Source organism: Mauremys reevesii, linkage group 11, assembly GCF_016161935.1.
Source record: "Mauremys reevesii isolate NIE-2019 linkage group 11, ASM1616193v1, whole genome shotgun sequence".
NCBI lineage: Eukaryota > Metazoa > Chordata > Testudines > Geoemydidae > Mauremys > Mauremys reevesii.
Window position 1 is genome coordinate 75839174 of NC_052633.1, and position 107455 is coordinate 75946628.

Below are 107455 nucleotides of genomic sequence, written 5' to 3' on the forward strand. Positions count from 1 at the left end.
CAACCCCGGGAAACACAGAAAACCCCAAGAAAACCCCCCACTTCGTTACACCAGCGCTGTGAGCTTCCTCGCAGCAGTGCCCTGGCAGTCCCGTGCCCAGGGCCTCGCTCACGCGACGGAGCCCCGGGGCAGAGGGCGGGGCCAATGGGGGCGGGGCTCTGAGCTTGTTTTTCATGACCTCATCAGTTCAGAGTGCAGAGCCCTGACGTCACAATCGGCCCGGGCTCGCCATTGGCTGCAGGCGCTGTCCCGTCAGACGGCGGAGGGGCGTGACGGGCTGGCAGCGAGCTCCTGTCCCGCCCCAGGCCCGCAGCTGCGGCCGGACTCGGAGCGTGGGGAGCCGGGGCCGCTGCGCCGCAGGGAGGTACGGCGGGGGGCGGGGCCCCGGGGGGCGCAGAGCTGCGCTGGGGGTGCTGGGGGGGGCGCAGAGCTGCGCTGGGGCGCTGGGAGTCCCCGGGGTGCAGTGGGGCGGGGGGGCCCTGGTGCTGCACCCGGTGTTTTCCCGAGGAATGGAAATGGGGGGTTGGGGCAGCGCCTGGCACGGGATGGGGGGGGGGTTGGGGAATCCCCGGCTGTTCCTGCGGGGGTGTCGGGCCTGGGGAGACTCCCGGGGTCAGGAGGTTGTGGAGCGGCTGTTGCAGGGGTCGGGCCCCCGCCGCCCAGGCCTGGCAGCCGGTGGGCCACTGCCCTTCGTGGCCAAAGACGGGCGCGGTGGTGGCGCCGGTGGCTGGTGTGCGAGTGCCCAGCCTGCTCCGTGCCCGGCTGCTCTGCGCCGAGGAGGGGATGCCAGCCTGTGCCCGCTCCATGCCGGGGAGGGGATGCCCGCTCCGTGCCCGGCGCTCCGTGCTGAGGAGGGGATGCCAGCCTGTGCCCGCTCCATGCCGGGGAGGGGATGTCCGCTCCGTGCCCGGCGCTCCGTGCCGAGGAGGGATGCCAGCCTGTGCCCGCTCCGTGCCAGGGAGGGGATGCCAGCCTGTGCCCGCTCCGTGCCCGGCGCTCCGTGCTGAGGAGGGGATGCCAGCCTGTGCCCACAGAGCCCAGCGCTGCCGACGCCTGTGGGCCCTGCGGCAGGTCCTCTGGCGCTGGGCTGGGGCCTGGCGTCCGTGCTCTGGGGCTGCCCCGTCTCGGTGGCGAAGGGAAGAGGCTGCCTGAGGGAGGTCGAGAAAGTTCCAGTCAGTCCCAGCGCCTGCTGGAATCGCTGCCAGGCACCCGACGGGAATAGACCGGGGGCGGGTCCGGTGTCTGGCCAGAGCCGAGCTCCCTGGGTGGGCAGCAGGGCACCTGGCCCTGCACCCAGCTTCAAAACCCAGGCCAGGCACGAGGGACGCGGAGCAGGGAGCCCTGTGGGGCCGGGAGGTGCGAGGCTGGTCACTGGGGAGCAGGGATCTGAGCACAAGGCCAGGCCGGCTGGTCTCCCTTGCCCTGGGTGTTTGCCCCTCTCGGGGTCGCTCTGCGTCTGGGCCTGCACCGCCATTGGGCCGGGCTCAGAGCCCCCCGTGCACCGCAGCAACAGTGAGAATTGACGTTTTGTTTTTAAGGCACAAAATTACATGCTGGGTTTGCAAAATCCCTTATTTACCAACAGAACCGAGCTGGGGCCCCACCCGCCCTGGGAACCGGGAGCGGGGGAGGGGAGAGTGAATTAGTTTAAGGCACGTGCTGAATGTGCGGGGGAGGGAAGGGCCCACGGATGAAGGAAACAGAAGGGGGGGGCGTCTGCCCCACCCTGCCGCCTGCTTCGGGGGCCTGCGGTCACTGAAATGGGCCAGGGCCAGAGAAGGGCAGCGAGCAGGGTGGGGCTGGGGGGCAGAGTCAGTGCGCCGGGAGCAGGGGGTAGTGGGATGGTGGCGGTGCGGGGCCGTGTGAGCCGAGGTGGGAGTGGGTCTGCGGGAAGGCCGAGGGGGTGAAGGCAAAGAGGAGGCACCTGGATGTAATGTGGCTGAAATAGGGAGACAGTGGAGGGGTTCGGAGGCCGGGGCCACAATCTCAGCAGCTGCAGGTCGAATGGATTCTGGGGTGCGCGGCGGGTCGGCCAGGAGGAGGCTGCAGCATAAACTAACCTGTGGAACTCGCTGCCCTAGGGAAAAGGCGCAGCTGTGACTGACGCCAGGGCTCCCATGCAAACAATGACGCCATTTCCCCAGCAGCCGGGCGCCCTCCGCTGCCCTCGACCCGCTGCCGGGACAGCGGCAGAGCTATTCTTACTCCTCCCTTGTTACGGGATTAGATGTTTATAGTAGCTGCTAAGCTGCTTAATACTGACTGACTGACTAGGGAGGGGCCGGGCCCGGCCCCGATCTGTCCCAGGGTGAGACTCCCTGGTCTCTGGCCCCTGCTCGCTGCCCCCCCCACAACGACCCCGTCCAGCTGTGAGGGCTTCTGCAGTGCCCCTAAGGGCCAGGGAGCCTCCCATCTAGGCAGAAGCAGGGAGATGGGGCTGGGGGTGCTCAGCCCCTCTGGAGCTGGGTGGGCCCCTGGCGAGGGGCCGTGTTCTGCGGTGGTGGCGCCCGGGGCCCGTCATGCTGGGCACTGCCCAGGCGAATGGGGAGGGTGGTCCTGGGCTGCCTGGTATTGTTTGACACTGGCAGTGCCCTCCCCCACCCGGCTGCAGAGCGGGTTCTAGCAGGGACCCCTTGCCCCTCGTCACCGCCCCAGTGCCGGAGGCCAGCCAGGGTGGGGGCACATCCTGAAGGGGTGCCCGAATGCCGGGCCCGAGTTCCCTGTCCCAGCTACCCCAGTCATCGCCACACGCAGCTCTCCCGGGCACCTGCTGAACAGACCCCCACCCCCAGGGGGTATGACCCTGAGGTGCTTGGAGGGGCTGGGGTTAGGGTGAGGTCTCTGCTCCCCACTCACTGAAGAGCCACCAGTGTCTGTGGGGGGGGGTGGCCCTGGCTGGTGGGGTGTCTCCCTGTGGGCAGGTGAGTGGGGGGAGCCCTATAGTGCAGAGGGAGAATGGGGGGGCTCAGACATGAGGGAGAGGAGCAGAAGCAAGCACCTCCCTTTGGCTGGGCGAGGGGACCCCGGCGAGGAGGGGGTGTCCAGTGGGGGTGAGGCCCTGCGGTTGCATAGATTGAGCATAGCCCTGCGCCCCAGTGGCTCTGGGAGGGGTGGGGCCGTGGGACCCTGTGGGATGCCAAGAGGCAGGGTCCCTTTAAGAATCTGCAGCTGGCGCAGTCCCTGCGCTCGGGCTGTGACAGAGACACGTGCCCCACAGCTCTGGCTGCCGGCGCCCGACGTGGGTGGGGGCCCGCCAGCCTCTGGGCCACAAATAACCCCCTAGCATTGCTGCTGCCGGGGCGGAGGGCGGGGGGCGTTGGGGGGGCGGGGTGAGCGGGGGGACCCCGTCCTGGCTCAGACACTGCGCGGCACGGGACGGCCCGTCGGCTGGGCGGCAATGCGCCTGCAGCTGGGCAGGGACTGAGGACAGATGGGGCCCGGGCCCGAATCTGCCTGCTGCCCCTGTGCAGAGGGGGTGGGACGTCCCCTCCGGAGCTGGCAGCGCCGTACAGCAGCCCAGGAATCGGGCCCCGGTCGGTCGGTCTCTGCGGCCCCCTCTGGCAGGGGACAGACCGACCCGGTCGCTGCTCTTTGGGACACGGGGACTTTCCGGGCGGCTGTTCCTGGCTGATGCCAGCGTGGTCCCGGGGGGCTCGCGCTCCCCTGGCGTCTCTAGATAGGCCTGACGTTGCCCTTCGTCCCCAGCTGCGCCGCGGGGCCTGCCGGACAGACGGGCACCATGGTGGAGTACTACGAAGTGCTGGGCGTGCCCCGAAACGCCTCCTCGGACGACATCAAGAAGGCGTAAGTCCTGCCCCATCCCGGGTTGCCCCCGCTTTCCCCTAGCCCGGGCCCTGTGCTGCCTCCGAGTCGGCCCCGGCTCAGGTGAAGTGGGGCTGGAGGAGCGCTCGAGGGGCCTCGCTTCTGCGGCTGGGCGATGGCGGCGACAGGCCAGCCGTGGGCTGTTCGCGTCACGCTTGGGGAGGGGGGGTGTCCCGCTCTAGGCCTGCGCCCCCCCCCCCCCCCCGATCTCAGACGGGGCCTGATCTCACACACACACACCCCGATCTCGGGCGGGGCCTGACCTGTCACCCCCCACCCATCTCAGACGGGGCCTGACCTGTCCACCCACCCCCCCCCCGATCTCGGACGGGTCCTGATCTGACACCCCCCCCACGATCTCGGGCGGGGCAGGGGCTTGACACCACCGGTGGATCTCGGTGGATCTCGTGCAGGGTCTCTAGGTGTTACCACAACACACCTGATGAATCGGCTAATGAGTTTTGCCTCTGTCACCCCTCCGCTGTCCCTCTGACTGGAGCGAGCCTGACTCTGACTGACTGAACGGCGGCGTGGGGGGGCTCTTGTGTGGGTGACTGTGACAGGGAGGGAAATGCTGCTGCTTCCTTCCGGAGTTGTGACTTGGGGCCGGGCTGGTGGGTGCTGGTTCGGGGCTGGCCTGGTGGGTGCTGGTTTGGGGGGGGCCCAGTTGGTAGGCCCTGGTTGAGGGGGGCTGGCCTGGTGGGTGCTGGTTCGGGGGGACAGGGAGGGGGGCCCCGGTTGGTGGGAGGTGGGGGCTGCCCCAGGAGCTAAGAGCCGCTCTCCAAGGAAGTCCCTGGAACCCAGGTGCTGGAGGGAACCTGCGCACCCATCAATTGGGCTTGGGGTTGGCTGGCACAGGTGGGGAGGGTGGCACCTGCTGACAGCAGAGCTGGGGGTCACTGACTGTCTCGGGGCCTGTGCAGGTACAGGAAGGCGGCGCTGAAATGGCACCCGGATAAGAACCCGGAGAACAAGGAACACGCCGAGCGGAAGTTCAAAGAGATCGCGGAGGCCTACGAAGTTCTGTCGGACAGTAAGGGGCCGGCATCTCCCCTCCCTCCGGCCTCAGCGGGGGCCGGCGTCTCCCCTCACTCCGGGTTTGGTGTGGGTCCTGGCAGCGGGGGCCAGCGTCTCCCCTCCCTCCAGGCTCGGTGTGGGGGCCGGCGTCTCCCCTCACTCCGGGTTTGGTGTGGGTCCTGGCAGTGGGGGCCGGCGTCTCCCCTCACTCCGGGTTTGGTGTGGGTCCTGGCAGCGGGGGCCGGCGTCTCCCCTCCCTCCAGGCTTGGTGTGGAGGCCGGCGTCTCCTCTCCCCCTTGATTCACGAGACCTGGCGCTGGAGCTGTGCGGCTGGAAGGGACCTCGAGGGGTCGCTTCGTTCAGCCCTGCACCGCGGCAGGGCCAAATGGCCCTAGGCCAGCCCTGATGGGTTGTTGCTAAAACCTCCAGGGACGGGGTCCCCGCCCCCGGGAAGCCTGCTCCCGAGCGTAGCCCCTGGGGCGGTGGAAGCTTTTCCCGCTATCGCCCCAAGTCCCCCGTGCTGCAGATCAAACCCAGCACCGGGGTGTCCACACGCAGTGCAGCCCTGGGGCTGGGCCGGGGACTCGAGCATCCCCACTGTGCTGCAAACACCCGGCTCAGCCAGGCGGAGGTGGCCAGACCCCCTCGGCAGCCCTTCGGACCCGGGGCTGGCGCTTGAGCTGCGTCCACACTGCAAAGTGACAGGGCTTGGACCTCACCCAGCGGGACTCTGGCTCTGACCCTAGAGCCCCAGGCCTGAGGGCTTCCTGAGCTGTCTGCCTGGCGCGTGTGTGGACGGAACGTGGGCTCGAGCCGGGGTCAGAGCCCAGCCTTCGTGTGCAACTTGGATAGACCCTTAATCCCCGTCCTCTGGAGAACGGCCCTTCCCGGGCCTGGTCTCAGGCCTCGGCTCCAGAGCGAACCCGCTCAGGGTCTAACCCTCCCTCACGGGGCAGGTTTGTTGTTCTCTGATTGGTTCACGTCTTTCCTGACGTGCGGCCCCCAGACCTGGCCGCAGCCCTGCCGAGTGCTGAGCAGAGCGGGCCAATGACCTCCCGTTAACACCCCAGCGTGAGCAGCCTGTGGCAGACTCTAGTCAGCGTGTGATCCACTGGGGCCCCCAGATCCTGCTCAGCCAGGTCCCCAGGTTGGTGCTGAGGGGAGCGGCTGTGCTCTGTATGGACGGTGTCCCCGTCGCTCCCAGCTGCGCGCGTGCCCTGCTGCCCGGTTTCTGTGCCCCTTAGCGGAGCAGGCCCTGAGACGGCCCTTTGCGAGCAGCCTCCAGCCCGGCTGCCTTCTGCCTGGTGCAGGGCCGGGGTGCACAGAGACTGCAGCTCTTCCTGCCCCCCCCGGTCCCTGCACTAGGGAACGCTGAGCTGCCGGAGCCCCCTTTCCCCCCCGTGAGATGCTCGGGGGGACGCGGGGAAGACGGGGCATCCGGCCGGTCTGCACCTCACTATGTCCCTTTGCGGGAGAGGCTCTCGTTAACCCTTTGCTCTGAGTCACACGCACCATTTCGTGTTCCTTTGCCTCTCCTGGGGGCTGCAGTGGGGTGGGCGCAGGGGTCCCCAGGAGTCTCTGGCCATGTGCACCCCCGTGCATTGCGTGCGCCTCGCTGGATTCGGTCGTGCCCCACAGCTCCAGGCCTGGGGTAGCCCCTGGCGTCCCACGGATCATGGGGGGCTGCGTTAGGTCATGAAGGTCCTTCACGTCGCCTGGAGCCGCTCTGATCCGACGCTGCTCAGAGACCCCGTGAGCCTGGTGTGGGGCACCCGGAGAGCCGGCCGGGGACATCTCCCCCCCGCCCCACACACACACACACACCAGCTCCGAGGGTTCAGAGCCACAACACTGGGTCGAAAATCCCCAGACTTTTCAAAGCAAGTGTTGGGGTCTCATCTGCGCTCCTGTGTCTGACCCCGGGGGGCGCCGTCCCAGGCTTTGCTCTGCAGCCAGGAAGGGGAGAAAACAGCAGCTGACAGTCCTGCCCCGTCCCATGACTCCGAGAGCTGGGGCTTTAGGAATAATCCCTATGGCACGAGAGCTGGCGATGCCGCCTGCCCACACAGCGGGAGCTGCTCCCCCCCAGCTGCAGGACCCATTCTCCCCCTTAGCTAGGGGCCGCCCCATCCCCAGCTCAGCCCAGCCCCGCTGGAGCGGCGGGGGCCGCCTAACTCTCCCCTCTCCCTGCAGAGGAGAAGCGAGACATCTACGACCGCTATGGCAAGGAAGGCCTCATGGGAGCAGGTGAGCCGGCCTGGCTGGGGGAGCTGAAATGGGGGGTGGGGGGACCTTGCACCTTAAAAACTGGGCCGAGGGGACCCAAGTCTGACAGGCCCCGCCAGCGTTGTCGGGTGCCGCGCCCGCAGTGGAGTGCTGCCGAGCCGGCTGTGGCAGGGAGTCTGGACGCTGCCCGCCCCCGGAGCGTGGGTATGAACGAGACGGCAAAGCCCTACGCTGCCCCCCCTCCCCCCTCCGAGCAGGGCACGGCCCCCCCCCCGGGGCTCGCTGCCCCCCCTTCCCCCTCCGAGCAGGGCACGGCCCCCGGGGCTCGCTGCCCCCTGAGCAGGGCCCCCCCATCTCCGTGGCGGTGACACCCAGGTATGCCCCGCCCGGGCTCACTGCCCCAGCAGGGTACAGCCCCCGGGGCTCACTGCCCCTGAGCAGGGCCCCACCCATCTACTTGGCCGTGACACCTGGGTACAGCCCCCAGGGCTCACTGCCCCCAGGGCTCGCTCCCCTCCCAGCAGGGTACAGCCCCCCGGGGCTCGCTCCCCCCCCCCCCAGCGTGTCTGTGCCCCATCCAGGGGTGGAACTTGCCCGGGGCTGGGCGCCGGCTCTTGGCCCAGGGGCAAACTGCACCTACTACAAATACTGGCCGGCTGGGAGACCTGGTGCCCCGTTGCATGCTGGCCCCAGCCCCAGCCCCGTGCTAGCAGAGCTCGTCTCTCCCGGGGGACGGGGACCCCGGCCTGTTGCTCTCGCTCAGTTCAGACTGGGCTCTTGGCGGTAGCGTCCTGTCTCTGCTTTTCCCCAGCAGGGCCTGGGGGATCAAGAGCCGACGTGGGAGTCCCCGAATTCACCTTCACCTTCCGCAGCGCCCACGACGTCTTCCGGGAGTTCTTCGGCGGGCGGGATCCCTTCGCTGACCTCTTCGGTGAGTCTCCGAGGGCTGTGGAGGAGGGAGGGGAGCGTGGGCCCAACCCAGTGAATGTTTTGATTCTCTGCGGCCAGAGAAGTGGGAGAGGGACTATGAAATGGGGATTGGTGAGAGACCCAGAGACTGTTGTGTGTCATGGGCCCTGTACTGCTGAAAGCTCATGGAGATTCACCTTTGACTCAAGTGATATGGCCTGGGCTTTTGCCTCAGGAGGGGCTGAGTTTGAACTTCTGGGTGACGGCAGGGGTTAGTACGGTGCCTTCCACAGCGTCGGCTCCCTGCCTCACAGCTGGAGCAGCAGCTTCCTCCAGGGCTCGCTGCGCTGGGGCCAGCGCGGGGGGGTGGTGGTGCTGTGACAGCCGGTGATCCCGGCCGAGGACTGCCCCACACCGGGGGCGTTTTCAGCAGGCCCGGTCCAAGCAGACGCTGGTCCTTGTGCCGGAGCGAGGGAGGCCAGGAAGCGGTGGTGGTTTGGGCTCGGTCCTGCGGGAGGCAGCATGCGAGCTCTGGGCTGAACGCCCGGGGCAGAAGGATCCGTGCGTGGGGAGGGGTGAAGAGCCATGACTGGGCAGTGCCAGCGACCGATGGAGGTAGCCTGGGCCCAGCGCTAGGCTGAGTCCCAGGGCTCGCTGCGGGCGCCGGCGGGGCGGCCGGAAGCAGTGGGCTGCAGTTACCTGCCCCCGTCGTAGGCTGCCTCTCGGGAATCCTCGCCCAAGGGCTGCAGGACACTGGAACTGAGAGGCCGGAGCAGCGCCCGCTGGCTCCCAGCCCTGGCAGCGTGTGGCCCTGTCAGAGCGACCAGCACCCAGGCCCTGCCTCCTGTGTGGGCCTGATCCCGCAGCGCCCGGGGCAGGAGAGCCACCCTAGCCGGGGGCTGCTGGATCTTCGGCTTCTCTTCCTGCAGCTCAGCAGCTGGACACAAGGAAGTGCCTGCTCCGTAGGCCCCCAGAGACCGGCCCCCAGAGCCCCCTTTGGGGCCTGCTGCTCTGGGGCCCATGGGTGCCCTGCTCCCGGGGTGGACTGGCTGCGCTCTGCAGTTGTGTGGCTGGCGCGGCCTGGCCTGGCATCCTGCTGGGGAGGTTCTTGGGCTGTGCTCACGCCACGATCCCTCCCTCCCAGATGAGATGCTGCCGTTCTCAGAGCTGCGGGGAACTGGCCTCCGACACCCCGGATCAGGCTCCTTCTTCTCCTCTTTCCCGGCATCCTCAGGTAGGGGGCAGCCTGCCTATCGCTGCCAGCACCGTCCTTCCTGGGCACCTGCCCCACTGGAGAGGGCACCTGTGTGGTCCCAGCTCCAGCTTTCTCCTGGGTCGCTCCGGCTCCCTGGCCTGGTCTGGCGCAAACCTCCTCCCCCTCGGCTCCGGCTCTGTATCCCCGGCCCGGCCCAAACCTCCTCCCTCCGGCTCCCCTGCCTGGCCCGGCCCAAACCTCCTCCCTCCGGCTCCCCTGCCTGGCCTGGCCCAAACCACCTCCCCTCGGCTCCGGCTCCGGCTCCCCGGCCCGGCCCAAACCTCCTCCCCCTCAGCTCCGGCTCCGGCTCCCCGGCCCGGCTCAAACCTCCTCCCCTCGGCTCTGTATCCCCGGCCCAAACCTCCTCCCCCTCAGCTCTGGCTCCGGCTCCCCGGCCCGGCCCAAACCTCCTCCCTCCGGCTCCGGTGGCTCAGGGACAGTCTCGCCCTGCGAATCCTGGACAGACATTTCCTATCCCAGTTTCACACCCGCCCTGCAGTGCATCCCCTGGCTGCCCCGTCAGCCTCTCACGCCCGGCCAAGGGACCCCCTGCGATTCCCCCGGGGCTCCCCAGGGCCTGGCCCAGGCTGGGGGCTCCGGCTGTGAGGTTGTCGCCCTGTTTTTCAGATTTCTTCTCCTCGTCCTTCAGCCCCGGCACCGACCCTGGAATCGGCTTCCGCTCGGTTTCCACCTCCACCACCTTCGTCAACGGCAAACGCATCACCACGAAGAGGTAGGGATGGGCCATCGCGGACTGGCCAATGGCCAAGCCAGCCTGTCTCCCAGCAACACGGCAGCTGCTCCCGGGGACCAGATCATGGGGCCCTCCCTGGGGTCAGCCAGTCCCGCCTCCGCCCACGCCAGGGCCCACCCTGTGTCCAGGCAGGGTCCCCCCATCTCTGCTGCCTCCTGCAGCAACTGTTGTTTGACCGGCTGACAATGGCCAAAGACCCAGCCTGACCAGCGCAGCTTCTGCCCTGTATAACCTCCCAGCCCCTCTGCCAGGTGACACCTCCATCAGCCCCAAGCAGGGAGCCCAGAGTCCTACCAGGAGGCTTTGTCGCTTGGCAGCCTGTCGCCACAGTGCTGGGCAGGGGCGATAGCTCGGAGCGATTCCCTTGCAATGGGAGAGCACTTTACCTCAACGACCTGCGCTTCCCGGAAGTGTAGCTCGCGCCCGAGGTCAGAAGATCCTGAGAAGGTAAACACCAGCCCATGCCCAGAATGCAGTTGGCAGCTGCCCCCGACGCACATGGAGCCTGTGGCCTGGCACGATCCCTAGATGGCACACAGTGCCCCCACCCCATCCTTGGGGGACCCGTCGTATCTCCCCTGCGGGCTGGGTGACCTGGCGCTGTCTCTGCAGGATTGTGGAGAACGGGCAGGAGCGGGTGGAGGTGGAAGAGGACGGGGAGCTGAAATCGATCCACGTTAATGGTGAGGAGTGGGGTGGGAGGGGGCTTTGGGGAACGGGGTGGCCCCTGGCTCTGGACTGTCCTCTGCACGTTGGCTGAGCTCCACCCCCTGGGAGGGGGTGTCACGGAGTGTGGGGGACCCAGGGCCTTCACCCCCGTGCTCCCTACGATTCACCAGGACTCTCAGCCAGCCAGTAAAGCAGAAGGTTTATTTAGACGACAGGAACACAGTCCAACACAGGTCTTGCAGGCACAGATAACCAGATCCCCCCGGTTCGGTCCATCTTGGGGGGCCTCACAGCCCCCCCCCGGGGATCAGAGCTCGGTCTCCCTGCTCCTCTCTCTTCTCCAGCCCACTTTCGTCTCCCAGTCCTCTCCGGCCCCTCCTCTCTCCTCCGCCTCCTTCCTTTGTCTGCCCTGGCCAGAGGTGTCACCTCCCCTCCCCCAGGCCAAGCTCAGCTCACAGTGTGAATTCCTGCATCTCACCTAAACCTCTGGCTCTCCCCTCCCCCGCACAGACAGTCTGTGCTTCCTACTCCATCACACCTCTCCCCCCTCCGAGACTGAACTGAGCGGGGTCACTCCAGCCAGTGACCCGGGGAAGTTCGGATCCCCCTACAACCTTAGGCCGCCCGCGCCCTTTCCCCACCCCAGTACCCCTGGGGTGCACCCTGGGCTGGGGCCTTCTCCCCACGTTCCAGTCTGGGGGGCTGTGATTCGGGCTCTCTGGGTTCAGAGCCCCCCCTCTGACCCGGGCCCCCCTCCGGACAGGCTCCTCAGGGCGGGGCGAGGGCCTTACAGCCATCTCCCCCCTGTCCCGGGCCTTCCTCCCCCTCTGGCAGGGGTCACAGGAGCGGCAGTGCTGCCGGACATGGGCAAAGACCCCAGGCCAGTAATAGTTCTGCAGCAGCCGCTGCTGGGTACGCCAGGCTCCCGGGTGCCCAGAGGGGGGAATGTCATGGGCCTGGCACAGCAGCTGGCGGCGATACTCCTGGGGTACCACCAGCTGCCTCCTGATCCCCCCTGACTCCATCTTCCCTGGGGGAGCCCATTCTCGGTACAGGAGCCCCTTCTCCCACAGGAACCTTTTCCGGCCACCTCGTCCCATGGTCTGTCCCCCCCCGAGGCTGGCCAGGTTCCTTATCCTCCGCAGGAGGTCTCCCCGCACCGCGGCCTGGTACTCAGCCGCTGGGGCAGGGGCGGATCTGTCCTCTCGCCGGCTGGGTCCGGGGCCACAGCCTCTCTGAGCCCTGTCCCTGGGCGTTCCTCCCTACCGGGTCAGGGTCCGTGTCTCGGCCAAAGTACTTTCCCGGGGTCAGGGTGCAGAGCCCTGCCGACCCTGACTACGGTTCACGGACAGGGTACCCTGGGTGTTACTTGGCCAGTCCTCGAGGTCCCCATTAACACCTCCGTGGGCAAATGTGGGTGCACTCCCACGCCCTTGAGGCCCTCCTTGTCCCCACTTTAGGTGTACCGCGACAGGCACCTTGAATGGGGTCCCGATCACACCCTCAGGGTCAGGTAGGTGTTGGGCACCATCCGATCCGAGCCCACCACCTGCGGCCGGGCCAGCGTCACCTCTGCGCCCGTATCCCAGTACCCAGTGACCTCCTTCCGTCTACCTCCAGGGGAACAAGGCACTCGCTCCGGAGGGGTAGTCCTGCCCACCCTGTAAACCCCAAACTCAGGGCTGGGAGCATCCAGCCTCGGAGGGGTCGACCCGGGCCCCCTCCCTCCTTTGCAGGGGTACGCGCCCACCCCCTTTCGTGCGACCGCTGCCCCTCATCCGGCTGGGTCTCTACCAAGTTGACCCGGTGTGGGGTTGGTCCGCTCAGTTTGTCCCGGAGCTTGGGGCACTGGACCACGTGGCCCGGTTGGCCACATTGATAGCAGCCCATGTCTCGTGGGTCCCCTCGAAGGGGACGGCTGGACCTGACGCCAGATGCTTCCCTTTGGTGGGGGCCCTCCCTCGGCTCCTTCTGGGAGGTCCCATGGTGACTCTCTCTCTGCGTTGAGGCAGATCTGCTCCTTCGAGACTCCTCCCTGCCATCCCCTGCCCGACTGTCCAGGTATTGGTCGGCCAGCCGGCCTGCATGCTGCGGGTTCTCCGGCTTCCGGTCCATCAGCCACTGCTTCAGGTCAGACGGGCACTGCGCATACAGGTGCTCCAGTACGACTAGGTCAAGCAGGTCCTCTCTGGTTTGGGCCCCAGCCGTCCACTTGCGGGCGTACCCCTGCGCCCGGTTGACCACTTGCAGGTATGTGACCTCCCGGGTCTTACGTTGACCCCGGAACCTCTTCCGGTACATCTCCGGGGTCAGCCCAAACTCGCGGAGCAGGGCCTCTTTGAACAGGTTGTAGTCCCGCGCCTCCTCCCCTCTCATTCGGCTGTACACCTCCACGGCGGTGGAGTCCAGTAAGGGGGTGAGGCGCCGGATCCTGTCTGCGGGGTCAACCTGGTGCAGCTCGCAGGCGTTCTCAAAGGCCGTCAGGAAGGTGTCTATGTCCTCCCCCTCCTTACGCGGGGCCAGGAAGTTCGTATCGAAGCTCTTTGTAGGCTTGGGCCCCCCCTCACTCACCGCAGCCGGGGTCTTACTGTTGTTCTGCTGGGCCAGGGCCAGCTCATGGTTGCGCTGCTTCTCCCTGTCCTCAAATTCACGTTGCTTCTCCTTCTCTCTCGCCTCGTATTCACGCTGGCTTTGTCTTTCCTCATATGCCCTCAGCTCCTTACGCTCCTCCATCTCCATCCGTTTGATCTCTCTCTCCAACTCCAGCCGCCTGAGTTCCACGGAGGCCGAGCGTCGCCGGGACGATCCCCTGCTGGCCGGGGGGGTCACGGTGCCCTCCGTAGCTGGGCTCCTCCTCCCCCTAGGCCTAGGGGTGGGGGGTCTCAAGGAGCCCTCATCCCACCGCTGCCACCAGTTGTCACGGAGTGTGGGGGACCCAGGGCCTTCACCCCCGTGCTCCCTACGATTCACCAGGACTCTCAGCCAGCCAGTAAAGCAGAAGGTTTATTTAGACGACAGGAACACAGTCCAACATAGGTCTTGCAGGCACAGATAACCAGATCCCCCCGGTTCGGTCCATCTTGGGGGGCCTCACAGCCCCCCCCCCGGGGATCAGAGCTCGGTCTCCCTGCTCCTCTCTCTTCTCCAGCCCACTTTCGTCTCCCAGTCCTCTCCGGCCCCTCCTCTCTCCTCCGCCTCCTTCCTTTGTCTCCCCTGGCCAGAGGTGTCACCTCCCCTCCCCCAGGCCAAGCTCAGCTCACAGTTTGAATTCCTGACACTCACCTAAACCTCTGGCTCTCCCCTCCCCCACACAGACAGTCTGTGCTTCCTACTTCTTCACAGGGGGGTTCTCCCCACTTCCCAGACAGCGGCACTGAGACCCAGGGTGAGGTGGGGAGACAGGGGCAGGCCTGAGAATTGACCTGGAGTCCCCATGCGGGGCCCTAGGCAGAGGCCCGTCCTCCCCCGCCCCACGGCCAGGCCTGGGGCCTGATGCTTGTGCCTCCCGCCCCGCAGGTGTCCCTGACGACATGGCGCTGGGGCTGGAGCTGAGCCGCCGGGAGCAGCAGGCCCTCCTGGGCCAGGCCCCGCACTCGCCCCCTGCGCCGCCGCGGCCCCGCGGCTCGTCCCCAGTCTGCCTGTACACGGACAGCGAGGAGGAGGACGAGGACCTGCAGCTGGCGATGGCCTACAGCCTGTCGGAGATGGAGGCCGCGGGGCAGCACAGAGCAGGTGCGCGTGGCGCCAGGAGGCCGCAGGCGCCAGGGGGGAGCCAGGCGCCTCCGCCCCTGCCCGTGGGCAGCAAGGGAAGCCGAATGCAGAGCCCGGGGGCAGGGGGCGGGCAGGAGGGGGCAGCGCCCGAGGCGGAGCCTGCGCCCAAGCAGAAGCAGTCGCATTGCCGCCTGCTGTGAGCCAGGCTGGGGCCGGGCAGCCCCAGGGGAGCAGCCCCAGGGGGGCAGCGGGTTCCTCCCTCAGCGCAGGCGGGCAGCAGCGGGGCTGCCTGGGGCTCAGGGAAGGGCAGGAGAGGAGCCTCCCTCTGGTGTGTCGTTACCGAGTGAGGAGCTGCCCCCGCCGGGGGGTCCTGGGGGGCCCTGGCACCATTGCTGCATCGCACGCTCAGCTGCAGGCCCATGCCAGGCCTCCCCCCTCCGCGGGGTGGGGGGCGGGTCTGCCCCTAGGGTCTCCTCCCAAACCCCCTCTGCTGCGCCGGGCCGTCTCCCTCCCTCCCACCCAGCAGAGGCAAGGGGCCTGCCTGGGAGTGCGGGCAGGGCTGGGGGCCTTCCCCTGCGGGGGGAGGGGCTGGGGGTGCACAGGCCCAGCTGGGCTGCCCAGGCGTGTGGGGCACAAGCACAGCTGTGTGGCTCTAGGGGGGCTGGGGGGCGGGTGCTAGTTCTCCCCTTCACTGTTGCTGCTGTGAATCCTGCTCTGGCTGCAGTCCCTGCCTGACACCCCTCCACCCCCGGTCCCACTTCCACGGGCTGACCAGCCCGGGCACCATCACCCCAAAGGGCCGGGGGCCCAGCACACGGGCTGGCAGGAGCCTTGGGTGCGTCCGGCCCCAGGAATGGGGCTGGAGCCCTCCCCCGCGGTGCTGGTGCCCCGGCCTGCACGTGCACTGGCTGTCACATGCTCACGAGGCTTGATTCATCCATCGTCCCTCCCCCTCCCCTCTGCTTGTCTCCCCAGGTGTGTTCTGAGGGCCGCGCTGCGGGCACCCTGCCACGCTCAGTCGCCCAGGGAGGCTGGTCACGCCCGGACATCGCTCTGTTTCCACCCCCCCCCCAGTGCCCCCGGGCTGCCTAGTGGGGGGTCTGTGTCGCTGGGTGTAGGCGGCTGTAGCTAGTGGAGGGGGGCTGGTTGTGCTGGGGGCACAGATTCCAGCCCTGGCCCACAGCGTGCGAGTGGCCTGGCTGGGCAGTGCCCTGGCAGCGCTGCAGGGTGGCTGTGCCAGGGGGAAGGGGGGCTGGGGGCAGAGCCCTGGGCACCTCCAGCCCTGCTCTGCCAGGAGTTGCTGTGGCGGGAAGAGGCCTGACTGCAGGGGTGGAGACAGCCCAGGGCCAGCTCCTGCCCCCCCCCCCCATCTGCTCCTCCCTGTGGCCCTTCCTGATTGCGGGGGCTGCAGCTGGAAGAGATGGCGGATTCCCCTTCCCAGCCTGCACCCGGCGAGGGGAATCTCACTCCACAACCACCCCCCTTCCCCTCACAGCTGGGCAGGAGCGGCTCTGAGGCTGCGGATGCAGTGGGGGGGGGGTGGACGGACGGTGCCTGGGCCCTGCGGTGCATCTCCCTTGCTGCTGGGGGGCTGTGCCACCCCCCCCCGGGTGTGGAGCCTGCTGTCAGTCAATAAATCATTTGCAAGAGCTGCAGTGTGTGAGGGGGGGCTCTCTGGGGGGGGGCAGGGGCTTGCTGGAGCAGCCTGGGGGGATGTGGGGGGCAAAGTCCCTCCAAGAGGGTCAGGCCAGGCCAGGCCAGGGAAATTCAGCCCCAAGGGGGGGCTGGACCAGGCACCAGGTGCGGCCCCAGCCTCAAGCAGAGTTTCCCCCCCGGGAGGGTAGGGCCCTGGCAGTTCCCATGGGCAGGACGGGCACGAGGGGGGCCCCAGGGGCACTTGCCCCCCTAACCCCCAGGTGCTGGCAGCAGGGCCGGGAGTGAGCTGCAGCGGGGGCCCTGCCTGGGCGCTGGGCTCAGTCGCTGCTGCCTTCCCCACCTGGGGGGGGGGCAGTGAAGGGCACAACCCCTCCCCTCCCCCCTGCCCCCCAGCAGGGAAATACCCACAGAGACAGGCCAGGCCGGGCTGCAGCTGCACAAACGCGACACGAGAACTTTATTCACATCAAGATACAAAATTATATTTCTCTAGAAATTTCTCTTCTGCTCGACTGACGATTGACCCTGGGGGGGAGGGGCGTGTTCAGGGGGGGTTGCCCAGCCGGGCACCCTCGGCCTGGCCAGGATTGCTCCAGCTGGGTCACCGCTTGCCCCAGGAAGCGTGGGGGGAAGGGTCCACCCCCGGGCACTGAGACAGGCAGGGGGAGGGCAGCTTGGGGTGAGCCTGGCAAGAGCTGCAGTGCCCCCCAGGAAGGGCATGGAGCAGCAGAGCTCAGAGGGGGGGGAGGAGCTGCCCCCCAAGCAGGGCAGGGAGCAGCAGAGCTTGGGGGGAGGGGACAGGAGCTGCCCCCCAGGCAGGGCAGGGAGCAGCAGAGCTCGGGGGGGGGGGAGCTGCCCCCCAGGCCCGTCCTGCCCAGCGGGTGCAGGCTCCTGCCAGAGCTCAGAACCACCCTGCACTGGCTCAGACGTTCCCTGCCCGTGGGCAGGGCCTGGGCGCCTGTGGGGCTGAGACTAGACGAACAGGAGGAGCCCGTGGTGGGGGCTGGGCGTGGGCACCTGTACACGGGGCAGGCGGGCACTGGGCATGCAGGAGCAGATGGGAGGGCAGCACGGTCCCCTCTTAACCTCTCAGAGCAGTCGGTGCAGCCCCCCCTCCCCCAGCGGGTTCAGCAGGACCCCTCCTCCGGGCCCAGCTGCTCCTGCAGCAGCTGGCAGCCAGCCGAGGCCCGGGCAGCACGAAGGGGCGAGGGCGGCCTGGGGAGACGACCAGCATCACAGACACGACGTTACAGGGGCGAGCGGGCGCCCGAAGCACACGGGGCGGCACCCAGGAGGTGGCGGGCGCGACGGGGCTGGAGGCGAGGCGACCGGATCACTGCGGCAGCGCCTTCAGGATGGCATTGACCTCCTCTGCCACGGCCGTCAGCGCAAACTCAAACTGGTCCTGCGGAGGGCAGAGGAGGGTGAGCCCCGCCCCGGAGCGACGCAGCGTGTGCCCAGCATGGGGGGGCAGGGCTGTATGCCCCCCCCGCAGCTGCCAGTGCCCACCCAGCTCAACAGATGAACCCGCCCCCCCCTGGGAAGGGGCAGCCCCATTGTGCCCCCCCATGCTGGGAAGGAAGCCAGGGGGCCCGGCTCTCTGGCCCCTGGTGGGAGAACTAGCCTGTACCTGGGGAGGGGCACAGCGACTGTGGGGCCAGGTGCTGCCCGGGTGCAGCGATGGCGGAGGGGAGAAGGGCTCTGTGGGGCAGGGGGGGGCATAGGGGGTGTCCTGCCCCTTCCCTGCAGGTGGCTGGGCTGGCCCCAGGGCTGACCCACTGAGAGCTGCCCCTGCAGGCTTGGGGCCTAGCTGGGGGAAAGGGCACACCTTAGTCTGCACCATGCCAGGCCTTTGGTCACGGACGTGCTCCAGCGTGGCAGCGATGTCAATCTCCTTCACTCCTAGGGCAGAGCACACGAGGGGTCAGCGGGGGCGCCGGGGCAGGGCTGGGGATCTGGAGGGGAGGAGCCGGGGGCCGCGTAGACGAGGGGGTGGAGCAGCGGGCGCCGGAGCCAGGGCTGGGGATCTGGAGGGGAGGAGCCGGGGGCAGAGCAGACGAGGGGGCGCTGGAGCCAGGGCTGGGGATCTGGAGGGGAGGAGCCGGGGGCAGAACAGAGAAGGGGGCGGAGCAGCGGGTGCCGGAGCCAGGGCTGGGGATCTGGAGGGGAGGAGCCGGGGGCAGCGTAGACGAGGGGGTGGAGCAGCGGGCGCCGGAGCCAGGGCTGGGGATCTGGAGGGGAGGAGCCAGGGGCAGAGCAGACAAGGGGGCGGAGCAGGAGGCGCCGGAGCCAGGGCTGGGAATCTGGAGGTTCCGGGCCGGGGACTGAGCAAGATAAAGGCACAAGTGGGTTCCGCTGCCAGGACTGCGTGTTGGACGCTGGGAGGGGGTGGGGCCGGGTCGCGGCCGCACTCACCTTTGGCCATTCGGTTTAGTACCATGTCGATGAGGATGTAGGTCCCGGTCCTGCCCGCCCCGTCGCTGGAAGAGACACAGAGACGCTCACAAGCCCCTGCACGGGGGGGGGGGGGGGCCACCTGGCTCCCAGCAGGGCACGGGGGCGGTGGGGGAGGGGAGAGCCACTGCAGGCTTCTCGGGGTCCCCACTGTGCTGCACATACCCCCCTCCCCCCCGGCAGGCCTGGGTGGGGCGTCCCATGGCGGGAGGAGGGGGCAGTGTGACGGCCCCCCAGGCAGGGAGCCCCCCCCCCCAGGCAGGGCCGAGCGGCGCTGAGCGCGGACGCGGGGGCCGTTACCTGCAGTGCACGATAACAGGGCAGGAGCGACCCCGGTAGCACTTGTTGACCTTCCTGCAAGGACAAGGAGAGAGCAGGTGAGAGCAGCCAGCGCCCGCCCAGCCAGAGCAGAGCCCTGCCCCGGGGCACAGACGGGCATGTCCTGGGGCCTGGCAGCCCAGCGGGAGGCACTACCAGCCGCCTTGCCCTGCCTGGCCAGAGCCGAGGGCTCTCCGGGGTGGGGCGGCGATTCGCTCTGCCCGTTCCTGCAGCGCCGGGCACACCCCCCTGCCCCGGGGCACAGACGGGGCACGTCCTGGGGCCTGGCAGCCCAGCGGGAGGCACTACCAGCCGCCTTGCCCTGCCTGGCCAGAGCCGAGGGCTCTCCGGGGTGGGGCGGCGATGCGCTCTGCCCGCTGTTTCGGCCCAGCCATGTCACCCCGGAGGCCATTCCTGCAGCGACGGGCACACTCCCCCCCCCCGGGTAGGGCTGGCATCCCTGCACCCAACAGGCCTGGCAGGGGCGTCTCTGCAGGAGGCCACGCACAGCAGAGGGGCACAGGGCATTCCCAGACGGGTGGGGATGGGAGCCGTGGGGCACTGTCCCGTGCCTGGCGCCCTGCACCGAAGTGGGGCACTAGTGGGAGTCCAGGGGGCCGGGCTCCATGCAGCAGGCACGGCTGCCAATGCTCACTTTTGTGACTATGCAACTGGACCCAGATTACTAGCTGCAAATCACAAAAATGGCACTGGCAGCTGCACGAGAGAGAGGAGGGGGGAGGGCGCGGAGATCCCAGCTGGGCTGTGGGGCCCTGCCCCACACAGGGACCCAGAGGCAGCATAGACGGCCACAACCAACAGGAGGCTTCAAAACAGCCCCTCCCCAGAGCCAAGGTGGCAGCAGGAGGTGGGGCTCCTGTGACATTATAAGTATAATATCTCATTGAAAGGTGACGGGGCCAGAAAGAGTTAATGAACTCACCTCACCGACTGACCTGACCCATGGGTGAACCTTAAGGACGGGTTAGGAAGGTATGTAAATGAACAGAGCTTTGAAATGCAAGTCTGCATTGTTAGAGGTAGAAGGGGAGATGTTTGCTCAGGTCATGTGATGTCAGCAAACAAGTCTTGTCTATGGCTATAGTTTTAATTCAAAGATCAAAACAAAAGGAATATTAACATTTATGATGATACTTGAGTGAAATAGTATTATTGTCTCTGTGTCTCTTTGCAGGTTGTGGTGACCTGTATCTGAACTGTTAATGGATAAATTACCCTGTGCTAATTGCCAGGATGTTTGGGAGAAGGAGAATTAAGCCGATTGTTTTCTCAGGCTAAAGGCTGCTGGAAATGTATAAGAACCTGGGACACGATCCTGCTTCATCTCAGATCTGCTTTGGGTTTCAAGAGGGGGAAACCTTAAGCCCCAAGGATTGAGATCCCCAGTCACTGACTGGAGCCACCCTGAATATGGACATTGGACTGTAACCTCTGGACTGTTTCTAAAAGGACTTTTGGCAACTACAAGCTCATCTCTGCTGTGTCTGAACCTCAAGAATTGAATTCAAGTCTGTCTGTAGATTGATCTTTTAACCAACTCTCTCTCGCTTTTCTTTTTTAATAAATTTTAGCTTAGTTAATAAGAACTGGCTGTAGTGTGTGTTTGGGGTAAGATCTAAGTTATAATTGGACCTGGGTGTGTGGCTGATCCTTTGGGGTTGGAAGAACCTTTTCTTTTATATAATGAAGTAAGATTCTCAGGAATCATCATCATATCTGACAGGTGTGTCTGGCCGGAGGCCTGAGGCTGGGCACTTTAAGGGAACTGTGGGGTTTGGACTCTAAGTGACCAGTGAGGTGCTGTAGAAGCTGTTTTGTGCTGGTTGGTAAATCGAAGTATTAGAATAAGCACCAGCGTTTGGGGTTTGTCTGCCCCGGTCTGTTTGCAGTTCACCCTCATTGAGTGACCTCAGCTGGCTCCCACGGGCAGCACTGGCACAGCTCCTCTCCAGTCCAGCCCGCGGTGATGTGGCGCACACAGATCCACACCTACACCCCTCGGCCTGGGGAGGAAGCGGCCCTGACCGCGGTTCGAGCCAGAGACGGGCTGGCTGCACACCCAGCCTCTCCAAAGCCAGCCAGCCCGGCCGGGAGCCGGTAACACCGTCAGTGCCACGGGGACGCCAGGGCGGGGCAGTGCCCGTGACAAGCCCTGCTTGCCCGAGCTCTGAGTGCAGTGGCTTCCGCCCACTCTCCTCCCACAGCGAGCGCGGGGGGGACCCTGGCCCGCACTCCTGCCCCGAGCTAACCAAGACGGCAGCAAGAGGCTGGTACGAGAACCAGGCCTGGTCTCTACGGGGGCAGATACGCCTCAGGCCGAGGTATCCACCCGCCACACACCCCAGGGCCCAGCCCCGCAGCCGGGGGCTGGAAATCAGCCCCACCACAGTGCTGAGCCAAAGCCCTGGCCGCAGGGCCCCTCTGCCCAGCCCCAGGGCCTGCCTGACCCCCACCCTCGGGATCCCAGAGGAGGGAGTGCTCCACTGCCCCCCCCAGTCCAGAATCCTCACTGAGCCCTGGGTCTGCCCCTCCCCCAGCCAGGAGAGACTCACCCCCCTTCGCTGCAGGCTGGGAGGCCCCTGTGCACGCAGGCCCAGGTCACACCGGGCCTTGGGCTCCCGTCTGCAGTGGGGAACCAGGGTCTCATCCCCTGCTCCCCTGTTCCCCCAGGAGCAGCTCTCTCTGCCCCAGCTGAGCTGGCCCCAGCCTAGTCTCCTGGGCCCTTTCTCTGCCAGAAGGTTCAGAACTCCCCCCCCCCGCCGCATCCCACGCCAGCGGCAGGGCAGGGCAGGGCAGCGTCCCCGTGCCACCCCCACACTGGCCCAGGCCATTCAGGGACTCGCCCGAGGGCCATTGCCAGGGGCCCTCGCCCCGTCTCACAGCCGCCCCAGCTGCAGCGCTGCAAGCCGGCACACCCGCTCCCCCGCCTCCCAGACCCACAAGCGCAGCCCCCTCTGAGTGGGCATCGACGCCCCCGGCTGCCCCCCAGCTGACTGGGCATCCGACAGGGTGTGCCCCAGCCCCTCTCAGAGCCACCCCCAGGGCCCGGTTTCCCTGCCGGCTGCCGAAGCCCATCTGCCCTGAGGCTGCCGCCCCGGGCCGCTCCTAGCCAGGCTGTGCGGCGGGCGGGCGCCCCGGCAGGAGGCTGCCCCGTACCTGCGGAAGTCCAGGAGGGGGCGGGTGGTGGTGGGGATGCCCTCTGCTGGCCAGCTCAGGAAGTGGAACTGGGTCAGAGTGCGGGTCTCCTGCGACTGCACGTTCTTCAGGTAGAAGCTGCGCACCAGGAAGTCCTCGCACCAGATGTGCTCCGAGACCAGGTTCACCTGCACGGAGAAGCCAGGGAGTCACGGCCCAGCCAGCCCCAGCTCCAATGGCACCACTTCCCTGGGGGCCTGCGCTCTGCCCGCTGCGCCCCACGGGCCGGGCCCCCCGCCCACCCGGCCACTTGCCTCGTAGATGTGGTAGAGGGAGGAGCCTTCATCGGGCCAGTAGCGATCGCACTGCTTGACGCTGTCCTCCACCAGCGGGCTCAGCATGACGATGACGGTGCAGCCGTTCTCCCACACCATCTGCACGCAGGGCACACGCCGTCAGCAGCGGGCGCTGGGCCCCGGCTCGGGTGCTTGTTAGAGGGACTCTGCTGGGAGCGCCAGGTGGGACTGCAAGGAGCCCAGCGGCGGGCAGAGCTCAGCAGCTGAAGCCTGGGGTCCCAGCCTGCACCTGCTGAGCCAGGCTGGACTGGCAGGGGCAGGTCTCTGGAGCGCTGGCCGCTGGGCACAGCCTGGCCAACAGGCCCCAGACGAGTCCCTGGAAAGGGAACTGGGGGAGCAGCCCCAGCAGCCGGACTGGCCACCTCCCTGCTGCTTCCTGCCCCCGGCTCAGGAAAGCCAGGGCACCCCGGGCACAGCAAGGTCCGGCCCAGATGATGCCCACACACCTGCCTGAGGCCCTGTGACCCAGCACTCCAGGGAGCCTCCGGTCTCCCCACTGACAGGAGGGATTCGGAGCTGAGCAAGGAGGAGCCCCCTGCCAGGCAGTGCACAGGACAGCACCCTGCTGTGGGCACCTTTGTGCCCAGCCACGGCTGATGCCTCAAAGGCGGGGTGGGGAGGTACCGGCTCCAGCCCCCTCCGGCCTCCCTCCCCGCGGCCGGCACTCACCTGCCAGAAGTCGGCGATGGTGTGTGAGAGGGGCCCCTGCGTGGCGATGTAGGCCGGCATCCGCGGGTCGTGCTCAATCTGGGCCAGGAGACAGCGCGTCAGCACAATGGGGGTGCAGCGGGGGCCCCCCAGGAAATGGACGCAGCAGTGGCCCGGGGCGAGCGGGCACACACGAGTGTCGGTACAGGGGGGTGTACACGAGCGTCCCGGGCAGAACCCTGCTCTGAGGAACACCCCCGGTCGCCCGGGGCAGGTGGGCTGGGGGGCAGAGCACAGGCGGGGGGGGCCCAGGCGAGCTCTCACTTACGATAGGGCTGGCGTTGATGAAGTCGCTGCGGGAAGGGTTGCTGTCGGCCTTCAGCTTGATCCGCGCGTGGTCGTCTGGGAAATCACCGTACAAGGGGAGCCGTGAGCGAGCAAGATGGGGCCGGGGAAAGCACCCAGCCAGCCCCACGCACCCCAGGATCCACTGGGCCTCAGAGCTGCCCACGGCTCTGCTCTTGGGGGGCGGGGGAGAGAACCGGTTTTCTCTGTCCAAGCAATGCCGGTCGGCAACCCCCATTCCCCCCCAGCCTGTATGGCCCACTCCAACGATGGGCAGACCCCAGCACACCCCAAGGGTCCTTGGGGTGACACTCGCTGGGCTGGCAGCTCTTTGGGCCCCAGCCCGCCGGGGGGGCGCCGGGGGGGCAGGGCACTCACAGGGCACATAGTCGGGGTTGCGGTTCTTCTTCAGGTTGGCGTCGCTGCGGGCGGCAGCGCAGACGCTGGGCTCAGCCTGGTACGCGCACAGTGCCTGCCACTCCTTGGCCAGCCGGTCGCGGTTCCTCAGGTGGTCTTCCATGTAGGCCTGCGGGCACAGCGCGTGGTCAGCGCCGGGGGGGAGCAGCAGGGCAGTGCCCAGCCAAGCGAGCGACGGGACGCGGGGAGGGCAGCCCTCGGACCCAGAGAAGAGGCCACACAGGGAGGGGAGGGAAGCAGGAGCCCCCCCCAGTCTCCAGCAGGGATGGCGGGTGGCTCTCCCCAGGGAGAGAAGGGAGGAGATCAGAGACAGCCTGAACAGGGCGTCTCTGCACCGGCTGGGCTGAGCAGACCTCGGCTCTGTGCTAACTAAGGGCTGCCGATGCCGGGTTCCCATGGGCTGAGGAAACACACACCCCCGCCCTCATTTGGGGAGTCACTGCACGTCCAGGCTGGGGTGCACCAGTCCCGGCAGAGAGGGCAAGTCTCTGCCCAGGGTCTGTCTCAGCTGGGGGCTGGCTAGCTGTGTGCCCGCCCCCGAAGGAAGCCTCTGCTCCAAACACAGGGAATCACCATCAGAACCAGCACAGTTAGGGCTCCTAACCCTCGAGTGGGCTCACCCTCCAGTGGGGGGCAGCGCGCGCGCACACACACACAGGGACGAGGACACGCACCCCAGGGCTCACTCCCGCCAGCAGGGGGCAGCGCACACACACACACAGGGGGATGGGGACACACCCCAGGGCTCTCTCCCTCCAGCAGGGGGCAGCGCGCACACACACAGGGGGATGGGGACACACCCCAGGGCTCACTCCCTCCAGCAGGGGGCAGCGCACACACACACACACAGGGGGATGGGGACACACCCCAGGGCTCACTCCCTCCAGCAGGGGGCAGCGCACACACACAGGGGGATGGGGACACACCCCAGGGCTCACTCCCGCCAGCAGGGGGCAGCGCACACACACCCCCCCACACACACACCCCCGAGGCTCACCAGGATCATGTGGCCGGTGGAGATGTCCATGTTGGACTGCACTGGCTCCTCGCACCAGGACGGGGTGCTGCTGTGGGAACTGGGGCTGGCCTGGGGGGCGTCGCTGAACTGGGATGAGACGCTGCTGACCCGGGAATTCTCCGCCGGGGCCGGGGGGGCTTCTGCGCGGCCGAAGAGCGACTTGGCGGCCATGTGCTGCCGGCACAGCTCCTGGGGGGGGCGAGACCAGCGCTGCCAGCACTGCCCCTCTGCACCGAGCCCGCGGCATCCCCCCGCCCCTCCGAGCCGAGCCGTGGCTAGTTCAGGCCCCGCTGTGTCCCCCGTCCCCCCCCGGCGCTGGCCAAGGCCCTACCTGGTACTCGAAGGTGCTGTCCCCGCTGCCCTCGGGCCCCAGGGCCGCCAGCCGGTCCTTCTCGCGCTGCTTGGCGTGCTGGCGCAGGCAGACGGCGATGGCGCCGGCGATGACCACGCCCGCCACGCAGGCCAGGGCCAGGAAGGTGAGCAGCACGGAGTGGAAGGTGTCGCCGAAGTGCGAGGGGTGCGGGTACGGGACGGCCTCATTGCGCTGGGGGCAGGGGGCAGCCGAGTCAGCCCCTGCAGCCCTGCCCGGTGTGGGGCGCATGGGGCTGATCCCCCAGCGATGCCTGAGCCGGGGCCCCCACCCACGGGGGGCGGGCCAGGGCTGAGAGCCAGCACGGGGCAGGCCCTGAGCCCCCCAGCCACGAAGGGGGAGCCCCCATTGTCCCTTCTGCTCTGGCCTGGTGAGGTAACCATGGGAACGGGCAGGAGCGCACAGTGAGCCGGCTCAGCGGGGCACCGGAGAGCAGGCCGGGGTTACCGTGGCAACGGCGCGATGCCAGCTGCAGCGCCCGGCCAGGGGCCTTTGGGGCGTGCGGGAGCCAAGGAGAGTGCGGCTAACGCTGGGGAGGGAGCCCGACGCAGGGACGGCCTCTCCCCTCCCACCCCCAGCCCGGGGCACCCGTGCGGGGGACGAAACCGCTGCTAGTGATGGTCACACCTTGGAGTCACTACAGACCTGGGGCCGGATGGGAGCCGGTGCCCCCGGAGGGGACAGGCGCTGTCCCCCATTCCCCGCCCCCCTGAGCCAGCCAGACCCCCCCCTGGGGCCGGGAGCCGGCGCCCCCTAAAGGGGACAGGCCCCATGTCCCATTCCCCGCCCCCCTGAGCCAGTCAGACCCCCCCCTGGGGCCGGGAGCCGGCGCCCCCTAAAGGGGACAGGCCCCATGTCCCATTCCCCGCCCCCCTGAGCCAGCCGGTCCCCGCCCTAGGGCCAGGAGCCGGCGCCCCCTAAAGGGGACAGGCCCCGTGCCCCATTCCGCTCCCCCCTGTGCCAGCCGGTCCCCGCCCTGGGGCCGGGAGCTGGCGCCCCCTAAAGGGGACAGGCCCCATGTCCCATTCTCCACCCCCAAACCAGCCCCCGCATCTGCTCTCAGGATTTGGGCCCAGCTGGCCTGCCCTCTGCGAGCCCCCAGCGAAATCCAAATCCAGCTCCCCTGCCTCATCAGTGCCGGCAACCGCCCGCCAGCCCCCCTCAGGCTCGTGGCATCACACCCTCCCCCCAGCCCCCAAGGCCTCGTGCATTGCTGCTCCTGCCCCACCTCAGTCACTGCACACACACCCCCTTTAATGCCCCCCAGACCACAGCCCCCAAGACATCTCCCTGGCCCTGGCACCCAGTTGAGGCTGCTTGTCCTCTCCGCAGCCTGGCATTGCCCCCATCACCGGCCCCACCCAACGCTGCACCCAGTGGTAAGGTGCCAGGACAGAGACCAGGCTCTCTGCGGGCGGGGCAACGGAGCATCCAGCAAGAGGATTCACCCAGAGCTGCTCAGCCCTTGGCAACGAGCAGGGTCCCCTTCCCAAGGCACCATCACCGGGGCACCGCAGCGCCTGCTCTGTGCCCTGCCCCTCAGGCTGTGCTGGGCAGTGGAGTCCCCGAGACCTGCCCCATTTGGGGAGTTGGGGTGACCCTCGGGCTGCTGGTGCGGTGCCAAGGTGACACTCCCTGCGGGAAGGGCCCTGTCTCCTCACACCACAGCCCCCGTGACAGAGTGGGAATTTTTCATAATATTTTATATGACTACTGTGTGTGCCTCAGTTTCCTCTGTGTGCTGCACAGTTAACTAGGTAGGGGAAAAAGCTGTCTGGAGTCTGGGCCCAGACAATGGCCTGGCCATTTGGCACCTAGCTACTAATGACTAGGGGTGGGGTGGGCAGGGCACCACCCTCTGCAGGAAGCCAGCCAGGTGGGACTAGCCTGAGAACAAAAGGACTAAAGACGAGGCCAGGTGACCCCTTGCCCAGAGACAAGAACAAAGGAGGGGCCGTGGGGGCTGTTACACGTGGGCCGCTGGAAGCAGGACGCTCTTCCACGGGGACCAGAGAGGGGCCGGAGGGTTCTGGGCTCAGGCTGATCCAGCTGGACGCTGCTGTAACTGCGTGTTAACCTAAGGACTCTCTACGCTGTGTCCAGACATCCAACAAACCCCATGTGTACCCCACTGGCTGAGTCACTGCAGTCAGGAAGGTGGGGGTGCTTTGCTGCCTTGGGGTGGGCAAGGCTCCCTCAGGGGTCCAAGCCAGTGGACTTGCTGAGGGGAGCTGACGGTGTGACCCGGGGTGCTGAAGGCTCCGAGGGTTGGTCCCAGGAGATGACCCCAGTGAGCGTGACGCTGAGGGGCTGGCGCACTGCAGGGCTCCTGGCGGGGCTGTTCCACCACCGCTTCCCTAGGAGTGTGGGAGCTAGAGCTCCTGATGTCCCACCTCCCCCAAGCTGAGGGGCTCACACCCCGTCCTCAGCACAGCCTGGGAGCCCTCTGAGTCTGCGCAGCCCCCAGGCCACAGCCAGGCCAGCTCCAGGGGAGAGCAGGGTAGGGTGTGAGCCACCGGCGTGTCATCCCTGGGAGCTAGACGGGATCCTGTTCCCAGCGGGGACCATGAGATCAGCTGGTCTGAGCTCCGTACAGCTCTGGCCCGAGGATTCCCCCCATCACACTGGGCCCAATAGCCTCGTTGGGGTAAAGGCACCAGGCCGGAGAGCTGGAGAAGCCACCGCTGCCCCTGGGAGTGAGTCAGTCACCTGCACTGTTAACAACGGGGCCTAAGTTGTCTGGCTTCAGCTTCCAGCCGTTGGCTCTCTCGGGTCCCCACCCATTCTGTGCTGCAGTAACAGATCGAGCCAGGAGTGTCTTCAAAATCCGTGAAGGCAGCAGCTCCTTTCCCTGGGTCCCTTTCCCTCCCCGTTTGTCGCTGGGCATCTCCACACCCAGGCAGTGGGTCTGGTTTGTTTCTCAAGGCACCTGTGGGGCAGGAATTGGCCAGGTTCGGTTCTCAGCGAGAGAGTGTGTATTAGTGCGCAGGAAACAGCAGGTGCTAACGGATTCGTTAGCCGGGCAGAACAGCCAGCGGCAGGAAGCTAAAGCCAAACAAATTCCAATGGAAAATGAGGTACAAACTATTAACAGGGCAGAGCACTGGACCAAGCGCCCGCGGCAGCGGTGTCTTCTCCAGCCCCTGAGGGCTTCCCGTCCAGCCCCGACGAGGCTTTAGCCAAGCCCGTGGCTGGGTGAAAGCCTCTGGCCTGCACTAGGTTGGGGGTGAGGCTAGAGGATCTCATGGTCCATGCTGGCTTTAAACTCTATGGAGCTATGAAACGTCCCCATGGCTCGTGCCCCCGGCCCAGCCCCCACTGCCAGACAAAGATAAAGAGCAGCACCGGCGTCCTCTGGCTGGACAGGGCTGGCCCCACCGAGCCTCTCAGCAACGCCCCGGCGACTCCGACGGAACGCCTGCCACACCGGCACTCCCGCAGCGCCGGCGCCTGCGACAACGGCCCAGCAAGCCCTGGCTGCAGGGCACTAATCAGGGCCTTTCGGAAACAGCTGGAGCCACATGACGACAAACCTAGCGAGGGCAGTGGGGACCGGGGGGGGGGAGCTTAGCAAGCGGCTGGCACCATACAGAAGGAGCCCTAGGGGCACAGCACCCAGCCCGGGGCCACAGGACAGGAGTGAAACGCAGGGCTGGCTCCAACCACTGACCACACCGACCACGGCGAAACCCCACCCTGCAGCAATACAGACCCTCCCACCTGGACTGGGCCATCCCCCCTGCCACAGAGCAGAGCCAGGCCAGTCTCCCAGCCCCCAGAGCAGAGCGTTCCCGCCGGGCACCACGTCAGCCAGTGCAGCAAACGCTGCCCCAACCCCTCCGGAGAGCACGAGGGGGTCAGAAACTAACCCCGACCGCAAACACGACCCACTGCTACAGCATGGCTCCCCGGGCACAACCCCAACCAAGGTGCAAACCGCCCCACCCCACACCAGAATATGCCCCAGGCCAAGACATCAACGTCCACATCAAAGACTGCTTGAGATCCCTGCACAGCCCTGCCTGGCCCCAGTGACCTGGGCAGAGCTAGGCTGGGCCAGGGGCAAGCTCATGCCACCCACAGAATCAGGGCCCAGGAACCAGGGGTTGGGAATGGGGGACAGGCATGACCGCACAGCCGGCCAGACAGGAGGAGTCGGGGCTGGACAATACAGGAACGGGGCAAGTCCGCCCAGCCCCAGGGACGAGCAGACTGTCCAAAAGCCACAGGTAGAATCAGGCCTGGCAGGAGAGCAGCACCACACCATGGGGCAGGAATGGACCCTGGGGCTCAAACCCCAGGGGGCAGGAACTCCAACAGAGCAGGGGCTCTGCCTCAGTGACACCTGGCAGCATGGGGCAGCTGGCCACAGCAGGGAAGCTTCATTTGAATGTAACTGATCTGTGAAGCACAGGGTAGGTGCGTCTCATCAATGGGCACCCCAAGTGCCAGTCTGCCCAGGCCACCCCCTTTGCTGGGGCAGCCCCCCCCCGCCACCTCATTTCAGGACATTCTGGCCCTTGCTCCAAATCTCTGGCCCCAGGACCAGAGCCTGAGAACTCATCCAGCCCCATCTCCACCCCCACCATCCCATGGCAGGCAGAAAATCCCCCATGCCCCTCCTTTGAACCCTCAGCCCGGTGCGCGCGGTGCCCGGTGCTGAGGGGAGCTGCGATGACAGCCATTCCTCTGCAGGAGACGTCTCTGCACTGATATCAGCATCCCCCCAGAAACCGCTTCTCCCCGACCCAGCTGGGACATGCACCCGGCCCATCCCTCCCCGCACAAGCCAGGGGAGTTTCCCATAAGAACGGCCGTACCGGGTCAGACCAAAGGTCCATCTAGCCCAGTATCCTGTCTACCGACAGTGGCCAATGCCAGGTGCCCCAGAGGGAGTGAACAGGCAATGATCAAGTGATCTCTCTCCTGCCATCCATCTCCATCCTCTGACGAACAGAGGCTAGGGACACCATTCTTACCCATCCTAGCTAATAGCCATTAATGGAATTAGCCACCATGAATTTATCCAGTCCCCTTTTAAACATTGTTATAGTCCTAGCCTTCACAACCTCCTCAGGTAAGGAGTTCCACAAGTTGACCGTGCGCTGCGTGAAGAAGAACTTCCTTTTATTTGTTTTAAACCTGCTGCCTATTAATTTCATTTGGTGACCCCTAGTTCTTGTATTATGGGAATAAGTACATAACTTTTCCTTATCCACTTTCTCAACATCACTCATGATTTTATATACCTCTATCATATCCCCCCTTAGTCTTCTCTTTTCCAAGCTGAAGAGTCCTAGCCTCTTTAATCTTTCCTCGTATGGGACCCTCTCCAAACCCCTAATCATTTTAGTTGCCCTTTTCTGAACCTTTTCTAGTGCTAGAATATCTTTTTTGAGGTGAGGAGACCACATCTGTACACAGTATTCGAGATGTGGGCGTACCATGGATTTATATAAGGGCAATAAGATATTCTCAGTCTTATTCTCTATCCCCTTTTTAATGATTTCTAACATCCTGTTTGCTTTTTTGACCGCCTCTGCACACTGCGTGGACATCTTCAGAGAACTATCCACGATGACGCCAAGATCTTTTTCCTGACTCGTTGTAGCTAAATTAGCCCCCCTCATATTGTATGTGTAGTTGGGGTTATTTTTTTCAATGTGCATTACTTTACATTTATCCACATTAAATTTCATTTGCCATTTTGTTGCCCAATCACTTAGTTTTGTGAGATTTTTTTTGAAGTTCTTCACAATCTGCTTTGGTCTTAACTATCTTGAGCAGTTTAGTATCATCTGCAGACTTTGCCACCTCACTGTTTACCCCTTTCTCCAGATCATTTATGAATAAATTGAATAGGATTGGTCCTAGGACTGACCCTTGGGGAACACCACTAGTTACCCCTCTCCATTCTGAGAATTTACCATTAATTCCTACCCTTTGTTCCCTGTCCTTTAACCAGTTCTCAATCCATGAAAGGACCTTCCCTTTTATCCCATGACAGCTTAATTTACATAACAGCCTTTGGTGAGGGACCTTGTCAAAGGCTTTCTGGAAATCTAAGTATACTATGTCCACTGGATCACCCTTGTCCACATGTTTGTTGACCCCTTCAAAGAACTCTAATAGATTAGTAAGACACGATTTCCCTTTACAGAAACCATATTGACTATTGCTCAACAACAGTTTATGTTTTTCTATGTGTCTGACAATTTTATTCTTAACTATTGTTTCAACTAATTTGCCCAGTACCGACGTTAGACTTACCGGTCTGTAATTGCCGGGATCACCCCTAGAGCCCTTTTTAAATATTGGTGTTACATAAGCTAACTTCCAGTCATTGGGTACCGATGCCGATTTAAAGGACAGGTTACAAACCTTAGTTAATAGTTCCGCAACTTCACATTTGAGTTCTTTCAGAACTCTTGGGTGAATGCCATCTGGTCCCGGTGACTTGTTAATGTTGAGTTTATCAATTAATTCCAAAACCTCCTCTAGTGACACTTCAATCTGTGACAGTTCCTCAGATTTGTCACCTACAAAAGCCAGCTCAGGTTTGGGAATCTCCCTAACATCCTCAGCCATGAAGACTGAAGCAAAGAATCCATTTAGTTTCTCCGCAATGCCTTTATTGTCTTTAAGCGCTCCTTTTGTATTTCGATCGTCAAGGGGCCCCACTGGTTGTTTAGCAGGCTTCCTGCTTCTGATGTACTTAAAAAGCATTTTGTTATTACCTTTGGAGTTTTTGGCTAGCCGTTCTTCAAACTCCTCTTTGGCTTTTCTTATTACACTCTTGCACTTAAGTTGGCAGTGTTTGTGCTCCTTTCTATTTGCCTCACTAGGATTTGATTTCCACTTTTTAAAGGAAGTCTTTTTATCTCTCACTGCTTCTTTTACATGGTTGTTAAGCCACGGTGGCTCTTTTTTAGTTCTTTTACTGTTTTTCTTAATTTGGGGTATACATTGAAGTTGGGCCTCTATTATGGTGTCTTTAAAAAGGGCCCACGCAACTTGCAGGGATTTCACTTTAGTCACTGTACCTTTTAACTTTTGTCTAACTAACCCCCTCATTTTTGTATAGTTCCCCCTTTTGAAATTAAAGGCCACAGTGTTGGGCAGTTGAGGTGTTCTTCCCAGCACAGGGATGTTGAATGCTATTGTATTATGGTCACTATTTCCAAGCGGTCCTGCTATAGTTACCTCTTGGACCAGCTCCTGCGCTCCACTCAGGATTAAATCTAGAGTTGCCTCTCCCCTTGTGGGTTCCCCTACCAGCTGCTCCATGAAGCAGTCATTTAAAGTATCGAGAAATTTTATCTCTGCATTTCGTCCTGAAGTGAAATGTTCCCAGTCAATATGGGGATAATTGAAATCCCCCACTATTATTGGGTTCTTAATTTTGATAGCCTCTCTAATTTCCCTTAGCATTTCATCCTCACTATTACTGTCCTGGTCAGGTGGTCGATAAGAGATCCCTAATGTTATATTTTTACTAGAGCATGAAATTTCTATCCATAGAGATTCTATGGAACATGTGGATTCGCTTAAGATTTTTACTTCATTTGAATCTACACTTTCTTTCACATATAGTGCCACTCCTCCCCCTGCACGACCTGTTCTGTCCTTCCGATATATTTTGTACCCCAGAATGATTGTGTCCCATTGGTTGCTCTCAGTCCACCAGGTTTCTGTGATGCCTATTATATCAATATCCTCCTTTAGCACAAGGCACTCTAGTTCACCCAGCTTATTATTTAGACTTCTGGCATTTGTGTACAAGCACTTTTAAAACTTGTCCCTGTTTATTAGCCTGCCTTTTTCTGATGTGCCAGACTCTTTTTTATGTGAATGTTTATCATCTGATCCAGCCCTTACATTATACTTCTCATTCCTCTGCTCCTGACTATAACCTGGAGATTCTCTATCATCAGACTCTCCCCTAAGAGAAGTCTGTGTCCGATCCACACACTCCTCTGCAGCAGTCGGCTTTCCCCCATCTCCTAGTTTAAAAACTGCTCTACAACCTTTTTAATGTTTAGTGCCAGCAGTCTGGTTCCACTTTGGTTTAGGTGGAGCCCATCTCTCCTGTATAGGCTCCTCCCATCCCAGAAGTTTCCCCAGTTCCTAATGAACGTGAACCCCTCCTCTCTACACCATCGTCTCATCCACGCGTTGAGACTCTGAAGCTCTGCCTGCCTACCCGGCCCTGCGCGTGGAACTGGGAGCATTTCTGAGAATGCCACCATAGAGGTCCTGGATTTCAGTCTCTTCCCTAGCAGCCTAAATTTGGCTTCCAGGACATCTCTCCTACCCTTCCCTATATCATTGGTACCTACATGTACCACGATCACCGGCTCCTCCCCAGCACTACACATAAAATCTCTCTAGATGCCTCGAGAGATCCGCAACCTTCGCACCAGGCAGGCAAGTCACCATACGGTTCTCCCGGTCATCATAGACCCAGCCATCTACGTTTCTAATGATCGAATCTCCCATGACTAACACCTGCCTTTTCCTAGAAACTGGAGTTCCCTCCCCCGGAGAGGCAACCTCAGTGCGAGAGGCAACCCCAGCACCATCTGGAAGGAGGGTCCCAACTACGGGAAGGTTTCCCTCTGCTCCCATTGACTGCTCTGCTTCCCTGGGCCGTTCTTCCTCCTCAACAGCACAGGGGCTGTCTGAGCGGAGGTGGGACAATTCTACAGTGTCCCGGAAAGCCTCATCAACATACCTCTCTGCCTCTCTTAGCTCCTCCAGTTCTGCCACCCTGGCCTCCAAAGGCCGTACATGCTCCTTGCACCGACTGCACACATACGCCACCCGCCCACAGGGCAGGTAATCATACATGCGACAGTCAGTGCAATAAACTGGATAGCCCCCACTCTGCTGCTGGGCTTCTGCCTGCATTGTCTCCTACTTAATGGAAGGGTGGTTTACAGAAAGAGGTTTTGGAGTGTAGTTCAGTTTATAGGGCAGAGGCAAGCGTACCCCGCAGTCCATGCTGTCGCAATGGAGCCAAGGCCAGGAAATCCCACAGCGAGGCAGAGCCTGGCTGGCTGTGCCAATGACAGCACACTCTGCCCTGAGTCCTGCCCCACTCAAGGCTCTGCTGAGACCAACCCCCCACCCCACCGACACATGGATTGAGGTGAAAATCCCACAGCCCCAGACCCTTCCTGGGCTCTGCACCAGCTCTAGGGTGACCAGATGTCCCGATTTTATAGGGTTGTGACGAAGTGGGAATGTTGCCTCGGTTTCTGGCCAACACTCTGTCTCCTGGCAATTAATGGCCAGGCCCTTCCCCCCGCAAGGGGATGCTAAAGGTGTTGGAGAACTGAGAGATCAGGTGACCTCCTGGCCCGGGAAAGAGACAAAGGCCAGAGAGGAGGGGCTGGAGGGGGGTTCAGTTTGGGGCTGGCTGGGGACGGGAAGTGAGGACAGACGGGGGTGTCTGTCTCGCTGGGCCCCTGAATGGACCCGGCCGAGGGGTCCGGTTCGCAGTACCTACAAGCTCTGTTTTAGACCCTGTTCCTGTCATCGAATAAACCTCTGTGTTACTGGCTGGCTGAGAGTCACGTCTGACTGCGCAGTGGGGGGGCAGGACCCTGTGGCCCCCCCAGGACCCCGCCTGGGCGGACTCGCTGGGGGAAGCGCACGGAGGGGCAGAGGAGGCTGAATGCTCCAAGGAGAGACCCAGGAGGTGAAGCCGTGGGAGCTTCTTGCCCTGCAGACAGGCTGCTCCGAGGGAGAGGAGGCTCCCCAGGGTCCTGCCTGGCTTGGTGGGGAGCAGTCCCAGAGCAGCGCCCGGGGACGCCGTGACAAGGGTCAATCCTGATATTTGGGGCTGTGTCTTATATAGGTGCCTATTACCTCCCACCCCATCCTGATTTTTCACCCTTGCTATCTGGTCACCCTAACCAGCCCACCCACTAGGAGTTTGCAGCAGGTGGCACCAGTCCCCCCCCGCCCCTAGTGCTGAACCAGCCCCACAGACGGAGAGGGATGGGGTCTGACCTCCTGCTGCTACACGAACAACCCTGCAGCAGAGGAGCCCAGGTTCCAGCACAGGCAGCCCCAGGAGACGGCCCCAGCCCCTGACCCTGCAGGCCAGCCCCAAGATACAACTTTACCACCCCGCCCCCCAAGATCCCAACCCCCAGGACGCTGGCACTGGGACATGGCTGCGTCCCCAGTCACTCAGCTGTTCAGTGCCGCATGCGGTGCTGCAGGGGCACAGTGGGGAGCCTGACCCAGGACGAGGGGGGAGCCCGTCGGGGCGTCTGCGGCAGAGTCGCTGCCTTACCTGCCCCACACCCGTCTGCACAATCTTCAGCCCCAGCTCAGCCTCCAGCTCCGACTTCACCATCGCTGCGGAGAGGGGAGAGGTCAGGGAGGGGAGCACACGGCCCCAGCAACTACAAGTGGGGGTGAACTGCTGAGGGCCTGCCCCGGACCATGGGGGCATCACCCTGCTTCCCAGCTCCTATCTGGATGCGGGCCCTCCCCCCACTGCCTGCCCTACAGCGCCGGGCGCAGATCACAGCAGGCACTCAGAGCTGGGAGGGGCCGTGGATGTGTGTGAAGGGGGGGGCAGCGGGGATCAATGAATCACCTGAGCCCCCCACTCCATGCCCTGGCTTGTGCCCCATGCAGCCTCCCCTCACCCAGGTGGTGCAGGCCCAGCCGGCTGCCGGGCCTCTCCCTCGCAGGATCCAGAGCCCCCAGCCGCCCCCACTCACCGGCCTGATTGGTCACATCTGCCAGCGACAGGTTCTGATGGTTCTGCCGGATCTGGAAGGTGAGAGCTGGGCCCACGACGCTGCAGGGAGCAGAGAGGCCTGGGCGTTACGAGACAGGGAGGGGCCAGACCGGAGCCAAGGGGGCCGTGCCCCCCGCCCAGACCCCACCCCGGATCCCTGTGCCCCGGCCTGGCCTAACCGAGGAGATTGGGGTCAGGGCAGCTGATGACGTGCCACAAAGAGGGGTCAGAGACTGTGGATGAACTGGGGTGAGACCTCAACCCCTTGGCCCTACGCCCCCACCACTGCACTCACCCCACGCCAGCCCATCCCCCACAGCGTCCCTATCACCCCACCCCCTCCAGCGATGCTACCCCCCTCCCAGGATGCATTGCTCTGCCCCCCTCTTCGGGGCCGCCCGTGAGCCCCCCGCGGCCCCACCTGATGTTGATGAAGCTGGTCGTGGACAGGTGCAGGTGCTCGGCCAGGATCTCCAGCAGCCGGACGCCGGCAGTGAAGTCCAGCGACCTGGAGGGGAGCAGAGATGGGCGCAGCTCAGGGACAGGCTGGGAGCCCCAGGGAGATTCGGGGAGCAAGCCAGCGATAGGCCCCGTCCCAGCCCTGCCAGGCCCCCGCCATGCAGAGAGCTGGGAGGAGGGGGAGTTAGGTGGGCACGCCAGGCAGGCGGGAGTGCTTGCTCCATCCCCAGGGGGAGGGGAGGAGTCTGGAGCGTGGACGTGTGACCTGGGGGTTAGGAGCATTTACCCAATTTGCACGTGTGGCCATCGTGCGCAGGGGCTGCTCGCACACGTGTCACACGGCCCTTGGGCTGCTCCCACCCGTCAGAACCAGGAGCCATCCCCGCACGAGGGACAAGCTCCCCATATGCACCCCACCTGAGAGCTCCCCCCGGAGGGCGGGACAAGGGGCCATGGCCGGGACCCCGCCTGTCAGAACCAGGAGCCATCCCCGCCTGAGGAACGAGGTCCCCCCTGCAGGCTCCCCAGAGAATCGGCCACAGACCAGCCACCGGGGCGGGGGCCAGAGCGGGGAATGCTGGGGGCCCCCTCCCCACCATGGCCACAGGCACAGCAGCCATACTAGCCAGGAAGCCGCCTACTCTGGCCCTTTCACACCCCACCCGCAGCCCAGCCCCCAGCCGCAGCTCACTGCTGGTTGGTGACGATGTAGCCGTACTCCTCGGCGGGCCGGGGCTCCGGCGGCTCCCCCTTCCCGCCATGGGCCCTGGGCTCCGTGTAGCTCTTCTTCTCCACTGGGACCGGCTTGTGGAGATGGAGCACGTCCCCTGCGGCGGGGTCCCTGGGTGCAGCCTGGGACGCCGACGTAGGCCTGGCACTGCCCCGCGCCGGGCCAGCCGCCTCCTCCCGGCTTGGCCCCTCCGTCCGGGAGGCGGCACTGGCTGGATTCTCAGGGGGAGGCACCGTGGAGGGGGGTGGCTCCGGCTCCTCTCCGTGCTGCATTTCCCCTTCCATCACCTGGGGCAGAGGGCGGGACGTTACCCACGGGGCAGCCGGGCCTGGCTCATGGCAGAGTCTGCCCCACCTGGGGAAATGAGCCAGCCCCTCGGGGGGGAACGGGGCCTCACACCTCCTGTGACCGGCCCCTGGCCAGAATCAGTCTCCTCGTGACCTTGGCAAGAGCTCTCAGAGGAGACACAGCTCCGGCTGGGGCCAGGTGCCAGGAGGCGCCGTGCAAGACTCACCCTGGAGTTTCGCTGTCACCCCTCAATCTCAGCCTGCCGCCCCCGCACGGGACTTCTCCCACCTGGGCTGCCAGTAAATATTTGCAGATGGAGAAGGCACGCCTGGGCTAGCTTGCTCTCAGCCAACCCATTCCGTGTGCAGCCCAGGGCGCGGAGGCCCAGCCCCTGGGGCAGTGGATGCACAGACCCCTCTGAAGAGCCAGCTGGTCGAAGGGGACGGAGGGCTGTACGGGGGACACCTGTGGAAGGCTGCTTGGCCCAACTGGGAAGAAAATTAAGCTACAGCCGTCCAGGGAAGACGGACAATCCGGGTCAGGGATTCTATGCTAGGAAGATCTGCAAGGGCCAGGAGGACAACAGGACGGCATGCTGCCTTCCCAGAGCCAGGCCGTGAGATGTCGCTGAGATCTGACAGGTTTCTGCAGTCGACGGGGACGAACCGTACTAATGACAGAGCTCGGTGGGATCGCACACAGATTACACAGACCTTTCCAGTTCCCCGAAGAACATCCGAGCGACCTTCCCGGAGATCCGGCCTGTCCTACGAGCAAAGCAGGACAGAACAGAGGACTCTGGGGGTGAACTGGTGGCTAGGTGCTAGGAAAGGGGGCTGCAGAGTCAGGCTGGCCTCCGCCTCTGCAGAAAGACGACCGATCTCCTTGGGGACAGGCTGGCTAGAGTCGTCGAGAGAGGGTTAAACTAACAAGGGGACGATGACGACGGGGAGGAAACGGGAACACAGTCGTGATGCTGAGACATCCTCACCAAGACACCAGAGGACACGAAGAGCAGAAATTCTTTAACTGCCTGGACACCAAGGGTAGGAGCCTTGCAAACACACCAGAGGAACCGGAATTGCTCATTTATGAGCATAAATTTGATCCAGTTGGTTTGCCTGGTAGGAAGATTTGGGTGACTGGCATGGCAAAAATCAATGGTTATGACCGACTGAGGAAGGATCAAGTGGCCCAAAGGGGAGGGGCAGTGGCACTGTCAGAAATAGCAGGACCTCTTTCCGATATCAAATGCTTATGGCTCAATACCCTAACGGAGAAAAGGCAAGATGAGGCGTTGGCTGGTGTCTGCTGCAGAGCCGCAAATCCCACTAGGGAACATGATGAGTGGCACCTCAGGCACCCAGATAGGATGGGTAGGGAAAAGAGCCCCATGCTCATGGGGGGTGGGGGGGACACTTCAGTTTGAAGGGCACACAGTCGTTGCCTCAAGCTGCCAGGACTAACACATCCTCAGAACGTCTACAAATGACAGAATTTCCTCACTCAAGCCAGTGCTGAATCCAACGTGGGGGAATTCTGCATTAGACCTCATCTTGAGGGACAAAGAGGAAATGATCAAAGATCTAAAAATTAGTTGTTGCTTAGGTGCAAGTTATGACTTGATCACATTTGTAATATGCAAACAGAATAAAGTCTGAACCAGTAACACACAGGTACCCAGTGGTTAAAATGGGACCATTTCATAAAGCTACAATTGTGAGCCCAATCAGCTGGGAGAAAGAGTTCAAACAGAAAAGTGTGAATGATAATTATGAATTGTTTAAGAATGTTTTACTAGATGCTCAAAAAGCTACAATTGAAGAAGGCTGCACTGGTTAAAAAACAACTTGGCGTACAGTGGAGGTGAAGGCAGCTATAAAAAATATAAAACAGGGAAGAAAGAGAAGTTGACAGTAATGAACTATAAATCAGAAGCTCCGCATTGTAGAAAATGAATAAGGGAAGCAAAAGGACACCAGGAATAATGTACAGCCAGCAGAGTTAAGGACAAGTATACTAGAAACAACGGAATCCTAACAATTACATTGGTCCATTACTAAACAGAAGTGGTAGAATTGTCAATAATAATGCAGAAAAGGCAGAAGTTCAATAAATTTTTGTTCTGTATTTAGGGGAGGGAAAAAATGATGTCGTTCTATCACACGGCGACGAAATACTTTCCATTCCAGCACTAACTCAGGAGGATGTTAAATGGCAGCTAGTGAAGTCAGACTTTTTTAAACTCAGCCGCTTTGGACAATTTGCTTCCAAGTGTTTTAAGAGCTGGCTGAGGAGCTCACTGAACCATTAATGTTGATCTTCCATAACTCTTGGAACACCAGCGAAGTTCCAGCAGACTGGAAGAACGCAAACGTTGTGTTGCTATTTAAAAAGGGTAAGTGGGATGGCCCAGGTAATCATAGGCCTGTCAGTCCAACATTCATACTGGGAAAAACAATGGAGGAACAGCTGATAATGGGATTTGATTAATAAAGAATTAAAGGAGGGTAACAATGTAATGCAAATCAGCAGAGATTTATGGAAAATAGATCTTGTCAAACTAATGATTTTTTTTTTATGGGATTACAAGTTTGGTTGGTAAAAGTGACAGCGCGGATGTAATAGACTTCTGACTTGGTGCCGCATGACATTTTGATTAGGAAAATATAAGGATATAAAGGTAAGATGGCCAGACATTAAATGGATTAATAACTAGCTAATAGGTCTCAAAAATACAACTGTAAATGCGGAATCATCACTAAGCGGGTGGGTTTCCAGAGGGGTCCTGCAGGGATCAGTTCTTGGCCCTGTGCTGTTTTAGTGTTTTTATCAATGACATGGAAGAAAACATAAAATCATCTCTGATAAAGTTTGCAGCAGACACAGAAATTGGGGGAGTGGGAAATAACGAAGAGGACAGGTCACTGATACCGAGTGATCTGATTGCTTGGTAAGCTGGGCTCAAGACAACAATACACATTTTTAATAAGGCCGAAGGTGAAGTCAGACTCCTAGGAAAAGAACATTGGCTGTACTTACCGGATGGGGGAATTCGATCCTGGGAGGCAGGACTCTGAAAAGGACTTGGGGTCATGGGGGATACTCAGCTGAACTCCCAGTGTAGCCAGAAGGGCTAATGTGATCCTGGGATGCATCAACAGGGGAATCTCGGAGTGGGAGCAGGGAAGTTATTTGACCTCTGTGCTTGGCACTGGTGCGACGCTGCTGGAATCCTGTGGCCAGTTCTGGTGCTCACAGTTCAAGGAGGATGTTGATAAATTGGGGAGGGGGCACAGAAGAGCCACGAGAAGGATTAAAGGATTGGAAAACCTGCCTAAGGCCTGGTCTACACTAAGGGGGGGTGTGTCGAACTAGGGTACGCAAGTTCAGCTACGCGAATAGCGAAGCTGAACTCGAAGTACCCTAGTTTGACTGACTTACCCGTCCAGACGCGGCGGGGTCGAACTCCGCGGCTCCAAGGTCGACTCCGCCACCGCCATTCGCGGTGGTGGAGTTCCGGAGTCGACCAGAGCACGCGGGGAGTTCGAACTATCGCGTCTTGATTAGACGCGATAGTTCAAACTCCGAGAAGTCGAACTCACCGCGTCGACCCGGACGGTGAGTATAGACCTACCCTTAGAGCGACAGACTCAAGGAGCAGAATCTATGTAGCTTGAAGAGAAAGTTCAGGGGTGACGTGATCCCAGTCTGTAAGTACCTATGTGGGGAACGGGCTTGTCTGTCTGGCAGCGGAAGGTCTAACACGACCCAGCGGCTGGAGGATGAAGTAGGCGCACACAGACTGGCTATAAGACCAGTTTTTAAAGGGAGGGGGATTAATCGCTGGAACCACTCACCAAGGGCCGGGGTGGATTCTCCAGCACACGATGTTTTTCTAAGCCACCTGCTCTAGCTCAGACAGGCCTGAACTCAGGGCAGGGCTCAGGCGAGGTGACCACAACGGCCTCTGCTGGCCTTTGGATGCCTGACTCGGTGAACCCTTCCTGACCCCCCAGCAACAGGCCTCTCCCTGGGACCAGGGCTGGGATGCTGCCCTGTGCGGCGGGGAACGGCTGGACTTACCCGCTTGGCCTCCGGAGCCTCCTGGCCAAACCCACCTGCCGGGAGAGAAAAGGACATTTCGTGTTGGCGCAGCCAAGGCTCACGCACTGCTCCAGGCACAAAGAAGGCATCAGGCAGATTCCAGGATGGGGCAACATACTCCCCCCCTCCCCCCCGGGGGGAGCACACCCCAGGGTAGAAAGTGCAGTGCTGGCATCTCTCATCTGTCTGCCCCCCGCCAAGTCAGCCCCACTCACCGGGGCGCTGGAGCAGCTGCAGCAGGGCGGAGAGGCTGCCGAGCTGCTGCGGACTCAGGTCCTGCAGCCCCACCCCGTAGTCGGCCAGCACCGCCACAAGTCTCTGCAGGGCTGCATCTGCGGGAGGGAGACAGCGCGCGCTTTGGGATCCTGCCCACGGTGCAACGGGCAGCCCAGCGCCAGGCACACGATGGCTGGCAGGGGCCGCCCCATCGTCGGGGGCTGGACGCAGTGGAGGCGACAGGGAGGAGCAGGGAATGCCTGCTGGGCGAGAGGACTCTCGGCCTGGGCGGGGAGGGGACACCTCAGCCAAGTGCCTGCTGCGCCCACAGAGGTCAGGATCCAGGGGGTGAAGGGACAAGGGCCAGCTGCTGGGGCGGGGCAGGGCAGAGCCCCCACCCCGGGGCCCAGAGGAGGAGGAAGGGGAGGGGGAGCTGCATGACTACGGCTAAGATTTAGTCCTGGGTATTTCTAGTAAAAGTCATGGACAGGCCTCATGCCCATGACCTGTCTGACCTTTACTATAAATACTTGGGACTAAAACTTCGCAGCTCCTGGGGCCGCAGGGTGCCGCTGCTTTGGGTGGCGCCAAGGGCTGACAGCTGGCCCCTGCTTGAGGGGAGAGGGGGAAGCTGACTGTCCCCTGCTACCCGAGGCTCCTGGGGACTGCTGCTCGATGGCCCCCGGGCAGCCCTGGGCACTGCTGCTCCGACAGCCTCCGGGGCGGCCCTGGGGTCAGCTGTACCGGCAGCTGCAGAAGTCATGGAGGCCCTGGAAAGTCACGGGCTCCGTCCAGACTCTCAGCTTTATGCAAGAGCTGCATAAGATTGGTAATAATGGGGAACTTAAACTACCCAGACATCTGCTGGAAAAGTCACATGGCAAAACCCAGCTGTGACAAAGGGGAATATTTTATGAGCCCAATGCGTGCCTCAGTTTCCCCTATGTTTCATGTGGCTAGCCGGGGGGTGGGGGGAGGACTGCTTGTGCAGAGACAGAGGAGTGAATGTCACCCAGCTGTCTGAGCCGGGATGGGTCACTGGAAAAGGACTGTCCAAGGCTGACCCCGTATCAATGGCAAATCCAGTCACCAGGCCATTGCCATCTAGCCCCAACAACCCAGGGGGAGATGGCGTGAGGCTGGCAGGACAGGTACCAGCTCGCGGCAAGGCCCCCCTGGCTCAGCTCTGGGGCTGGAACCCGCCTGGCTCCCCCGTGCATTAGTGCTGGTAAAACAGGCAGTAAACGCTTAGATGGCTGCCAGCATCACTCTCCCTTCTCCTGTACGGTGGTAGTTAAGCAGTTGTGTTGTGAGCCTGTGAGTGTGTAAATCACCAGCCAGGAGAGACAGTAACTCGTGCGAAGGGCCGGTCTGACAGCAGGGGTTAGGTCCTGCCCCCAGGCAGGCCCATCACGCCGGACTATTGCGGGATGCGGAAGGACAAAAGCCTGTTGCTCTGCTCTTCCCCCTCAACGGAGACGAGTCCTCAGTTGAGTTTGCAGCTCAGAGCACATGGGAGGAAGGGAATAAAATCCCCTCCCCAGGAGGAGCCGGCTCTCTGTGCTGCTCGGACTCGGGGGCTGAGGTTCCCAGGCAGCAGCCAGCGAGCCCAGTGGTTAGCCCTGAAGATCACACCGAGCTTGCGTATTACAGCAGTTTCTATTACCTTTGGAAACGTCAGAGTGTAACGGCTGGTGTAGCGATGGGCACCTGCTCTAACCTTGGAAACAACCCGTTTCCTTTGCCTGGCTAATAGAGCTGGAGCTCATGTAGTAGAGGCTTGGCTACGAGCGTTGACTGATGGGAGCCCAGGTCAGCTGCACCTCAGCTAAGTGACTGGGGCTTTGGGACAGGGCGTAGCTGAACAGGGCTGTGATCGGCGGTGCGAGGGACCCACTGGCACAAAGGTACCCACACAGACTGGAGCCTACACCCTGGTTGGGCTGTGAGTGCGCCTGAGGAGTTCACACCTCACTGGCTGGCGAAATCTCAGGACAGAACTCACAGGCAGGGTGCGGTTTGTACCCTGCCCCGTAGCCGTCTGCCCTGAGGCCGGTCCCCACACCCGCTCGTGTGATGGATGGTTGGAGGCTGAGCCCTATGGCCCAGCTTGGGAACAGGACGGGGACAGGGTGAGAGGAGCTGACTGCGGCAGGATCGACGAATCCAGCTCAGGCAGAGCCAGAGCACGCCTGAACCCGGGGCTCATGACGGCCGGGCTGGGGTCTGGGCTGACCAGAACGGACGGGGACGATGCTTTGAGCTGCTGTTCCCTGACCCAACTGAAGGACGTTCTGTGTGGTGTGCCAGCGAAGGAAAACCCAGCTGTTCCGACAGCGCTGTCACTGCAAATGACATTAATCCCTGGGGAGCGGGCAAGTCTCTACCTGTGTCTGTCTCAGCTGGATTCCCGGAACGGCTCTCACGCCGTGAAGCAGGGGGGCTGGAGCCCCAGAGGCTCAGCCTCAGGTGGTGGTGAGGCCGCACGGCTGCCCCTGGAGGAAGAGTGAGACCCTTTTGGGGCTTGGCCCACAGGCAGGTTCCTTCAAGAGACTGTTCCAAAGCTGGGGGCGTAGCACCGATTGTGGGGATCCGGGACACCAACATTTCCAATGAGCCCTTGGAACGGACCGGGAACTTTTCATTCCACAAGGCGGAGGGAGTAACCAGGGGGACAGTCCTTGTGGACTAGATTCTGGCCAACAGGGAGGAGCTGGTAGCGAATCTGAAGGTAGAGGCAGTTGGGTGACAGTGCTCACTGAAGGATGGATTGCATGATTCTGAGGAAAGGAGTGAGAGCCGCAGACTAAGGACAACGGATTCCAGAAACCAGAGGCCGGGAGTCAGGTCCATGGGAAGAGTCTCTAAGGGCTAAAGGGATTCAGGAGAGCTGGCAGCTTTTCCAGGAGACAATAGCCACGTTACAGCTGCAGAGGAGCCCAATGCAAAGGGAAGATGGGTAAGAGGTCACTGTGGCTCCATCGGGAGCGCTTTAATGACCTGAAACTCAAAAAGGAATCTTACAAAAAGGGGAGACCTGGACTAATTGCTAAGGAGGGGCACACGCAATAGCGCAGGCTCCCAGGAGCAAGACCAGAAGGGCCGAGGCACAAAATGAGTTACAGCTGGCAGGGGAGATAAAAGGCAATAAGAAGAGGTTCTTTAAATAAATTAGGAGCAAGAGAAAGACAGAGGAAAGTGCAGGGCCTCTCCTTAGTGGGGAAGGAGAGCGAATACCTGATGACATCAAGGCAGAGGTGTTTCAGGCCTATTTTGCTTCAGTCTTCACTAGAAAGGTTCATGATGACCAGACACTCACCACACTTGCCATTAACAAGGGGGAGGGATCGCGCTGAAATAGGGGATGAACAGGTTAAAGTCTATTTAGAGGAGTTGCATATATTCAGACTGGCAGGATGTGAGGAAGTGGGAATGTTCGGGCTGGTCTGTGGATGCGGAGTGGGGAGTGTTGGCCTGGGAAGGTGGCAGGGGAGTTGTGCTGGGACGGGCTGCACTGGGGAAGGGAGGAGACCTGAGCCTGTAACCTGAGACCCCAGGAAGGGGGTTGGGGGCCAGGTAACACCTCTGCCCGGGACACTGGACAAAGGACACAAAGGCTGGGGGAGGAGCTGGGGAGAGGCTGAGTGAGAGGCTGGGGGGAGTTTCAGTTTGGAGCTGGCTGGGAAATGGAGGGGAGCCCGGACAGGGCTTGGGCCTCCCAATGGGGCTGTGGCCTCCCTGGGGCCCCAGATGGACCTAACTAAAGGGGGTCCTGTTCTCTGTACTGACCAGACCTGTATTGGACTGTGTCCCTGTCGTCTAAATAAACTTTCTGTGTTACTGGCTGGCTGAGAGTCCCGGTGAATTGCAGGAAGCCGGAGGTGCAGGGCCTCGTCTCCCCCCACACTCCGTAACACAGGGCCAGATGAAATTCATCCCAGGGTACTTAAGAGACTAGCTGAAGCAATCTCTGAACCCTTAGCAATTATCTTCAGGAATTCCTAGAGGACAGGTGAGGGCCCAGAGGACTGGAGAAGGGCAGACATAGCCCCTATCTGCAAAAAGGGGAGCAAGGAGGACCCAGAGAATTTGATACCTGGAAAGATACTGGAACAAAATATTAATGGGTTTGTCAGCACCCGGCGACTAATGGGGTTAGGAGCAGCCAGCATGGGTTTGCCAAGAACAAATCCTGGCAAACCACCTCCCTTCCTCCTCTGACAGGGTCACTGGCCGGTGGCGGGGGGAAGCAGTGGACGGGATCTATCTGGATGGCAGTACGGCTTTTGGCGCAGTCCCATGTGACATTCTCCTGAACAAACTAGGGCCAGGGGGTCTAGATGAGATTCCTGTCCGGTGGGTGCACCACTGGCTGAAAGGCCGCACCCTACGCGTAGTTATCCAGGGTTCATTGTCAAACTGGGAGTGTGTATCTAGGGGGGCTCTGCAGGGGTCAGTCCTGGGTCCGGTATCGTTGAATATTTTCAGTCATGACGTGGCTAATGGAGTGGAGAGGCTGCTTATGAAATGTGCAGACGACCCCAAGCTGGGAGAGGTCTCAAGCACTTTGGAGGCAGGCTCAGAAAGGGCAGGGAAGTCGAGCTAAGATACTTTGACTTCAGCTACGTGACTAGCGTATCTTAGTTCGAGCCCCCCCCCCCCCGCTAGTGTAGGGAGGAAAACTCAGATGCACAGGTACAAACTGGGGACTGACTGGCTCGGTGTAGCACCGCTGGACAGGATCCGGGGTTACAGTGCATCACAAACTGAATGAGAGTCAACAGTGTGATGCAGCTGTGAAAAAGGCGAATCTCATTCTGGGGAGTAGGAACAGGAGCATCGTAGGTAAGACAGGGGAGGTCACTGTCCCGCTCTGCTCAGCGCTGGCGATGCCTCAGCTGGACTCGCGTGTCCAGTTCTGGGCCCTGCACTGCAGGAAAGATGCGGATAAATTGGAGACAATCCAGGAGAGCAACAGACCTGATCAAAGGTTTAGAAAGCCCGACTGCGACGGAGTGGGGGGTTTTCTTGTTTTTTTCCGTGTTTTCCAGGGGGTTGCAGGCAGAGGGAGGAGGACTCAGTGTCCCCGGGTGTTACTGGTTTAACGAGGGGAGGGGAGAGGGAGTTTGTTGGGACACAGGGACCGGAGAGGGACTCGGGACCTGGCCCGGCCTGGAGGGTGGAGACCCCAGCGACTGGGGACCTGGAGACCCGGCTCAGGAGTCACAGCCGGTTCTGGCCAGTGGGGGACAATGGGCTGCGGGGAGAGGACCCCGGTGACCTGACCAGCCGGTTCCAGCCAGAGGGGGGCTGAGAGGAGAGGAGGCCCAGAGGACCCTGTTTCCCTGGAGAGAAGCCAATGGACAGAGGGGGCCTGGGGTCGGGGATATCAGAGGCCCAGCTGGGAAGCAGGGGGGCTTGGGGCTGGAGAGGGGGAGCAGGCAGAGCCCCCCGGCTGCAGGGGGACTGGGATGTGCTGGGCTGAGGAAGGCCAGGCCTGAGGCCAGGAGAGTTTCCTGTGCTGGGTTCAACGCTCAATAAACCTCCTGTGTTACGCTGGGGGAGAGTCACTCCGGGCTAGGGAACAGGGGGCATCAACCCCTTCGGGGGTGAGGAGGCCCGGGGGGCCCAGAGCGAGGGGACTCCCCGAGGGGGCCCACGGCACAGACAGACGTGCTGAGGCTCAGAGAGGTGCGGCTCCAGGAGGTGGAGGGGCCTGACCCCAGGAGTGGACCCCCGAGAAGGGCTGTCACACTGAAAGGGGCACCCCCCACGGACCCCACGGGGCCACGAGTGGGCACAATCTGTGAGTCCGTGACACTGACCTCTGAGGAAAGGTTTAAAAACCAGGGCATGTTTAGTCTGGAGAAAAGGCAACTGAGGGGGCCGTGAGAACAGGCTTCCAACATGCTACGGGCTCTTACGAAAAGGCTGGAGATCAGTTGTTCTCCGTGTCCAGTGAAGGCAGGACAAGCGGCAATGGGCTTAACCTGCAGCCAGGGGGACGGAGGTTGGCGACCGGGAAAAGCTTTCGGGGGAGTCATGTTCCGGAGCAGGCTCCTAAGGGGGGCTGGGGAATCCCCATCGTCAGAACAGGCTGGACAAAGCCCTAGGAGTCTGCGGGCGACTGGTTGGAAGGCGGGTTACCTGACTGCACCTGGGGACCGGGGGCTGGCTCCTGCTGTCTGTTCTCTGCGTCGGTTTCGGCGTAGTCCGGGGGGAGCCCATGGCCGCGCTGGGCCTTCGTGCTGGCAGGGGCCACGCGGCTCGCCTTCTCTCTCGGCAGGTAGAGCATGCCCAGGTCCTGGAAGAGATGCCCTCCGTCCAGCCCTGGCTGCCCCCCATAGGAAGGGATGGGGCTGGCCCCAAAGAGGGCTTGGGAGGGCTGGGCAGGGGCCCTGCCAAGGAGAGCAGGGGGCTCAGGGCTCTGCCTGCCCGAATTGCCCTGGATGGGGCTCAGCTGCCGTGCACCATCCTGGTAGCCAAACTGTAACCAAAGCACAGAACCATCGCGCACTCAGTGCCAGGAACAGCCACCCCGGAGAGCAGCTTACCGTGGGCTGCAGTGCTAACACCTCCTCCCCAAAACCCTGGAGAAGAGGGACCTCTCGCCCGGTGCGGAGATGCAACCACCTCTGGGGTGGGTTGTGACCGCTGGTTAACAGCCGCATTGCACAGCAGTTTATAGACAAGCTGGTGACACAGAATCTGCGTCCATCGGGAACACAGGGAGGCGGGATGGGATGATCAGCCAGAACACCCGTTCCTGGGGGGCCCCCCACCAGGGAGCTAGCCAGAGACAAGCTGAGGAGCTGTTATTGGTGTTTCTGCTGGAGCTGGGCCTAGCCAGGGTGTCTGTCTCATCCGCCCGTCCCGCTCTCCCCACCCACCCACCCACGGCCTCCTGGGCCCTGTGTCAGGGCCAGGGGAAGGTGGCCGGCCCCCCACTCACCTTGTGGTATGAATAGGGGTGCAGCAGGCCTTCCTCATAGCCCAGCTCAGGCGGGGGGCCCAGCAGCAGGAGCTCCAGGTATCGCTGCAGCAGGGCGGGGGGCAGCGGGGGCTGCGGTTCCAGGCGCGGGGACTTCTTGGCACTGGAGGGCGGCAGGCGCGGAACCATCTGCAGGGTGCTGCCCAGCTGGCTGGGCTCTGAGGGGAACAGGGCCATCCGGGGAGCGGCATGCAGCGGGGAGAACCTTAGAGACACGACAGCCCTGGAGAGTGACACGGCTCCCCCTTCTTCCCCACCAGCCCCGAGAAGCAGGAGAGCAGGGGCCAGACACCCGCACCTGGGTCCCCAGAAACACAGGCTGCAGGCGTGACACTGTGCCCCATCTTCTTCATTGAGATATTGTTCGGGTATGAATATGGCATAAGTGAGATGCCAGGGGACGGGGGAGGGATAGCTCAGTGGTTGGAGCACTGGCCTGCTAAACCCAGGGGTGCGAGTTCAGTCCCTGAGGGGGCCATTTAGGGATCTGGGGCAAAAATCTGTCTGGGGATTGGTCCCGCTTTGAGCAGGGGGTTGGACTAGATACCTCCTGAGGTCCCTTCCAACCCTGACAGTCTATGATTCGAAGATGTGTTCTGTGCAAGATGGCTCATGTGAGATATCACTGGAAAGGTTCCGATTTACTAATGTGATTATCCTATTTGTATTTCTGGATCTGAAGTTAGGAATATTGACTACGTAACAATTACAAGTGGGTTCACATCAGTGGAGGGAACACCCGCCAGGCAGAATGCAAACAGCCGGGATGGGCCATTACGGGGGAACAATAGGACTTTGAAGATGCTAATCTCCCACCTTCCTGAGAAGCTGCTTTGACACTGCAGGGTCATGTGATCATGTCATCTGGCCCTGGACTCCATTTTGGACTGCTAGTATTTTTCCACTAGTTGGGGGTGGGGATCAAACTGGGAAACAAAAGGATTCCCCCCAGCTGTAAATCCTATTTAAGGCTGGGGAGTTAATCAGGGTCAGTTCCCCGCCCAGGATGACTGCCGAGAACATCTAAGAAACAAGGACTGGTGGGGGGAGCTGAGCTGAGCCAAGCCGAGCCTGGGCCGGAAAAGGAGTCTGGCCTGTGAAAGAAACACCTGGAGTTTTAAGGTTCGAGCAAGAGCAGCTGGCCTTCAAGAACCCCTGCAACCTGCTTAAACAACGTTTAGGGTGAGAAATTACCACTTGGAGCCAGTTTCTTCAGTGTATGAAGCTTCGTTTGCATGTTTGCTTCATTTGCTCAGTGATCTGCTTTGATCGGTTTGCTGTCCCGTGTAACCACTTACAATCTCTCTTCGGTAGCTAATAAACTGGTCTTGTTTTCTTTAAGCCAGTTTGTGCAATTCATAACTGGGGGGGCAAAGAGCTGTGCAGATCTTCCTCCACGTTGCTAATACATTGAGGGAGGGGGCGATTTTCATAGATCTCTGTGCAGTGCAAGACAATAGCATTTGGGGTGCAGTGCTGGGCAATCCTCTAGCTGATTCTTCCCATGCAGAGCTGAGCTCAGTGTCTGTCTTTCTGCAGCTGGGCACGTCCCTACCTGTGTGTGTGGTGGAGGGGGTCTGAGGGCCTGGCACAGCAGGACAGGGTGAGGGAGCCCAGGCTGGTGGAACAGGCGGGCTCAGTGGGATTCCAGTACACCGGGTGGCATTCCAGAGGAGCAACCCATCACAGGAGGGTCCACCCTGAGTGCCCTCGGGGCTCCTGTGGGGTGCAGGAGAGGGGCTACCTTTTTGGGTGCTGGGTGCAGCCCTGGGCAGCCCCCCCAAGCTTTCCCACACAGCAATTCTCTCCCCTTCCCCCCCTGCATGCTTCGCTACCCATACAGAACCCCGTGCCCTGGCAGACCAGCAACACGGCAGAGAGGCCCAGCACCCCGCAGGTCCCTGCGCGGCCTCCCCATGCTGGCAAGGGACCCCCGCTTCCCATGGGCCAGACCTAGGCAAACGAGAGCAAAGCTGCACCAGTGCAAACCCGCTGCTTGCTGTGTGAGGACATGAGCGAACCAGAAAGAGCTGCAGCTTGGCAAAGTGCCGACCCTGCAGGGGCTCCCGGCCGAGCGGCACCACCGGGCTGTCCAGCACCCGGTGACTGTACAGACGTGCAGCCAGGCCCCGGCCCCCCAGGGGAGAAGGGAGTCTATGGCATGGCACCAGCGCCTGGTGGACCCCTACCCTGCACAGACACATCTGCCATCTGCAGGTGTTTTACCTGCCCCACCCCCAGTGGTGACACACTGACACAGCCCAGCAAGTAGCTAACGAGCTGGCAGTGGGCAGCGCCCATGACCCCGCCTGGCATGGCCAGCTCCAGCGAGTGTGCAGACCTCCAGGAGGGGCATCCCAGGGCCAGAGCTGTGGGTAGGGGCTGGAGTCTGAAGGCCCAGCAGGGACCAAGCTGCGCCGCTGCCCCCCCTCGGAGCCCAGGCCTCTGCCCCGAACGCCGCTGTGTTGGCACAGAACATCCCCGCAGCCTCTGGGTGATGGCACAGGCCCCCTCACTCGGCAACCAGGCCCCAGGAACCAGAGATCTCCTGCCGGCCTGCACCCCGGTGGTGTTCCCCCGCAGCCGGTTCCGTGTGGCCATGGACTGGGGGAGCCCTGGGGCCTGCTTCCTGTGGGGGCCAGCTGGGTAAGTCAGACACTCCCATCACAGATCCCCTGCGGTGCCCAGCTCTGCCCAGGGTGCGGGTCTGGCGCAGAGGCAAGCGGGTGCCAGCAGCTCGCTCAGCCGCAGCGGGCCAGGTGTCTGGCCTAACGCCCACCCATGGGGAAAGCCCCAGCCAGAGCGGGCACCCGACACCCAGCTGCGCCCTTTGTACCCCCCTGGTAGGACAGCGTGGGGGGTGGGAGCTGCCGGCAGGAGGGTGCCCCGGCGTGGGCTGGGTCGGGATGGGAACGGCCAGGCAGCCCCACCCGGCCCTACCTCTCCTTGGCCGCTGGCTCCCGTGCGGGGGGCGGACGCAGCCTGGGAATTCGCTCCATCTCCTGGGAGATCACGTACTGTGTGATGTCATCCTGCCACGACAACCCTGTCCACGGGGAGAGAGGCAGCCAATCAGAGCACAGATACGAAGGGGCGGGAGCCAGTTCCCACGGAGACGCTAGGGACCATTGCCATAGCGAGAGGAAACAGGCCCCCCTGGCAGGGCGCCGGTGGCACCGACCTCCCGGGCGGTTCTGCCCCTGGCCCGGGGAGGGGCTGAACCCCACCCACCTGCCCCCCCGCCGGGGCTCACCTTGTGCCGTGAGGCGGTGCAGCACGTCCTGCAGGCGCTGGAGCACCGGCGAGGTGACCTGGAAGTAGGGCCTGTCGTGGGCCGCGCTCTCCTGGCACTGCCCAAACAAGCCATCTAGGAACAGAGCAGAGACGGTGCCAGCCTGGGGGCTCAGCGCTGGGCCCAGAGGAGCCAAGGGGCAGCGAGCTCAGCTCCCGCGGGCCGGGGGGGGGGGCGCTGTGGGGTGGGCCCCTGGTTTCCCCCCCGCTATGGAGGAGCCATTGGCCGCCGGGGGGTGGGGGCAGCTCTGGAAGGGGACACTGCAGCCAGCACCGGCCCCAGAGACCAGCATGTGCCAGGGCAGCCCCAAGTCACTGGCGGAGGAGGGGAGCTGGGGGCAGTTTTACCCCTCCCTAACCCGTCTTCCCACCTGCCCCCTAAGTCCCTCCCCCCCTCTCCCCAGCAGGTGCTCCAGCCTCAGCAGCTCCCCCGGGGTCACCTTTCATTGCTGGGGGTTCACCACAGAAAGGCCCCAGGTCCTGGCAGGACTCAACCTCACCCCACCGAGCCAGAGGGCACTGCTCCCGGCTCCTGCCCCCCTTCCCACCCACCAAGCCGGAGCTGGGGCCAGCCCCTCCCCAGGGCCCCTGGTCACTTACCCTGCACACAGACCTCCTGCTGGGAGCAGAGTCTCCTGTCGAACAGGCAGCCTGGGACAGAGATGGGGACAGTTAGCACCCCCCCCAGATGGACAAACAGCCAGCATGCAGGGAGGGAGCAGGGGGGCCCTCCAGAGGTAGGACCCCCCCCACACACAAACCACACAGGGACTCCACCCCAAACATGCACTGCAGCCGGCACACAGCATGCTGCCCCCCCCCCCACACACACACACTTCACTAGGTGCCTGTGACAAAGTGGGAAATGTTTATGACCCTTGTGTGCCTCAGTTTCCCTATATGCTGCATTGTTATTGGGGGGGAGGGGAAGATGACTGCGCTCAGGGCGAGCTAAGAGACAGGTGCGGTGCCCCCAGCCTTCTGAGCCAGGGTGGGTCATCACTGGCTACAATTATGTCATGGAGATCATGGAATCTGTGACTTCCAGCAACCTCCATGACACCTTCTGCCCGGGGCCCCCGCCCGCAGCTGGGCAGCAGGGGAACCAGGAGCTCCCAGCCACCATGAGCGGTGGGGGGACCCTGGAGCTCCCACTCACCGCAGCAGGAGTGGGGGGACCCTGGAGCCCAGCAGTGGGGGCTCCCTCCCCATTTGTCAGGGCTGGTTAGTGAAAGTCAGGGGCAGGTCACGGGCTTCTGTGAATTCATGTTTATTGCCCACGACCTGGCCCTGACTTCTACTAAACATATCCCTGACTAAATCTTAGCCTCAATCACCACAAAGGAGCGGCTCAGGCCAAGCCCAAATCAATGGAGAATCCCAGAGGAAAATGGCAAATCCAGTCACCATGACCTTCACCCCTAGCAACCAGCACCGGGGGGGGGGTTCCCCACCTCTCAGCAGGGAGGCTGGGCCCAATCCCCCCAGACGAAGGGCTGGCGAGGTGGGGGTGAGAGCAGGCTGCTGGAAGGGATCTGACCAGGGAGGTGAGATGGAGAGAGACAGAGCTGGGCTGGGCTCTGGGCTGACCAGAATGGACTCAGGGGAGCACAGAGAAGTGAAGGTTAAAGCAGAGCCCAAAGACAGCCTGTGCTGTGTCCCCGCTAATAAACCTGACTGTCTTGACATCAGCTGCCCGAGTGTCACTGCAAACACTGGCTGCGGTGCATTAACCTCTGCAGAGTGGACAGCGTCCGTCTCAGAGCTCAGCGTGAAGCAGGAGGGCTGGACTCCCAGAGGTTCAGTCTCAGGAGCCGGTGAGGCCACAAGGCTTACCCTGAAGGAAGAATGAGACCCCCCAGGGGGTCTGGCACATGGAAGGGGTTCCTCTGAGATACTGTTCTGAAGCTGGGGGCACAGCACTGATCCTGGGGATCCATGACTGTTGGTGGCAGAAGTGGGATGCTGAATGCACTGTGTTTTGCAAGAAGTGACTTGCAGCAGTAAAACCAGGGTAGTCAAAGGAAATGGCCCCTAACCACCGCCCGAAGAAGGGCATCGCAGAGATGGTTACGTGTGGGGAAGCCCAACAAGGCGCAGCTGACTGCAGTTGGAGAAGGACGATTAGTCCAAAAGCAGGTTCCAGGAGGATCCGACAGCGACAGAGGCAGCAGCCAGGTGTCCTCAGGACCTGGCTCCCCACTGAGAGATTTGAAGCGGTGGGTGCTGAAGCAGAGGAGCTTGCTGACCGTGAGAAGCAGTGAAAGCACGAGGCAGAACGGCGGAAGAGCCAGAACCAGCAAAAGCCTGAACTGGGGCTGAAGAAGCCGAGGGGCAAGAGGACCCACCGAGGGGTGAGTGGGGAAAGGCCCCGGGAGCTGCTGCCCCTGTTTAAGGGGGGAGATATCGATACCTACCTCACTGGCTTGTGCTCTGAACCAGGCTGACCCTGCGGACGGGCTCCGCTGTCTCACCCCCTAACTTGGCCCGGAGCCATGGGGCGCACGGCCAGACTGACGGGTGGAGACAGGGGACTAGGAGCTGTTCACAGAGGCTCCTTGCTGAGGTTGGAATGGACCCCTGGGGCGTATGGGAAACGGTTTTGGGGTGTGCAAAGATGTGAGCCCCGACCCTGCTGGAGAATCTCTCTGCATGTGGGGTCAGGGGCCGGGGTCACCTCCCAGAGGATCAGTGTAACCTGGCGGGGCTGGAGCAGCTCTGAGAGCCGTCCCCACAAGCTGAGCAGGTGGCCAGGAAGCCCGAGGGTCTGGCAGGGCCGGGCGGCTGGCAGAGGAGTTTGGGGACACGGCTCCGGGGATGGAAAGACCCAAAGGGGCTGGCCTAAGCCTGGGTCCAGGGAAAGGGACCCAGCGCAGGCGCCCCAGAAGCAGGATTCAGGTAAACCCAAAGGTGGGGGAGCAGCCGACCCTGGCAGGCCCCGCCGAGGGGTCACACGGACCGGAGCGGCAACAGCGAAGGGGAAAGCAGCTGTGAGGCTGCTGCTGGTACCAGAGAGGCCTGGTCAGAGGGTGGCCATGGTGGGTTCTCCAGCCCAGCAGGAGAGGGGGCGAGAGGGCTCTGTCCTGGGGGTGAGGGCAGCACATTAACCCCAACTTGCCTCGGCCCAGCCCTGGGGTTCGGGGGCCTGCCGATGTGGGGGAACACCCGGCACCCCGGCCTCTTCAGCCCCTGGGGCAAGACCAAATGCTCCAGGGGTCACTGCCTGCCCCAGCCTGGGGCAAGGACACTGCACGCTGCAGCCGGGACGGCGGGCCCATGGAGGCGGGCGGGTCGCTGCCCCCACACACACTCTGGAGATGAGGGGGAGGGGCAGTGGCAGGTCCCCAGCCCAGTTCCAAAGCCAAAGGTTTTGGGGTGGCAAAAGGGCTGGGGGACTGCATGAAAACGCCCCGTGCCAGCCCCGACCGGAGGGAGGATGTGACCCTGCTCGGAGCGACGGACGGTTCCGCCATTAGCAACGGGGCTGGAAGCGCCCGGCGGGACAGCGACCGAGGGCAGGGGAGATGCCGTGGCACCACTGAACACTGGTGGGTTCAAACTGCCCCAGGTCACTGCTCAGAGTGACCCAGCTCCGTCCAGTCCCACAGGGGACGTGTCCCCGATATGCTGCACTGCTACAGTCGGGGGGAGGCTCAGAGACGTCGGTGTGAACGTCGCTCGGCTGTCTGAGCGGGACGGGGCATTACCAAGGACTGGCCTGGCCCAGCCCCATATCAGTGGGGAATCCGGGAAGACAAGGGCAAAGGCAGCCCAGGACAGAGCGAGTGTGCGCGCCCCCCCCCCCTGCAGGGAGCGGAGCACAATCCCCCAGCTGCAGAACAAGGCCGGCCTGGGGGAGGGGCGAGTTGGGGGCTCTCACCTGGGGACCGACCGAGACAGACGGGCTCACCACGGCGGCCGGCGTGGCTGGGCTCTGGCTGACCGGTGCTTTAACCTTCCTTTCCCCGGGCTGACCTCAGGCCTCCCTGTGCTGTGTCCAGCTGAGTAACAAACCTGACTTCCGCCTGCCCTGGCTGCTGGGCGAGGTGCCCTGGTCCCTGCCCAGGGTCGCTCTCAGTGGGGCTCACGGACTGGAGCCCCCGGTGGGAAGCAGGGGGCTGGAGCCCCAGAGATTCAGTGCCAGGAGGGCACGTGGCTGACCCTGGAGGAAGAGACCCCTCAGGGGTCTGGCACACAGACGGGGTCCTCCAAGAGACGGTCCCAAAGCTGGGGGCAGAGCCCTGAACCTGTGAGTGGTGACTATGTCTTGCCCCGTCCGAGGTCCCTGCAGCCTATTCTCCAGGGCTCAGCCCAACCCAGCGTTAGACGGCTCGAGAGCCCCGCTCCCCCCCAGGCTGGGGAGGTCAGTACAGGGCAGAAGGTGACAGCGATACCAAGGGTGTGATAACCGTCCCCCGGCAGGACTGGGGGGGCTCAAACCCACATCTCCCCGCAGGGCAGGGGGCAGCCAAGACGAGACACTCCCCAGTGAGCCCGAGGCGCCGCCAGCCCCAAGAGGCGGCGTGGGGAGGCGCTGGCGGGGGGCAGGCCCGGGCGTGGAGCTGCAGGGAAGGGCGGCTAGGGAGAGGACAGAGATGGACGGGGGCTGGGGAGCGAGGTGGGGACACGGGGGCTTGGAGCTCAGAGGGGAGCCAGGCCCGGGTCACGGCAGGGCTGCTCCCGAGGCCTGGCCCACACATGCAGCCTGCTGGCCCAGCACGAGGGGGGGCCTGACCCAGGGATGGGGAGAGGCAGCTGCCAGCCCAGCCCACTCCCGTCTGCCCCCTCACAGCAGCAGCGTCGCGGGGTGGGGGCACAACATGGGCCTGGTGGGCAGACACCCCCCCGCTTCCCTCAGCCCAGCAGCCGCCGATGACTCAGCCACACAGCGGCCAGGAAGCAGCTGGCGGGAGGGGTCTGGCCGGCCCGGAGCAAAGCGCCCCTCTGCCGGCGGCTGCTCTGCCGGGGACACCCGGCCCCGCCGCCGCGCCCTGAGCTGCCCCACGCACTGGCTCTCTCCCGGGCGCCCGGCTTCCACGCACAGCCCTGCCCCCACAGGCAGGACAAGCTGGGAGATGGGCCCATCCCCACGGACCGAGCCGGCAAGGAGGGAAACAGGGCAGGGCAGGGAGGGACAGACACAGCCAGGGGCACTGGGAAATTCAAGCTGCAGCTGCCAGGGAGCGGGATCCGGCAGGGAATCACCTCCAGGGGAAGGGCTGGGGGCCCGGCTGCCCCGGCCAGGAGCCAGAGCCGGCTGGGGAAACACTCCCCAAGGGAAGGGGCAGCAAACCACCCGGCCCTGGATCAATCTCCCAGGGTCTCCGGTCCGTCCTGGCCCCCTGCCCGGGTGGCTCCCCCGTCTGCCCTCCCAACAGGGCAACACTGCAGGCCCGATGCTCTGGCTGCTGAGTGTCCCAGCAGGGCCCGTCTGCCCCAGGGCAGCCCCCATGCCCCCCGCCCCTGGGGTATCAGCACAGGGCACAGCCCCTCCCTGCAGCCTGGACCTAGACCGGGCGAAGCCGCGGCCCCGGGGCGTATGCAGGGCCCCAAGCCAGGGGCAGGGACTGATGGGCTGGGGGGGGCGCAGGGCACAGCCCCTCCCTGCAGCCTGGACCTAGACCGGGCGAAGCCACGGCCCCGGGGCATATGCAGGGCCCCAAGCCGGGGACAGGGACTGACCGGTGGGGGGGGGGGGGTGCAGAGGCACTTCCCAGCCACAGGACCCTAAAGCACCACACATGAATCCTGTCTAAAGGCAAAGGAACCGCGGCAGGAGCTGGCCACGGTGCTGAAATGCCCAACTCCCTCCCCGCAGCCCCATGCGAAACAAACCACAGCCCACAGGGCCCAGCCACGACCCCTCTGGGGCAGGGACCCCCCCCTTCCATTCAGTGACGTGAAGCGCCCAGCACCGCAGGGCCCCGCCGCGCTACCACAGCCCCAGCAAACAGACGCTGCCCTGAACCGCGGCGGCGCCCCCTCCCCGGCAGGCTGGAAGCAAAGCAGGCCGTGAACGCGGCAGCAGGACGGCGACGCGAATGCACAAGGGGCAGGAGAATCACAACCAACCACAACGGCCCCTGCTGGCCTTGGACTCCAGGAATCTATGAAAACACCAGGACGCAGAGAGCTTGGGGCCAGCAGGGACCACGAGACCATCCGGCCTGATCTCTAGGGCTGCACCCATCCCCCCGTATGGGGTCAACGACCTGGCACCTTCCAGAAAGCCACCAGCCTGGCTTTGAAGACACCTACAGACGGAGAACCCACCAGTGCCCTGGTAACACTGGAGTCTGCCCAGCTTCAGTTTCCAGCCCCTGGCTCCTGTTCTGCCCGGCTCCATTGGTCTAAAGAGCCCCTGGCACCCACTTGTCTCTCCCCGCGAACACTGAGCCACCACGGCCAAGTCACAGACTATCAGGGTTGGAAGGGACCTCAGGAGGGATCTAGTCCCACCCCCTGCACAAAGCAGGACCAACCCCAACTAAATCATCCCAGCCAGGGCTTTGTCAAGCCGGGCCTTAAACACCTCTAAGGAAGGAGATTCCACCACCTCCCTAGGGAACCCATTCCAGTGCTTCACCACCCTCCTAGTGAAATAGTGTTTCCTAATATCCAACCTAGACCTGCCTCACTGCAACTTGAGACCATTGCTCCTTGTTCTGTCATCTGCTACCACTGAGAACAGTCTAGATCCATCCTCTTTGGAACCCCCTTCAGGGAGTTGAAAGCAGCTATCAAATCCCCCCTCATTCTTCTCTTCCACAGACTAAACAAGCCCAGTTCCCTCAGCCTCTCCTCATAAGTCATGTGCTCCAGCCCCCTCATCATTTTTGTCACCCCGCAACATTTGCAACAAACTGAACAGACTGAGCCTCACTCTCCTGCCGACCGGCGCTTCCGCAGCCTCCAACCACCACCTACATACGACGTGGGCAGCCGAACCGGGGGCAGGTCTGCTCAGGATAAATCCCCCTCCCTGCTCCTACTCCCCTCTCCATACAGCCCAGGATCGCAGGCCCCTAAATCTCACGCCGAGTCCCTGCTTTCCCTGTATTGGCCCTGTTCTGGGATGGCCGGCACTCTGCCAACACAGCCCAGCACATCGCGCCAGGCCCTGCACACACAGGGACGCGTCCTGCTCCAGACCTGGCAAGGCAGCTGGGAACCAGGAACGGAGCCATGCAGGGTCTCACCCGGGGAGCCTGTGCTGGAGCTGGGACCTGACCCTGAATTTCCTGAGGCTCCGTCCAGAGTCTTAGTGAGGAGCCAGCCCGTCTGGGCCATAGAGCGTCAGACTCCAGGGGGTCAATCCAGTCCCTGCTGCCTGCCTGGAATTTACTCAGAGTCACTAAAACGTTCCTGCGCCACCATTAACTCAGCCCCCCCATTACAGCACATGCTGCACGAAGGGACCGCAGCTCCAGGTGCGTGTGCGACACCACCACTCGCACTAGGGGTATTCGGTTGCACAACACAGGTTGGGAGGAGCCAATCACCTGACAGGTTCTCCAGACCCCAGACGGTCAGGCCCAGGCTCCCACGAACCAAAGCCAGCGGCAGGGCCTGGGTGCCAGCAGCTGTCTTGGGTTCACGACAGACTGGCCCAGCCGGGACCCGCCTGCAGGGAGGCCTTCTGCAAAGAACGTCAGCTTCCGGCCGTCCCACATGCCTCCTGACACACCCACCCGGCAGGTGTCACATCAAGGACTGCGATGGACTCTCAGGAGGAGCAAGCTGGCAGCCGGCTGCGCCTCTGACTCCCAGAGCCCTGTTGCTAGGACCTATGAAAATCCAGCACCGGCCCCAGGCAGGGCTGGGGCAGGGGGGCGACCCATCTGTCCCAGCCATCTCCCAACCCGGGGTTGTGGGCAGCCCCAGGTCCGTTCGGATGGACGCTTCCTGGCTACGTTTCCCCCCCAGGTCCCTTCCCGCGTCTCCGGCCGGCACGCCCCGGATGGGGCCACGAGCTGGCTGCGCAGGCAGAGGGCCGGCTACTCTCCCGAGCTAGCCGAGCTGGCACAGAGCGCCACCCAGCTGCCCGCTCACACCTCCTGAACCAGGACCCTTCAACCGGGGCCCCAAATGCATCTGACCAAGCATCCAGCAGCGTTGCCTCACCTCCAGCATAGGGGTGCCCCCCCGCCCCGCAGACTACAGATCCCAGCATGCAATGCTCCAGCACGGCCAATCAGCCTGGGGAATTGCATGCTGGGAGCAGCAATCTGCAGGCCACAAGGCTCTCTGGGTTGGGGTGGGGGGGCTGCAACCCGCTCCGCTAGGGTGGCCCTTGGGCTCCCGGCACGTTGCTGACGCAGCCCCCAGCTCACCACAGCTCTGCCTGTGCCAGGCCAGGGCCCAGCTCACTGCCCCCTGCTCCCAGAGAGCTGGGGCACAGGCTGCAGACCCTGTGCCACTGGGGCTGGCAGCTGCCAGCAGGGCATCGGGAGGTGGCCACGGGGACAGCCTGCACTGACCCCCCAGGGAGATGGCCCCTTCCCAGCCCCATGGCTCCACAGCTGCCTCTAGCTGAGGGGGGAGGGGAAGCCACGCCAGGAGCAGGTGAATCCCCACAGACAGGGGAGCCCTGCACGCCCCCTCTCCCCCCACCGCAGGGAGGGAGAACCAAGGAGTCTCCACAGGACACCGAGTCCCTGATACAGCTGCAGGCCTGGGGTACTGCAGGGATCTCCCCTTACACCCCCCCCAACCCAAACAGCCCAGAGACCAGCCCATCCCCCCCCCAACTGCATCCCCATCCCAGACACACCCTGCACACACACCCCAAACACAGCCCCACGGAGCCAGCCCAGCCAACTATTGAGTGACCGAGGTGCTCCGAGCCAGCGCTAAGCACAGAGCTACATGTCCCAGCCCCCACCGGGGCACTGCCCTCAACCCCCAACAGCCCCCGCACAGAAAGCCCCCGGGAGAAGCACAACCCCGCCAGAATGCAGGGGCACCCCCATAGTCAGTCACCCCCCCACACCCAGCAGGCACAACCCCTCCCTGCCCAGGGGAGAGCTCCCTCCGAAGGCTCCTGGGCCAGGCGGGCACTCGGCTGCCGTGGGGCTGGGGCAGCCTAGCTGTACAGACGTGGTGGCATTGAGCTCCCGGTGGAAGAGGAGACGGCTGCCCCACAGGAGCGAGGCACAGGGCAGCAGATGGCTCGGGAGTGGGGCAGGTCCCCTGGCGGGAGCCAGCCCCATTTGGAATCAGATCGGACCTGGGACTGGCGAGTCCACCCCCCCCCCTCGGCCGCAGCCCTCACGAGCAGCAGGGCAGAGCTGAGGAGCTAAGAGAAAGGACCGTGCAGCATCCCAGGTGCCCGGGGCTGGTGAGTCACAGGCAGACGCACGGCAGCATCAGCTGTGACATCCTCAGCAGCGTGAGTCAGCAGCCTCCAGAGGCAGGAGAATCCGTGGCTGGCAGCCCAGCACAGGAGGGGGCTACGGGGCTGGCCATGCTCTGCCTCCCCCCCAGGCCAGGGATTCACCGCCCCCCACCACAGCATCTCTGCCAGGGGAGCAACGTGGGGCTCTGGGAGCTGCACTCCGGCATGTCCTGCCCCAGGGACGCTGGCTCCAGCCTCCCACCGCAGCCCAAGAGAGCGAGGGGGCCGGGACGCACCTTGGACAGGGAGAGGCTGGCACGACCCGGAAGATGCCCCATTTCTAGTCCCCTCACAGCTAGCCAGGGAGGAGCTTGCAGCCCTGCCTCCCCCCGAGCTGGCTTGTCCCAGCACACAGGGCCTGTCCGGACTCCCACCTCTCTCACACGGGCAGCCCTGGGGCTTTGGGAGGGGGATGGGCCGAAGGGCACGGGCTGCACCCACAGCCTGCTCCCGCCCTCCGTGCAGGGGCTCGGCGCTCAGCCTGGGGGGAATGGAGCCCCACTGCCCTTCGGTGTCACTAGCACAGCACCTCCATGACCTCCGGGAAGGTCCCCCAGTCTAGAGAGGCCACTGCATCCTCCGGGCTCCCCGGCCCCTCGTTCCCCCACACACCCCAGGGCATCACAAGGGGAGCAGAACTGACTACAGGACATTAGAGCAATTTCAGCTGCCAGACACCCGCAGCCCGGCCCCACACCAACTGTGGGGCCCACAGCACCTTCTGTGCCAGGCTCCAAGGGGCCCATGCTCGTTCCCACGGGAGCCCACACAGCTCGGTCCGGCCCTCCCGAGGGGAGGAGGAATGGCCCCAGGAGCTGCAGGGGCAGAGCCTGGCATGGGGCGGGCACCACGCTTACGGAGCCTGGATACGCCAAGCCCCCGGCCTCGCTCAGCCCGGCTGGAGCCTGCTGTGCTTCATGGCCAAAATATTTGGACTTTCGAGGCTTCAAGGTCCGAGAGGAGGAAGGTAAAGTGCAGGGCAGCTTTGGAGCTGGCACCTTGCACCCTGGGCCTGCCCAAGCGCTCCCTGCTGGGGGCAGGGGGGCCCCTCTACACCCCCCCCAGTGCCCCAGAGTCTCACACCCCCCTTCCCGAGGGCGCTAAGGAACCCTGGGGTGCTGGGCAGAGACCTCCCCTTGCCCAGGGGCATGTGCCTAATATGCCCTGCGTCAGGACACACCTTCACTCCTCTCGCTGCCTGGCTCCACCCCAGTACGCGGGCGGGTGGGGGGGGGCGTCAGGGCCAAGGGACATGAACATTTCACCACCAGGGCCCCAGCCTCCAGCCAAGTCTCTCTGCCCTCGTCAGAGACTGGAGCCTTCCCAAGCCCAGCACGGGTCCCATCACAGCCTGGCCTCCAGCCGCACCCCCAACCCTGCGCCGAGGGACTGCCGTGAGCAACGCCCGCGCCCCCAACAAACCCACCGCATCCAGCTCAGAGCCGCCCTGCCCGCCCAGTGCGCCAGATCCCGGCTCCGGCCAGCCCTCCTCCGCCCCCCATCCCCAGCAGCATCCCCACTGTGCTCTGCTCCCCGCCGTCAGTAGGGCTGCAGGCAGCTCCACACAGGGCGCCGAGTCCCGGGGTCCCAGACATGCCACCTGCCCAAGCTCCCAGCGCAGCTCCTACCCCGGTTCACCGGCACGCCCTGGGCAGCAGGCCTGGGGGATCCCCCTGGCACCCACTGGCCAATGCGTTATGGGAGGGAGCAGAGCTGGGTGGTGCAGGAACAAACCCCGCTGGGGCACAAGTAGACCCCCAGCCCAGCGGGCAGACAGAGCGCACTGAGCACCTCCGGCTCCTTCCCTAGCATCGTGGAGGGGACTCCGGATCGGGCCCTTCCAGCTGCAGGCCTGGGAAATGCAGGAAGCCCAGCTCAGCCCCACTACTGCGGGGAACCCCAATATCGGCAGGCCTGGCATCCCCTAGCCAAGGCACAAGAGCCCCAGCGTGGGGGGGTGGAGAGGAGAGGCTGCCTGGGGAGGGGGCGGCTGGCACATCCCTGGCACCTGCCATGAAACCCCTTGGGCTCCAGGGACCTCGCCCAGCGAGGGAAGGTACCAGCCTGCGTCACTCCTCTTCCAGGCGCCCACCTGGACCCCGCAGCTGACACCACAAAGGGGAAGCAGCCTTGGGCGGGGCAGCAGGACCCTGGGCAGGAAACCGACGGGCAGGGGGTCGACAGCCCGGGACAGGCAGCCGGGCTGGAAAAGGAAGCAGCTGGGATGGCGTCAGCGGGAAGGGAAGCATTTCCCCAGCGCTGACAGGCAGGGACCAGGGACCCAGTGACGTCTGCAGCTGAGCAGAGGCGGAATAATGCCTGAGACAGGAGATTAGAGCATCCTACGGAGCAGTGCGAGCTGGGGGGGCCGTGGGGCTGGGCCTGCGAGCTCCGTGACGTGCCTCGTGACAGGCAGCCACGCAAAGGGGTGACATCATCGCCCTGCCGGGAGCAGGGGGGTCCAGCCAGCTACCTGGGAGGGGGGGGGGGGCTGGGCTCTGCTTGTGCTCCTAGCTGCATTCCTTGGGGGTTGTTTGCAAAGCCTCCGGCTGGATCCAGCCCTCCCTGACAGCGCTGCCGATGCTCCCCACCCTCGGGGGAGCCGGATTAGGGCTTCCAGGTGCAGCCCATGGGGTCACTCCTGCAGCCAGCAGCCCCCCAGGGGTGTGCCCAGCCTGGGATGGAACCAGAGTGTGGAATGAGCCTGGGGGCAGAGCCCAGGGGCCTGGGAGGGAAAGTGTCCCTGTCCGGCCCCCGGGAATCAGGGACAGGAAAATGAAATCGCCACCGAACTGACCCCCCCCCCATGACCTGCACCCCCAGGGGGAAGCTTACAGCAGTGCAGGGAGCCTGGGCCTCTCAAAACATCACAGAGGGGATCCCACTTCCTCCCCCACCACATGCACACAGTGACCCCCCAAAAGCCACAATGGAGCACCACAGCCAGCACCCCCAAGCCCAGGTGTGCAGGGCAGGTGTACAGGCTACAAGCCAGTCCCCCCAATCCATGCACTCCTGGGGGGCCCAGTGCACAGAGGGGGAGGAAAGGAGACTGCCTCTCGCTCCCCCCCACAGCCTCTATAGTTGGGGTCTGAGCAGCAGCAGTGCCCCGTGCATGGGGGTCCGGACGAGAGGAGAGGCAGGGTCCCCAGAGAGCAACCCCACTGACCCCTCACACAGCCCCCATTGGCTATAACCCGACTCCCCCCAGCCCCGGTCCCAGCCAGAGCGCGGCCTCCTGGCTTCCCACCCAATGCGGCTCCGCTAGCCTGGCTCCCCCAAACCTTGGTTCCCCCAGCCCAGGTCCCACCATGGGTCCAGCAGGGCCAGTTCCCCTCAGCAAAACTCTCCCCAGCCCGGCATGCACCGTGGTGGGGCCCACCCCACCAGTCTGGTTCCCCGGAACCCTCTCCCCGGGCCGACCCCAGGCACCCCATGTGTGCCGGTCCCACTGGTCCCCTGCCCAGCCCCGGTCCCAGTCCCCAGCACTTCCCCATGGGTACCAGCACCCCAGTCCTCCAGCACCCCCAGCCCAGCCCCTCATAGGTCCCAGTGCCCCCAGCCCGGCCCTCATCGTGGGTCCTGGCGCCCCTGTGGAGCCCGGCGCCCCCCAGCCCAGGATCTCACCGTGGGTCCCGGCGCTTCCCAGTCCGGCTCCCCCCCGGGACCATCACCCCCCGGCCCGGCCCCCCCCATGGGTTCCGGCCCGGCGCTCACCGTGGGTCCCGGCCCCTAGCTCAGCCTGCCCCGGCCCCCGGGTCCCGGCCCGCCTCTCACCGTGGGTCCTGTCACCCCCAGCCCGGCCCCGGCCCCACCCCGCCCCGGGTCCCGGCCCGGCTCTCACTGTAGGTCCCGGCCCGCTCCCCCGGGTCCATCCCCGGCCCCCGGCTCCCCGGGTCCCGGCCCGGCTCTCACCGTGGGGCCCGGCCCGGCTCCCCCCCGGGTCCCGGCCCCCTAGCTCAGCCCGCCCCGGCCCCCGGGTCCCGGCTCTCACCGTGGGTCACGGCGCCCCCTAGCTCAGCCCGGCCCGGCGCCCCCCAGCCCGGCCCCCGGCCCGGCTCTCACCGTGGGTCCCGGCCCGGCTCCCAGGTCCATCCCCGGGTCCCGGCTCTCACCGTGGGTCCGGTCCCGGCTCACCGTGGGTCCCGGCGCCCCCTCGCTCAGCCCGGCCCGGCGCCCCCCAGCCCGGCCCCCGGCCCGGCTCTCACCGTGGGTCCATCCCCCACGGGTCCATCACCCCGGGTCCCGGCCCGGCCCGGCTCCCCCCCCCGGGTCCCGGCTCTCACCGTGGGTCCCGGCGCCCCCGGCCCGCAGCAGCCGCCCGGCCGCGAGCAGGAGGCAGAGCAGCGCCCGCAGCAGCCGCCGCCCCAGCCTGGCCGCTCAGCGCCGCACCACGCCGGGCCCGCAGCCCAGCGCCTCCCGCCGGCCGCAGCCGGAGCCGGCCCCGCCCCCGCCCCGACGGGCCAATCGCAGCCCGGAGCCCGGACACGCCCCCGCCGGGGACACCAATCGCAGCCCGCCACTCGGACACGCCCCCAAGTGGGGAGCCAATCGCAACCCATGTCTCGGACACGCCCCTCCGGCTCAACTAAATTGTGCAGGGACACGCCCCTTGCAAACAGCCCCGCCCTTTTTGGGATAAACCAATCAGGACGCTAGTCAGAGACCCGCCCTCCGACCCAGGGACCAACCGCATCTCGCAAGCGGAGTTAACCCCTGGAGCTGCACCTATCACGCTTGGTCATAGGACACGCCCCTCTCTGAGGGGCCCCGCCCACTGCCCGTGACACCATCCACAACCCGGTGGAGGGCTGGTCCCTACAAGAGACACGCCCCCTGAGTAACAGACCAATCACAGTCCAGCCCTGGGACACGCCCTCACACCAGGTGGGCCAATGGGATGGTTGTTGGTTTGGGCTCCCAGGAGGGACCCTGGGCCTCCCCTGGTGCAGATTCACCGTCTCAGGGGTGCAGGAAACGGGGGCGGGGCAGCCAGTGGGGCAGGGCGGGGCAATGCGGACAATGGGGCAGGGCTGGCAATGGGGCAGGGCGGGGTAATGCAGACAATGGGGCAGAGCGGGGTAATGCAGACAATGGGGCAGCGCAGGGCAATGGGGCAGGACAGGCAACGGGGCAGGGCGGGGCAATGCGGACAATGGGGCAGGGCTGGCAATGGGGCAATGGGGCAGGACAGGGCAATGCAGACAATGGGGCAGGGCTGGCAATGGGGCAGGGCGGGGTAATGCAGACAATGGGGCAGAGCAGGGCAATGGGGCAGGGCGGGGCAATGGGGCAGGGCGGGGCAATGCGGACAATGGGGCAGGGCTGGCAATGGGGCAGGCTGGGGCAATGGGGCAGGGCGGGGCAATGCAGGGGTCAGACAATAATTGACGTTGCGAGGGGCAGCTAACGCTTTTAACCCCTCTCACGCCCGTTGTGGGCATCGCGTGGCTCTGTCTGAGGGGACCAGTCTCCACTCAGGCTGGGGTCCGTTCTCTGGCAGCGTTTCTCCCCCGGGGCCCAGCTGGGCCTGCCGGGCACGCTCGCTGGTGCTGTGTTTTCCTGGGTGCGCGTATCCGCTGAAATCAGCATTCGACCTTTCCCGCTAACCCTGTAATCCTGCCGAGACGGCCAACAGCGTCCCAGGACCCATTAGCAGCGACGGCACCTCGCACTCAGTGCAGCCGGTGTCGGCACCTCCCCTCCCCGAGCAGGTTCGGAGCGTAATGCCGCAACCCGAACCCGGCCACTGGCATTCTCCGGGCCCGCCACGTTCACCACCTCACCCCTCTCTTTGCACCCTCCCCGGCTCGCTCCTCTCCATTGCATCAAACATCAGCTACGCGTCTGGCCCATCACAGCCACCCCTACATAGTCCCCTTCCCTCCCGGGCTGCGGGTACCTGCCTCTGATGGGCCCGTGACGCCAGCCTCCATCACCCACTTCTCCAGCGAGCACGTCGGTGCTTCCCCCCATGCTGCCCTCGCTGTGACTGCAAGGCCCCTCGCTGCCACCTGTCCTTAGTGTGGGGAAGCCAGGGCTGTTCCCGCTAGGCTCAGTCCCCAACCCCACCAGCCCTGCTGTCCCTCTGCAGCTTAGCCATGGGCACACACCAGCCCTGGAGCCCAGCAAGCGGCCCCCCGCCACGCTCGGCTCCTGCTCCACTGGCTGCCCCCGGCTTGCACAGCCCCTGGCGTGCCAGGGACACCTCGGGATCACTGCTCTGTAGTACGGCTCAGCAGCGCAGCTCATCACAACAGCTGGGATCCCTCAGCCACGAACTGCCATGCTCAGGGCCGCCGGGGGGGTGTGTGGCAAGTGGGGCAATTTGCTCCGGGCCCCACAGGGGCCCTGCGAGCCCTGGCCTGGCGGTGGTCCGGGTCTTCGGCGAGATTTCGGCGGCAGGGGACCCTTCAGTTGCTCTGGCATTTCGGGGGGGGGGGGCCTTCAGTGCTGCCGAAGACGCGGAGTGACTGAAGGGCCCCTGCCGCCGAAATGCTGCCGAAGCCCCAGACCCCCGCCGGGTGAGTACAAGCGCCGCAGCTCCCCCACTTTGCCCCAGGCCCCCTGAATCCTCAGGGCGGCCCCTGGCCATGCTCTCAGCTTGGCTTCTCACTGCAAGGACCCGAGTGTTTCCTTGCATCCGCCTGAGATACCAGCCTGATTCGCTGACCTGTCGTAAACAGGCCACCCTCCCATTGCATGTTTCTTCCTGGCGGTTTTGTGGCCTCTTGCCAACTTCGCAATCTGGATTAGCTGGTGGTTGCCTGTGTGGCTAGACTGACATTGTGAGACACACAGTGCACAAGGACCAGCCAGGGAGAGGAGTGTCTCCTACCCCTTGTAACCATGCTGCTCTGGCGGGACACTTCTGAGAGTATCAATTCAGGACAAATTGGTCAGAGCAGGGCAGTTATAGCCCCAGGCTGGGGTTTTTCCACCTCTAAGGCACCAAACCAGCCAGACAAAGAGGACGTCGGTCTCACCCCACTGGCTAACCACAAGTCACACAAGCAATTTCCTTAGACACTCCAGTCTCCCAGTATCACCCCCAGTGCCACTCGTCCTGGGGATGAATGGTTATGAAAATCAACACCCCAGTAAAAGAAAAAGGTTCTCTCGATCCCAAAGGACCAGACCCAGGTCAATATACACATCAGATCTTACCCACAAATCACACTGGTGCCAATCCTTTAGAATCTAAAATCTAAAGGTTTATTCATAAAAGGAAAAAGGTAGAGATGAGAGCTAGAATTGGTTACATGGAATCAATTCCATCCAGTGATGGCAAAGTTCTTAGTTCAGGCTTGTAGCAGTGATGGAGTAAACTGCAGGTTCAAATCAAGTCTCTGCAGTACATCCCCTGCTGGGATGGGTCAACCGTCCTTTGTATAGAACTTCCATTTGTAGCAAAAAGTCCCTCCAGACATCAGAAGCAGGATTGAAGACAAAATGGAGGGGTTTCCAGGGCCTTTGATATCCTCTGCCCTGTGGAAGGACCCCCCCTTTGTTCTAACTGTGGAAAATCACAGCAACAAGATGGAGGTTGGAGTCACATGGGCAAGTCACGTGTCTGTGCATGACTCAGTTTGCAGGCCGAGGCCAGTGTTTCCGTGTTAGTTTGAACGTTCCCAGGAAAGCTCCGATGTGGGTTGGCGTCTCCCAAGGTCCATTGTCAGTGAAGTGTTTCTTGGTTGGGCACTTACTGAGAATTGTCCCTTCTCAAGAAGCTGCCCAAACGCTTCACTCAGGCTACTTAGAATCAAACACGCTGAGAGACGAGTACAGAGCCAATCGTCATAAGTTCAGCTACAAAGAGGATACAGACCTACAGAGCATCAGAACCAGCGAATCGTAACCTCCCCTAGACACCTGACCCGACAACCTGTGACAAGAGTTGGTGCCACTACAGGACCTTGGTTGCAACAATGATCCTGTACGGTCCCAGTTCACGTCAATAACTCGGTTTTGTGGTCTCTTGCCAACTTTGCCATCTTGATTAGCTGGTGGTTCCCTGTGTGGACAGACTGACATTGTGAGTGCACAAGGCCCAGCCAGGGAGAGGAGTGTCTCCTACCCGTCACCTGCTTGTGACCTGTCTGAATTCGCACCCCTTAAGGACGCAGCTTTCAGTGTCGATACACAGCTCTGTGACTAGCTGTACCAACCTGTCACACTGACTGGTGACCAGAGCTTTACTGGCTCTTGGGAGAGCCCCCACATGCCGCCCTTCGGCGCACTATTCTGCAGCCACGAGACCCAGAGAACACCCGCAAACCCCTGTGCACCCCTTGTGCCCCCTGCCAGATGGCACCAAGCGGTCCCTGGGTCACAGAGGTGCACCCCATAAACACCCCAAAGCTACCTCATTGTCCACCTTCCTCAAACCACTCCTCTGCCGCAGCTCATTGTTTCCTGGCACTCCCCAGCTGTCCACCCCACCTCTTATCTCAGCCCCTTTGCTCCGTGTCGGTACGGCGGATGGGGGTCCTGCTGCATGACAAGGGCTCATGGGCAGTGATATCAATAAATAGCTTCACCCCTATTCAACCATAGAGCACCTCACGCCTGGATCCCGGATCCCACGCCCAGGGCAGGCCAGCACCACACCTCTGTGGCCAAGGCCTTGTGCATCGCAGGAGGGACAGGGACCCTCGCTGTTGTCTACAGATCATTTGCCAATATCTGCCCTGGGGGTGTGTGAACTCAGAGCACATGGGGGCAGTGCAGGTCCCAGAACCACAGCATGTCCTTTGAGCCGCCCAGTTCCTGTGCCAACAGCCCGCCTGAAAACCCTCTCGCCTCGGCTCTGTGCACGATGCCCGTCTCCAACCCGGGCTGGTCCAGGAGCCAGGCTCTCCCTTCACTGCTCACCCAGGGGGCGGCTGGGAGAAACGCCGCGACAGACGGGCTGGGGCTGATTAGAGCTGCAGCCGGGCGCACAAAGCAGAACCAATTGATTGGGGAACACGATGCTTCTAGGGGATGTAGCTCAGACACCCCTTGCTCCAAGGACCCCGAAGCCGGACCCCTCCCCAACCCTGCACCCCCGGGGAGCTCCCGCCCCTTTCACGGCAGGGGAACCAACGTGAGGTGTTTGGAGCCGCAAACAGAAAGTGCTTCTCAGCCTTCCCTGGGGCAGGACGGCCGCTCTGCTGAACCAATCGGCCCTTTACAGCTCCTCGCCCCCAGGGCCGTGACGCAGCCTGGCACAGGCGATGGCAGAGGCGGGCTGAGAAGCCAGGCTGGTCACATTGTACGAATACTGGCGCGTGGCTAGAGGCAGGGTCAGAGCCAGCAGCTGGCAGTGCCGTCCGGGGGTGGCTCCTCCGGGCCGAGCCGAGCCGGTGCCCTGCGACGGGAGGAATCACCGAAAGCGGCTTTCGTCTAACATGACCAAGGAACTTCGTTAGACAGGGGAGTCTCCGCCTGCAGCGCCTCCCTCCCATCCCTGCTGCCCCACAGGACTTCTGCCCTGGCCCCCGCAACCCCACCCCACTCTGCAGGGTGAAAGGAGCAGGACCCAGCTGTCTACGATGCAGACAGGCCCCAGCCTCCCTGCCCCCCGGCTCACAATACTGCTGGCCTCTGGGGTCCCATCTCGCGGCCTCACACAGAGCATCGGCTCCTAAGGGCCTCTCCCCACAGAGCTGTGGGGCCAGCACCATGCAGTAAGGGGCACACGGCCACTCAGCTGGGCTTGGGACCACGAGAGATGCCGCCTGTTTCTCTGCAGCAAAGGCCTGGCTCAGGCTCCACCAGGTAGGATCTGGGGGGGCTCCAGTGCCAAGGGCTGGTGGCCAGTCTTGGTACCGGGAGGGGGGCTCTTGGGTTCAGCTGGGGGGGCTCTTGGCTCCCTTCCAGCAGTTAAAGGCAGGAATTTTCAGCTCCTGTGTGCTGGCCGCTCGGGCCTGCGCTGACCTGGCACCCTGCAAGCAGCTGGGCTGGGGGTCGCCCCACAGCTCAGCAGTTACCACGTGGGCTGTTGGCTGGCAAAGGCCCCTGGCAGTGGGCAATGCAGCCGCCTGCACCTGGGGGCACAGGGAGAGACGCTGCCAAGCCGCACCCCAAGAGCCTGGCCCCGGCCGAGTGGTGCGTTGCTCGGGACTGTGGGTGGCGAATGGTGCCCGAGGCAGGATGCCCCGCCCGCCACTGATGGGTGTAGCCTGAAGGATGAGGGCGATGCCGTCGCCAGAGCCGCTTGCAGACCAGCCAGGCCCTGCCCCACTGAGCTCACCGGCCAGGGGTCTGTCCAAGGCAAGGAGCCGGACGCAAGGCAACGACCAAGGGGAGCAGCATCTCCCCACAGCTGCTGCTGTCTGGTGGCGTTACGGCCGCCCAGCCCCGTCTGCAGGCGCCCCGCCGATTTCATCAGGACAGAGCGTCACAGCCACAGCCAGATCCCTGCGGAGCCCGGGGGGGCGGTACCGTAGCACTGAACTGCAGCCCCCAGGCTCCTTCACGAGCGCAGCGCAGCGCTGGGCTGGGGCAGGGCAGGGCAAGCAGCCGGCCGAGGCGGCTTCACAGCGAGCCATGCTCCGGGGATCACACCTGCAGCCAAGAGGCCAGAAGGCTCAGCCACCCTCCTGGCCTCCTCTGCCTGCCCCACAGCCTGCCTGCCAGGGCCCAGCCCGTGTGCTGTGGGGCCCAGAGCTCACCGCCCAGCAGCCGGAACCAGGAGCCAGAGCCGAGCAAAGCCAGAGCAGGCACAGGGGAGAAGCTGCGGCTCACCCCATCCCTGCCCGATCACGGAGCAGGAACCTCCGGCCCCAGGGGGAAACGTTCGGCCCTTTGCCAAGCCCTGGCTGCTGGGACATCGACCCAGCGTGCGGCCCAAGGGGGCTCAGCCAGGGGCTTCCCCGCTCCGCGTGGGAGGGGGATGGTCACTCTGGGAGCAGAACGCACAGCAAAAGCTGTGGGTCACCCCGTCCCGCCAGCTCAGCCATGGGGCACTGCCTGAGAGGGGCCCTCACCTGCTCTTCCCCTAGAGCAGGACCGGCTCCCGGGGCAGTTAGAAACAAACGTTCCCCTCCTGGCTCAGCTCCGTAAGATCTTCCCCTCCAGCCGTGCAGCCCCTGCCTGTCTGAGACCCCCCAAAAAGCTTCCGCTTCCCCCCCAGCAGAGGCGCCCTCGTTCCCTTCTCCCCCTCTCCTGTATTAGGGACTGAACGCTTTGCGACCTGCCCCTTTAGAGCTGCGGCCTCGTCCCCCTGCTGGAGCTGGAGGTTTCTGCCGCCAGGAGCAGCAGCTAACAATTCCGTCCTTTCGCCTGTCGTCATTAGGTTCCAGAGTTAAAGAGACTGACACAGATTGCAAGGCTGGGAGGGATCACTGTGGATGTGGTCTGAGCCCTGCACAGCACAGGCCAGCGACCTGCCCCACAATCACCCCGAGAGCAGCTGGTTTAGCGACCGTCTGGGATGGAGAACCCGCCGCGCCCCTGGGGAGCAGTTCCAAGTGAATTCCTCTCACCCGTAAAACTTCTTTCCTGCCTGAGTGTCTCGCTTTGGGTCCAGCCAGTCCTGTGCCTGCACGGTGATGCCCCCGGTTTGCGGCGGGTGGAGTGGAGGTGTTCACGGCTGGGCTCTGGGGAGGGGCCGGGCTGCTGAAGCCAGAGGGGAAGCCACGGCCCCATGCCGGGGCTCCCGCTGGCGGATCAGCGAGTGCCGTTCACGTCCCATTCCCCACGGCGCCTCCCTGCTGCTGGCCAGAAGCAGCCACCTCTGCAGCCGGGCACCCGCCTTGTGCCCCTGGGCCTGGCCGGGGGGGCAGGCTCTGCCCTTGCAGCTGTGGGCCTGCCAAAGCTCAAAGGCTCCAGGAGCTGCCACAATCCAGAGGGGCTTCCCCCCCCTTCCCCAAATTGCCAGGACCCCTGGGTGAGACCAGCCCAGAGAGCAGCAGCCAGGCCAGACTGATCTCCCCCTCCCCCTTCCCCCGGGGGTCCCTTCTCTGCACAGAGGGTTCAGTCTCATTCCCCAGCCCCTCCCCTCTGGGGGCTGGGCGAGAGGGGGCTCTTCTACTTCCCCTACTGCCCCTTCCTGGGGGGCGGGGAGGGTCCCCACTGACCTCTGCTCCCCCCAGGCGGGACCAGGTGCTGCTGAACCAGCCAGGCACAGGCTGTGTGGGGCAAAACACATGTTGGGGGGTCCCCCCTCTGCAACTGGGGGGGGGCACTTCCCACCCGAGGCAGAGCGGAGAGGCCGGCCGCTCAGGGTGTCTGGATGCCAGTTATCCCACCCGGCACTCCTGGGGGAAGCTCGCAGCCCCACGGGAGCTCTTGTGACATCCCCCCTGCCCCGGCCACAGCCACACTCGGTGAATGGTGAACGCACTTTAATGGCCCCGCGGGCGGCTCGGGAAGGGCCCGGCAGCCCCCCGCGGCTCAGTCCACCAGCAGGCCGCGGCTCACCTCCGGGAAGAGCCTGAAGAAGCCCTGGAAGGAGAGAGGCGGAGATCAGGGCTGGGGCCAGGGAGCCAAGGGGTGGGGGTGGTGGAAAGGGGAACAGCTGCTCCCAGTTCAGTTATACACGCATTACCATGGCAACCAGCTAGTCACTTAGTGCTGGATCATGTTGCCATAGTAACCAATCACTGACTCAAGGCCAGGGCAGGTTGCTATGGTAACCATTCAGGGATGAAAGTGGCCAGGGAGAGCAAGGGCAGCAGGACCCAGCTCGATTGTCCACAGAGCGTCAGCACGTGTGTGGGGTGGGGACCGGGGGGCTGCAGGCGACCCCGGCACTTACCCTGAAGCACCCTGAGATGGAAGGGATGCAGGGGGGGAGGGGGGCTCAGTGCAGGGGTCCCCAGCTTCTGCTGTCCCCAGAGGGGCAGGGGTGCAGGGTGGGGCGCGGTCTCACCTGGAAGAGGGCGATGCTCCGCAATCCCTGGAGCTGTAGGGGTGACAGGGTGCGAGGGGATGGGGAAGAGGGGGTGGGCTGCAGGGGTGGGGTGCGGAGCTGCAGGGGATGGGCTGCAGCGGGTGGGGTGTGGGGGCACAGGGCGCTCTCACCTGGAAGAGGGTGATGCTCTGCAGTCGCTGTAGCTGTAGGGTTGTGGGAGGCCAGGGTGCAGGGGGACGGGGAGGGTGAGGGGACAGGTGTGGGGTGCAGGGGGGTGGGGTGCAGGGGCGCGCTCTCACCTGGAAGAGGGTGATGCTCTGCAGCACGCTGGAGGTGCAGCACATCTCGCGGATCGAGTGCATGGCCAGCTGTGGGCAGCCGATGTCCAGGACCCGCAGCCCCAGGCGGGAGGCCAGGATGGGCCCGATGGTGGTGCCGCAGGGCACGTCGTTCCGCACCATGAACTCCTGGGAGGGGCAGAAGGGCAAGGACGGGGGTGGGGGGCAGGCGTCAGGACCATTCCCCCAACTCCCATCAGCGCCTTGGGGAGTGTCACGAATCCCCCACTTGGTCACAGGGAGCAGCCCCAGACAGGCTGGGCTCCCAGCTAACCACGGCCTTGGCATTCCACTAACGAGCCCGGATAACGACCGGCTCCCTCAGGGCTCAGCGCAGACCTGCCATGCTGGAGCCGCTGAGCCGCCAGCGCCAGGCCCCATTCGTTGGGGGGCTTCCCTGGGCGGGGGGCACTCAGACCCCTCCTGGTTGCCATGGAAACCCTGGGCCAACGGCGAGCACGGAGGGAGGGGATGGCGTGGAAGGGGCAGTGCAGGGTGAACCTGCCCCTGGGGAACGGGGGCGCCTGGCCCCATCTCTTCCCTCCCTCCCTGCCGGCCCTTGGCCTGGGCTGGGGCGTCCTCTCCCTCGCCCTGCGGGTCGCAGCTCGGCAGCCAGCGGCACAGGCACCCGGGGCGAGGGGGGTCCCCAAGCCCGGCCGTCCCGCTGGGGGGCAGCAAGGGGGGCGCACCAGCACCCCCTGTGGACGAGTGTGGGAACGTTCTGGAGCCCGTGGGGCTGTTCACCCAGGTGCCTTCCGGAATATTCCAGCTCTGGGCCTCTCCCCTCGGCAGCGCCCCCCCATGGCGGGAAAGACCTGCTGGGCTCCCGGGGACACGGCGATCAGGCCAGGCACTCGGGGGACAGCCCTGGGGGTGCCTGGGCTGGAGCCAGCACCTCTGAACATTGACGCCTACGGCAAGTTACGGCCCCGCACGCCTCTCTGCAGGCCGAGGCCGCTGGAGACCAAAGCAGAAGGGACCGAAGAGAGGCCAGAGCAGCAGGAGAGGCCAGAGCCGGGCACGGGGCTCCAGCACCAGGAACTCAGCAAGGAATCCCACAGAAAGTGGAACCAAACGAAGGGCTAAGGAGCACGGAACAGCCCACGCCTGAGCCAGACAGGCTGAGCTCACGGAGCGGGGGACACGCCAGGCAGCGAGAGGAGGCGCAAGAGAAAGACGAAGGGAAGGGAAGGGCAGGTCCTCTGCTGAGCGGGGAAGGAGCCGATAACTGGTGCTCAGGAAGCTGAGGTGTTTCATGTCTATTTTGCTTCAGGCTTCACTAGAAAGGGTCACGGTGACCAGACACTCCGCACAGTTACTGTGAGCAGCAAGGGGGAAGGAACGAGCAGGTTAGTGACGATTTGGAGGGGTCGGACGTATTCAGGTCGGCAGGGGCTGTGCTATTCAGCTGCGGCTATTGAAGGAGTTGGCTGAAGCAATCTGGGAACTGGTAGCGACGACCTTTGGAAGCTCCTGGAGGGCTGGAGACGGGCAGACATGTAAAAAGGGGGAGGAAGCGAACCCGGGGCATTACAGACCCTTGAGTCTCACTTCCAGACCTGGGGAGATCCTGGACCGAACTATGAAACAATCGGTTTGTCAGCACCCGGCGGCTAATGGGGTTAGGAGCAGCCAGCATGGGTTTGCCAAGAACAAATCCTGGCAAACCACCTCCCTTCCTCCTCTGACAGGGTCACTGGCCGGTGGCGGGGGGAAGCAGTGGACGGGATCTATCTGGATGGCAGTACGGCTTTTGGCGCAGTCCCATGTGACATTCTCCTGAACAAACTAGGGCCAGGGGGTCTAGATGAGATTCCTGTCCGGTGGGTGCACCACTGGCTCAAAGGCCGCACCCTACGCGTAGTTATCCAGGGTTCATTGTCAAACTGGGAGGGTGTATCTAGGGGGGCTCTGCAGGGGTCAGTCCTGGATCCGGTATCATGGAATATTTTCAGTCATGACGTGGATAATGGAGTGGAGAGGCTGCTTATGAAATGTGCAGACGACCCCAAGCTGGGAGAGGTCTCAAGCACTTTGGAGGCAGGATCAGAATCCAAAGCGACCTTGACAATTGAGAACTAGTCTGAAATCAGGAAGATGAAGTCAATAGAGACAAGTGCGAAGTACTACACTTAGGGAGGAAAACTCAGATGCACAGGTACAAACTGGGGACTGACTGGCTCGGTGTAGCACCGCTGGGCAGGATCTGGGGTTACAGTGCATCACAAACTGATGCGGTTGCAAGATGTCATGAACAGGAGCGTCGTATGTAAGACCCTGGAGGTAACGGTTCTGCGCGGCTTGGCACGGTGAGGCCGCAGCGGCAGTGCTGTCCCCAGCTCTGCGAGTCGCACGTTACGGAAGATGGGGACAAGCTGGGGAGAGTCCAGGTCACAGCAACAAACCCGATCGAAGGTTTAGAAGCAGCTGACTCAAGAGCCCGGCCATGCCCAGCGTGGAGAAAGGAAGCCTGGGGGGCCTGCGAACTGGCTTCCAGTTCGCTGCGGGCTGTTCTAAAGAGGGAGGGGATCAGTTGTTCTCCGTGTCCAGTGAAGGCAGGACAAGCGGGAATGGGCTTAACCTGCAGCCAGGGGGACGGAGCTTAGCGACCGGGAAAAGCTTTCGGGGGAGTCATGTTCCGGAGCAGGCTCCCAGGGGGGCTGGGGAATCCCCGTCATCACAACAGGCTGGACAAAGCCCTGACCCGATGCTCCAGGCTCCCTTGGTGCAGTCCCAGAGCAGGGAGTGGGATGTGACGACATCTCGAGGGCCCCTCACTGCTGTGATCCCAGGGCTGCCTCTCCCACACCAACCCAACTGCTGCCAGGTGCCCCAAATATGGTCACCTGTTATCCCAGGGCTGCCCGGCCTCACTGCAGACACTGACTGGGAGCACTGCACCCCCAGGGCTGCCAGGTGTCACTGCAGACACTGACTGGGAGCACTGCGCCCCCAGGGCTGCCCGACCTCACTGCAGACACTGACTGGGAGCACTGCGCCCCCAGGGCTGCCCGACCTCACTGCAGACACTGACTGGGAGCACTGCACCCCCAGGGCTGCCCGGCCTCACTGCAGACACTGACTGGGAGCACTGCACCCCCAGGGCTGCCAGGTGTCACTGCAGACACTGACTGGGAGCACTGCGCCCCCAGGGCTGCCCGACCTCACTGCAGACACTGACTGGGAGCACTGCACCCCCAGGGCTGCCAGGTGTCACTGCAGACATTGGCTGGGAGCACTGCGCCCCCAGGGCTGCCAGGCCTCACTGCAGATGCCAGCTGGGAGTATTGCGCCCCTGTGACGAACTGGGAACGTTCTTAATGTTTTCTCTGAATACTGTATTGGTGCCTCAGTGTCCCCTCTGCAGTTCTTAATATCCAGGTGGTGGGATCAGGGTGGGTGATTGCTGCAGAGCAAGGGGCCAGTGCACATAAATGCCTGACACTCTGTCTCCTAGCAACTGATGGCCTGGGCCCCCCCTCTGCAAAGGTGCCGGCTGAAGGTGTTAGAGACAAAGAGGTCAGGTGACCTCCTGGCCCAGGAAAGGGGCTGAGCAGAGAGGAGGGGCTGGAGGGGGTGTCAGTCTGGAGCTGGCTGGGGACGGGGAGTGAGGGCAGACGTGGGGGTCTGGCTCACTGCCCCCCAGAATGGACCCGGCCGAGGGGTCCTGTTCTCTGTACCTACAAGCTCTGTGTTAGACCCTGTTCCTGTCATCGAATAAACCTCTGTGTTACTGGCTGGCTGAGAGTCCCGTCTGCGCAGTGGCGGGGCAGGACCCTGTGGCCCCCCCAGGACCCCGCCGGGGGGACTCGCTGGGGGAAGCACACGGAGGGGCAGAGGATGCTGAATGCTCCAAGGTCAGACCCAGGAGCTGAAGCCGTGGGAGCTCCTTGCCCTGCAGACAGGCTGCTCCGAGGGAGAGGAGGCTCCCCAGAGTCCTGCCTGGCTTGGTGGGGAGCAGCTCCAGAGCAGCGCCCGGGGACTCCGGGACAGTCCCAAAGGGGAGAACAAAGCCTCCTGCAGGTGTCCGGCCTGGCTGGACTCATTGCAGGGAGCCACGCAGAGAACAGGTGTCACCGGTGCCTGAAGACCCAGCCCGGGAGTCGTGGAAGCCACAGGCCGTCCCTGTGGAAGTGGGGGGGGGGGCCTGGGGCCCTCATGGGGCACTCCTGGGAGGCTGGGCACAGACCAGACCCTGTGGTTCCCTGACATGGAGGTTTCCCAGGCAGGGAGGCCATTCTGCCAATGACCAGGGGCGTGACCATCCATGGCCAGAGCCCACGAGAGCAGGGCAGGGCACTTACCTGCAGGGGGACGTCGACGCGGCCCGCGATCTCCCGGATCACCGCCTCGGTGACGGCCGTGGAGGCATAGCGCTGGTTACTGTTCACCTTGATCACGGGGCCCTGCGCAAACACCCAGACTCAGCCTGGCGCCGACCCCCAGCTGGGAGGGCAGCGCCCCCTGGCAGCAGGATCTGCCCCAGCTCCCGGCAAAGCTCCCTGTCCTCGGCCTCCCTGAGCAGGGGCGCGGCACTGGTGTCCTGTGACTGGCGGGGATGAGGTCCTTCCCCACCCCCCCGGAGCTCCTGTGCTCCGCAGCCCCTCCCCCAATGGGGCGCTGGCTGGGCCAGGCACCCAGGACCCCGCGGGGGCTGGCTCGAGGCTCAGCACAGGCCGACGGGGTCTCAGAGCAGCCTGGGATCGGGGCCAGGCGAGCACTGGGGAAAGGCCCTGGATCCCAAGAGCCTGGTTCTTGCCAGGGGGTGCAGGGAGAGCTCCCCCCAGCCCCCGCCCTGAAGGAACCCCCGGTCCCAGCCGCAGGGAGGGGGCTGCACTCACCTTGTGGAAGGCCGGCCGGTGATTCTCCTCATGCTTGTCCCTGCAAGAGAAGCTGAACGTTACTCCTGGGCCGCCTGCAGGCCCCATCTGCTCCCCAGCCAGCCCCGAGCCTAGGGGCAAACTGCCCTCCCCCCTCGCGGGCGTCCCGTGCCGCCCCCCGGTCACTCACAGGTAGTTGGGGTGTGCGGCGTGGGCCATGTCGGCGCTGATCAGGTAGGACTTGGCCAGGGCCTCCTCGAAGGCCGTCAGGTTCTGGGGCGTGGCCGAGATGCGGCGCAGCACCAGCTCCGTCAGCAGAGACTCGGCGCCCTGCGCGCTCTCCGACCCCACCTGCAGGGAGGGCCTGGTCAGCGCGGCTGGCAGCAGGGGGGCTCCCACCCCACGCCCAGGGCAGCCCATTTGCAGCCTGCCCCAGGACCACACGGGAGCGACGCCCTGTTCCTGGCCCCACGTCCCAGCAGGAGCCAGATCCCTGCTCCAGATCCCCCGCCTCCTGCTCTGCCTTGGAAAGGGGCTGCAGCCCCCGGCTAGTGCAGCTTCCCCAGCTGCGCCGGTGCCCCTCAGTCCTGACCCACAGCCCCCTGCTAGCACAGCCCTGGGCTTCCCCCGTGACGTTACTGACATGAACTGGGACCATATAGATCATTGTTGCAACCAAGGTCCTGTAGTGGCACCAAATCTTATGTAAAGGGGGTCATATAAGGTGTCTAAGACCAGGTTAGGGGTGGCTGGTTAGGATGATGCTGTCTGGGTGCATGTGTCATTTTGTAGTTGAAGTTATGAGTATTGGCTCTATCCTGTCTGTATTTCACACTTGTGCTGTGCTGCTGGGGACACCCCAGGCAAGCTGGTGTTAGCTCTGCCTAGCCTGCTTGAGGGCCCATTAAGGACCATCAGCTACAACTGACCCATTGAGAGGAGGCAGATACGCCTTGTGACTCGGCAAGGCAGGGACCTGCCTATGGCCAGAACTTTATGTGTGCTCATGCATAATTAATGAGCCATGCATATTTTCCATTTTTTTGTGCAGAAAAAGGCTTCTGCCAAAATGTTCCTGCAGTTCTGCCTTCTGCCCACCAGAGGGTGCTGTGGCACCAGAACAGAGCCGCAGCTCCCGGCCAGCGAGGGAAGAGAAAGAGCCTGCCTTCGTCACAGTGGGCCAGGTCAGGCGACCGGGGCTGTGGGGAGACAGACAGCGTGGGGTGCTGGGCGGGGGGATGGTCATGCAGGGGCTCATAAGGGCTAGTGGGGGAGGACAGGCTGGGGCAGGGGCTGGATGGGAGTGGAGGCGCAGGGCCACGGGGGAGGGAGGTGCAGGGCTACATGGTGATGGGGGGGGGTGCAGAGCTACATAGCGACAGGGGAGTGGCTGGGGGGCACAGAGACACATGGGGACAGGGGCACATGTGCCTGACCGAATGGGAAAGGCTGGGGGTTAGCCAAGGTCTGCATGGGGAAGCTCCCTAACGATCTCTCCCCACCTCACAAAAAAACCTGTTCCAGACTTTCCCCACCCATCCTCAAAGACCCTCCAAGTTCACACCGAGGATCCTTCCCAGCAATGTACTTCCCTCTCCCCCAGCTCCTGCGTTACCCGACTCCCCCAAGCCTTTGCTCTGCTTCTGGGGGGGCGGGAGATACAGTTCTGTACTGTAGTTTACATGAATTATTGCTCAGAGTCCTGTACTAATATGCCTAGTAAGGAATCTATTTGTCCAGAAACATTTCCTGAATCTTTTTTCTTGTCTGTGTTGTTGCAGACAGACTTGCTGACAGGTATTTTGAAATAAATGACCAAAAATAATTGAAACTGGCGTGATTATATTGTGTTATTTTGACAAATCAAATATGCAGAATTTTAAAATATTGTGTGCAGAATTTTTATTTTGGCGCAGAATCCCCCAGGAGTAGTGTGTGTAGTTTGCTCTCAGGGAGGCTAAGAGACGTTGATGTGAATGTTGCCCGGCTATCTGAGCAGGGATAGGTCATTAAAAAACACTGGTGGTGCCTGACCCCCAGATCAATGGGGAATCCCAGAAGACAACGGCAAAGCCAGTCACAGGACATCGACGCCCACAACCAGCGCCCAAAAGGGGGTGGATTTCCGCACCTCCCCCAGGCAACATCCTCCAGCTGGAGGACAGAGGACGGGGGAGGTGTAAGGTAAGGGATCAGAGCTGGCTGCTGGCAGGAGTCGGGGCTCACCTGGACTCTGCCGAAGGAGGCCAGACAGAGACAGACGGAGCCTGAACAAGGGGGTTCACTACAGCGGGGCTGGGCTCTGGCTGACCAGGACGGACGATGCTTTAACCTTTAGTTCTCTGGGCTGAGCTAAGGGCTCCCGGGGCTGGTCCAGGTGACTGACCACCCGCCTGTCGGCCCGCGCTGGCTGCGTGTCCCTGCAGACGCTGGCGGGGGGGCGCTGCCCCCCGAGATGGTACAAGTCTCCCTCGGGGTCTGTCTCAAGGGGACTCGCTGCCCGGGGCTCACGGGGGGGGGGGGGACAGGGGGCTGCAGGCCCAGGGGTCCAGCCCCAGGAGGCAGTGAAGCCGCATGGCTTCCCCTGGAGGAGTGAGACCCCTTGGGGGCCTGTCCCCATGCTGGGCCCTGGCCCTGATCCTGGGGGTCCGGGACACCCAACATGGGGTGAGTGGTGCCTGGGCTATTCCCCTGCAGGAGCAGAGAAAGGCACCGGAGGTGGCTGCACTGGGAATCTCTGGACATGGGGGGTGGGGGTTGGGGGGAGAGAAGCTGGATCTGCCCCTCCCAGTCCCTGCCTCGCTGGGGGGCGCTGTGCTGGAGGGGGAAGGGCGCAGGTTCCCCTCCTCCCCCACAATCTCCCCACCCCACAGCTCAGTTCTAGCTGGGGCATGTCACCCCCCCCCCTCCGCTCACCTCCTCGTTGTCATACAGCGCGATCAGGCGGACGTTGGGCTCCTGGGAGAGGGAGCCGGGAGCCTCGCAGGAGTGGATCAGGGCCTGCAGGGGACAGAACATGGGGCTGAGCTGGGGCATTCCTGGGGGCAGAACCCCCAGAGCCACAGCACCCGCCGAGCGAGCGCCGGGCAAACCGCCCCGCCACGTGCCCAGCCCCGCTGCCATCCTGCCAGAAGGGGAGTCCCCACTGGGCCCCACCCCCCAGAGAGGAGTGCAGAGCAGGGGGTGGGACACGGCCCCCCCAGTGCAGCCCCCCACTCACCTGCAGGGCGCAGTAGCAGCTGTGCAGATTGTCCAGGCGGGGGGAGAAGATGAACTCGTCAAAGGCGCCGCCTAACGTCTGAAACGAGACGAGCAAACGGGACCCGTCACCCGGGCTGGGGGGCTGGCGGAGCCGGGCAGTCCCGTCCCAGCAGGGCTCTGGGCCCAGTTCCCCCCGGGCTGCGCCCCTGCACGTACGCACAGAGCCAGGTGCTCGGGCGCTGCCCCTGGGCAAGCACCACGCTCCGGGAGTGGGGCTGAGAGGTACCGGTGCCCTGAGGAGCCGGCTCCTGCCCCAGCTGCACCGCCTGAGGCCTGACCCCAGCCCTGCTTGGGGATTGCCCTGGGGGTCTGCTGCAGGGAGTGGGGGGGCCGCCTCCGAGGAGGGGGGCACAAGCTGGGGGCTGGCTCGGCTGGGATGGGATCTCAGGGCACCTGTGGATGAGCTGCAGGTCGTCCAGCCATGCCAGACTCCCGGAGGTCGGGGGCTGCAGACGCTCAGCCTGAGGGCGCAGACACCAGCCCCTGGAGGCTGGGGGGCCCGCAGCAGAGGCTGCTCCCAGGGGACGTGCACAGCAGCCACACTAATATCAGAGGGGAGCCGGGTTAGTCTGGAGCTGTGAGAGCAGCAGAGTCTTGTGGCACCTTCTAGACTAACAGACGTATTGGAGCAGGAGCTTTCCTGGGTGAATCCCCACTGCGTCGGTTTACACGCATCCGACGAAGTGGGGATTCACCCACGAAAGCTCAAGCTCCAATATGTCTGTTAGTCTAGAAGCAGCCGCACTGGCCCCTGCAGGCCCCAGGAGGGAGCTGGTGGGGGAAGGGCAGGGGGGACGGTGGAGCCAAGGCAGGGACCCCCAGTCGCCATCAGCACCAGAGCAGGCAGCCTGCTCGTAACCCTGGCCACACAGAGGTATCCATGTGGGAATTTACTGTAGTGTTTGTAGCAGGCCAGTGTGCCTCAGTTTCCCCAGACATGGCCATGGCGACCCAGCGGGGAACAGGGATTACGTTTGCTCTCCAGGCCGACTCAGAGACGGGGGCGGGGGGAGTCCTTAAGGAAAGAGCCCAGCTTGAGAACACAGGCCTGGGAGGGGGGATAAGGGCTGGCCCCTGGCTGGGGGCTCCCCCACCTGGAGGGAGACAGACTGAGCCTGGGCTGGGCTCTGGGCGACCAGCACGGACCGAGCTTTGACCTCCCTAAGGGCTTCCTGCGCCGTGCCAGGTGACTAATCCCCCGCCTGAGGGGCAGCCCTGGCTGAGGTGCACCAATCCCAAGGAGCGGCCGCACCGCGCCCAGGGCTCTTCTCAGCCGGACGCCCTGGGCAGAGCGCGCGGCCTGGGGCAGGGGGACGGTGAGGCCATGGGGCTGACCCTGAAGGAAGAGCGAGACCCCTTGGGAGGGACACACGGAAGAGGTTCCCCCAAGGGCCTGTAAGCCCCGATCCTGCAGCTCGCGACAGGCGGTGTTAGCGGCGGGAGGCTGAACGCAGCAGCAGCATTTCGCAGTATGTGACGCGCAGCAGCAGGACAAGGGGAGTGACAGGAAACAGCGAGAAAACGGCGCGAAGCCACCGCCCGGAGCAGGACTCGCAGCCCTGGGCCCGGAGGGGGTTACGTGGGCTGGAGGAGGAGGAGTGGTCCAAGAAGCAGGTCCCAGGCCCAAGCGGGGCGCCAAGCGGGTCCGAGAGCGACAGAGGCAGCAGCAGGGCTGGTCCCTGGTCCCCATCGCCAGATCGGAAGCGGGGGTCACTGGAGCTGGGAGCCGCAGCCGGAGCCGCAGAAATACGAGGCCGGGGACTGAGCCAAGCAGGAACTGGAGAAGCCGATGGGCAAGAGGCCTCACCAAGGGGTCAGTGGGGAAAGGCCCCGGGCTGCCAGTTCTGCAGGGAGCCTAGATACCAAACCGCTGCCCAGTTTAAGGGGGGCGGGAGGGTGCAGATGCCGCCCTCACTGCCTTTGGGAACCAGGCTGTCTCCCCCCCTAACTTGGCCCGGAGCCATGGGGCGCACGGCCAGACGGACGGGTGGAGACAGGCGACTACCCGGACACACTGCAGCGTTTGCTGGGAGACCAGCCCTGTCTGGGCGGCCGGAGGACTCGCTAGGGAACTGGCTGAGACTGACCCCGAGCAATGCGCTCGCCAGCCAGACACCAGGACTCCCCACCCCTGGGCACCCAGGCTGAGCAAATCCTCCAGCCCCAAAACAAAGGGGTGGGAGGGGGGGGGCGGCACCCTGCTCCCTCCCAGGGGGGCTCAGCTGGGCTTGCCCGGGGTGCGAGGCTGGCGCCCACAGGCCCAGTCTAGGAGGTGGGGGAAGAGTGGGACCCGGGGGGCCTGGCACATCACGCCAAGGGACTGACCCAAAGCCGGGGGCATAGCCCCGATCCTGTGGATCTGTGATAACATGAAGGATGGTCCCTGCCTCCTCCCAAGCCGGGCAGCTCATCACCGGCAGGGCAGGGCAGGGCAGGGCCGCTCGCAGCAGATTTTGCCCTCAGCCCTGTGCCAGTCAGCCTGGGTCCGGGGTACTCACCGCTGGCTGCGTATCTGCCAGACACAGCTCCAGCTCCACAATCTGCTCCGGCTTCACGCCCAGCTGGGAGCAGAGCAGGGAGAGCAGGGCGGGGGCGTGCCGCTCCGTCTGGGGAGAGAGCAGAGCCCGCCGGGCGAGGTGAACGCCCTGCACGGGCCACGAGCCCCCCGTCCCCACAGGCCCCAGCCCCCCGGCTCTGCCAGGAACACTGCAGCTCCTGGCTGGCTTTCCCCCGGCATGCCCAGCAGGGGACACTCGGTGCCCAAACCCACCAGATGGGCAGCTGGGCTCTGACACCCCCAGGAGCCCTCCTGCCTCACCTGGGCATCAGCAGCGCAGGGAGCCCCAGCCTTGGGCGCCCCCTTCTCCAGCTCCTCCTGGATGGTAGTGGCCAGGATGGGCACCCTGCGGGGGAAAGGGCTCGGTCGGTCACCTGGGCATTTCCAACCCGCTCGGCTGCTCCCGCGTCCCGGGGCAATCGCCGGAGCGTGCCCCTCCCCGGGGGGCGCCCCCGCCCTGCTCCCCGGGGGCACCCGCCCTGCTCCCGGGGGCGCCCTCGCCCTGCTCCCCGGGCACGCCCTCGCCCCGCTCCCTGGGGGCTCACTAGCCGACTGGCAGAGAAAGGGGGGTCGATACCCCTGGGAGTGACTGAGGGGGGAGCCCTGCCCCAGGCCTGCCATCTCTGTGCCCCCCATGGAACGCCCCAGGCGGGCAGACCATGGTGCCTCGCAGGCAGCCCCCCAGGCCGGCCAGGCTGTGCCCTGGGGACACCGGGCTGTGAGCCGGCTGGGGAGGGCCTCGCCACACAGAGCAGGAGCCGGAAGCTCTGCCGGCCCGCGGGAGCTCTCTCGGCACCCAGCCGGGCCAGGCCCCTGGGGACAGCGTGGGGAACGTTAGCGCCCAGGCTCTGGCGTGGGATGGGGACGCCTGCCCCACGGAGCCCTCCCGCTCGGGGCTCACAGGTGCTGCTCCGTGTTGGGCCCGAAGCTCTCGTTAACGCTGCGCTGCAGGTGGATGGCCAGGTGGGGGATGCGCAGGACAGGCCGCTCCACCCACACCAGCCGCTGCTCCAGCCGCCCCGCAGCCAGCTCCTGAAAGAAAGCAGGGAGGGCGGGTCAGCGAGCCCTTCCCAGGGCCCTCCCCTGTCCCCACCCACAGGAGTCAGCCCTTGTCCAGGCCTGGGGTGAGCCATCCATGGGCTGAGGGTCTCTGCCCGCCTGGGGCGTTCCCTCTGCACCTGCCCCCCCAGCTGCCCACCATGTGGGGTGAAGAAGGTGGCAGCGCGGGACCCCCACCCCACCCCTGCAGCCGGGGAGGTGTGTGTTCCACGCGTGGGGTAGGGAGTCGGAACCTGCTGACTTCCGAGGGGGAGTGTGGCTGCGACGGGCGGACGGACTCGAGGATCCGGGACCCGTGGACGGGAGTGGATCCCACCATGAGCGGAGACCTGCAGACGCAGCGCTGCAGGCCAGGAGCAGCTCCCAGCCCCACCCAGACTCACCTTTACGATCACCCGCCCAGCCAAGGTCAGGTCCCGGTCGAACCAGGTGCTCCAAATCCCACCTCCATAGGTCTCCACGCCCACCTGCACCAGGCCCACCTGGCCTCTCTTGGAGCGACGCTTCACCTGTGAGAGCGGCAGCAGGTCACCAGCCAGCGGGGCCAGGCTCTGCCCACCAACGGGCACCTCCGGCTCAGCCACCGCCACCCGGGCACCGGCAGCAGCAGCAGCGGGGAGGCCACCAAGGACGGGGCTCCGGGGGGACACATGAAGCCAGGCCCTGGGGGTGGGAGAGCGAGGTTCCTTGAGCTCCCGCCTGTGACGTGCTGAGTGTGATCTAATCTCTCACTGGAAGGTGACAGGGCCAGAAAGGGTTAATTACCCCCAGACCCACCTGCCCCAGGGCCGAGCTTCAGAGCCTGGTTAGGAAGATCTGTCAATGACCAGAGCTGGGACATGCAGCCGCCTTGGTAGCAGAGCAGGGGAGGGGTTTGCTCAGGGCTTGGGATGCCAGCAAACAAGGCTTGTCTAGCGCTAGAGCTTCGAGTCAAAGATCAAAACAGGAATATTAACAGTTAGGAAGATGCTTGAGGGAAATAGTGTTATTGTCTCTGTGTCTCTTTGCAGGTTGTGGTGACCTGTATCTGAGCTGTTAATGGATAAATGACCCTGTGCTAATTGCCAGGATGTTTGGGAGAAGGAGAGTTGAGCCTTTTGTTTTCTCAGGCTAAAGGCTGCTGGAAATGTATAAGAACCTGGGACACGATCCTGCATCATCTCAGATCTGCTTTGGGTTTCAAGAGGGGGAAACCTTAAGCCCCAAGGATTGAGATCCCCAGTCACTGACTGGAGCCACCCTGAATATGGACATTGGACTGTAACCTCTGGACTGTTTCTGAAAGGACTTTTGGTAACTACAGTAACTCCTCACTTAACGGTGCAGTTACGTTCCGGAAAAATGCGACTTAAAGTGAAACAATGTTAAGTGAATCCAATTTCCCCATAAGAATTAATGTAAATGGGGGGGAGGGGTTCCAGGGAAATGTTTTTCACCAGACAAAAAACTATGTATTAGATAGATACACACACAGGTTACGTTTTAAACAATTTAATACTGTTCACAGCGATGGTGACTGTGAAGCTTGGTTGAGGTGGTGGAGTCAGAGGGAGGGATATTTCCCAGGGAGCCTTGCTGCTAAAGGATGAACTAGAACTCGCTGAGCCCACAAGGGTTAACACATTGTTGTTAATTTAGCCTCTCATACAAGGCAGCACGAACCCGAAGGAGGGGAGAGCAGAGACAGACACACACCTTGTGTGTGGGAGAGAGATGCACACTGCCCCTTTAAGGAAGCTGACCCACTCTTCAGTGCATTGCCTTTTTAAGTGGCTCAGGAAGTTGAGACAGCAGCTGCTGCCCCAAGCTCTCTCTGTCTCTCTCCGTCTCTGTCCCCTGCCTGCTCTATATGGAGAAGGGGTAAGCGGGGTGCAGGAGCAGGGGGGAGGGGGACACCCTGACATTAGCCCCCCCTTCTCCTCCTGCACCGCAAGCAGGCGTCTCTGGGAGCAGCTCCAAGGCAGAGGGCAGGAGCAGCACATGGCAGTGGGGGAGGGACAGCTGAACTGCCAGCAATTGCCAACCTGCTGCACAGCTGCAGCACAGGGAACTTAGGGGAGCTGGGAGCTGATAGGGGGAGCTGATGGGGGCTGCCAGTCCACCCTGGTTCCAGGCCCCCACCAGCTAGCTGCAACGGGCTGCTCTTCCTGCAAGCAGTGGACAAAGCAGGCAGCTGCCAAACAATGTTAGAAGGTGTGAGGAAGTGGGGGATTTTTTTATTTTTTCGTGGTTTTCCAGGGTTGCAGGCAGGGAGGTGGGACTCAGTGTCCTTGTGTGTCACTGGTGTAACGAGGGGAGGGGAGAGGGAGTTTGCTGGGACACAGGACCGGAGAGGGATTCGGGACCCCAAACGATGGCCTGGGAGGATGGAGACCCCAACGACCGGTGACCTGACGACCCGGAGGCCCAGCTCAGGAGTCACAGCCAGTTCTGGCCAGTGGGGGACAATGGGCTGCGGGGAGAGGACCCTGGTGACCTCGCCAGCCGGTTCCAGCCCGAGGGGCCAGAGGGGGGCTGAGAGGAGACCCAGGTCTGCCTGTTTACGACCCTGTTTCCCTGGAGAGAAGCCAATGGACAGGGGGGGCTTGGGGCCGGGGGTATCAGAGGCCCAGCTGGGAGCAGGGGGGCTCGGGGCTGGAGCAGGGGAGCAGGCAGAGCTCCCCTGGCTGCAGGGGGACTGGGATGTGCTGGGCTGAGGGAGGCCAGGCCTGAGGCCCTGAGAGTTTCCTGTGCTGGGTTCAACGCTCAATAAACCTCCTGTGTTACGCTGCCTGAGAGTCGCTCCGGGCTAGAGAACAGGGGGCATCAACCCCTTCGGGGGGTAGAGGCCCAGGGGGCCCAGAGCGAGGGGACTCCCCGAGGGGGCCCACAGCAGAGGCAGATGTGCTAAGGCTCAGAGAGGTGCGGCTCCAGGAGGTGGAGGGTCCTGACCCCGAGAGAGAGTGGACCCCGGGAAAAGGGCTGTCTCAGTGGAAGGGGCACCCCCCACACAGACCGCACGGGGCCATGAGTGGGGATGATCTGTGAGTCCATGACAGAAGGGAGCATTGCACAACTTTAAACGAGCATGTTCCCTAATTGATCAGCAACGTAACAATGAAACAACGTTAACCGGGACGACTTTAAGTGAGGAGTTACTGTACAAGCTCATTTCTGCTGTGTCTGAACCTGAAGAACTGAATTTGAGTCTGTCTGTAGATTGATTGTTTAACCAACACTCTCTCTCTTTTCTTTTCTAATAAATTTTAGCTTAGTTAATAAGAACTGGCTGTAGCATGTGTTTGGGGTAAGATCTAAGTTATAATTGGACCTGGGTGTGTGGCTGATCCTTTGGGGTTGGAAGAACCTTTTCTTTATATGATGAGAGAAGATTTTCAGTGATCATCAGCATCCCTGACAGGTGTGTCTGGCCAGAGGCCTGGGGCTGGCACTTGAAGGGAGCTGCGGGGTTTGGATTCTGCGGAACCAGGGAGGTGCTACAGAAGCCGTTCTGTGCTGGTTGGTAAATCGAAGTATTGGAAGATCCACCAGCGTTTGGGGTTTGTCTGCCCCGGTCTGTTTGCAGCTCCCCCTCAGCTGGCTCCCACGGGCAGCGCCGTCACACCGGCCCCCAGCAATCCCAGCCTGGGCAAGGCCTCAGAGCCTGGCAGGGCCGGGAGTCCAGCACCCGGCAGGGCAGGGGGCGCTCCAGGGGGCTGGGGGAAGGAATCCGGGCAGAGGCCAGGGAGCGCTCCGGGCAGAGGCCAGGCAGAGCGGGTGATGGGGCAGGCAAGGATGGGCCCCAGGGGAACCGGGTCAGGTCGGGCTGGACACGCCCCAGGGGAACCAGAGCAGGTCCGGAGGAGGCAGCCAGCGTCCCGGGTGCGAGGGGTCCCTCACCCTGAGGCAGGGGCTGTCCGTGTGGGCGCCGATCAGACTGAAGCCGTTGCCAGGCTGGTACCGGCCCCCGACGGCGAAGGCGATGAGGGTGGAGTAGTTCCGGGTCACGAAGTACTGAGAGAAAAGGGGAGAGGCAGCAGTGTCAGCGTTAGCCTGAGCCCATCCCCACGGCGTCGGGGCCAGGACCCCCTCAGCCCTTTCCTGGGGGTGGGGAGAAGTCGGGCCCACACCACCAAGCTGCTCCCTCCCCTCACAAATGCACTGTGCCCCCAAAGAGCACCCCATGTCCCCAGCCCGTGCCCCGGGCAGCCCCCTGCCCTACCTTGTGCTCGGGCTGGATGTCCCAGTGCTCAGCCTCCTTCAGCTCCCGGAACCCTGCCTGCAGCAGGCGGCTCCGGCACTCGGCAACCACTGCGGGGAACCACACAGACTGTCTGCACCCCAAAGCAACACCCTGCCCCCCGATTTCCCGTGGTGAGAGGCTGCTGAGTGTTTGGTACAAAGTCTGCCTTGGGAGGTGGCATTTTAAAAGTCTGGCTCTGTTGCCCAGTAATCTCCCCTTGGCTTGGACGTGCTGTCACTGTATCTGGAGTTAGAATCGTAGCTGGGCGAGTCACTGAGCCGCGGTGTGGGGTTAAACACCCCCCAGCAGCCTCTCAGGTATAGCGCAAAGGCCAAGCGGTGCTGACGGCCCACGGAGGGGAACACACACTCCCCAGGCTCACCCCAGGAACCGGGTCTGAGGAAACCTCTCGGCGAGAGCACTGTGGGACTCAGAGCGAAGGACCTTTCCCGCAAGCTGGAAGAAGCCATAAAAGGGGGGAAGCGACACCCGCACTGGCCTCACTCCCTCCGCCCCCCAACTCAGCTCCTGGGAAGATGTCTGGAAAACCAAGGACTGCGTGGGGGAGGGGGTCCCCGGCGGGGGGAGGGGGCACAGAAGACTGCTGAGCTGTTTGTCCCAGCATGAGCCACCGGTGGTTCAGATCCTGTCTGGTTTAGAACACGTAGCTTGCGGTTTGCTTTGGTTTCTGACGCAACCGACTCTGATCTGTCCACTTACTGCTCATCACCACTTAAAATGGGCCGTGCCGTCGTCCCTAACGCGGTTTTGTGTTTTACCTACGACAGGGCATTGTTTGCAGCGCAAAGGGGAATCTGCCGGCGCGTGCCCTCTCCACACGGCGGGAGGGGTGGACGGGGTAATAACGCACACTGGCCAGGGCTGGCTGGTGCGGCTCTGGGGCGCGAGGCTGGGGGCACTGGCTGGGGCTGCTGGCTCTCTTGGGGGTTCCTGAGGGGGCAGACGCACTCCTGTCACTCAGCTGAGTGCGTGGCTGCCTGGGCGAGGGCAGGACCTGCCGGGGTCTGCAGCTCGTCACAGCAGCACAGTGGGGGCCAGGCTGGTGGGGCAGAGGGCTCGGCGGTACCCCACTTCCAGGTTGCACCCCAGGGAAGTCTGTCACAACGGGCGGCACAGAGACTGAGCCCCACCCCCGGGCCATGCCAGCCCCTCACCCGCTAGGGGCCAGGGGGCACCGACCGCAGGAAAGTGCTTCTGCTCTTCTGCCAGCCGGTGCCTCGCCAGGGTGCTGTGCCCGAGCGGGTCTGAGAAGGGTCCATGCAGAGCAGTGCATGGGCATCGCAGCCCCACCCCGCTGCCTGGAGGGGAGGGATTTCGCAGACCCCCCAATCCGGGTGAGAGCTCCCCAATGGGGCAGCTCCCCCCGCGCAGCGCCTGGCTCGGGTGCCAAGTGCCTGGGGAGCTGGCCCTGCCTGTGCTGATAAGAGTCCGGGAGGGGACTTTGCTCCGGGGCAGGGAGCGACGAGGAAGCAGCCCCCACCCCCCGGATCCTCACACACTCAGCAGGGCTGGGCAGCTGGCACTGGGAGCCCCCCTGGCTTGCAATTCCCAACCTGCTCTGCCACCAAACCTTCCCCCCCCCCAAATTGCACACGGGGGGGGGGGAAGGGGGAGAGGGGAACTCCACACCCTGCAGCGTCCCGCAGGCTTCTGATAAACAAGTGGGGACGCTGGCTCCTTGCAGGCCTGCCGCATCCCCTGCCTGGCTGCCAGCGAAGCTCCTGGACACAGGCCCAGGCTCGGGCAGGGGGAGAGGGCAGCTATGGGGGGGGCAGCATGGGGCAGGAGAACAGACGCTGGGACTCCAGGCACGGGGAGAGGGCAGCTATGGGGGGGGGGCAGCATGGGGCAGAACAGACGCTGGGACTCCAGGCAGGGGGAGAGGGCAGCTATGGGGGAGGGCAGCATGGGGCAGAACAGACGCTGGGACTCCAGGCACGGGGAGAGGGCAGCTATGGGGGGGGGCAGCATGGGGCAGAACAGACGCTCCCAGCATGCGGAGGGAGCAGTGCAGGGGCAGTGTGAGAAACGGGCCCGGTGCCCAGGAGCCGGGCGTGGGCAGCGATTTCCCAGGGTTAACACCCTGGTGAGCTGGTGCCCTCCCAATCTGGGCAATATCTCCCCCCACCAGCTGGGGAGTCTCTGCTCCCCGCCCCATGGGCTGCAGAGGCTGGAGCCAGGAGGGGGAAGGGACCCCGGAGGGGTGCAGGTAGGGCACCCTGCAGTGTGGGGCAGCGCCAGGGCACGTCCGGCCAGGGCAGGAGCTGCAGGCTCAGGGGGCCCGGCCCCTGGCTGCAAACCCCTTTCCCCAGGCTCCCCCGGCCCCCCAGCCCCTTACCGTGGTACGGGGAGGGGCCCCGGTTCACAAAACTCAGGAACTTCTGGGCCGCCGCCTGCACCGAGTCTTTGGCCACGGACGCCTGGTGGGCACAGGGCGCGTTACTGTGGCGAACGGAGACGGAGGGACCCCGGCCCCGGCCCCCCCCTCACTGGCGAGGCGACACCATGTGCCCACGGCCCCATGGCAGGCGGCCCCCCGAGCGCATCGCCCATGGACTCCCCCAACCCGCCAGGTCAGTGACACCGGCACCGATGGGTGCGGAGTCACCTCATCCCCACGGCAGCCCCGGCCGTGCCCAGCCCGCAGCCCTGCGACCCCCCCGGCCGTGACCCCCCGGCCGTGCCCAGCCTGCTGCCCTGTGCCCCCGGCCCTGTGCCCCCGGCCGTGCCCAGCCCGCAGCCCTGCGACCCCCGACTCTGTGACCCCCGGCCGTGCCCAGCCCGCTGCCCTGTGACCCCCGGCCGTGCCCCTGGCCGTGCCCAGCCCGCTGCCCTGTGACCCCGGCCGTGCCCCTGGCCGTGCCCAGCCCGCTGCCCTGTGACCCCGGCCGTGCCCCTGGCCGTGCCCAGCCCGCAGCCCTGCGACCCCGACTCTGTGACCCCCGGCCGTGCCCAGCCCGCTGCCCTGCGACCCCCGGCCCTGTGCCCCCGGCCGTGCCCAGCCCGCTGCCCTGTGCCCCCGGCCGTGCCCCCGGCCGTGCCCAGCCCGCAGCCCTGTGACCCCCCCCGGCAGCGCGGGGGGGGCAGGGTCGGTTCCGTCCCCCCCGGTACCTGCATGATCCCGGCCCGGCTCCCGCTCCGGCCCCGCCCCGGACACCGACACCGAGCGGGGCGGGCCGGGCTCCGGGGCCCCCTGCGGGCCGGGAGGAGCAAACACACCCCGGGCCCATAGACCCGCCCCCCGCCTGCCCCACAGACCCGCCCCATGGGCCGCCCCCCTGCCTGCCCTGTGTCCCCACACTGCCCTATAGACACCTCCCCACCCCCCTGCCTGCCCCATGTCACCCCATCGCCAGATGGACCCCCACAAGCCTGCCCCCAACCCTGGGCTGCCCATGTCCCCCCCCAAACCCCATAGGCCCCCAGCCTGCCCCATGTCCCCACACTGCCCTATAGACCTCCCTGGGCTGCCTCGTGTCCCTCCATCCACCATAGCCCCCGGCCTGCCCCACACCCCCGGACTGCCCCATCTCCCACATCACCCCATAGCCCCGGCCTGCCCCACACCCCACCCCGGACTGCACCATCTCCCACATCACCCCATAGCCCCCGGCCTGCCCCACACCCCGGACTGCCCCATGTCCCCACATCACTCCATAGCCCCCGGCCTGCCCCACACACCCCGGACTGCCCCATGTCCCCACATCACCCCATAGCCCCGGCCTGCCCCACACACCCCGGACTGCCCCATGTCCCCACATCACCCATAGCCCCGGCCTGCCCCACACACACCCCGGACTGCCCCATGTCCCCACATCACCCCATAGGCCCCCGGCCTACCCCACACACACGGACTGCCCCATGTCCCCACATCACCCCATAGGCCCCGGCCTGCCCCACACACACCCCGGACTGCCCCATCTCCCACATCACCCCATAGGCCCCGGCCTGCCCCACACACACCCCAGACTGCCCCATGTCCCCACATCACCCCATAGGCCCCCAGCCTGCCCCACACACACCCCGGACTGCCCCATGTCCCCACATCACCCATAGCCCCCGGCCTGCCCCACACACACCCCGGACTGCCCCATGGCCCCACATCACCCCATAGCCCCCAGCCTGCCCCACACACCCCGGACTGCCCCATGTCCCCACATCACCCATAGCCCCGGCCTGCCCCACACACACCCCGGACTGCCCCATGTCCCCACATCACTCCATAGCCCCCAGCCTGCCCCACACACACCCCGGACTGCCCCATGTCCCCACATCACCCCATAGGCCCCGGCCTACCCCACACACACCCCCGGACTGCCCCATGTCCCCACATCACTCCATAGCCCCCGGCCTGCCCCACACACACCCGGACTGCCCCATGTCCCCACATCACTCCATAGCCCCCAGCCTGCCCCACACACACCCCGGACTGCCCCAAGTCCCCACCACACCCCATAGGCCCCCGGCCTACCCCCCCACACCCGGACTGCCCCATGTCCCCACATCATCCCATAGGCCCCGGCCTACCCCACACACACCCCCGGACTGCCCCATGTCCCCACATCACCCCATAGCCCCCACGGCCTACCCCCCACACACACACGGACTGCCCCATGACCCCACATCACCCCATAGGCCCCCTGGCCTGCCCCACAGACCACCGAGGGCTGCCCCATGTTCCCCGACATCAGCCTGGAGATTGGGGACCAGCCACCTGTGACCGGGAGGCCCAGCCCAGCTTGGGAGCCACCGGTTCTGGCCGGGGGAGGCCAATGGGCTGCGGAGAGAGGGGCCCGGTGACCTGACCAGCCGGAGGGGCAAAGGACGGGAGAGCGGGGCCCAGGTGGCCTGTTTGCCTGGGACCGAGGACACAGGACAGAGGGGGGCTGTGGGGGAGGGGCTATAGGGGGCTTGGCTGGAAGGAGGGGGCTGCTGGACTGGGACAAGGAGCAGCCGGAGCCCATGGGGAGGGGGACGGACCCAGCTGGATGGGGCTGAGACGGGCCAGGCCCGAGGCCCTGAGAAGTGCCTGTGCTGGGTTCAGAGCGTCAATAAACCTCCTGTTTTGTACTGGCTGAGAGTCACGGCAGGCTAGAGATTGGGGGAGGGGGGCATTGCTCCCTCTGGGGGTGGAGGCCAGAGCGAGGGGTCTCCCTGGGGGGCCCACGGCAGAGACAGGCCTGCTGGAGGCTCAGAGAGGTGCGGTTCCAGGAGGTGCTGGAGCCCAGGGCGTAACCCCCGAGAGAGAGTGGAGCCCCGAGAAGGGCTCTCGCACTGAAGGAAATATTTTTTTTCACACAGCACATTGTAAGCCTGGGGAACTCCTCGCCAGAGGATGTTGTGAAGGCCAAGACTATAACAGGGTTCAAAAAAGAACTAGAGAAGTTCCTGGAGGACAGGTCCATTAATGGCTATTAGCCAGGCTGGGCAGGGATGGGGTCCCTGGCCTGTGTTTGCCAGAAGCTGGGAATGGGCGACAGGGGATGGGTCACTTGCTGATTCCCTGTTCTGCTCATTCCCTCTGGGGCACCTGGCACTGGCCGCTGTCGGCAGACAGGACACTGGGCTGGATGGACCTTTGGTCTGACCCAGTCTGGCCAGTCTTATTTTCCTCCCAGGGACCCTGCGGAGCAGAGAGAGCCTGGGTCCTGGGAGTCCGTGACAACTTGGTAGCAGAGGATGGTTGGTGGATGCACCCTGTAGACGGTTGGCTGCGAGCAGGAGTCACCACCCTGCTGGGAGAATATCTCTGCAAGTGGGGAAAGGGGGCGGGGGCACTTCTGCAGAGGATGTGTATGATCTGGTGGGAGTGGATTGGCTGTATAACTTCTGTCCTCCAGACCTTAAGATGTGGTTAGTGAACCGGAAGCCGAAAGACCTGTGAAGAGCAGGTGCGCTGGCAAAGGAGTTTATGAACAGCAGCTCTGGAATGGGGGTGACCCACGTTGGGGACTCAGAAGGGGAGTCCCCCAGAGACCTCTCAGAGTGGGAACTCTAAGAAGCCCAATCCAGGGTGCCCATGAATGCTGGAGTAGGCAGACCTCTTGTCACGGCGTCCCCAGGCGATGCCCTGGAACTGCTCCCCCAAAGCCAGGCAGGACCCTGGGGAGCCTCCTCTCCCTTGGAGCAGCCTGTCTGCAGGGCAAGAAGCTCACACGGCTTCACCTCCTGGGTCTCCCCTTGGAGCATTCAGCATCCTCTGCCCCCCCGTGCGCTTCCCCCAGCGAGTCCGCCCAGGCGGGGTCCTGGGGGGGCCACAGGGTCCTGCCCCCCCCCACTGCGCAGTCAGACGTGACTCTCAGCCAGCCAGTAACACAGAGGTTTATTCGATGACAGGAACAGGGTCTGAAACAGAGCTTGTAGGTACAGAGAACCGGACCCCTCAGCTGGGTCCATTCTGGGAGGCAGTGAGCCAGACCCCCACGTCTGCCCTCACTCCTCATCCCCAGCCAGCTCCAAATTGACTCCCCCTCCAGCCCCTCCTTCTCTGGCCTTTGTCTCTTTCCGGGGCCAGGAGGTCACCTGATCTCTTTGTTCACCTTTAGCCATCCCCTTGCAGGGGGCGGGAAGGGCCCCAGCCATGTGTTGCCAGGAGACAGAGTGTCGGCCATCTATGGGCACTGGAGACTTAAGAAATGCCTAGGGGAAACTGAGGCACCCACACAGTATTCAGAGGAAACATTAAGAACAGTCCCACTTCGTCACACCCCTCCATGGGACCTGTGGGACCTGAGGTGTAATTGCTGTGCACAAAAAGGACACCAGGTGGTGCAATGCCCCATAAAAAGGAAATCTTGGCCCATGAGAGTCCTCAAAGGGTTAGGGTGGCAGTGGGAAGACAGCCTGTAATAGCAGCTCTCTGAAGCTGCATGTCTCCCTTTGGAGGACGCAGTCACCCAGCCGGCTTCTGGAGCAGAGCTGGCCAGGGGAGGGTTGGAGGCAGATGAGCTTCCACCCCAAGCCCAGCAGATAGGTCTGCTTGTGCACCCCTGGGCTCCGGCCCCTCTGACCCCCAAGGGGAAACATTCACAGGCCGAGGGGTCCTGGGACCAAGAGACTCTTGTCAGTGTGATGCAGCCCCACCAGCTGCTGAGGGAATATATGACTTGGGTGAAGGTCCCAAATATACAGCCGTTCGCCCGGCCGCCGGCTCCGATCCCTGTGCAGGAAGGGGGTGGGTGGGGAGATGACTGGTAGCTGGGGTCCTTCAGCACAGCAGCTCTGACATACTCTTGGGTGACTGTCTCTTTAAAACAGGATTCAAATCCTGCGCCAGTAACGGCCAAAGAGCTGAGCCCAGAGGTGGGAAGGCGGAGAGGGCAGGCGCCAGCGAGCGTGTGAATGGCTCGGCCGGGCCAGGACAAGGGAGTTTCCCCTCTGGCTAGTAGCACAAGGGAAGATCTGTGAAGCTCGGTTACCTGCCTGCCTGCAGCCAGACCCCTGGAGCTGAGTGTGACGGGCAGAGGGGGCTCACGCTGGCTCTGATGCCGGAACCGAAGCAGAGGTTCGCTGCCTGCCCTCACTGGGACACAGGTGCTGCGGTGACGACAGCCGAGGGGGTGGACCCAGATCATGTAGGGCCCAGTGCATACCTAGCCCTGGGGGAGTGGGGGGGTCAGACCCCTGGTTAAGGTTCTGTAGCCACGATACATCTGAAATGGGGGGCCAAAGGGGGCCCCAGCGAGTGTGGGGTGCTCAATCAGCTACCTGCGGAGGTGCTGATGGGGGACGGATTGGAGAACTGGCCAGGTGGCACCCGGACCCCAGCCAGGGGGGCTGGGCTGAAACCCGGACCGAGCACCAGAAGGGTCCCTTCTTGAAGAACTGAGGGCCCTTGTGGGCCCCAGTGTGGCACCACCCTGCGGGAGGACTGCAGGGAAAGAGCCCTGTAAGAAAAGGGATCTGGGGCCAGGAAAGGGCCCCTGAGGGAGGACGGGACCTGGCAGGAGGCGGGGGCAGCTGGCGGTTCCTCAGAAGTACCACCAGTGGAATGTGCCTCTCTCGGGACATGAGGGGTCCAGCGCGCCAGGGGAGGGCTGTGCAGAACGTTTACTGCCCCAGAGGTTCGCAAGGGTCCACCCCTGCGAGTTGTCTGGAAGGGGAGTGACGGGACCCCTGGATCTGATGAGGCACGAATGGAAGGGGAAGAGAAATGGGATCTCGGGGTTGGAGTATGAACTCTCATTCCAGGGAAAGCTCACTGAGCCGGTGGCCTTGGCAGGAAGACCCTAGCCCAGGCCCAAGGGAAGCAGAAGGGCTGGTACGACCGTGTGCCGGCTCCTCAGGGAGCAGGAGGGGGGTCTCAGCTCAGTGCGAAGGGGCCCAGTGAGGTCAGGAACCAGCGGAAGGAGGTGAGTCGCGCTGGAGCTGCGGGGTGGGGCGAGTGGCCCGGGTGGACAGGACGAATCCTTGGTGCTGGGCTGTGTGTGTGGCCAGGAGGAGAAGGGGCAAGATCTCCCCTGAGACAGGAGCCGGCGCCTCCTGCTGCAATCAATTCCCCTCTCTGCCCAGCTCATCCTGCCCTGCAGGCAGGAAGCAGAGGGGCTGAGATCTTCCCCGCAGCTGTTCTCCTGCCAGCCTGGGCTGACTAATCTAGCTGGGGGGGGGGCAGGGGGAGATGAAAATAACCCTCCCACCAGGTGTTCCCCGTTCAGAGTCACTGGGAACACAGCCCAGGCCCTGGAGAGAGCTCAGAGACACGCTGGCTTTAGGGGTGATCCAGCCACCCACCAGCCCTGGGCCTCTCCCGTGGTGCTGGTCCCCGAGAAGGACGGGTCGATCAGACCCGGTGTGGACTATCGGAATATCAGAGCTGTCACTGTGCCAGGGCTGACGAGATCGTAGACAAGTTGGGGGGGGGTGTTACCTCACTACCAGGGATGTCACCAACGGCTACTGACCGGTGCCTTCGGACCCCGATGCTGGGTTGGAATCTGCTCCCATCACCCCGTCACGGCGTCCCCGGGCGATGCTCTGGAACTGCTCCCCACCAAGCCAGGCAGGACTCTGGGGAGCCTCCCCTCCCTCGGAGCAGCCTGTCTGCAGGGCAAGAAGCTCACACGGCTTCACCTCCTGGGTCTCTCCCTGGAGCATTCAGCCTCCTCTGCCCCTACGTGCGCTTCCCACAGCGAGTCGCCCAGGCGGGGTCCTGGGGGGGGCCACAGGCTCCTGCCCCCCCACTGCACAGTCAGACGTGACTCTCAGCCAGCCAGTAACACAGAGGTTTATTCGATGACAGGAACAGGGTCTGAAACAGAGCTTGTAGGTACAGAGAACAGGACCCCTCGGCCGGGTCCATTTGTGGGGGGCAGTGAGCCAGACCCCCACGTCTGCCCTCACTCCCCGTCCCCAGCCAGCTCCAGACTGACACCCCCTCCAGCCCCTCCTCTCTGCTCAGCTCCTTTCCCGGGCCAGGAGGTCACCTGACCTCTTTGTCTCCAACACCTTCAGCTGGCACCTTGCTGGGGATGGGGGGGGGGGGGGCAGGCCATCAGAGCATCAGGCATTTAGGTGCACTGGCCCCTTGCTCTGCAGCAATCGCACCCCCTGATCCCACCACCTGGATACTTAAGAACTGCAGAGGGGACACTGAGGCACCAACACCGTATTCAGAGAAAACATTAAGAACATTCCCAGTTCGTCACACACCCCTATGGGGCTCTTTGGGTTCCTGGTCCTGCCTTTCGCCTCAAGGGGGCACCTGCCACCTCCCAGCGCTGGGTGGGTTGGTTATTGAGTGGGGTGGGCGGAGGACTGTGCCCAGGCGTACATGGATAATTGGAAGAATTTAAGTCCTGGCACAGTCAAGGAACTATGATGTGATTGGAATAACAGAGACTTGGTGGGGTAACTCACATGACTGGAGCACTGTCATGGATGGATATAAACTGTTCAGGAAGGACAGGCAGGGCAGAAAAGGTGGGGGAGTTGCACTGTATGTCAGAGAGCAGTATGACTGCTCAGAGCTCCAGTATGAAACTGCAGAAAAACCCGAGTGTCTCTGGATTAAGTTTAGAAGTGTGAGCAACAAGGGGGATGTCGTGGTGGGAGTCTGCTATAGACACCAGACCAGGGGATGAGGTGGACGAGGCTTTCTTCTGGCACCTAACAGAAGTTACTAGATCGCAGGCCTTGGTTCTCATGAGAGACTCCAATCACCCTGATACCTGCTGGGAGAGCAATACAGCGGTGCACAGACAATCCAGTTTTTGGAAAGTGTAGGGGACAATTCCCTGGTGCAAGTGCTGGAGGAACCAACTAGGGGCCGTGCTCCTCTTGACCTGCTGCTCACAAACCGGGAAGAAGACACCCTGGGCTCTGGCTTTGTAGGGAGTGGAACTGGTCGCATATCCTGTTGATTTGGGTAGCAAACAGATTTATCTGAGGCATCCCCCACCATTGGAAAATATTCTTTGTGATGTCCAGCCAAAGGGATCACTTGTGGTGAGTGGAGGAAGACCTGCTGAGGTGATCCACCAGCTGGTTCTGTGCTCCCAGGTGGTGAGAAGCCTTGAGGTGGACTGAATGCACGATGCAGAATTCCCAGACAGCTTGCTTCTCAGCACAGCAGGGAAGAACATGCCCCACCTTGCCTATTGATATAAAAATGGCTGTTGTGTTGTCCATGAGAACCCATATGTCCTGGTTTGCAGTATGAGGCAGGAACGCCTAGAATGACTGCCCTGAACTCTCTGACATTGATATGAAGAGAGAGCTCTTCTAGAGACCAGAGGCCTTGAGTTCTGAGGGGCCCTAAATGGGCTCTGCATCCCAGTGCCGTTGCATCTGAAATGAGGGACGTTGAAGTCTGGGGCTGCGAAAAGGGTATTCCTGCATGAACCGTGCAATGGTCCAGCCAACAATCCAGGGAAACAAGGGCTCAAAAAGTATGGAGAGAACTGAGTCCAGATGGTGACAGGTAGCTGAGTACACCGTGGCCAGCCATCCTTGAAGAGGTCTGAGGTGCAGCCTCGCGTGTTGCACGACATCAGTGCATGATGCCACGTGGCCCAGACGTCTCCGACAGCTCTAAGCTGCTGTAACCAGGTGGGTCTTGAGGGAACTTATTGGGACCATGGTCGCCTGAAACTGGTCTCCCAGGAGGAAGGCTCTGGCCTGAGTGGAGATGAGTACCACTCTGATGAACTCTATTCTCTGCACTGGGCCGAGGGTAGAATTTGTTGTGTTTATTAGTAGGCCTAAGGCCTGGAAAGTTGACTGGATGAGGTGGATGTTGGATTCCATCTGGGCCCTGGACTGGCCTTTGACTAGTCAGTTGTCAAGATATGGGTAGACATGCATTGCTCATCTCCTCAGGCAGGCTGCCACCACTGCCATGCATTTGGGGGCAACTTCCTGGTGCAAGGGCTGAAGGAACCAAGCAGGGGTCATGCTCCTCTTGACCTGCTGCACACAAACAGGGAAAAATTTGTAGAGGAAGTAGAAGTGGGTTGCAACCTCGGCAGCAGTGACCATGAGATGGTCAAGTTCAGGATCCTGACAAAAGGAAGAAAGGAGAGCAGCAGAATACGGACCCTGGGCTTCAGAAAAGCAGATTTTGACTCCCTAGTGGAACTGATGGGCAGGATCCCCTGGGAGAATAACATGAGGGGGAAAGGAGTCCAGGAGAGCTGGCTGTATTTTACAAGAGCCTTATTGAGGGCGCAGAAACAAACCATCCCAATATGTAGAAAGAATAGCAAATATGGCAGGCGACCAGCTTGGCTTAACAGAGAAATCTTCAGTGAGCTTAAACACAAAAAGGAAGCTTACAAGAAGTGGAAACTTGGCCAGATGACTAGGGAGGAGTATAAAAACATTGCTCAGCATGCAGGGGTGTAATCAGGAAGGCCAAGGCACACTTGGAGTTGCAGCTAGCAAGGGATGTGAAGGGTAACAAGAAGGGTTTCTTCAGGTATGTTAGCAACAAGAAGGTGGTTAGGGAAAGTGTGGGCCCCTTACTGAATGAGGGAGGGAACCTAGTGACGGAGGATGTGGAGAAAGCTAGTGTACTCAATGCTTTTTTTGCCTCTGTCTTCACAGACAAGGCCAGCTCCCAGACAGCTGCACTGGGCAACACAGTATGGGGAGAAGGTGACCAGCCCTCTGTGGAGAAAGAAGTGGTTCGGGACTATTTAGAAAAACTGGACGAGCACAAGTCCATGGGGCCAGATGCGCTGCATCCGAGGGTGCTAAAGGAGTTGGCGGATGTAATTGCAGAGTCATTGGCCATTATCTTTGAAAACTCATGGCGATCGCGGGAGGTCCTGGATGACTGGAAAAAGGCTACTGTAGTGCCCATCTTTAAAAAACGGAAGTAGGAGGATCCGAGGAACTACAGGCCAGTCAGCCTCACCTCAGTCCCTGGAAAAATCATGGGAGCAGGTCCTCAAGGAATCAATTCTGAAGCACTTAGAGGAGAGGAAAGTGATCAGGAACAGTCAGCATGGATTCACCAAGGGCAAATCATGCCTGACCAACCCAACTGCCTTCTATGAGGAGATAACTGGCTCTGTGGATATGGGGAAAGTGGTGGATGTGATAGATCTTGACTTTAGCAAAGCTTTTGATACAGTCTCCCACAGTATCTTGCCAGCAAGTTAAAGAAGTCTGGGCTGGATGACTGGACTATAAGGTGGATAGAAATCTAGCTAGATCGTCTGGCTCAATGGGTAGCGATCAACGGCTCGATGTCTAGTTGGCAGTCCTAAAATGGAGTCTGATCCCCCAGGGTTATGAGATGGATGTGAGCCATGTTGACAAAAAGTTCAAATGTTCTAGTCGATGCGTTGTCCCGGAGAGGGGTACCTGAACTTCCCCAGGTCACCGGGAGGGGGCTGGAAGGGGGTTGGGCCCCCTGGGGCCCCGGGAAGGGGCTGGAAGGGGGTTGGGCCCCCTGGGGTCCCGGGAAGGGGCTGGAAGGGGGGTTGGGCCCCCTGGGTCCCGGGAAGGGGCTGGAAGGGGGTTGGTCCCCCTGGGGTCCCGGGAAGGGGCTGGAAGGGGGTTGGTCCCCCTGGGGTCCCGGGAAGGGGCTGGAAGGGGGTTGGGCCCCGTGGGTCCCGGGAAGGGGCTGGAAGGGGGTTGAGCCCCATGGGGTCCCTGGGAAGGGGCTGGAAGGGGGGTTGAGCCCCCTGGGTCCTGGGAAGGGGCTGGAAGGGGGGTTGAGCCCCCTGGGGTCCCTGGGAAGGGGCTGGAAGGGGGGTTGGGCCCCCTGGGGCCCCGGGAAGGGGCTGGAAGGGGGGTTGGGCCCCATGGGGCCCCAGGAAGGGGCTGGAAGGGGGGCTGGACCCCCTGGGAAAGGGTGGGGCGGCCCCAGGGCCGGACACAATCAGCTCAGCTGTTTTCCAGCAGCCTGGGACAGGCTATTTCCAGCTGCCCCGGCTGAGTGGCAGCAGCGGGTGTGGCCCCTCCCCGCTCGCCCCTCGCCCCGGCCGGGCACGGGCCGGCCCCACGCCAGGGGCTATTCCCAGCTTCCAGAACAAGCCCCCACTGCTGTTACTGACCCCCCCACCCTAACCCCTGCCAGCCACCCCCGCTGCCCACGCGCCCGCGTTCCTCGTGGGCTAGCAGCCGCTCCCCCCCACCGGCCTCGGCCCCTCTCTGCGCCCCACGGGCCGCTCCCCCACCGGCCTCGGCCTCTCGCGCCCCACGGGCCGCCCCCCCACCGGCCTCGGCCCTCTCTGCGCCCCGGCCGCTCCCCACCAGCCTCGGCCCTCTCTGCGCCCCACAGGCCGCTCGCCCCCACCGGCCTCGGCCCCTCTCTGCGCCCCACCGGCCGCGCCCCCCGGCCTCGGCCTCTCTGCGCCGCGGCCGCTCCCCGGCCTCGGCCCCTCTCTGCGCCCCACAGGCCGCTCCCCCCCCCCCGCCGCGGCCCCTCTCTGCGCCCCACAGGCCGCTCCCCTGGCCTCGGCCCTCTCTGCGCCCGCAGGCCGCCCCAACCGGCCTCGGCCCTCTCTGCGCCCCGGCCGCTGCCCCACCGGCCTCGGCCCTCTCTGCGCCCCACAGGCCGCTTCCCGGCCTCAGCCCCTCTCTGCGCCCGCGGCTGCTCCCCACCGGCCTCGGCCCCTCTCTGATCCCCACAGGCCGCTCCCCCCCACCGGCCGCAGCCGCTCTCTGCACCCCACAGGCCGCTCCCACCGGCCTCGACTCTTCTCTGCGCCCCACAGGCCGCTCCCCCCCACCGGGCTCAGCCCCTCTCTGCACCCCACAGGCCGCTCCCCCCCACCGGGCTCGGCCCCTCTCTGCGCCCCACAGGCCGCTCCCCCCCACCGGCCTCGGCCCCTCTCTGCGCCCCACAGGCCGCTCCCCCCCACCGGCCTCGGCCCCTCTCTGCGCCCCACAGGCCGCTCCCCCCCACCGGGCTCGGCCCCTCTCTGCGCCCCACAGGCCGCTCCCCCCCACCGGCCTCGGCCCCTCTCTGCACCCCACAGGCCGTCCCCTTCCACCAGCCTCGGCCCCTCTCTGTGCCCCTGTGACGGAGCTGTTCTGGCGGGACCCAACTGAGAGTGCCAAATCAGGACCAATTGCTCAAACAGGGCAGTTACAGCCCTAGGCTGGGGTTTTTCCACCTCTAAGGCAAACCAAACCAGCCAGACAAAAGGACTTTGGTCTCACCCCACTGGCTAACCACAAGTCACACAAGCAATTTCCTTAGACACTCCAGTCTCCCAGTATCACCACCAGTGCACTCGTCCTGGGGATAAATGGTTATGAAAACCAACACCCCAATAAAAGAAAAGGTTCCCTCGATCCCAAAGGACCAAGCCCCAGACCCAGGTCAATATACACATCAGATCTTACCCACAAATCACGCTGTTGCCAATCCTTTAGAATCTAAAATCTAAAGGTTTATTTACAAAGGGAAAAAGGTAGAGATGAGAGGTAGAATTGGTTAAATGCAATCAGTTACATACAGTAATGGCAAAGTTCTTAGTTCAGGCTTGCAGCAGTGATGGCATAAACTGCAGGTTCAAAATTGAGTCTCTGGAAAACATCCCCCACTGGGATGGGTCCTTCAGTCCTTTGTGCAGAGCTTCAGTTTGTAGCAAAGTCCCTCCAGAGGTCAGAAGCAGGATTGAAGACAAGATGGAGATGAGGCATTAGGCTTATATAGACTTTTCCAGGTGTAAGAATCCCTTTGTCTTCACTGTGGAAATTTACAGCAAAATGGTGCCTTGAGTCACATGAGCCAGTCCCTGCATACTCTGCTGAGTCACAAGGCGTGTCTGCCTTCTCTCCATGGGTCAATTGTGTAGCTGATGGCTCTTTAAATGGGCCATCAAGCCAGCTATGCCGGGCTAACATCAGCTTATCTGGGACACTTCCCAGAGGCAGAGCAGAATACAAACTATAGACATTACAGAGCCAATACTTATAACTTTAACTACAAATGATACAGACATATAGACAGCATAATTATAATCAGCAACCCATAATCTGGTCTTAGACACCTTAGATGACCCCCTTTATCTAAGATTTGGTGCCACTGCAGGACCTTGGTTGCAACCCATGTTCTATATGGTCCCAATTTATATCAATAACGTCACACCCCCAACGCAAAATTGATGCAGGAAGGGATGACAAAACATCACTGACTGCATCCCAAGAGCCCCCTTTCCTTGGGTCTGTCTCACTACAGCTAGTGTTGGGCTAGAGGCCGTACCAGTGTATAACCGAAATGGTTTATCAAAGTCCTGTTCAATAACATGAATGAATCTCCTTACAAACTCAAGGTATAACTTGGTTAGCTTTTGCAGCATGGTTCCTGTATGTTTCATGTGATCTTGCCAAGAGCTAAAGAAAACAGCTACTTTATCCATACCAGCTTTGGCCAATGTTTGGAACCCAATTAACATTAAACCAATGTAGATATTGAGGTTGTTCATAGAACAGGAATCTTGGCATTTAGCCATGAAAGCAATATGGTAGTGTGCCTCAGTTTCCCCTCTCATACAGCACATCAGGTCTGGAATGTATTTTCCCCTGTGAAAAGTTCCAACACTGTTTACAGGCATTAACTGTGAAACATCAGTATAGCAAGGCCCTTTAACATAAAGTGTGTTTTTATGTATTCCTTTCAACATGTTCAAGGGATTTTCCAAAAGATTAGGCACATTATACATTGTTACAGTTAGCATTAGCAATAACAACAAATTGATTGCAAGTGTCCATCTACAAACATGTTTGTCATGCCACACCCTTGGCTCAATACCATTGGAGTTTGGGCCTTTTAGGTTAACCTGTGGTTCCTTTGCAAAATTCAGTCTTCTCTTTCCTTCTTGTTCTTCAGGATTAAACCCTGATTTCTCTTGCTTAACAGAGATCACTGGCTGATGGGGTGGGCCCTCTGTGCTAACAGCTATTAGCAAGTCTTTCTTCTCCCTGCCAGCCAAGTAATTTGCATCAACACAGACACTAGCTTTTAACTTCTTAGCTGCTATGGATTCCACGGCTGGACTTTGTCTTACAGAGATACCACACAAATCCAAAGAGTCTGAGGGTGAGAGCTGGCTTGCTCTCCCCTGCCTCCTCAAGCATTTAGCCATACAACTGTTCTGCCCTGAAACACCAGTAACTGAATCTGTCCTCAGATCCTGAAGCACAGACTGCTCACTTACAGATTCAGCATGGAGACATTCCTGTCCCAACAGCATTGTCTCCCCACCAACAAGCTGGCCACACACAGCCAGGTGGTTATAGGGCTGCTCAACTTCCTTAACAGCTTCTACTCCACCTGAGACCTTTTCAAAGCTGCCCACACTGGATCTCTCAAAAGGAAAGTCAGTGGATCCATTCACAACAGAAAATTTCTGGCTGTTAGGAACTGAAACTTTCTTGATTAAATCACTTTTACACCCTTCAGTTGCAGTAAACTGCTTGCACAGGCTACCATGAGGATTCCTTTCCTAGGAGCTTCTCTAAGCAGCAATTCACCCCTCTCAGAAATTCTGCCCTTCCCTCTTCACCTAGGGCTTGCTCTAAAGGAACACTTCCCT

At 63.0% G+C, this 107455-nt stretch overlaps 3 protein-coding genes across 5 annotated transcripts; 1 reads left to right on the forward strand and 2 right to left on the reverse strand.

The window, feature by feature from the left end:
* The first annotated feature begins 223 nt into the window (after positions 1-223).
* Positions 224-87329, forward strand: LOC120374728 (dnaJ homolog subfamily B member 2-like). 2 transcript variants are annotated; one of them, XM_039494845.1, is made up of 10 exons: positions 224-364; positions 3706-3804; positions 4746-4855; positions 7033-7086; positions 7880-7996; positions 9119-9208; positions 9857-9962; positions 10596-10666; positions 14169-14384; positions 87229-87329. In XM_039494845.1, the coding sequence occupies exons 2-10, from the start codon at positions 3740-3742 to the stop codon at positions 87255-87257; spliced, it is 858 nt and encodes a 285-aa protein (XP_039350779.1). In that variant the 5' UTR covers positions 224-364; positions 3706-3739; the 3' UTR covers positions 87258-87329. The 2 variants fall into 2 exon arrangements, with proteins under 2 accessions (XP_039350779.1, XP_039350777.1); XM_039494843.1 differs by having other exon boundaries at positions 7877-7996; positions 87229-87327.
* PTPRN (protein tyrosine phosphatase receptor type N) lies at positions 16448-71714 on the reverse strand. The gene is made up of 25 exons (XM_039494214.1): positions 71580-71714; positions 70519-70694; positions 65629-65714; positions 52546-52596; positions 51908-52021; positions 51595-51700; positions 48616-48859; positions 47811-48150; positions 41663-41779; positions 41427-41461; positions 37014-37339; positions 36285-36371; positions 35844-35923; positions 35408-35472; positions 25063-25275; positions 24711-24920; positions 23675-23822; positions 23280-23353; positions 22973-23050; positions 22262-22381; positions 21969-22135; positions 18774-18827; positions 18435-18499; positions 17848-17921; positions 16448-17424 (listed from the first exon to the last, which is right to left on the reverse strand). Exons 1-25 carry the CDS (start codon positions 71712-71714, stop codon positions 17353-17355), a joined length of 3237 nt encoding a protein of 1078 aa, XP_039350148.1. The 3' UTR covers positions 16448-17352.
* On the reverse strand, positions 73658-93637 carry LOC120374721 (aspartyl aminopeptidase). Of its 2 annotated transcripts, XM_039494831.1 has the most exons (15): positions 93573-93637; positions 92800-92881; positions 90420-90508; positions 90098-90211; positions 86602-86727; positions 86061-86191; positions 85421-85505; positions 85101-85208; positions 82562-82639; positions 82258-82341; positions 79532-79692; positions 79363-79402; positions 78826-78927; positions 74483-74650; positions 73658-73774 (listed from the first exon to the last, which is right to left on the reverse strand). In XM_039494831.1, exons 1-15 carry the CDS (start codon positions 93576-93578, stop codon positions 73724-73726), a joined length of 1425 nt encoding a protein of 474 aa, XP_039350765.1. In that variant the 5' UTR covers positions 93579-93637; the 3' UTR covers positions 73658-73723. The 2 variants fall into 2 exon arrangements, with proteins under 2 accessions (XP_039350765.1, XP_039350766.1); XM_039494832.1 differs by lacking the exons at positions 92800-92881; positions 93573-93637 and adding an exon at positions 90823-90952.
* Between the last annotated feature and the right edge of the window lie 13818 nt (positions 93638-107455).

What these genes read in the sequence shown, in the direction of transcription:
- LOC120374728 (XM_039494843.1), top strand. Translation starts at nt 3,740, where the DNA reads ATGGTGGAGTACTACGAAGTGCTGGGCGTGCCCCGAAACGCCTCCTCG. An exon ending in CTACGAAGTTCTGTCGGACA is followed by an intron (nt 4,856 to 7,032) that starts GTAAGGGGCCGG and finishes CTCTCCCTGCAG; the next exon opens with AGGAGAAGCGAGACATCTAC. An exon ending in TCCCTTCGCTGACCTCTTCG is followed by an intron (nt 7,997 to 9,118) that starts GTGAGTCTCCGA and finishes CCTCCCTCCCAG; the next exon opens with ATGAGATGCTGCCGTTCTCA.
- PTPRN (XM_039494214.1), bottom strand. Translation starts at nt 71,714, where the DNA reads ATGAAATCGGCGGGGCGCCTGCAGACGGGGCTGGGCGGCCGTAACGCC. An exon ending in ACCCCTATTCATACCACAAG is followed by an intron (nt 48,151 to 48,615) that starts GTGAGTGGGGGG and finishes CTTTGGTTACAG; the next exon opens with TTTGGCTACCAGGATGGTGC. An exon ending in AGATGTGACCAATCAGGCCG is followed by an intron (nt 35,473 to 35,843) that starts GTGAGTGGGGGC and finishes CCCTCTCCGCAG; the next exon opens with CGATGGTGAAGTCGGAGCTG.
- LOC120374721 (XM_039494831.1), bottom strand. An exon ending in CGCTGTATGACAACGAGGAG is followed by an intron (nt 79,693 to 82,257) that starts GTGAGCGGAGGG and finishes CCCTCCCTGCAG; the next exon opens with GTGGGGTCGGAGAGCGCGCA. An exon ending in ACCGGCCGGCCTTCCACAAG is followed by an intron (nt 78,928 to 79,362) that starts GTGAGTGCAGCC and finishes GTGTTTGCGCAG; the next exon opens with GGCCCCGTGATCAAGGTGAA.